This window comes from Mytilus galloprovincialis, chromosome 7 (genome assembly GCF_965363235.1).
Source record: "Mytilus galloprovincialis chromosome 7, xbMytGall1.hap1.1, whole genome shotgun sequence".
Classification (NCBI taxonomy): Eukaryota; Metazoa; Mollusca; class Bivalvia; order Mytilida; family Mytilidae; genus Mytilus; species Mytilus galloprovincialis.
In genome coordinates, this window is record NC_134844.1 from 34449310 (window position 1) to 34559886 (window position 110577).

Below are 110577 nucleotides of genomic sequence, written 5' to 3' on the forward strand. Positions count from 1 at the left end.
CCAATTGTGAACTTTCTATTTCTAAGTAGCAACATCTCAGCAGCATCTGCATACGGGGTATATATCTCCAAATTGATACTATATTTCTGTGCTTGAATTTTCTATCATGTTTTTCTTGATATAGGGTTGCTGCTCACCAAGAGTTCCAAATGGTGAAGTTGGAACCATCCCTTCGTAAATTTTACGGACACCATCACGAGTTGGTTAACCGTTATGGAATAACCGTTTCACAAATGATATCGGATGTTCCTTACGTCGTAACTACAATCCCCTTCCCTTTCATGAATATGACCTACCGAATTAGACTATTTAGCGGATTTGGTATTACATGAGTAACACGACGGGTGCCACATATGGAGCAGGATCTGCTAACCCTACCGGAGCATATAAGCTCAGCTCTAGTTTTTTAGGGGTTCGTGTTGCTTATTTTTTAGTTTTCTATGTTTTTCTGGTTGTCTTTTTCATTTCTAGCCATGGCGTTGTCAGTTTATTTTCGATTTATGAGTTTGACTGTCCCTCTGGTATCTTTCGTCCCTCTATTAAGGCTGCTAAGTGTTTTTTTTTACCATATTTCAAATAAGAACACAGATTTTATTTTCGCTTCTAGTTGACCTATCTGGTTTCACTTTATTAAATACTGAGCTGTCTACTTGTTTTAAAACTTGTTGCGTACATGGTTCAATTTATTTTTCTCCCATGACTTCAGCCTGTTGATTATTTTAGCCATTCAAAATTTGCTCTTGAAGTAATATTCGATTTTTTGTTTTAGTTATCAGTATATGGTACAATGTAGTAAAGATGTTTTGGATATCAGGTAAATGAAAAGAATAGTTAAGAACTAACTTATAAATGCGTGTAGGTAAAAATTTTGATTTCCTTGCTCGTTTTTTGTTTTTGTTTAGATTTTCCTAAAAAAATTCAATTACGATTGACATAAATGAATACAAGATTGGAAGACTTTCATATTGTGAAAAGTTTTAAAAAAACTAAGACACTTAATATTTACGTAAGTGAGTAACTTAACCTTAAAAAAAGGTCCCAAAATATTTTACAATTTCTGTTACCTCCTGTGAAGAATAAATGCGGGGAAACAATTGTCACTACATGTACATGTAAACATGTTTATAAATATAGAAACAAATGATACATATGATGTAAATAAACATATGTAGTGCGATGACAGAATAGGAAAAGGTCGATTATTAAAACAGTTTAATTTCACCTCATGGTACACGGCTAAAAATTGGCACAGTCCTAGAAAAATGATTTTACTTGAATTTAAGATTGGTCGTCAAATCGTCGATTGGTGCAGGTTTTTTTAATTTAAGCTTTAAGTCATCAAATGTGCCTTCAAATGCAGATCATACTGGCATGCAGTTAGTCTCCATTTTTTGTTTATGTATAAAACTTCCATCGAATATTCTTCTTTTTTGTTTTATTCAAACATCAGACATAATGCTTTATGCATTAGGCGAAAAAAGATAATCCTAAAAGACTTTTGATGAAAAATTATTAAGGAAAAACTAAAACTAAAAACTAACCGGAACATTTTGTGTTTTTTTTTTCTGATTCCGACATCATACACGAAGCGCTGATGAATAGATTTTATCGTTTCTTTTAAAAAAAGTAAAAAAATGGAATTTTTCTTTTCATGTACACATTTTTTTTATGAGATAAGATGGTTTAAAACTATAATTTTTAAACTTTCCAAAATCTCTGCTATTCAATCATTAACTTAAAAAAAATTCCGGATAGTTGTATCCCGTCCATTATTGGGCTGAATACATAGTTTTCCCGTTATAATTTGGACTTGATAATTACTTATTTGTGTTGTGTTTTATTGTTTCGTTAAATTATTTGGATGTCTGTACTTCTTCTTTAAGTGTTGAAGTGATTTTATTTAAATTGGAGGCAAAATAAGTTTTCAGTTGTTTATTTTATCAAGATTTCTGAAAAACTGCACCACATTTTCTTTTGACGACCAGAATAATCTCAAAGTACACTCATTTCCGATTCCAATAAAATATGATATAGCCGTGTACCTTTTTTGACGATTAAAATTTCATAAATTTGACCATGGTCACCGGCCTAATGTGGATAATCACCTCAGTGTAGTCATATCTCCAAATGTAATTTATGATTAGCATGCTATTAAATGTTCTGTTATCTAAAGATTGAGAATGGAAATTGGGAATATGTCAAAGAGACGATAACCCGACCACAGAACATATAAAAAGGTGTATTAGATCAGTGAAAATGGACTTTGTACTAGACCCTAAGACATATAAATGAACTAACATTAAAAAACATACAAGACTAACAAAAGCCACAGTCGTCTGACGAAACGCGCGTCTGGCGTACTAATTATAATCCTGGTAACTTTGATAACTTTGTACACCACTGGGTCGATGCCACTGCTGCTTGAAGTTTCGTCCTCGAGGGTATTACCAGCCTAGTAGTCAGCACTTCGGTGTTAACATGAATATCAATTATGTGATCATTTTATAAATTTCCAGTTTACAAAACTTTGATTTTTTCAAAACACTTAGGATTTTTTTAATCAAGGCATAGATAACCTAAGCCGTATTTGGAAAACTGTTCGGAATTTTTGAGTCTCAATGCTCTTTAATTTTGTACTTGTTGGCTTTGTAACTATTTTGAAATGAGCGTCACTGATGAGTCTAATGATAGACGAAACGCGCGTCTGGCGTACAAAAGTATAATCCTGGTACCTTTGATAATTGTTTACACCACTGGGTCGATGCCACTGCTGTTGCTCTCTTTGTCTGGTACTACCAACCCAGTAGTCAGCACTTCGGTGTTGACATGAATATCACTTATGTGGTCATATTTATAAATTTCCTGTTTACAAAACTTTGAATTTTTCGAAAAACTAAGGATTTTCTTATCCCAGGCATAGATTACATTAGCCGTATTTTTGAACCTCAATGCTCTTCAATTTTATACTTGTTTGACCCAGAGGTCAGAACTTCAGTGATAACATTAATATCAATTATATGGTCTTTTTTATATGAAAGTTTGAAATACTTAAGATTTTCTTATCCCAAGCATAACGTACCTTAGCGTATTTTGGCACAACGTTTAAGAATTTTGAGTCCTCAATGCTCTTCATTTCATACTTGTGTGGCTTTATAACTTTTTTCATCTTGAATTTTGGGCCCTCAATGCTCAAAACTTATTTTGTTACATAACTATTTTGATCTGAGTGTCACTGATAAGTCATATGTAGATGAAACGCACGTCTGGTGTATTGAATTATAAGCCTGGTACTTTTGAAAAATATTTACACCACTGGGTCGATGTCACTGCTGGTTCCGTTCCCGAGGGTATCATCAGTCCAGTAGCCAGCATTTGGATGTTCACATGAATATCAAATATATGGTCTGTTTATAGGAAAGTTTCGAAATACAAATGATTTTCTTATCCTAGGCATAGAGTACTATAGCCGTATTTGGCACAACTTTTTAGAATTTTGGGTCCTCAATGCTCAATAAATTTATTAAGAAGGGATATAATTACGATACTGTTGTCAAGTCATTAAAGATTGCATATTTTGGCGTTAATATTGAGTCACTGATAAGGTCTTTGCATCGGAACTAAACACATTTATTCTAAAAACAGTTGTTGGCATGACACGGGTTATGTTCTTCTCATATATGTTATGATGGTATGATACTAAACCCCTAACGGGAAGGATTGTGCCTGATGTTAACATGATGAAATCATAATCTGTCAGTCAGTTTAATTGAAGTCTGGAGCTGGCATGTCAGTTAACTGCTAGTAGTCTGTTGTTATTTATGTATTATTGTCATTTTGTTTATTTTCTTTAGTTACATCTTCTGACATCAGACTCGGACTTCTCTTGAACTGAATTTTAATGTGCGTATTGTCATGCGTTTACTTTTCTACATTGGTTAGAGGTATAGGGGGAGGGTTGAGATCTCACAAACATGTTTAACTCCGCTGCATTTTTGCGCCTGTCCAAAGTCAGGAGCCTCTGGCCTTTGTTAGTCTTGTATTATTTTAATTTTAGTTTCCTGTGTACAATTTGGAAATTAGTATGGCGTTCATTATCACTGGACTAGTATATATTTGTTTAGGGGCCAGCTGAAGGACGCCTCCGGGTGCGGGAATTTCTCGCTACATTGAAGACCTGTTGGTGACCCTCTGCTGTTGTTTTTTATTTGGTCGGGTTGTTGTCTCTTTGACACATTCCCCATTTCCATTCTCAATTTTATCTTCATTTTTGTACTTGTTTGGCTTTATAACTATTTTGATCTAAAAGTCACTGATGAGTCTAATGAAGTCGAAACGCGTATCTGATGTATTAAATTATAAGCATGGTCCTTTAGTAACCAAGTTGCCATTTTATAACAATCTGATGTTAATCTGGAGATGATCAATCGAATGTTCGTTTAAATAATAGATAATAGTATTTTTGGAGCTTTTTCGGTATTTTTTCACCGCGATTTTAATGTGAGGATATGATTTCAAACAAACCTCACATTAAATACCTACACCTTGGTAATAGGTAAGAGGTACAATAAGTACAGAAAAAAATCCTCTTTATGAAATTAGATCATTTCTTTTCGTTGAATTACAATGAAAACTGCACAAAAAGGTTTTTAATTATAGCACATTCATTAATTATCTATTTGATGAGTTCATCAGAGTGGCTTTAGTTGAAGGAGTAATACAGGTAATGCATATTGGCGGTCTAGCTTGTATTTCAATGCAGAAAAAATTCTGAGTCATATTCGTTTGGTGTTAAAAAGTACCAGTTTGTCAGATGACATTGTTACAGGAAAAGAGGGGTGGATTTCTTTACTTCCAGTGATGGTTAATATAAAACAAGCAATGCAATAATGTTATGTTTAATTTTCACTGTAGTATAAGACAGGATAATGGTTTACTCAAACGAAGTATTTATCTCTTTGACCAGAAGATGAATCTGGCATATTTGGTTTTCAAAAGTGACAATTTACCAAAGGCTTATAGTGGAAACTCAATAGTGGTATTAATCCTAAATGCGGTGGCTCACAAAAAATGTCAATCAAATTGTTAAAGGACCTTTTTCAATTTTCCTTAAAACACTCTCTCACTTTAGGAACTTAAGTTAATGTTCAACCAACTATGAAATCACAAAAGCGTACCTTCTTAGCATTGATGGTTTTTTTTTTACTTTTTTGGTTTGGGACCTTATCCTTTCTTTACCTTTTGAATGAAATTCAAAGAATAAACTAGGTGAGAAACAAAAACATAATAAATTTCTAAAATTCTTTATCTACCTCATTCAAGTGTCAAATTCAATTTTTGTTATTTTTGTTATTTTTCTTTTCTTTCTTATTCTTGTTTCTTTTCTTTTCTCTTTTATTCTTCTTATTCTTCTTATTTTTCTTATTCATTGTTTCTTTAATCCAAGCTAAGTAAGCAGAAACTCTGGAATAAACGCTAGGTCTATTTCCATCGCAAAAGAGAACACCACCCGATAGTACTCCTACTAGTTTTTTACTGCAAACCATTGGTCCACCACTATCATTCTGAAAATACAAAATAACATGTAATAAATACATATGACAGTATGTAAAACCACAATCTTCGGTAAATCAAGGAAACCAGCATCAACTCTAATTTTTATCGCTGACAGGTAGAAAACAATTTGCCATATCATTTTTACAACTCATGTTATTATATTCAATTCTAACTTAGAGTACTATCTTTATTATATTGAAACGTAATTTGAACCACACGAACCTCGAAATAAAGTTAGATTTGTTTTTTGTTACCTTGGCACAGGTGTTTCCAGGACAACGTGTATTTTTTTTATTTCCCCTCTTATTACATTATGTTATTGTTTCTATTTCGATTAGCTAGGCAAAAAAAACATCATCATAAAACTAGAGGCTCTAAAGAGCCTGTGTCGCTCACTTTGGTATATGTGAATATTAAACAAATAAACTCATCATTGATACATGGATTCAAATTTGATATATACGCCAGACGCGCGTTTCGTCTACAAAAGACTCATCAGTGACGCTCAAATCAAAAATGTTAAAACGGTCAAATAAAGTACGAAGTTGAAGAGCATTGAGGACCGAAAATTCCTTACAGTTTTGCCAAATACAGCTAAGGTAATCTAATTCTGAGGTAGAAAAGCCTTAGTATTTAAAAAATTCGAAGTGTTGTTAACAGGCAATTTATAATTATGAACATATCAATGATAACTCAAGTCACCACAGAAGTGCTAACTACTGGGCTGGTGATACCCTCGGGGAAATAAATCTACACTAGCTGTCGCATCGACCCAGAACACACATTGATTCATGCGTTCATGAAACATTGCGTTTTGGTGATGGTGATGTGTTTGTAGATCTTATTTTACTGAATATTCTTGCTACTAACAATTATCTCTATCTTAAATGAATTTGGCCCAATAGTTTACATTGGTAAAAATTGACTATAAAGGGCAATAACGTCTAAGGGGGTCAATTGACCACTTTGGTCATATTGACTTATTTTAATGTTAGATATTTGTGATTTCATCTTTAATTTTGATATGAGAAATGGCAATAGTTTTTGATGGTCATTCAATTAATTTTAATTGTGCAATGATATTGTTTTGCTTCGATCACGACTTCAGATAAACGTACTATTAGAAGGTATTCCCGTGATTAGGTTTTATATCATGATTGTCTTGGTAGAGGGTAAGTGCTCACAAGAAAATTATGAAACAAAAGAGTTCGAAGTGTTTAAATTGAAATTACCCCCTCGATTATTTTACGGACACTGCAACTAGTTGGTTGTCAATGACGGAAAATCTGTTTCACAAATAACGACTGATATGTTTTAAACGTCTTCAGCGTAATCCCGAACTTCTGCATACCGAATAAGACTAACCTTCATTTTAGTATTTCCATGAACAACATGACAGGTGCAACATTTGGAGCAGGATCTGCTTACCTTTCTAGAGGAACTCAGATCATTCCCGATCTATTTTTGTTGGAGTTCGTGTTGCTCAGTCTTGAGTTATCTATATTGTGTTTTATAATCATTTGTTTGTCATTTTGGTCTTTTTTTCATTTTTGCCATGGTGCTGTCTGTCTCATTTCGACTGATGAATTTGGAAATCTCTGATTTATTTTGTCCCTCTGTTATCTTAATTTAGAAAAATATAAAACGAAAATAGCAGGGTCGACATGCTACAATGTTTATTAATCTTTTGAAAAATTGCGTTATAATTTGAGTAAATGAAATATAGTTACAGTGCAAGAATCCTTTTTTCCCTCTTGAAGACATATCATGTCCTTCAAAGCAAGACCAAACCAAGAAGTTCGGCAGTATTCATGGGTGACAACTGGCATTGACACTACTTGCAGACGATCAGGATAATTCTCCCCTATAATCAAAATTGTTAAATAGTACAAAGGTTGTGAAATTTAATTAAATCCTGTATAATTATGTATCGTTACATCAGTTTCCAAAGTTACGTGAAAGTTAAACGCTAAAAGAGAAGTTTAACCACGCCTCATCATTTGAATTTTCTCGTTAGTCGAAATCGGACTATGATCTATATATGTATCTGTTTACATCCACGCTATTGATGTGGTTTTGTTTTTTTGCAGTTGAAAGAGTAAACCTAATTATATGGCTCTATTTCCTTTATACAATCCATCCTATTTTTCTTTTTTTAATTTTGCTATCATTAGATCTTTTTCAGATTAAGAACACAATTAGACAGATGTGAAATCGGTTAATGAAAAAGTGTAGGACAGTACACAAATACACCATAATAGAAATATAATCTGCGTGTTACAAAATAGGCCAGTTCCAGGACACGGACGAATATATCAAGTGACTTCCATCACCACGTGACAAAAATGTATGCATTGTCATTTCCAACATGTGTTGAGAAAACGGGTGAAAAATTTTGATTTTATCATGCAGAAAATATTTTGGAAATTAAAAGCTAATAAGATGGTCACCCTCCCTCAGTCATACGGTAATCAAGATTTCGATCTTACGGAACATTTACTATTTATATACTACCCTACAGAATGACGATTATGAAAGTGCTGGAAACTTTTAATAGAGTTGGGATACAGACGCGCCTTCTATCTGGCAAATAACGTCATACCGGCGTGCGAAATTGACGATCTTTGTCAGTGAAAGACATGATTCCAGAAATGAGCTATTGTTTCAACACCACAATCAGTATTGTCACAGGTCATGTTCATTGATAGTATATGGAATTGGGATTCAGTTTTTAATGGTGCTGTTGTATGTATTTTGAAATGTAACCATTACAATAAAATTTATAAAATAGTCATTGGAAATAGTATAGAATTGTGCTAATACAGTTTAGTAATGGTGTATTTATTTGTATTTTCGATCCATGTTTTTACTTATAAATCAAAACTGTGTAAGACAAATTAATTCCTGTGCATATAATTTCTAAAAATAAAATAAATGAACTACAATTTGTTTCCAATTTAGAAATATATATATAAAAAGAAAATGTCTTCAACAGCTAATATAACTGAGTGAGTTGAAGTTTACACCAACGAAATATGACGAAATCATTTACGAAATCTATTGAAAATGAAGATTATTCTACATGTTATAAGAAATTACAACATCAACATGAAACAATGCATAAGGAATAATGATTCAAAGCCATGGATAACCGATAAGTGGACAATTTTGCCTTGGCATTGTCAGTTTGTTTTCTAGATTATTTCTTTAGTACCTGTCGCCTCTCTTTTGTAAGGTTTCCAATCTTGATAAAACATTAAATAAAATGTTATTTGTAACAACTGATTCTGTTGTTATGCGTTTTCTAGAGAAGAAAAGACAAAATTGAAAGTCTAGGTGTGGGATTTATTTTCAGTGGTAATGCTATTCATAGTTCTGTCTGTTGTTTGATTTGTTTTTTGGTAAAACAAAAATTCATGATATTGTCCTTTTGTGTTCGACATATTAGTTTGAATATCCCTTTGGTATATTTAGCTATTGTTTCTCTATAGAACTAAACGTCAATTTATGATAAAACATACCTCTTGAAACTGTATTTCCCCATCCGGATATTGTACACAACTCTCCGGTATAATTTTTCCCTACATCAGTGTCTAGGTCGATTTTATTAATGGTAGACCCGAATTTAAGCGGCCTTCTAAGTTGTAGTAGCATAAGGTCCCTTTTCATTTCTGTATCAGTAAATATGAAGTTCGTGTGCTGAAAGATATTACTTTTATAATTAGGATACACTAATGGTATAACTAATAGGTGTTCAAATATAAATCTTTTAAAACAAATCGTGATTATTTTCTTTTTTGTACTTAAGGAATTACTCTGTTAGTGTTTTATAAAAGGATTTTCATGCGCCAATATTCTTGTATATCCAGCTAATATTATTCAAGGACTTATGCCACATTGTTCTAAATATCTAGAAATAATCGAAACCTCAGTTGATAGATTTTTAAGAATGTGAATCTACGGATGGACGCAGTTTACGAACTTATCATTACATAATCTTGGGTAATTTAAGCCCTATTTAAACGCATATGTCTATGATGCAATATTGATACATATAGTGGTTAAGGAGGCACCTACAAAATAGAATATAAAGAGGTAAAATTACTACAGAACTCCGGGGAAAATTCAAAACGGAAAGTTTGTAATCAAATGGCAAAATCAAAAGCTTAAACAAATCTAACTGTCATAATCCTGACTTAGTATAGACATTTTCTGATGTAGAAAACGTTGGATTACACCTGATTTTAAAGCTAGTTTAACCCCTCACTTGTATACCAGTCGCATCAAATTCCATTATATTGACAACGATGCGTCAAAAAAACCAACATACATGATAGGTAAAAATATCAAAAATAAGTGTACATCAGTCAACATTGTGTTGTAATCATAATCAAGAACGGAGAGACGGGCAATCAGGGTGGGCGCATTATTGCCCAAATATATAGTTGGGTATAAAATATGCCACTTAAAGTCTATACCTTATAGAATTTTTTCAAAGGTATAATTGTTTTCATCTGACTCAAACGAGAACTTCCAGCTGCTACTCTTATATTCTTTACCCTAAAATGAAAATAATCAAACTGTAGCGTGATATAGGAAACTGATTTGGATATATATAATATATATATATATATATATATATATATATAACAAATTTGGTAATATTGTCAATGAGACAACTCTCTATAATTGACCGACACAGAAATTAACAATTATCTGCCACATAAGGTCTTCAAGAGTTTTTTGGACAACGATCTATATCACTTTACATAACCCGTCAAGTAAACCCTAATTGAATTTTTGTTTTAAATACATATTTCATTTATTCTTTGAAAAAAAAATATATCATAATCTATGTCCAGTTGAAGAAAGTGACACATGAAAGATTTTAGTTTTATCAAATCTCAACTTGTTAAAAAAGAAATGTGAATAACTTTTACTGAGATCGTTTTTGATGAGTAGTGAAAAGAGGCAAAGGTGATAATTTGATTATGACAACTGAACTTGACTTGAATATCCCTAATAGGTTTCTGCACTTTGCAGAACCGTTGCTGAATTTTGGTCGGTGACGAGACGCATTCATACTACAACTATATGAAGGACTAAACTGCGTATACACGTAAAGGTATGAGCATTCCTGTCCTGCTATCTTAGAACAAAGGAAATATTGGGTGGTTGAACCCTCGTGTCAGCACTATCCTACAACCACATATCAATTTAGTGGCGGGATCTGAGGGTTGGAACTCCCATTTTTAACGATCAATGAATGGGGACATATTGTTGAACCCCACTCCTATATTATGATTTGAAACCCCCATTTTGAAAAAATGGCTGTAGATTTTATTAATTGGCAAAGAAGAAATAATTCCAATTATATGCCAATTAACCGGTTTTTTTAGTTATGCAGTATTGATTTTAAAATTTAAACCGCATCTATAAACATCTTAAAACTAAAAAGACCATATTGTTTCAGGGCATATGAAGTTTTGTTTATGTTCTAAAATACAAAAGAAGGGGGCACTAATGCACATCAATAATTCTTAGAAGCTTCGTGTAAAAATAATAGTATGACGACAACGAAGTTTTTCTTTAAAAGGTCTCTATTTGGATGTCTTCTGACTTTTGTATTTAATAGTTTTTTAACTCTTGATTAACACTCATGTCAATTGTAAATTAGCCTCTATATTTGTTCTACAGTATTTTGACATTGAAAACTCAGTCTTTAGAATACCTTATTCGTGAAAAAATATAGGATTCTTTGATTTGAGAAAGGACAAAAAACAAACAATGCCAAAACATATCAACAATTTGATAATAATGATAGGAAGGAAACAATTAACGAAACACTTCATAGAATGTAACGACTGAGTAGTGAAATGATTCCAATCAAAGAGTTTGAATGATTTCAGACGCCCCGGTAGGGTAATCATGATTAATACAGATTGTATTATATTTTCAACTGTAAATAACATAGCTTACGGTAATTCAGGATAAGTATTACAATGTCCAGCTGTAATAACCCAACTTTTGTCAATAATTGATCCACCGCATATATGGGTAAAATTGTCTTTTTCGGTTCTTCTGATCTGAACAGAGACCTGCCATGGATGATCTTCAATGTTGGCATTGTCACCATTAACTATCTTTACACTTGTATCAGCCGAAAATGTCTACACAATGATAGAAAATGAATTAAAGATATATGCATAGCAAGCCCCAAGTAAATACATAAAGAGTAAAGAAATGCTACATTTTTTATCAATAGATCTCCAAGTTAAGACATTTTATTTATAGTAATAATAAGATAACATTTAAGAAGTTTTCCTTAAAGAAAATACAATTATCATAATGAATTCGAAATCACTAGGAAAAGAGAGTGTGTAGCGATTGTACAATTCCCATCATCCAGTCACGGAGAAAGCTGTGACAATTCTAGACAGGCTATGATAATTCCTTTGAAAACGGAAATAATACCGTTCCTCTAATTTGTTTCGTCAACATTGATTTTAATTTACATTTGTTATTCGTCAAATTGTTGCTACATTGTAGTACACAACATACATTGTCCTTATATAATTATCGAGAACGTTTCCTTTGTATGTGAAAACATATTGATGTTCATTTTAAAATAAGGAGCAGTGTGAAAACTCTTAAAATTGAACTAAGTTCATCTTATATTAACTTAATGTTCATATACGTACTGTAGACATGAAGAACACTACAAAAATATATGAAATTATTTTTACTATTATCAAAATCATTCTCATGTATTTTTTTCATGACTAGAATTACAATACATAAGTGCGAGTGTGACTTATCTTTGGGTTTATAGGTACAACATACGGCAAAAAAAAAAACTGGTTACACATTAGGAGCAACTTAGAAAAGCCCTTTTTTTTATTGAACGAGTTGCTAAGTGTCTGTTTTTTTTGTTTTTTTTTTGTATACTCATAATAATGTAGTTTTTTTTTTTCATTTTTTTAGCATTGCGTTGTTCTTAAATGTATGAATTTTTGAACGGTATTTGGGTCCCTCCTTTAGACAAAAACATAATTATTTGTACAATCATGATTGATATACCATATAATTGACCATTAGCCAATATTCCGAGGAAACCAGAATTTATGGCAGTGGATGTCCTAAAAATTGTTTAAAAGACTCAACATAACTGAAGAAATGATTATTTAGAACTTGAAAAACATTTTTAGATGAAACAAAAGCAAATTGCCGTTTAATACTATTTCGTTTGTTTGTTTGATGCGAGTAAAGCATAAGACGCTTGTTATGCACTTAGTCTCGCTCTTCTGTGTGTACATGTGATAACTTACTTTTTTTATTATTATCTTGATTTGTCTGTTTCTAATCGATTTGAGATATTTGGACATAGTTAAACTATTGTCGACTTAATATATAGGTAATTACATTTAATTATTAACTTACCGACAAATACACTGACATTGAGCACTCGATACATCTTCATGTTTCCAAACAACACCACGTCTGAAATTGAAAATAAGATTAACAATGCGAGTTACGTGCATCTGATGGCTCGCTGATCCTCTGTATGAGGGCGTTACTTCATTTATCAATTAACCTTTGATTTCTACAAAATATCGTACCCATAAAGTTATATTTTAGAATAATGCCACATGCAATAAAAGAATAAATGACAGATATATCAACATTTACTTTTGAATGTTAGACAGCTTGTACAAGGTACATATTTAGTCATCCTATGTTAGATTTCATCTTAGTACATTCACCTATGTTAAGGTGTTATATTCATCAAGGAACTTATTCAAACGAAAGTCGGTATCGTATTTATTTGTGTTGCTTGTGTCTAATGATAATATTTAGTGACACAGACATATTTCAAATAAATTGATTTAGTGAACACAGGCCCTCAACTTGCATAGAAAACATTCTTATCATTCGAGATATCCTATGAAATATCATGATTGAAGAACTATCAGAAAGAGAAACTATTTTCCCCCCTGTTTTAGTTAGAACGACTATGGGTAATGGTATTTACCTTTGCAGTCATTTAATTTTACCATTTTAGAGAAAAAATTGTTGCATGGTTATATGTTTTCTTGTCTGATATTATTCCTATAAAGATAAAATGTCGGAGAGTAGGTATGTTTAATCACTACCTCAACAAAAATTAGTATTTTTCAAATAAAGGCAACAGTAGTATACCACTGTTCAAAACTCGTAAATCGACAAATCTGGGTAACAAACTAAAACAAGTTTGATTAGTATATAACCTTTACTTTTCTTGTATAGAAATAGAAAAAAAGAAATTCTATACGAAATGCCCATACCTTAATTCATTCTTCTAATTCATCTATATTAAAATTAATCATATAAGCTAAAATAACATTTGAAAAAATCTGTTATATTCCAGTGAAGCCATAAACAAATCTGTCTTTATGTAATATAACTGTGAGACCACCGAAGACGTCATCAGCCTGAGAAGAAATGAATGCGGGAAAATATTCACTTAAAATATATTTGTATTAATCACAAATATGATGTAAAATGTAAAATAACAAAAATACCAAACTTCGTGGAGAATTCAAAACAGAAAGTCAATTTTAAAATTGCAAATGAAAGACTCAAACTTATTTAACGGATGCAAAATAACAGTCGTATTTCTTACATGGTACATGCATTCTTTTTATATGTTGAAATGGTGGATTAAACGTGCTTTGATCGCTACAAAAACCTCGCACTTATATGACAGTCGCATACTTCCCATTATATTGACAACAATAAGTGAACAAAACAAACAGTTTATACATAAACAAACCTTAATTCAAATTTTCGTCGTTCAACCTACCTCTTCTGAAATGATATGTACATATGAATATCCAGGTATTTATATACATAATTCTACGTAGTGCGTGGTATGTTGTTAAAGCTGTTACATGTTGTTTTAAACATAAGATTTGTCAGCATGTCGATTAGAATTTACTAATTGACACTGGTTAAGGAAACTGTAATATATAAATTTGTATGTTAATACTCATTAAGCTCTAATGTTTATAGAAGAAATAGAAAATGGAAACGGTAATTAAAATCCATCAGTCAAAGGAAAATAAACATTCCATTAACAATACGAAAAAAGACGAGCTTTAAACAACGTTTAACATAACCCTAACGAGATAACAAATACAATTTACTACAACAAACCAAACAAACACCAACATGAACCCTGGTACTTCATAAAGATGGATTATATCATAAGTTGCACCCACCATGACATGTGATCACATTCGGTTATTTCATAAACAAAACAAGGAGGAAGATATAATGCAGAAAGGCTTGTTTTAACAATGTTTTGGTCCAATTTGCAAACTTAAGGAAGACATTGTATTCTTTTTCCAGGGTCATGCCTAAATAATTTTGACGTCATTCAATAAAAATCCTTATAGAAGAGCATGATTGAAAGTACCATAACATTTTTCAAAGTTTTGTTTTATTTCCGACTAAATATTGCGAATGTAAATTAGTTTTTTTTAACAAAACACATATTTTGAGCAACAAGTCATTAGGATGACAGAATATACAATAAACCACTAGAACATTGTAAAAATAAAAATCGTCTTTTTTTTAAAACGTAATCAGGGACAGCTAGCATTTTTGCAAGAATTTGTCTATTTATAAGTGTGCTAGGTTTTATGAATAACTGATAAAATAAAATTATGCCATTAAACAGTATTTTGGTAGACCAGAGAGTTTTTTGGTTTTTATTGCAATCTCCTTATGTTCTAATTTCTTCAAAAAGTAAATTCTTGTGTATCATAATTTATCCATGGTTTTTTAGTATGTACATTTTTAACTTTTAACAAATTACTTACACCAAACAAATACAAAAGGATTATATTTACAATTTAAACGGGACATTCAAAGTTGATCAAGATTTACTTGGTGAGACATTCTAGTAGCAATAATGTCAGATACCAGAAAGACAATCAAACGCATAGATTCAAAATAAACTGACAACGCCACGGCTTACGCACGTATCTTCTAGGACATATAATTGGAAGCTTGAAATCAATGAAAATACTTAAAAAAAAACTGATCCGCTATTTTTTCATGTGACAACTTTATGACAATCATTCTCCATCGGGTAACAAATCGTTATACAGGGCTAACACCATTTATTACTGACAAAATAGCTGATCTATGGTCCACCTATCATTTGCCAATATACATATCGTGCTTGTTGCAACTCTAGAGAAAGCTGACAAGGAAAGGCATGTACTTGAAAATTTTTGTAACAATTCAGCAAGTTTTTCTTATTGCAAATGTTCTTTACCCCAAGACCTACACGTTTGTACTTTAACACTTTAATTTATGTTTTGATATATTTTTATATTTTAACCCTTTGAGCGCCGAGACGTTGTTTTTTCACATGGTTACGTTGCCATACATATTTCAATGACGATACTAAAATGATACGTAACGTAACGTCAACACATTACCTACAAGCACATGCACGTTATCCTCGTTAATCGATTAATTGGACATCTCATACATTCGGGGAAATTTCCTATGTCTCTAGCGACCTTTGAATTAACTTGAGTACACGTAGCAAACTATGCGTATGTTCAGGGATTTTTGCTTAATTTTCGGGCTAAAATTCGAAGTTAATTTAATTCTATTTTTATTCTTTTCTAGAATACTATTAAAAAAACCCGACAATATGGAAATGAATGAAGATTTTTATAGCATGATACATATTATTAACAGTGAAAATATATTGAAGAAAATATAGCTCAATTACTGTATTTTGATATTAAGAGGTTGGTAAAGGGTTATTTTCGTGTAACGTGTTTTGCCATTTTAATTTCACGTGCAGCCGTGAAAAAGGTTTGTTATTCACCGTGTTTTGTGAAATCGGTAAAAAAATCAACGTGCAAGAATTTTTAATTGTTCGTTCATCGTGAAATGGCAATTTTATTTCGCCTTCCTTCATTCAGTTACCCCCTCTCTTTACGCCCCTCTATAAAGCATCATCATATGTAAGATTTGATATCATCAAATGATTAAAAAAAAAACGAGCAGTGTTCTCAGTTTCTTCATACTTAGCGAGGGTCTGTTTTTTTCTAAAGCACCATCGATGAAGAGTTCGACTTAACACTTTGCAGATCTTTTCATATCACCACAAAATTAGGGATACAGTCAAGTAAATAGCATTGTAATAATTCAACCATCATATGTCTCAACTAATTGAGTAATAAATAGTTCAGCGGCAAATATTTCATAAATATACAACAATACTTATCTTTTTTTTTTCGATACCGTATAATCTGAAATAAGTTTGCTTTAACTTAACAATTGTGTGACTTATCTTTCATTTTGATTTGCCGATTTGGTTTTGAAGAATGTCACTTTTCTGACTAGACCAGTACATGTAGTAGTGAACATTTAGCATCTATTTTGCTTCTTTCTTTTTTTTATATATCCTAAACTGATTTTTTTTTTTTTGGTATTCAAGTCAATTAATATTTTACATGTCAACGGCATGCAAATTTTTATAATTTCACTAAATTTTTTTTTTTATGCAACACTTGATGTCTCAATTTAATGTATTAATATCTGTGGTTCACTTGACCTTTTAATGGTGTAAGCTGATTTTTACAGATACTATTTCTAAAAAGTGTTATGAACTTAAGTTCAGTAAAGAACACAATTATAGGTCCTGGTTTAAGAAACACTTTGCTGCATGCGCTAAACACATGCCCGACTTAACCTCAGTTTTGTCATTAAATGGGGTCTGTCGATAAATTATTTTATGTTTCTTGTTGCGATCATTGACATCGATAATCTGATCATAGATCCCTTTTTCATAGGTGTGATTTCGGCAGAAAATGAGGAGAAACTATCTAATCGTAAAGACAAATTCTTTTGGCAAGAGTTTCTTTAGGGATTTCATTAAAACCGATATAGCCCCAAATGCTTGAACTATTTTCTTTCATTGATTCCTACATTATGATGTATGTCTATTTTTGTTTAAACTAGTACATGTACACGGTAAGGTTGAATTTTGAAATAAAAGAGGTAAATGTTGGTACCAATAGTTTACTCCAATCATAATTACCGACGACGTACTTTCCTTTTGACTGTGATTGATTCTATAAGTTTTGAATTTGATTTGAAACATGCACAAATATAATCACAAGCTGGTCGACTTACATCAAAAACCCTTCTCTCAATTTTAAAAAGAGATCCAGACTCGGTGAAAATGAGACTTTAACTCCAGGACACAAACAAATTAACAAAGATATATATAGAGGTCAAATTACAGTCTGAAGATAGTCGGACATATGCACTATACGATATTTCAAACACTAAAAGCAAAAGTATAAATTGGCTGTGAATAAAATTATTCGAGACTACCAGTATTTGCTTTATCATTCATTTCCTTAATCAAAATATAGCAGTCTGATATCAACGAACGCAATCGCTTGGACATTAAAAAAAACCCATTCAAATACTATCGAAAACAACGACTGGGACAATAAAACAACTCTCAGACATGAGTGGAAAACATCGCCGATGACTGACACAGATAAATTGTCCCGGGTTAAAATGTTGTCATTCATATCCCATCCAGTTAGATAGAAGATAATACGCAATTTTAGACGACCCTTTATTTTCCAGTTGAAAATTTGATTTTTAAACCAAACGGAAAATTAAAAAAAACCACTGGTCTTAGAATCACAAGAGATGCCTCATAATATGTTTTTTTTTATATTTTTAACTCTTTTCCATAGCTCTATTTGATTATATCTTGATCTTTTTCATGTTATAGCCATACGAAGTAGCTAGATTTGAGTCTTGTTTAATCTTTCCTAGTAACGAAAAAAAAACCGGATTCAAAATGATGACAGTAGTGTAATAATATTAATGAATCAGATGGACTGATCCACATGTTAACTTCTGTATATACACAAGTTCGTATATCAATTGCGTGTGTTGGTTTTGAATTGTCAGTACTATAGTATAAGCTTGTATGTATTTTTTATAGAATCATGCACTGCCGTCCGTGTTTATATATTGTTCTATTCTTTAGCTGTTGTTGAACAATTATGTTTGTTAAAATAAATAATTCAGAATTTTCTTTTGGCACCAGTATTATTTTTGAAAGAGTCCGTTATGATATATGAAAGTCATGATATCTGTATGTATGGTTTACAAATGAGACACATATAGCCACCACAGTCATCGGAACAAGGCTATAAACTACGGGTCGTCGGCGTCACTGCCTTCGACAATAGTAGTCCAGTCAAACTAAGATTTAACCTCAAACTAATTGCAACAGAAAATATTTTAGTTCTAATCTATAGTATTATGTCCTTTATATACACAGAAAAAAGTCCCATAAAATCTAACTTGAAGAAAACTCAAAATCAGCATTTTAAATTTCCTATGGAAATTAACATTGGGAGGGGAGATAACTCTTGCAAAAATTAGTATTTTTTGGTCAGTTTTTGGTTGTTTTTCTTGAAATTTATGTATAGTATGATACTTTGATGGGGTTATAAGTTTGTATTTGACTAAATTATATAATCTTCTGCTCATGAAATGTACAAAACAGAAGTGCTATGGGTAGTTTTATTTTTTTCGTACATTTTTCATTAAAGAAATTGCAAATTTGAAGCTTTGTAACCATTTAAAAAAAAATATTGTGAAAATTTGGTATTGTTTATATCTGTATATTATGTTTTTTCAGCAACTTACTTATCTTAAGAAACTTTAAACCACAAAAAGAAGAATACATGCTTAATAATTTTTATTAAATTTGAGATTCTTTACCTTGACATGTTGAAAAATTCATAAAATGGTCAACTAATAAATTACGAAATCTTGATTATAGCTTGATAAAATATATGCAAACACCTTTAGAGTTGTTTGTTATACTCTAAAGACCGCTTAAAAATCAAGAATCAATACATTCTGATGAATAGAAGCGGTAAAGTTATAATTTTGTATCAATTTTTATAGATATTTCTGCCTTTTTTGCAAGAGTTATTTCCCTTTTCAATGCAAATCTCCATAGGAATTTTAAATGGTGATTTTTTTAGTTTTCCTCAAGTTAGATTTTATGGGACTTTTTTCTGTGTATATTTGGGGTATAATGCTAAAGATTAAAACTTAAAAATCTTCTGTTGCAATTACTTTCAGGTTAGGGTCAAATTTATGCTAGATTGACTGGACTATAGTTATGTATATATGATCTCCCCCAGTTTTTGGTTGGGTTAATGTTGCTCAGTCTTTAGCATTCTTTGCTGCCTGTGTACCTTTAACTTGTCTTTTGGTCCGTTTTAGTGTTTTGCCATGGCATTGTTAGTTTATTTTCGACTTGTGAGTTTGACTATCTCTTTGGTATCTTTTACCTCTCTTTTTGTATGCACGATTGGTCACTTTACAACTCAATGTGAAACATTTAAAACGAGATAATCACGACATGCATGTTTAAGTATTGCAGGATCGAAAAAAAAACATGAAAAAGAAAGTGTATGTGATACGACAACTTTGCCAAAGGCTTCTTCCTAGCTTGTGAATAACTCAGTAAATTTTTGTAGTCGTTAATTCCCTCCTCTAATCTAGAACTGTCGGTACCAGTTTAACATAAGATAAATAGCGCAAATATTTTAAAAAGAGCTTGACTTGTCAAAATTGGACCAAGCACAAAAAAATAAAAAACCAGCACAGTAACAAAGGACAAAACTAAATCCAAAAATACTCAGTAAGTGATGGGTAAATAAAAACACGACCTTAACTAAAAGTTGAATATGTATTCTAACATATTGAATTGCCAACAAAGTGAGACGCATGTACACATAAGGTGGAGTATGCAGATTGTATGCCGTAATTAAGTATTAGAATGATCAATCAAAAAAATCCGGGTTTGATTTGGTTTTAGCAGAAATTATCTTAGTAGACCAGCATTGTCAAAATTATTCCTTATAAGTTATAACTTTAATTGATTGTTTTAATACTAGTGAAGTAAACCTATGTTTAAGCCAACCCAAAATGGGTAAATTTCTCAAGAAATATGATGGGTAAAATAGTGCATTCAAAAAGAGATATTCCCGGATTCTACCGACTATAGTTGCCGAGCTAACCTTCTAAATTTGAACAAACAGTTTTATTGAATATATTTACAAACAGCAAACTGTATTACCAATTATCGAATGATTTTCGATCTGTAACACTTCACATTGTAAAAATCGGTAAAAACTAAATGGTTTTACTGCAAAACGTTTCCAGTAATTTCAAGTACCTGCCACTTTTATACGCATAAACGTCACAAACAGCACCAGTTTTGATGACGTCATTCAGATAAACGTTACAATTTAAAAATAAAAGAACAACTGTATTTTTTTATGTCAACCATGTGAACTAATTTCATTCAGTTAATTTAATAAATAAAGGCATGCAAAGTTTATAACTAGAGTATAGATTATGTAAAATTTGCACATTATCACAGAAAAAATAGTTTTCAACCCCAAAAATCAAGTATGTATTTGAGACTTTTATGTTTATTCATGAAACACAGAACAAAGTCGATTATTTTTCTTTAAACCTAATATGGTTTCGGAAGTCAAATGAAGTTTTTTATGTATGTTTTTAATGCTTTGTGGTTTCTACTAAAAAACGACAAAAATGTCGTTTTGGCGTGCTAGCGGTAAACGACAAAAATGTCGTTTTGACGCCGAAAGGGTTAAACATGACTATTTTCTTGTGATCGTTTCCTACATGTACATTCAGGATGTGACATTTAAAACAAGTATTAAAATATCATGTAAAATAATTATGTAAAATTATTGGCAAAATGCATTAAATCAATCTGTCTGGTTTTTTGTATCTAACAAGAAAAGACTAAATGACTTTTGTATTATCCTTTACCACAAGAGGCATAGCTTCAAGTATTTGTTCAACATATAAAAGCCAGGCGAAAGAAACAAGAGGGGCAGTCAAACTCACAGATCGCAAACAAACTGACAATGCCATGGCCAAAGAAAAAAGACAAAGAGGCAACCTATAGTACATCAGACTAAAAATTTAGTCTCTTAGTCTTTCAATACGACAGCTTGGCGGTGATTTTGTAATTTAGTCGTTTTTTATTCTATAGCTAATCACCACTTCAGTTTAATCACGTATATCTATTATATAGACATTTTATAGAATTTACTCTTTGCAAAACTATGTATTATTCTTGATAATAATGATGTTTTGTCCCAGTCGGATAACCCTGGCCTCACATTTTTTTGGTACTTTTGGTCCACGGCGATCTTCAACTTGGTAGTTGTTATGGCTTTCAAACTTTTTACATCTGAGCATAGTTTTGTGTGGACGTAGCGCGCGTCTGGTGTATAAAAATATTTTTCAACATATTACCTTTGGATGGCTATTATTCGTTTGTTTCTCTGTAATATATTTTCTCCCATTTATCTGTTTATTTATTTTAACCCTGTCGTGTAATGTTGAAATTTTAATATTATAATTAACACTGCCATTTAAGCGGTAGGTTTGGCATGCCACAAACCGGGTTAGACCCACCATTTTTTCATAAAATGCCCTGTACCAAGTCAGGAAAATGGCCATTGTTACATTATAGTTCGTTTCTCTGTGTGTTACGTTTCGGTGTTGTGTCTCTGTTGTGTCGTAATTCTCTTATATTTGATACGTTTACCTCAGTTTTAGTTTGTAACCCGGATTTGTTTTTTTCTTTATCGATTTATGAATTTTGAACAGCGGTATACTACTGTTGCCTTTATTTATATCTTTTTTAGTTTTCGTCACCAATACAGTGTAATAAAGATGTTTTGAATATCATATAACCTGATTGTTGGAATTTCTGTTGTCTATATGATGTATCATTAACTTGTTCTATTTTGAATTTCTAAGAATTGGGGCATAATCTTTTCTGATGAAATTTAAGAATAAAAATTGCTTTTGATTCATTTAGTCAATTACAATTATAAGAACACATCTCCTGGCCATGTGCATGTCCTCATGGGTACTATCATACACAATATATCATTTAAAATACTCAATTGTATGGTCATTTCGTTAAACATCTCAAAGTTTTAAATCGGAAAAAAACACAGACCACTAAAGCCAATACGAAAGCTTTCAATACCAAGAGTATTCTTAAAAATAAAAGGCAATTTCATTTCTATACACATTGTCATTGAAAATAGAAAAACGACCCGAAAAACTGATGTAATCAGGAGAAGGACTTTACACTAGATATGAATTCTAGTGCGTGTGATTGGTCATAATCTGCTTGATTGAAAGTTAAGAATTATTTTCTATATAACTAGGAATCAAAGTTATCAACGCCGAAAAAATCTGACACATTTAGCATGTTTGTATCAAAGTTTCGAATTTGGGAATCTCCATCAATCCGACGGCAAAGAGGATATGTTAAGTCTACTTTATTTTTATATTTCAATCATACAAATATAATTATTCAAAGACGTAAGTTGAATGATTTGTGCAAGTTTGTAGTAGTATTTTGAAGTTGCAAAGAACTAATGAAACCCTACGTTAAAATAAAATCTCTTCAAATCATGTAAAGAAACTGTAACCAAACAGTTTTCATCGCTAAACAAAAAATAAAATCACAAAAATACTGAACTCAAAAGAAAATCAATTCGGAAAGTCCATCATCACATGGCAAAATCAAATAACAAAACACATAAAAAACGAATGGAAAAAAACTTACATATTCCTGACTTGGTACAGGCATTTTCAAATTCCAAAAATGGTGGATTAAACAATGTATTGCCGTTATTAAAGATACATCTGAATTTTATTCTACTGGGCATCTGGTGTAATCCTACATATTTATAATTTTGCCGAACATTTCAATTTCATAACTCTAAGTATCGTTTTGATCAGGTCGATATTATAAGGATTGGTTGAGTTTGAACTCATTAACTTTGGAGATCAGCATATATCTGGTTTCTAAAATTAACTTATTGTTGAAAGTAAAATAGACATGAGTTGTACTTTCAGAAACCATATGCATATAATTTTATAGGAGACACACAAGTTTTCCCTCCTTTTTTTGAGTACACAAAAATTCCATCAGAGTCTGTGTTGTTCTCTGATTTTGTACTTGTTACTCAAGTATATTTAGTTACAACATGACGTAGTCATTATAATTGAACATATCAAGGGTGCACATGCTGAAATATCTTGATACTTTACTTACGAATGGATTTCTGTTTAGACCTGAGGATAAAAAAGGTTTACTACAAGTATCACATAGCATAAACATTGATGATCAATAAAAATGACGACAAGTTCTGATGAACCATCCCAGACTAATCTATTCTCTGGAAAATTATCCCATTCATCAAATATAGAGACGTTCTTCGTATATTTAAGTAATGACTGTAATTTTTTTTCTGAAGAAATAACATAAAACATGTGGTGCATACTGTTAAGCGAGTTATTTTAAAGTGTCCACTACATTTTGTATGTTATTTCGAATACACTGAAACAATTATTACAGCCATTTCTTATAATGCCAAATGCCATTTTAAACCGGAGTAAACCATGAAAAAAAGTTGATGACGTCAGGTTGACATGACAAAATTATGTCTATGAGCTGTTAAACATAACAACGTCAGCCAATCAGAAGAAGCGTTACATCCATTACTAAATTATACATGTACAGTGGAGATCACTTCTAACCTCTCGTTAGAACTGTCAGGAGAACTGTCATAGAACTGTTCTAACCTGTCCTAGAACAGTTCTACCTAGAACAGTTCTACCTAGAACAGTTCTACCCTAGAACTGTTCTAAGTAGAACTGTCAGAATCAGTTCTAGGTAGAACTGACTAAATCAGTTCTAGGTAGAACTGTCAGGATAAGTTCTAGGGTAGAACTGTCTAAATCAGTTCCAGGTAGAACTGTCCAAATCAGTTCTAACCGTAGAACTGTCAGCAGAACTGACTAAATTAGTCAGGACTGTAGAACAGTTCTAAACTGACGTCACTGCAGTAAGGGCACTTTAGAATTTAGAAGAAATAAATCACTTATTACTTTGCTATATAATAGCAGAATTTCTATATTTCTTTCTGATCATACGTTACATGTACAAATATCGAAGTGAATAGGAGGTTATCCAACTCATCGGAGAAATATTTTTATAAGATTGCATAGGAAACATCATTGTTTACGTTTCTTCCCCGTTTTTAACAGTCTCTTCATACATGTCATAAATATATCTCTGCATTTAATTCATTGAATTTTAATCGTAATTTACCTTGTTTGCCTTGGATTTACATTCATTTAAGATTCTGTTTTGACAAATGTTCATACGAAAATTGTACAGTGTATGAATTATGGGTTATTAATGATAAAAGTGTTGTATTATAACGTAAAAAAACTATATACATTTGCACCATCTCGTCAATTTAGCCAGACTTATCCATAACGATTATAAATGATATCTGGGAGTCTGAAACTCAGAAAAAATATACTCATCTGAACATGAATGAAGCATTTGCCACTGGACGTTCGGCTACAAACAAAATCATGCATTTTTCTTTGCCTTCTTCCATTTGTCTTCAAATTATATTAACAGTATAATTCCAAGAAGAGAACTTCCCATACATGTACTTTTTATTTTAAAATAAAGTATATAAATCAGTCATGTGAGTGTTGGATGATGCCGTAAAATAGTTTTGTTTAAAAAAAAAACATCACAAACTAACTGACTTAAAAAGTCACTTTAGTGACTGTTCATTATAATGGATACAGAGAGAAAATAAGGGTGCGCTAAATTTTTAGATATGGTATAAATACACCTTACCGCTATTTGTCTGCCATTACTGGATATCGCACAGGTTCCCGTAAAAATTTGACATCATAAAACAAAATATCTGACGCCACAATAGAAAAGTGATTGTTGTACATGTATGCTTCAAAAGTTCAAGAGGCCGGGTCAGCCAGGATTAGCAATATAGGTGTATTGTGTTCCAAAGTTGGTGTCATTTTTATCATACGATCCGTCCTGACATAAAAATATTATTGGTTTACATTGAGGCCATATATATTTACATGATAAGTGTAAATAAGTTCAGTTTTGGTTGATATGGTCAAATAATTTTGTTAAAACGACTCAGTCTGATACATGTATATCGAAACTACTGAAATTTGTTTACAATTCAATATTTTGAATAAAAAGAGGACTTGCAGGAAATTGATGGTACTCTAAATTGATGTGAAGTTTTTTTTTAGCCAATGTGTTACAATATTGCTGTCATTTGAATTATACAATCCATCGTGATATGTAACTACATGTATAAGTGATTTACTATGCGGTTTTTTATATATATATATATATATATATATATATATATATATATATATATATATATATATATATATATATATTAAGATTTACATTATAAAGTGTAAATATGGTCAGTTTTGGTTGATGCTGTCACATATGGTCAGTTTTGGTTGATATGGTCAAATATGGTCAGTTTTCATGGTTTTGGTTGTTGCGGACAAATAGTTTTGTTATATCCATGAGTCAGTCTGAGATATCAAAACTACTGAAATTAGTTTACGATTCAAAATTTTGATTAAAAAGAGGACATGCTGGCACTTTAAACTGATGTGAGCATAATTTTGTTTTCCAATGTTGCTTTCCTTTATCATGTTTATATTGAACAATCCATTCTGATATAAAAAATATAAGCACGCGCAATATACAATTCTACACGGAACAATATTCCCCAATATTCATGCAATAACCCTATAATATAGATCATTTGTATTATAATGATTATACACTCCATCCTTACATAAGAATATTACAGATTTACAATGCGACTATAAGAGTTGTATAAAAAAGAGCAAATATGGTCAGTTTTGGTTGATGTGGTCAAATATGGTCAGTTTTGGTTGATGCTGTCAAATATAGTCAGTTTTGATTGATATAGACAAATAATTTTGTAACATGAGTCAGTCTGAGGTATGAAAACTACTGATATTTGTTTCTGATGCGATATTTTGAATAAAAATAGGAAATGCTGGCACCCTCAATTAATGCGAAAAAAAAATTTGTGGTCATTGATTTCCAATATTGCAGTTATTTATATACTACAGTCCCTCTCGAACTAAAATTATAACTGAATTGCTGTGCAGCTATATAGATTTACATAATAAAAAGCAAATATGGTAAGTTTTGGTTGATGCAGTCAAAAGATTTTATTAAACGACTCAGTCTAAAGTATGAAAACTACTGATATTTGTTTCTGATGCTATATTTTGAATAAAAATAGGAAATGCTGGCACCCTCAATTAATGCCAAAAAAAAAAATTTGTGGTCATTGATTTCCAATATTGCAGTTATTTATATACTACAGTCCCTCTCGAATTAAAATTATAACTGAATTGTTGTGCAGCTATATAGATTTACATAATAAAAAGCAAATATGGTAAGTTTTGGTTGATGCAGTCAAAAGATTTTATTAAACGACTCAGTCTAAAGTATAAAAACTACTGATATTTGTTTATGATTCAATATTTTGAATAAAACAAGGACATGCTCATAGGAGGATCAAGGGGAGGGGGTCCAGGGGTTGGAACCCCACTTTTTTTTTAACATCAATGCATATGAATGGGAGCATATAGTTGGACCCCCAGCCTGGATCTAGCTGCCCCTGCATGCTGGTACTATAAATTGATGTGAACAATTACTAGTACATTTTTTGTTTCCAAAATTGCTGTTACTTGTATATTACAGTCCCTTTAGACCTAAAATTAAAACTGAAGTACTGTGCACCTATATAGATTTGCAGAAAGAAAAAGCAAATAAAGGCAGTTTAGATTGATGCGGTCAAAAGATTTTTGTTAAACAGGTCGTCCGAGGTATGAAAACTACTTGTAAACAGATATTATATTGGTTATAGAGGTCCGATAATTTTTTTATGTGATAATGATCCATCCTGACTCCCGGAATAACAAATGTAAAACAATTCAAATAATAATGCCCCCTACCCCCCCCCCCCCCCCACCTAATACTAACGGCCTAATTTATGTACAAAAATTGAGAGAAAAACAAAAATTTTGTAACACATCAACAAAAGAAAATCACTGAATTACATGCTCCTGACTTGGAACAGGCACATACATGCAGAATATGGCGGGGTTAACAGGTTAAACATGTTCTTTTAAGGTAGCAACCATTTGATTTTCTGGGGGGGGGGCTATGGGTTTTTTTTCTGTACAAACTTTTTTTTTCGACTTCGGCGAAGAACAATCTATTTTTTTAGCGACAAACCGAAAACATTTTTTTTCATTCAATTTTATTATCATGATTATCATGCTGCTATAATAATATTTGGTACAAACCTTTTTATGTACTAATTTTGGATATATTATATAGATAAGTTGTCTTTAAAAACCCTAATTTCGGTAAAATCCAACATAGCGGGCATTATACTAAAATAAGCTTTTTATTTAGGGAGGGTGATTGAAATGTGTTTTAACGTATTGCTTCTATCATCAAATTGTGCAGGAACCTTTTTTTGATGCTTCTTAGTGATACTATGTAAAAGACATATGTCTTAAAAACCCTTACTTCCGGTTATATTCAAAATGGCGGACATAGAAATCTATATTTTTTTATTTTGATATTCAACTTCTTTTCAAAATGTGAAGAAAGTGGGTTTTTTTTTTGTCGTGGGCATTACATTTTTTGCTTTTGTTATCCTTTAAACCAATAATCATATTCTGTAGTTAATATTTAAATACATAGTTAACACTTCCGGTAAAAAAAACCAATATGGCGTAAATGTCAAAGATGAGTCCTCAATTCATAAGTACTAAACCATTTAAAAAATTACCACTTTTTGGCCAAAAAAAATGTTAACTCCCAGTCACCAACACATGTTCACGACGCATGGCAATGTAGACTTGATTTTCCACATTAACAACAACCGCGGCAACCTTTCTTAAATCCACAATGTGCAAGCTTCTGACAAAATGATGAGGCATCAGAAAGAGTTTTTTAAAAGTGATCCTCTTTGTCCCTTCGTCATCAATTAGCGCATGGACTGGGTAGCATAAGAGCTAGTTGCAAGCTGGTCCCCTAAACAACTGTCTTAGTTTATTGTACGTTGTGCATGCTGGAAAATACTAGACTAAGTTGAGGGAATAGCCTTAATTAGCCTTCCCTTTTGCTTAAATAATTATTTCTTGCTTTGTTAACCATGCTTACCCCATCTGATAAGTTTGTGCGATCTTATAGTAAACACCGGTGATTAAGGCGGATCAATTATCATTTTTCATGCTAAAGTGACATCTTCAAATGCCATCAATGTCTCCCTCGCAATCTTTTCCCCCCTTTTCAAGCAAACAGAGAACCGTATCAAAACCGGTAAATACATGATCCCAATATGTGTGTGTGATCACTCATCGCTAGTGCATTTGAAAAGTTATTGATAGATATTTATTTAAAGGTTTTCCCCCTCTAAACACAATCCGTTGTTCGTCTACCCCTATGTCATGAGTAAGCGAAACAGTAATGACAGAATCATCAGTAACGACTGTTCGAATAATGACTCGTGTATGTTTGTGTTTCGCTGCATCAGACACATGCACCATGACTCTAGTATCAGCATTTTAATGGGAATATGGTGTTTAACTTGAAATACATCAGGTGGTCTAAGATTGAATATCCTGAACAAGTGTTGCTACAGCTACCATATGCATTCAAGACTTCATCCACTCTTGTATCAGTTTCATTTTTTTTAAGGTCAGGGCATAATACCCTATCAGCATACTCGTTATGAAACATCTGGAACTGTAACAACAGTGGAACTAGTCTCGGATGCATACATTGACGATACCGGTAGTTTGAAGGCTGCTGCAAGAAACAAGAGCTACATTTAGGGGAAAGGGAATACATAGACGAATCCAGGGTCAAAACAAATTTCTCAAAATTGGCAAAGTTTACTGAGAGATGATGACATTAAGAAAGAATTTTTTAGTTTTTATTCACAGGGGCTTGCTCAATATTTTTTGTGGAAAAGGTAGTTGTAGCAACAAATGCTCAGGATGTTGTGTTATCCACCACATGATGGTGTTTCAAGTTTAGCCCCATGTTAACATGAAGAGGCTTATACTATAATCGAAATAGATGTGTCTGATGCAGTGATACACAGGCTTAACTGAGGCATGACTCGAACAGTCGATACTGATGTTGCTGTCATTGATGTTTCGTCATTCCGTGACATAGGGGCAGACAAACTTTTGCTTGCATTTGGAAGTGGGAAAAACTTTAGATATATATCTATCCATGACCTTTCAAATTGCCGTTTACTTGAAAGGGAACTTCGTTGTTGACATGAATGGCGTTTGAAGATGTGACTTTATGATTGAGAATGATTATTGATCAGCAAACATCATCATATATGGATTTGATAATGTCATTGATAAAACGATACGTGGTGTTGTAGTAAGATCGAACAAACTTATCAGACAGGGTCTACGAAGCAAGAAAACGTGTTTTTGGAAGAGGAAATTTTTATCGATGCTATTTGAAACTCGGTCTAGTGTTTTGCAGCATGTTAAACGTGCAATATACCATGACGGGTGTGGATGCGTAATAAGCTTGGAATCGGTTCCTATGCTTACTAGTCCAATCGCTTATGAATGGCGAAGGGAAAAATGTGATTGGAACCCTTTTGGACAACTCTTTATGAGGCCTCTTCACCTTATCAGGAGCTTGTACATTATTGATGTAAGAAGCAATACCACGGTCTTTTCAAATGATGAAAATCAGCTCTCCAATTGTGAATAAATATATATTTGCGGCCATAAATCAATAATTGTAAAGATATTTTAGTACTTAACTGATTTTATTTTATTTTAATCAATCTATTCAAAACTCTACATCAAAGATATGGACTGAGGACTCATCTTTCAAATTAACGCCATATTGTTTTTATTTACTGGAAGTTTCAACTTTGTATTTAAAAATTAACTATTATAGAATAAAATAAGGGGTTTAGAGAATAACTTACAGCCAAAAGTTTAATGACCAGCACAAAACAACACACATTTTCTTAATTACATTTTAAAAAGAAGTTGAATTTCAAAATAAAATAATGATATTTCTATGTCCGCCATTTTGAATATTACTGGAAGTGAGGGTTTTAAAGACATATGTCTTATACATTGTATCCATTAGCAGCATAAAAGAAAGGTTCCTGCACAATATAATGATAGTAGCAATACGTCAAAACACATTTCAATCACCATCCCTAAAAAATAAGCTTATTTTAGTACAATGTCCACCATGTTGGATTTTACCTAAAGGAGGGATTTTAAAGACATCTTATCTATATTGTATATCCAAAAGTAGTACATAACAAAGGTTTGTACCAAATATTATTATAGCAGCATGATAAAAACACATTTTAACACACTAGCCTCTGATATTGGGCCGATTTAAGTATGATCTCCGCCATTTTGGAAGGGAGACATGTTTTTCAAATGCCTCCATATCTGAAATAAAAGAGTAATAGTAGAGGAAGATCTATGTCAAATTTCATGCTTGTATCAGGTTGGGCACAATTTTTCACAAAGCTGCCGGACTAGATATCCAGATGTCCTACATTATACCACTTTCGTCGCAGGTGACACAACATTTTCATATTGTCAAATGCTACAGTGTGGCCTTCAGCAATGATTCGGGTATAAAAATCGATCCCGACATGAAAAATATGAGACATCACAAACGCAATGGTCTAACTTATAGCATAACCATTTACGAAAAATAGATATGACCGACATACACCAATGACCAATTAAAACTCTACTACATGAACAGTACATTGACTTTTGACAGGCACATAAAGAATATGGCGGTGATTAACATATTTGTGATCGCGCAACCCGCCCATTATCTATGATACCGGTGTAACAGCAACATATAATTAATTTTTTCATTTAATAGAGAAACTTTCGAGTTCGATGCATTTCCGTCAAAAAATCAGATTTAAGTGAACATCGTTCGTGCGTTAAGGGGCATCGTCACTTCCGTTACAATGTTGAGCGAGTGGTTAGAAAACTATAATACAATATTGCACAAATAATTCGGCAAAACAAATTCTCACAATTGAAAAATCAGCACTGCTGTCATAAGGGAATCGTGAATAAGTACTTACTAAACAAACATTATTACTAATTTATCCTTCACAATGACGATCACTAAGACGCTTGATGAACGTTGATAGTGCAGGGATACAAGCCATCCCCTCTATCTAGTAAATAAGGTCATAAGGCGCGCATAATTGACGATTTGTTTCCAATGAAGAAAGAACTCGGAAGTGATCTTTTTATTTAATAAATATGATAAAGTTTATTCATTTTTCATATCACTGAAACAATCGACCAGTAGTTTTGTAAAGAAAACAAATCTGCAAAACTTGTCTTTACAATTCAACAAAACAGATTATGTATTAATCTTAACATTTTATATGTCTTCCCGGTGATATTTTATTCAATTACACTGATTAAGATGAAAACGAACAAGATAAAATACACTTTAAAAACCTGTGTCTGTATAAATATCTTTGATGGTAAATAAACTGTTTTATTTTGAATACACATGGACTTATTTCTAATTATACATGTTGTATACTTGAAGGTTTCATACCCGTAGCCAGGGGGGGTTCGGGGGGTTCGGACGAACCCCCCCCCCCCCTTGAAAACGAATAAGCACTGTTAAAGTCAATGTTCTGTTGGAATTGTGACTGTTAAAGTCGAGTTTGTGAGTCCATCGAACCCCCCTTTGGAAATTCCTGGCTACGGGCCTGGGTTTATATCTACTAGAAAACACTGCATTTTGATTCAAGGTTTTCCTGAAATCTGTCTTCGTTCGGTTTCTCATTAAAGTAAACTACACATAAGTTTATCCAAGTTAAAAAAATCATTTTTATCCCTGGACTCTTTCCGTTAATCCTTATGAAAATATGTTTCTTTTAACTGCACAGGCTGTATACTGAATACGAACTAGAAGCAAAATATGGTTAATATTGGGATGCTTCACGAGTAGCAAGAATGGGTCGTCCTCTTCCTAATGGAATGCTCCTTTTAAGGGGGTCCATAAATGACCTGTCGTCCCAACTGGAAGAATATATCTGTATGGCTATAATAATTGTTGATAGGTTCTGGTCCTTTATATGTCTGACAACATCCATTAGACTTGGAGGGAGTCCAATAATTCAATCCTGCTCAACTTGTACCGATTGTATATATATTGTCAACCTACTTTAGTCATTAAAATACAGGGTGTATATATATTTATTTATTCCGATAGTGCTATAAACACTCAATACTGCAACGTAGAAGTGAAAGTGTATAATGTCTCTTTTCCTTATGGCACTTCGTATTTTTGGTTTGTCTTTTGCATTATGTATCTTTTGTCTACACGATAGATAAATGCTAAGAAGACGAATATATAGTAGATGATACATCGTCTACACGACCAGCACTGGATTTATAGGTTCGGGATACAACAAGTTAACAAAAGATATTATGTATGAAATGAGATATTCATTTGGCTTTGAATAACAACGGAAATTACTTCGAAAGCATTTTACTTATAACACATTCATAAATAAATCACTTTAATTAAATCACAAATACAACAGCGTGGCTTTTATTTCAACAAGTAATGCAAGTGTGATACCAGCTAGACTTTTATCTAGCAATGAATATTGATTTAAATCATCAATTTCTGCATCGATTCAATAATATAAACAAAGAGAATACATGGTTGTTTTTCAGGGGGTTCACGCTTATATATTGGCGAGTTTTGGAAGTGATTATGCGCCGCTCGATATACCTTGGAATCACAATTCTCGACAATTTTCGCTCATTTATACAGGTAGTTATCTTTGTTTTTGATACGGTCTCTCTGTGGATAAGCATCCACGTAACATTGTCTTCTTCAACATTAAAGTTCATTTATAGATTGAAAAGTAAAACAATAAAGACCCCATTTCCATTCTCAATTTTAGGATACATCTAAAAATCATTTATATGTTAAAACCGTATTTGCCTTTTGAGAAAACATATATGTTTTTTAATAATGTGAATGTTAATTAAATATCAAATATAATTATAACACAATTATGTAATTTATGCTTTGAGACGGTATCCACGCGTTGTGTTGTGTACAACAGCGTGTGACAATAAACATGGGAATAGTTTACTGATATATAATGACCCAAAATAAACTGATAATGTCTTAACGTTTATCATTTGATATTATGTATATAGATCATAGGATGTGAATATGTCGGAAATCAACAATATAATTTAATAAAGCGATTTTTTTGCTTTAAAATTTTTCTTAGGTCATAAACACAGTGGAAAAGCAGAAAGATAATCAAACAAAAAGATTTTTCTGTAAAAAAAATATTTCATTAATAGATACTACCAGAAAGAGAGTATGTATTGTTAAGTTTAAGCTGAGACTGAATTTATTCTTAATAGAATATAATTAGAATTATAATTCATACGTGCATCGTCATGCCTTACAGATTTGAACAGTTATATCACATTTATATAAATGTATATGTAATGTATGAGCACCAATGAGCAGGGATGCGTACCCAAAGTAAGCTAAATATCTAAATTGTAAACGGTTGTGAATGAAAAATAAGTTTCAAAGCACACGCATTTTAAATCCTTGCAACAAAACGTAATTATAATTATAACAAAATTGATAACTTGTATTATACTGTTCACTTATGGCTTTATAAGTCTCTGCTTATATTTTGTATATTAATATAGTCGAATGATAGACTTTAAAAAGAGATACATTTGATGAATACAATGCCTATCATTATAAATACTCGAAGTTTGTGTTTATTGATATTATATTAAAAATTCGGAAATAGTTCACTAGCAGGAATGTAAGTTTATTATACCATCTCAATTCTATTTTTGTACGTTTGTTTTCTTAGTTCCCACGTCACATTATAGCATCTAAATAGTTGTACTATGGTACAGTTTTGAAAAACATATTCATTGTGTTGACCAGCTATGATCCTACACCGTAACACGTCTTGATTCATTCACATTATACATCATCCTGATCATGCGCCCACTATCACAAAAATTCCGGATAACATGTCAATGAATCCGCAGTCAAAACACTTGAGGCAGGTAGCTAGGTTGACATCCGAATTCAATTATTTTATTAATAAATGCGATGACACAAATGCGTATTCTCATCCAGAGTATCATTGCGTATGCTTCCTAATTACTATTTCGTGATCAAAAATACCAAGGGGCATGCATAAATATTAATTTCAGTCGTGAACGAGAATTTTCGCTTTCTTATTCAAATTCAAGACACGACAGTAAAAATTGAAAACAACACGTTTAATAATTTCTTTCGTCCGAGGCGCTTTTCTGGATTTGCCTTCATCAGTAAGAGATTGACATGTGACATTCAAGCACGGTCATAGTGAAACTAACGCTATTCTGACCTCTAGCTATTTCTCTTTTGTTTTGGCCTCGTCGAGGTTGACAATGTTTTCTCGGGTTAACAGTCTGCTCTATCACCCTATCAGCAATTTGTTATTTTTATAAAAGTGTATACATTTTTTTAAGTTATCAATCTTTATAAAAACATAGAACTTGCATTTCGAACTAGTTCTAATTTTCTGAAAAGAGGAACAGTTTGTAAATATTTCTTTTAGTTCTTCTTATCAAGTTTAATTTAAATCTCTTAATGTAGTTTTCGATGTTTATCACTTAAGACCTCCGGAACAGTGAGGTTTGAGTATAATGTCTCTTTTAACTTTATCTGGTGTGTTGTCTCAGATAGAAAAACGTATTTTGTCAGCACATTGTTCAAACATTGTTTTATTTGGGCTAGGTAGGGATAGGAATAAATGCGTTTATTTTGATACTATAAGAATTTTATCACTTTAATTTATTTTTAGCTTTTGGTTTGTCCAGTTTTTAATCGTATTTGCGATTTCTTTTATCTTTCATTAAGATCCATGGTGATATTTATCCCAAGACGTTTAAATCTGATGGAACCCCACTCCTAATTGACTGCTTTTTTTGATAGTCGTATCGTTTGTTTATAAAGTCGAGCGTTTTGTTTTCATGAAATTCCCAGTTTTAAATTTACCTCAGATTTCGTTAGTTTTCACAATAAAAAGATGGATCAAATCTTTAAAATCCCGATACACTTGTCTTTGATATCATAAGCGTAGATAGTTTGTTTGAATTGTACTACCAATGTCGGTAAATAGATCGGCTATTGTCATATCTATATAGTTAGAAGAAGATTTGGTATGAGTGCCACTAATCAATTAGACAACTCTCCATCAAATAGGTATAGGAAGATGTGGTGTGAGTGCCAATGAGACAACTCTCCATCCAAATAACAATTTATAAAAGTAAACCATTATAGGTCAATGTACGGCCTTCAACACCGAGCCTTGGCTCACACCGAAAAACAAACTATTATTTTACTAGTGTAAAACCATTCAAACGGGAAAACCAACGGTCTTATCTATATAAAAAAAACGAGAAACACGTATAAATTACATAAACAAACGACAACTACTGTACATCAGATTCCTGACTTAGGACAGGTGCAAACATTTGCAGCGGGATTAAACGTTTAATGGTACCAAACCTTCTCCCTTTTTCGGAAACAATAGCATAACATCACAGCATAGAAAAACACACGATAAAATATCAATTGGCAGGCTTAACTCAATCAAAAAATGTAAATTAATACACTATGAACGAATAAAGTCTTAATTTGTAAATTTAAACCATTATAGGACAAAGTACCGTCTTCAAAGTGGAGCCATGGCTCATACCGAACAGCATGCTATAAAGGGCCCCAACAATTACTAGTGTACAACCATTAGAATACCAACAGTCTTGTGTATAATTCGGAGTTTAGAATGAGGTCCATTATCACTGAACTAGTATACATATTTTTTAAGGGGCCAGCTGAAGGACGCCTCCGGGTGCGGGAGTTTCTCGCTACATTGAAGACCCATTGGTGGCCTTCGGCTGTTATATGCTCTATGGTCGGGTTATTGTCGCTTTGACACATTCACCATTTCCTTTCTCAATTTTATTTTTAGTCTAATCTATATAAAAGAAACGACCAACATTTATGAGCCACAACAACCAACAACAACCACTGGACATCACGTTCAAGACTTAGGAGCGGTTCAAATAAATGCAGCGAGTTTAAACATTGTAATAGTTACCAACCTTTAAGCTAATCTGGCACAATAGTGTAACATCACAACATGAAAGAATTACTATGAAATATTAATTGTAATGGCTTTACTCAATAAAAAAACAAGGAAAAAACAAGGGAATATATACTAAACGGATAATTTTGATCTAGGACACAATGTAAATACAAAATCAAAAGGGGCGAGATAATAAACAATTTCAGGAAGTCAACCATATCCTTGAAAAAAATGCCGCCATGTACAAGATATAAAGATGAAACCTTAAACAAAATGCCGCCAAATAAGATGATAATTTGCACATGTAAAGGAAAATAATTTTGTAGTGTCATTGAGAACGGAAATATTTTTTACAAAATAAATAAATTTGTTGTTCATAGTACAAGTGCATAAATGAAAATTTATAGTGATACCAAACAGTTATCAAAGCTGGTATAATTGAATTACAAATAGATAAAAATCGAAATATCACTTTAAAAAAACCGAAAAAGCATTATAAATTGTATAAACTGGTCAAATTAACACGAAAGTACCAGCAATTACTCAAACTATTTAAAATCCAAAAACAGTTAATAATACAAAAAGAAAAATACATCAGAGACTAAAATCAACTAAAGCACATCCCAGGAATTTTGTATTTTAACTTCATGATCAGTCAATGAAGAGATGACATGTGCAATGCCAAAAATTAAGTATCGACAGGCATTTAGGAAATTGTGAAGGTGAGATCATCCCTCGTCTCCGTTATCCTTTCACAGATGATATCGGATATGTTCGTCATGTCGTTTCCACAATCGCTTTCCCTTTTCACGAATGTGAACTATAGAATTAGACTATTGACCGGGTTTGTTTGGCTTTATGAATATTTTGATATGAACGTCACTGATGAGTCTTATGTAGACGAAACGCGCGTCTGGCGTACTAAATTATAATCCTGGTACCTTTGATAACTATTTGTAATAACATGAGCAACACGATGGATGCCATATGTTGAGCAGGATTAGCTTACACTTCCGGAGCACATGAGATCACCCCCAGTTTTTGGTGGGGTTCGAGTTGCTCGGTCTATAGTGTTCTATGCTGTGTCTTGGGTACTATTATTTGTCTGTTTGTCTTTTTACTTTTTTAGCCATGGCATTGTCAGTTTATTTTCGATCTATGAGTTTGATTGTCCCTCTGGTATCGTAACTTTTCGGAAGTTAAGAAAAATATCATGAACTTAAGTGTATATGTATTTAACCCGTTTGAAAGAATACATATTTAGTTTATTTTTAATTTGCTGATGAAAAAATCGATATTTTGTCCAAAGTAAACTATGTTCAAAGATCTAATCACAACATTGGTAAGATAACCTGTTCTAATAAGTTTGCTTGAAGGTTCGAAGTGTTTATACGGATCGCATAGTGATTTCCTTGCTTTAAGTACAATATTATCGTAACATTTAGGATGTGAAATACTGTTTTAATAAATGTTCTACAGGTAGAAACAAACTTTCGTCGATGAAAGAAATTAGTAATAGTTTTAAGTAATTTATGGTAAAGAAATCCCTGACTTGATAATTTACCATTGATGCATTAATTACGTTATTTAAAAATCTATGGCATCACTACACACACTAAAATTCAGAAGTTGTCGTGTATTGATGTGTTATGTATTTGTTTTTCGTTCATTTTTTGTACATTAATTAGGCCGTTACTTTCTTGTTTTAATTGTTTTAAATTTATCATTTTGGGGTCTTTCATAGATGACTATGTGGTATGGACTTTCCTCATTGTTGAATGCCGTACGGTAACCTATAGTTGTTAATTTCTGTGTCATTTTCTCACTTGTTGAGCGTTGTCTCGTGAGCAATCACACCACATCTTCTTTTTTAAATTTAAACGATTACAGCAAGTACATTTGAAATTTTCAAAAGACCATTTAATAAATATGAAAACTTTTTTTCGATAATAGTGTGTGGAAGTGTAGTGTAGAGAGTAGAGATATAACTGTCAACAGAATTAAAAGGACCAAAAAAAGCAATTTTTTTTTATCAAAAAAAATCTAGATATAGCATATTTTCAAATATCATCGGGTATGGAGTGGAGTAAAGATACTTTGTTCATAACATATCTTCAAATTTCTGTCTAATTTATACTATATGGTTATGCTCAAAAAGGGTCCTTTAATGGGATTAAATAAATATTTGTATTCTTATCGAAAGAAATATCCGACTCTGCAAAACAAACAGAAGACAGTATATTTAATTTAACATGTAATGATATGATGTATACATATCATAATTGTCCCCTGTAAGTGTAACCGACATCAATTAGCTAGTTGCTTTATGATCTGGTTTTTCACTCTTCTTTTGACAATGTACGTACAATGTAGAAATAAATTAAAAAAGAAAAAGTTTTTTTTTCAAGTTTGCGACTTCATCTTTATTTTCTTTGAATGAAAGTTAAATGTCTATCCGAAAAAAGTCAACAATTTCATAATGAATTACTACCAATCGTTATTCAATTTTATTGTATTTACAATTTTAATTTCTGTTATTTTTTTTATTTTTCTTTCCTTTGCCTTTCTGATTGTTTTTGTTTTTCTTATCTTTCTTATTCTTCTTATTTTTCGTATTCATTTTTCCTTTAATCCAGTTTAAATTTGCAGAAGTTCTGGTATGAATACTTGGCTTTTTTCCATTGCAAGGTTCACCACCAGTTGTTAGTATTCCTACAACCTTTTTATTGCAAACCAAGGGTCCACCACTATCATGCTAAAACAATATAAATTACTTTAGAGTGGACATAGCCGCAGTCTCAAAATAATGTTCATTGGATAAGTTGCTACTGTTTTTCTTCTGATGACAAAAATAAACTTTGTGTCAATGATTTATCAACTTGTTTTGTTTATTTTTGAAAAACCCTGCAAACGTAGTATGTTTTCCTTTCAGTTGGTACTTGATGAGAGAAACTTTATAACCCCCCCCCCCCCCCCAAAAAAAAAACAACATAATACCGACTATAAATATATATATATATATATATATATATATATATATATATATATATATATATATATATATATATATATATAATGAGGTCAGGGTATTAACAGAGAGCTTTGACAAAATAGTATTGTTTCTTTCATGGATGTTCATCTCATTCCAGATGACCACGTATTATTGTACAGATCTTTTTCGTTTGGTTTGATTTTGCATAGCATTGTCAGTTTATTTTCGATCTATGAGTTTGATTGTCCCTCTGGTATCGTAACTTTTCGGAAGTTAAGAAAAATATCATGAACTTAAGTGTATATGTATTTAACCCGTTTGAAAGAATACATATTTAGTTTATTTTTAATTTGCTGATGAAAAAATCGATATTTTGTCCAAAGTAAACTATGTTCAAAGATCTAATCACAACATTGGTAAGATAACCTGTTCTAATAAGTTTGCTTGAAGGTTCGAAGTGTTTATACGGATCGCATAGTGATTTCCTTGCTTTAAGTACAATATTATCGTAACATTTAGGATGTGAAATACTGTTTTAATAAATGTTCTACAGGTAGAAACAAACTTTCGTCGATGAAAGAAATTAGTAATAGTTTTAAGTAATTTATGGTAAAGAAATCCCTGACTTGATAATTTACCATTGATGCATTAATTACGTTATTTAAAAATCTATGGCATCACTACACACACTAAAATTCAGAAGTTGTCGTGTATTGATGTGTTATGTATTTGTTTTTCGTTCATTTTTTGTACATTAATTAGGCCGTTACTTTCTTGTTTTAATTGTTTTAAATTTATCATTTTGGGGTCTTTCATAGATGACTATGTGGTATGGACTTTCCTCATTGTTGAATGCCGTACGGTAACCTATAGTTGTTAATTTCTGTGTCATTTTCTCACTTGTTGAGCGTTGTCTCGTGAGCAATCACACCACATCTTCTTTTTTAAATTTAAACGATTACAGCAAGTACATTTGAAATTTTCAAAAGACCATTTAATAAATATGAAAACTTTTTTTCGATAATAGTGTGTGGAAGTGTAGTGTAGAGAGTAGAGATATAACTGTCAACAGAATTAAAAGGACCAAAAAAAGCAATTTTTTTTTATCAAAAAAAATCTAGATATAGCATATTTTCAAATATCATCGGGTATGGAGTGGAGTAAAGATACTTTGTTCATAACATATCTTCAAATTTCTGTCTAATTTATACTATATGGTTATGCTCAAAAAGGGTCCTTTAATGGGATTAAATAAATATTTGTATTCTTATCGAAAGAAATATCCGACTCTGCAAAACAAACAGAAGACAGTATATTTAATTTAACATGTAATGATATGATGTATACATATCATAATTGTCCCCTGTAAGTGTAACCGACATCAATTAGCTAGTTGCTTTATGATCTGGTTTTTCACTCTTCTTTTGACAATGTACGTACAATGTAGAAATAAATTAAAAAAGAAAAAGTTTTTTTTTCAAGTTTGCGACTTCATCTTTATTTTCTTTGAATGAAAGTTAAATGTCTATCCGAAAAAAGTCAACAATTTCATAATGAATTACTACCAATCGTTATTCAATTTTATTGTATTTACAATTTTAATTTCTGTTATTTTTTTTATTTTTCTTTCCTTTGCCTTTCTGATTGTTTTTGTTTTTCTTATCTTTCTTATTCTTCTTATTTTTCGTATTCATTTTTCCTTTAATCCAGTTTAAATTTGCAGAAGTTCTGGTATGAATACTTGGCTTTTTTCCATTGCAAGGTTCACCACCAGTTGTTAGTATTCCTACAACCTTTTTATTGCAAACCAAGGGTCCACCACTATCATGCTAAAACAATATAAATTACTTTAGAGTGGACATAGCCGCAGTCTCAAAATAATGTTCATTGGATAAGTTGCTACTGTTTTTCTTCTGATGACAAAAATAAACTTTGTGTCAATGATTTATCAACTTGTTTTGTTTATTTTTGAAAAACCCTGCAAACGTAGTATGTTTTCCTTTCAGTTGGTACTTGATGAGAGAAACTTTATAACCCCCCCCCCCCCCCCAAAAAAAAAACAACATAATACCGACTATAAATATATATATATATATATATATATATATATATATATATATATATATATATATATATATATATATATATATATATAATGAGGTCAGGGTATTAACAGAGAGCTTTGACAAAATAGTATTGTTTCTTTCATGGATGTTCATCTCATTCCAGATGACCACGTATTATTGTACAGATCTTTTTCGTTTGGTTTGATTTTGCATAGCGTTGTCAGTTTATTTTTGAATAAAAAGTTTTAATATCCCTTTGGTATTTATCGTCTCCTTTTTATCTTAACAGAAACAGGAACAATTAAAAACCAATTGTTCAGAGAACAATTGAAGGTCTTTCCATCAAAACAATGTATTTTGATATGAAAAGTTGTGAAACTAAGTTTAAAATGTCATTTCAATCGTCAAATGATAGATCCTAGTAAACTGATTCCAAAAATATATTGTTTCCATACATTTTTTTTTAAATAAGGGAGATAATTTGTTACTTCCGGTTTGAAAAATGTTACTTCCGATTATATTTGAATATTTACTTGACACTGATTCCAAAAATATCTGGTTCTATATACTTTTATATAAATAAAGTTCAAAAAAATAGCTACTTCCGGTTTACAAAAGGTCACTTCCGGTTGGTTTTTTTCAAGGTTAAATGGTTTGATACCTTTTTCTAAAAGTTGTATATCTTTATCATGTATACATATAGAATAAAAGCAAAGGTCAAAATCTAGAACGTCAAATTAAGCTATGACCTTGAGATCAATTTCAAGGTCATAAACCAAGGACCTCAAATCAAAAGACCATAGGTCTTAATTATATTTAGTTAATGAGTTATATCACCAAACGCGTATTTTTACATACAAGAGGGGAGAAAACTCCCTTTTACATTCAACGTACGCTTGCAATCAAAATTTACATCTTACGACATGTCGCAACTAACAATTTAGTAAAAATAATTTGTTGATATCTTATACAGTCTTTGGATATAAGAGAAAATAAGCCAAATTCAAAAATCAGAATATGACCTTGACCTTTGACCTTGACCTAATTTTCATTTTTTTGGACCAAGGACCTCAAATCAAAAGATCCTAGGTCTCTATCACTTATGATTTATAAGATAGAAATTCATTTAACTTATATCAGATGCATAAGGGGAAATAACTCTCATATGGAGCGGTCATATCGCTTCGGTCAAAATAGGACAAATCATGCGAAGGATATAACGAACAATTTTGTAAAATAAATTTGTCATAATCTTTTACGGTTGCGAAGGAGATGCGCTAACAAGGAAAACAGTGTTTGGGGAGATAACTCCTACAAAAAAAAGTATTCGTTTACGCAGGGTAAATTGCAAAAGCGCATAAACTGTTCGATATCATATACAAAATATCTAAGCGACATATTGCGAAACAAATGTTTATCGCAAGAACAAAATTAGGCGGAAGAAAAAAAAAAAATAATAATAATCAGAAGAAAAACAATAGGTCTTTCCACAGAAAAGTGGAAAGACCTAATAAATAAGAATTTTCAGATGGATACGAAAACTTGGTGCTCTGACATTATGGTATTCTGTATGCACTCTTTCCAGTGCCCTAACAACTCATCTAACTATAAAACATATTTTTTCGTTAATGTCTTTCCTTGTCGTCTGGCATGTAACACGGTACATGATGTATAATTGCAAGTAAAAGTATATATCTTTTAGATCAGCTATGTTTGTCCGTCAAACAGGATGATCATGTAATAATTATACCGTTTCAATTTCTTTTGTATATTTTCGTAAACCCAAATTAATGTAAAGTCTGAGTCAAATGAAACATAGTTACCAGACAAGAATCCGTATTATTCTTTTGAAGACAAATCAAATTGTTCATAATTTTCTTTGGAATATTCCAAACAGTTCCACAGTAATCATCAGTGACAACAGGCATGGTCTGTACTTGTAAACGATCAGGAAAAATCTTTCCTATAATCAGATAAATTTGATAGTCAATGTGAATAATAACTTAAAAATAGAAGAGTGGTAAAATTTCATTGTTTCTCTACAGATTATTCAGAGTTTGTTCTGTAACACCACTGTCCGATATTAGTAAATAGCTAAGGCTCAAAGACATGTTTAACATTGCCACATATTCATGTGCATGGTCTAAGTTTAAAGCCTGCAATTATTAAATGTTTCTCATATTTTACATATAAAACTGAAAATCATCTAGTAGACAGGCTTTCATTAAAGAAACATTTGCATATCTCCCCTTAAACCACCCAACAACATAACGACCTGTCCTAGTTAACCCACAAGTGGAACATATATTAAATCGAACCGGTAACAAGTAAATTGACCGAAGGGATAGTGAATATGTTTATGTATAACGGAAAAGTAAAGACAAATTTGAAAGCTTAAGTTTCTGAATACAATTTCGAAAGGAAAATTAGAGACAACAACTCAACCGAAGAGCAGAAAACAGCCGATGACCACCGGGTATCTACACGGAGGCGGGCTTAGGATAGCTAAACAAAAATGTACATGATTTTAGTGAAAATGGACGTCATACTAAACTACGAAATGTATAAAAAGAACTAAAAATTTAATCATAGAAGACGGTTTGGAATTTCCATTTGGTACTTTCGTTTTCAATCTTTCATTAAACGTACCCAAATTGACATCTGTATCTCCCCATCCTGTTATTGTGCACAATTCTCCTGTATAATTTTTGCCAATATCAGTGTCCATGTCGATTTTATTGATAGTAGGTCCAAATTTTAGCGGTTTTCGAAGCTGAAGCAACATAAGATCGTTGATCCATCCATATCCCAAAACGTATTTGAATTGATCGTGCTAAAAGAAATTGAATACAATTGAACAAATTTTATTATTATTATTATTATTATACAGTATTTATAACAGCGCATTATATAAAACTAAAATTACTCTAAGCGCTTTACAACATATATCAATTCACATATATAAGTATTTACAATAAAATATGAAAGCCCATGTTAAAAATTCTAAAACAAACAGATTTTAAAAATAAAGGACTGATAACAATAAGATTTATATAAAATGGTCATGATAAAATTAAGGAGATATTGAATCCGTACCAATAAAAGTAAGTTAAAACTTCAAAATATTTGCAATAATAACCAATAAAAGTAAGTTAAAACTTCAAAATATTTGCAAAAATAACCAATAAAAGTAAGTTAAAACTTCAAAATATTTGCAAAAATAACCAATAAAAGTAAGTTAAAACTTCAAAAAAGTAATTGCTTAACAATTCAAAAAAAATTACAATGATATAGAAATATTTTAAGAACTATGAAAAGCATGTCTGAATAAATGAATTTTCAGGTTTTTCTTAAAAACGTTCACACAATGGATGTTCCGTAGATCACTTGGTAAATCATTCCACAGAACAGCTGCTGCTTTGTCGAATCTTCTTTCCCCATATGTTTCAGTTCTTACACGTGGCGTTGTTAAAATCATGGAATTTTCAGATCTAAGTGCTCGCATTGGTTTATATATTTGAACGAGTTCTTGAAGGTAGACCGGTGCCTCCTCGTGCAAAGCTTTGAACACATACACAAGAAGTTTATACTGACATCGATACGTTACGGGAAGCCAATGGAGAGACTTGAGGATCGGTGTTATGTGGTCATACCTCCTCTTCCTTGTAATGACCCTGGCTGTTGTGTTTTGGACTCTTTGTAATCTTTAAATAGATGTTGCTGGGAGTCCATAAAGTAATGCGTTCCCATAATCTATACGAGAGGTTACCAGAGAGCATACTAACGTTTTGCATGCTTCTTCGGTAATAAATGGTCGAATTCGTCCAATGTTTCTGATCTGATTAAAACATGATTTTGAAACAGCACTAATTTGTTTGTCCATTGCCAAAGTTTTCTCAAAATAAATGCCTAGGTTTTTTACGCACTCAGCTTCACTAACAATGTTTCCACCAAAATTGAGATTCAAGTTCGAAAGGTCCTTCACTCGTTTTTTTTTAGCAAATACTATCAATTCCGTTTTATCCTCGTTTAATTTTAACATGTTCGAGCACATCCACTTGCTGATGTCAGCTACGCAAGCCTCAAGTCGCTTTGATATGTTCATCCAATTATCAAGTGGCTTGAACACGAGATAAACTTGTGTGTCGTCTGCATAACAGTGATAACTCATGTTATGGCGTTTACATATTTCGCCAATTGGTCTTGAGAAAATGCAATAAAGTTTTGGTCCCAGGCCCGATCCTTGAGGAACACTAAAAAGGAGACGAATCACATCTGAAAGAATAGAACCAATAGCGATTCGTTGAGTCCGCGTCTTGAGATACGACTTCAACCAAGCAAGTGCTGTACCGGTTATCCCACAAGAATATTCCATCCGCTTTATCAGAATAAGATGATCTATAACATCGAAAGCAGCCGATAGGTCTAGCATTAGTAAAACGGCACAACAGTCGTTATCAAGTGCAACAGTGATGTCATGATGTACACGAAGTAAGGCTGTCTCGGTCGAATGACACGCACGGTAGGCTGATTGTACATTGTCGTGAAGAGAGTTTGTCTTATGATGGTTTTCTAGGCGGGTCTCAACGACGTTTTCGACTACTTTTGATACAAACGGAAGATTCGAGACGGGTCGATAATTTTTCAATACCTCTATGTCTAGACCGGCCTTCTTCAGGAGTGGTCGAACTACTGCCTCCTTGAAAGATGGTGGTACACAACACTGTTCCAGTGAAAAGTTCACTATATTGGTGATGACGTCAGCCAAACTGTTCAAACACGGTTTTAATATCTTTGTCGGAATTGGGTCTAATTCGCACGATTTTGTTGGAGCTTTTAAAATAATGTTACGTACTTCCTGTACAGATGCAGGTGTAAAATAGGTGAGTGGTTGGCCTTCAAATTTTAAATCGTATTTGAATTCTTCATTCTCATAAGCAGACGATTCATTCACTAAACATAGGTTGGTCCCAATTGTTTCGATTTTTCCAAGGAAAAAATTTCCGAATCTATTGGATAATTCAATTTCACTCTGATGCGATGGCAAAACCACATCGTTTGTGTTTCCCATTAAACCGTTTGTCAGCTTAAGCAGTTTCTTTTGATCACGTCCAACTTCAGCAATTTTATTTGAGTAATATTCAGTCTTGCATTTGAAGAGCAGTTTGCTTGTCCTGGAACAATGTTCTTTGTAAATTAGTTTATGTACTTCGAGCTTAGTTTTTCGCATTTGGCGCTCAGCTTTGCGGCGTTTGCGCTTAGCGAATCGCAACTCATCGGTGTAGCATTTCGCTCATTTAGGAGAAGAGAATTATTTATATCCATTTCGATGTTTTCAATGTTTATTTCTCTGAACTTCCGGAAACTCACGGACTTTCTTTGCTTTGGTGGTTTCGTCATATTAAGTTCACAAAGAACTGCAAAATGATCTAGCGAAAAATGCCTTTGTATTATATATAACTGAAAAACTAGGGTATTTATTTTTGTCTTAAGGGACCCAATAAATTGTTTAAACTGCAGAGGGTTTAGAAATAACATATTTGATGTACAAAACATAATATTTCACCCCTTTAATTGGCACAGTTTGAATTGAAAAGAGTAATATAAATATGTGTCAAATGCGAACAGTTATGTTCAATCTTAATTTTGCTAATACTGATTTGTTTCAGTCTCTTTTTTCTAAATAAAAGAATATATATAAGTACGTCTGCAGGCAATTTAACACTATCATTAGCTTTTCAGATAGTTCAGTAACGTTGCTGATGTGCACATATTAATAACAATTACAGTACAGTCTGAACATAGAGATTTGATTGGAGTGAAAGAAAATTGTTGAACAGTGATAAATTCATCACCGTGGATAAATCTGAAAATAGGCTGAAAGAAGTGTTTTGATTAAGTATTGTGTTGTTCTGTCATTAACAGCTGTTCAAATCTATATCACTATCATAGGTCAATACGTATTTAAAAGCGTATTATGTCATAGTGTTCAGTAATACATGAAAAAAACGAAACGAATATCACAAATATATGCTGTAGCAGCTGACAGACGGAGAGAATGATACACATGGTTGATTAAATATTGTCCCAATTCTTATATATAGTAGGGTATAATATATACTACTAAAAGTAAATACCACATAGTACTTTTTCACAGGTATTTTTACTTTCATCTGACTCATAAAAGAGCTTCCAGCTAGTATTCTAATATTCTTTGCCCTAAAAAGAAATATGATTGAAGTGTAGAGTTATATAGAGAACTGTAATTTTGTTAAACATATCGTAAGGTAACTCGACTATACTGACAAATAAGATATATATGCAATGTATCGAACATACGGAATTCAAACCATAAACATAATAACATAATAAGAAATACCCGCCAGACCCACACGTTTCTGAAAGTGAAAACAGAATGCACAAAAGCGGATATATAAATACCGAACAACATCGTCTCCAATAGTGAACAAAAGATATTAAAAAAATATCAAACAGGACATACTAAAGAAACATCCTACCTGAATACATGAAAGTTGGATACATAAATACAAAAACACGTCGTATAACAAGGCGAATACACATATTGCTAAACAATCAAATTAGGGAATAATTCATGTTCGAGTATGAAGCAGACCAGACGACGTAGATAAAAAACAAAACAATTTAAAAACAGAAGGCTCTTAAGAGCCTGAATCGCTCACCTGTTGTTGTTTATTTAAATTGTTCATCAAAGTTATTCATTTTCTTTCAAGTTTTTAATGTATAAGTATGGACACAAACAAGTGTGGATAGTATCCAGCATTCTTAGAGTATTATTATATGTTATGAAAGGTGAGCTAAAAATGAAGAAACGAAAATCAAAAAGGAAACACAAAATCAAATGACAACCACTAAAATTAGTAATAGTTTCAGAAAGGAAGATTGTTTTCCAGATATCAACCATGATGAACAAATTGTGTAAAATTGCCTCTAACGGACTACAGCTCCTTAATTGGTGAATTGATAATTTTGAACAATTTGTAATTTACTTTATATTTGATAATATTAAAAAGGTAACAAAAAACAGCAAATTGTCATTAAAACTATAAAGTAAGGGCAATAACCAAAACATCGGTTGTCTGATTCGTCTTAAAATTTCAGGACCGGTAGTTCCTGACCTTATGAACCCTTTTCCCGAGTGTCAGATTTGCTCTGAATGCTTTAGTTTTTGCGATATGAACTGCATTTTTCCCTATGTTCTTGGTCAAGTTTGGTTGAAATTGTTTCATTAGTTTCAGAGGAGGAATCTATGAATAGCTTACACCGGATGGACAACGGACGACGGATGTCAAGCGATTGCAAAAACTTACATTTCCTTTTAAGGACGATGCGCTAAAAAGATCAACCAGCAAATCTAATATGTATCAGATCGTATAAAATAAGCGATACCATGCAGATAAAGAAACAAATTATAAAAGTTTTAAGATTACAAAACAAGGTTTCAAATTTTAACGAACAATGTTATCGTAATTCCGTTTTAAGTCTACTCTTGAAATACAATTTCGAACCCGTTGACGGTCATTCGCCAAATTATAAAGAGAGAGGTTCTAACAACTACACCAGATCACATTCAAAAAAGGAGTTTCTCTGAAGTAGTTTTATCTTTGCTGGTCATGCAAACTTTTTGATAAGAAGTTGTCTATGACATACAAAATATTTCATGCTGTTAGGAGCATAATTGTCATGCTTTTGATCGGTTGCAGTAGGGGCCTCGGTGGCCGAGTAGTCTCAGTAGTTACTACTGTAATCACTATCCAGTCAACACTGAGGAGTTTGAACCCCGCTTATGCACAAGACTCCAATCTTAATTGACCAGAATTGTCAGATTTCCTTTAGAAGGTCGGTGGTTTTCTCCGGGCAGTCCAGCTTCCTCCACCAATAAAAACTGCCGCCACGAAATAGCCTAAAGGTGTCGTTAAAACACCAAAACTTATATATCAAATCGGTTCTATATATGATTTTTATATGAATACGAAGACTTTTTAAATTTCATTATCTGCCTTAGTTTAAGGATGAACAATGCCTAGAATTTACACATTGGATTTAAAGATGTGTCAAACAATGCAAGGATAATTAAATTATAACTTATATAGGCCTACAAGTGTGACTAAATTTCATAGTAATTTCCATACTCAAAGACTTCATTAAACCCAGATTCAATTTTTATGTTAACTGTATAGAGACGAACTTACAACCACTTTTTACATCCCTGCACCTAGCATGTGAAAACTGATATATAACATAAAATAAGATAGCTTACGGTCTGTCAGTATTAAATGAATTACAATGTGCCGCTGTTAGAACCCAACTTTTGTCGATGATTACTCCTCCACAATTAAAGGTAAAATTTGTATCACGCGGTTCTAGGAACTCAATAGCGACCATCCATGGATGGTCTTCTATATTGGCATTGTCACCATTTACAATCTTCACACTTGTATCAGCCGAAGAATTCTAATAAATGAAGCAAAATTAATAAAAAAAAATACATTCATCATAAAATCCAATTACGTTAGATTTAGTTTCAGAAATGTTCCATTCAACATAAATATTAGCGAAGTAGCAATTTTCGGTGTGCAGCGTTCATGATGAAGGTAAATCGAGACAAGTGGAAGCATGCAAATAATTTCGTTTTGTTTTCCTTTTCTATCATTCGGAGATCACCAAATAAAGACAGCGTATAACGATTGAACAGTGGTCATCATGAAACCACTAAGAAAAGACAAATCTTCTCTAGCTATACCCTACCTATAAGAAATTGGCATCATCAAATTACATATTTAAATTAATTTACTAATAGCGATATATCATCATTAAATCACCATTTTCTGATAATACTTTTTTCATCATAGAATTACTTAGTGAAGAACGTTCGCTTTTTGCATTGGTCACTATTAAGGGTTTCAAGTCTTAGAGCCAAAACTATTCATTAGAAGCCATTATACAAATGTCATCTTCAAATCGAATTTAACAGATTCCTGATGACGTTAATCAAACCACCAAGATATGCAATTGCCATCATGTGAATAGCATACACATAGTTATCATTAACTTAGTATGTCGTATGAGTGTTTAGTCTGGCGATGACTTTGCTGAAAAAAACTTTTCACTGTTTCGGGAAAGATCTTCATTTGTAACAGCGATGCGATGAAGAATTAAAAACAAGGCTATAAAAGTTTTATTAAAAATAAATGTATGAAGGGAATTTGCATATCGTTTTAAAACCGTTGAATACTTTGAGTATAATGGTTACATAACACGAAAGATAATGTTTACTTATGCATACAATATTGTATAATAACTTTTGTACTAATCACGTTTTTATATTAAATTAATCTTGGAAGGCTCAAATCAAAAATATTTAACGGCCAATGACATATGTATATCTGACTACAATAGAAGCTACATGACCAAATTGGACATTACAAAAATAGCTTAAATAATCTAAACTGTTTTGCTTCAATCTTTTATTTTCGAAACCAGAAGAAATAAAGGATGATTACTGGCCACGATGATACCTTTTTGACATAATGTACCCCAGATATGTCATCGATGAAGTGGTTGACAAAGATACCATACGCATAAAATATGCTTCAGTTTATTATTCAGTGCTGCTAGATTCAAAATCAATAAAACGTTGCGAGAACTACTGAGTTGATGCCACTACATATTCGTAATCAGTGGTTAGGTACTGACATGACATGTTTAATACAGAACAGTGCTAATAAAAAGGTTTATATTCCTCAAATATTGGAACCATATTAATATACTTACTGTAAGCATGAAAAACACTACAAATACATAAGAAGGTATCTTAATTAATATCATGTTTTTATAATAATTACAATGTATTAATTTCATCATTATCATGACAATAAAAAAGTGAAACAAAAATAAGTCGCAACCGCCAAGTAAATTTCAAAACGGAAAACACATGTTAATACCAAATACATTAAACGAATATAAAACACCTGTCATATTCCTGACCGTGTGCATGTATTTCTGTATGTAGAAAAGGGTTGATTAAGCGTGGTTTAATGTGACTTATCCTCGTTTATATGAGATATCACTGGGTTTGTACTTTCACGATCAACACGACTAGTGCAATAGTGAGTAAGTAAGTTAATTATTTATTTATTAAAGTGACATATGTAAATATGTACAGATTATAAACATACAAAAGATGATAAATATTAATACACCCGGCCCAATTGACCTATAAGTCACCTCAAATGAAATTAAATAATTATAAAACAATTATATCACGTTTTAATCTTTTGTTGACGTAAGTAAAATTCAAAAAATATATAAACATTAAAATATGTGAAGAAGGATTACCTGATACCACCACGATACCACCACGGGTTGTCGTGTTGCTCAGTCTTAAATTTATATGATGAGTTTTGTTTGCTGTTGTTTGTCTATTAAATTTTTATCTATTTGCCATGAGGTGTCAGATAATTTTCGATTTATGAGTTTTAATAGTACTTTTCACTGCTCTTTTAAAAAATGTCATATTTGTATAAACATATTTGTTACTGTAAAGAATTGGATGAAAGCGAATGTTGTTATGATTACAGAATTTACAACAGTTGATTTGTTTGAAAATATGTTACAAATAAATGCAACAGTAGTATACCGCTGTTTGAAAGTCATAAATCTATTGACAAAAAAACAAATCCGGGTTACAAACTTAAACCGAGCGAAACATATCAACTATAGGAGGAAAACAGCGAAACAACAGAAACACTTAAGTGCAACAAAAAACAAAAAAAAAGACAATGTAAGACACAGAGAAACTGCATTTTTTCTGACTTAGTATAGGACATTTTGAGAACGAATGGTGGGTTAATTCTGGTTTTAACAGACTGAACATAACTGAATAATTGATTGTGCAGGCTTTTCAAATGATGTTACAAAAATATCCGTTTAAGATTCAACGGATTTATTTGTGAATGCGTACATGGCATTTGACACTTATCCTTTCGATGCACGATATCTCGCTACTCTTGGATTTTATGTGATTCTTGAAGTTTTTTGTTTTTTTTATCTCGATTAGAATCGTCTAAATCGATTTACGATATTTGAACAAAGGTAAACTATTGTCGACTTCAATTATTAATAACTACATTTTTAACTTACCAACAAATGCACTAAACACTCGATACATCTTTATGTTTCCAAATGCACACTTCTCTGAAATTGAAGAATTGAATTGCAATACATATTAATATGTCTTCGATAACTTAATGCCACTAGACAGAGACCATCATTTAATCTGTCGTTTTTACAAAATATCGTACTCCAATTGTGATATCTCAGAACAATGTCCTTTAAAAGCAACAAACAAAATGATAGATATTTTATGATATACTGATGAGATCCACATGCAATGTAATTAACATTGAGTGTTCGACATGTTCGACGCGAATGTGGTATATTCATCAATGATCTTATACCGGGAATAGTTGGTATCGCTGTCATGTTTTGATTATGATAATAGTTAATAACCCAGACTTGTGTCAAATATTTCGGTTTGACTTTGTAATTATTTCGATTATAAATTTAAAGTAAAAACACCATTAACTTTAATTGAAACAATATTCACCCTTAAACATACCTCATAGGGTAATATGGTTGAAAAGCAATATGTAATGATAATGAACCCAAAGCGAACAATCATTAAATTAAACAAAAAACATCTGAAATACCGAAGGAAAATAATTTAATAAAAATTTAAAAATATTGAAGATATTTTTATCAAATTCAACGGTTAAACGATTAGTTTAAGAGCCTTATGTCGATGACACGCGCGTCTGGTGTATCAAATTATAAGCCTAGTACCTATGATACTATTGTAGTATTGCTAACTCATTGGCCCTTGGTTATGCTGAAGCACTCAATTTACCAAAATTAATATTTGAAAGTGAAAAATAATTTTATAGAATCTAAATAGTGAGGCAAATTGTGTGGACTCTATTTAACCGATTTGAAAGACCACATATATGTGCAAGGTTATTCATTCGTGTTTTTCAAATAATAGTTTTTATTACTTTACAGATCAAATTTAGGAGAGTGGATATAATGTGGTATTATTTTCATATGAATTGTACATACATTATTTAAACCTCATACCTAATCTATATTGAAATGTCTCATTTAAAATTTCATTTAAAATTTTATTATCTCGATCAAGCAATCAAGAAACATATTCTATGCTTTATGAAATATTATTTCGAAATCAAATGTTGAACCGAATTTGTTCAAAATAAAAAAATATAATTCATCAATTTACAAACCTGTATTGAAAACTCAAAGTTGCAATTGAGATTTTCGTCGTTGTATCTACCTCTTATGTAATGATAAAATGATATGAACAACTAGGTATTTATACTATACATCTACGTAGTGCGTGGTATGTTGTTGAAGCTGTTACATCTTGTTTCGAACATAAAATTTGTCAGCAGGTCGATAACAATTTACCAGTTGACATTGGTCCAGGAAACTGAAATGAATTAATCTTTTACATTTAACAATACAATAAAGCTAAATTAAACTTAATCAAGATGTCTTCTGTAAAACAACTACTGTCTGTTAAAATCATAAATATCGCAATAATGTATTAGTGTCCCTCCCCAGACTAAAAAATGCCCCTGTGATCAATAGCAGACGTTATTATAAGTCATGCTTTTGACAGTCTGTCACTATCTTAGTACTATCTGTGTGCTAAATCTATAAGAATAATCTTGTACTAGGGATTGATGTTCAGATCATATCTTTTAAAATAGTGCCTTTTATATTTCAATAAACAAAGACAAGTACAAACTGTGTCAATGGTATAGCATCTCTACCATATACCTTCAATATATAATCCATTTGTTCAAATCGAATTTTGCAAACCTTCCAACATTTTTCGCTCTAAATAATGCCACAAGACACTATCTTCAGTATAGTCGTTCGAGAACTCTTCAGTACATTGGTGTTTTAATTTAAACATTTCATGTATAAATAGGAATTTCCTATCTTTTCATCTCTTGCTAATTGATGCATAAAAAAACAAGTTCCTTAATTTAATGCTTGGAGATACAGTTTACTTGGTATGTTTGCATCATTTTTACAGACAAATATAAACAATATAAATGCTTTAGGGAGCTACCATTTGATTTTTATGGGGGGGCTAGGATGAAATTTGAAAAAAATAGGCAGGACAGGAGTTTTGAGTAAAAAAAAAGGCAGGATGAGACACTTTGCAAAAAAAAAAAGGCAGGATGACAATCTAGGTAAAAAAAGTCAGGATAAACTAATAAAAAAAAAGGCAGGACCGAATAGAGTGAAAAATAAAAAGGCAGGACAGAGATTACAACTAAAAAAAAAATGCAGGACAAAAATTTTCATCCTAGCCCCCCCATAAAAATCAAATGGTAGCTCCCTTATGACTATTACAATTACTGTTATATTAAAACGCACAAAGGAGGTTCAATATTTGTGTAAAAGAGTTGTTTCCTATAGCCAAGTTCTACCTCTTTTATTCGTTCATTGGTTTAGAAATAGCCAAATCTATCTTCATTTTTAATGCAACTGTCAGAAATAAGAATGGAAACTCTTATTTCTTAAGCTGCCAACGTATGATGCATATTTTCGCCATCGTCAATTTGCGATGTCATGCTAGAAACGATTTAATAAAAGTCCTCATAATAGACAGCATGTGTGTAAAGTACCATAACGCGTTTCAATTTGGGCTTTTTTCACGACCAAATTTTCCCAATGTAAATTGTTTCCTCTGAAAATACATTCGTGATCAAATTTTGAGCAACAAGTCATGACGATTTTATGATATGGAATAACCCATTATAACTTGCTTTGCTTTGAATTGTACAAAAATGTTAAAGTCATGGTCTTGTTTTTTAAAAGTAATCAGGGCAAATTGGTTCAAAATTGGTTCAATTACAAGTGCTCTATGTCTGAAATTTAACTGATAAAATGTAATTATTCCATTAAATAAAATCAAATAGCATTTTGGTAGAACATTCTCCGTATGTTCTAATTTCTTTAAAAAGTAAGTTATTGCGTACCATTGTTTACCCATGGGCTTTTGTCTATGTAAACTGTTATGCTTTAACCATTTAATTTAACCACTCATAAATTATTCCATTCAAAATATTTAAAGATAATTTTAAATTTGATCTACTCGGGATGAAATTCTAGCAGAAATTCAACTTACTTCTTTGACAAAAAAGGATAATACAATGTTTCTGTTCCAATTTTATTTTTCTGTCTACTTAACAAGCATTCATGTTGTCTCTTTGTTTGACACATTCCCCATTTCCATTCTCAATTTTATTCAGTTACTTTACATCATCTTCATATAGCTATCAACATTATTAGCATTTCAGTAAGTTTTATCATGTTTAACGTGTTTGTTTTAAAAGAATGCAACATTGTACTTTTGGATTTATTCTATAAAAGCAAATGAATTTATATATTACAATCATAAGAATATGCTTTTTTTGTTACATTTAAAACATACAAGATGTCATCTTAACATGATTTATATATACAGTTATTTTTTCTAAAGAAATGTAAATGTTTTGAAAAAATATATATTAGAATAATTTGTCTAGTCTGTAATCCGAATCTAATCAAGAGCAATGTACTTTTATCATCAGCGTTTGTCAAGAGACAAATATCTATGCACTGCTCATTCTGGCGAATAGTTGTAAAAGATAAAGTTTTTAACGCCCGTATCTTCTAGGACAAACGCTTTAAAGATTGAATTCAGAGATAAAACTGAAAAGATTGATCGAAATTTTCGTCATGTAACAATTTTATTACAACATTATCCGTCTGATAAAACATTTTATTAACCAACTAAGTACATTATAGGCAAAATGACTGTTAATTAAAAATAACATATTTTCTGTAATGGCCCTGTTTTTCTATAATGGCCCTGTTTTTTTCTGTAATGGCTCGGTTTTTTATAATGGCCCTGTTTTTCTGTAATGACCCTGTTTTTTCTGTAATGGCCCTGTATTAACGCCCAGTTTGTCTGTATTATGCCAAGTTAGGGTTTTTAATAAAGTGAATAAAATTAAGTTGTAAAGAGTATAATACCTTTTTGTAATTTGTTTTATTTAGTAACCAGCAACCAACATTAAAGAACCATATAAAGGGATCACTGGTCATCCTGTTTTTCAACACATAACTTCTTTCAACTTAATATCTTAGATATTTGGTATATTTAAAAGCTTTATCATGGTGAAGTACAAATATTTTTTTTCAAACTAAACTGTCATTAAAAGAGTAAAAGGGTACATCAAGTTGGCAGCAACACATACACTTTTGTCCAGTTGGTTGATAAATGTATGAAGAAATGGGTGTTTTTTATAATGGCCCTGTTATATGTCCTCGGTCAGTAACAATGGCCTCGGATGTCTGTAATGGCCCTCGGCGTTGCCTCGGGCCATTACAGACTTCCTCGACCATTATTACAGACCTTGGACATATAACAGGGCCATTATAAAAACACCCATACATTAATACTATAGTTATACACCATAATATACAAATAAATATATAGTATACTAAAATAAAAATCAACATCATAAACGACAGGCACAATAGCTGATATGAAGGTGCAACATCCAATTGTCATTACATATCGGGTACTTTGTTGCAAATCTAGAAAAAGCCGCCGAGGAAAGGCATGTACTGTTAAACTTTTGTAATATTTCGGTATATTTTCTTAATTAGAAACGTTTATTAACCCAAGGCTTACACGTTTGTACTTTAACACTTTGATTTATGTTTTTATATATTTTTATATGTTAAATCTAACTATTTACTTGTTTTCGTTTCCTACATCATGTACTTACATGATGTCACATTTAAACAATTATTAGAATATTATGTTAAATTATGATGTAAAATTATTGGCAAAATGCATTTAATCGATCTGTCTGTGTTTTGTGTCTAGCAAGAAAATTTATGTTCTTTTACCACAAGAGGCAACGCTTCGGGTATTTAGTAAAAAAATAAATCCCATGGGTTTCTTCTGATGAGCTTTGACAATACAAGAACGTTAAGATCTCTGAAATTAAAGACAAAATTGTACAAATGTTTACTCATATATTTTATTTCACATCCGACGTGACACGATTTTGTATACCTACACACTTGATATTAATACAATAATAGAATATCAACCCTCTAAACTGTCGAAGGTTCTGTTCCTCGTTTATCGGTAAGAAATATTCATGGTATTTTTGCTTAACACGGGATTTAAAGGGTGTATAGAATATGAAAAAAGAATAGTCTTCCGTGTCATGATCTTTTGGAAGCAGCTTCGTAAAACTCAATGATCTTTGATATTGTATAAATCAAAGAACTTAAAAACAACGATATTTTGCTGGTTCATGAAATCTTTCAATACCAAAAGGGAACTAAGTTTTAGGGTGTATTTGTAATTCTCTCTTATGACATCCGCATTCAGACTGTCACCAACAAATGACTTTTCGATTATTTTGAAGCCTGTTATGTTTTTCTTTTAATGTTTCTTGCTGCTTATATGGTTTGGTGAGTTTCCTCTTTTGACTTTAGCTTGTTGATTCTTTTAACCTTTCAATACGAAAGCATGTCTGTGTTGTTATAAATGGTTTTTTTTAGTTTTCGTCATCAGGTTAGTGTAGTAAAGATGTTTTTTGGTTATCATATTACATGAATATTGAAAATCCTGTTGTCTATATGTATGTATTATTAGTAACATAGTGTGATAGTGACCTAATATGGTATATATGGGGTCAGTAAATTCCATATGGGGTGAGAGCGAAGCCGTATTACGTCACTAGCACACTATGTAACGAATAAATCTTACCAACTATCTTAACGTGGGATATTGAGTCCAATAACCTATCAAAATGCGCAAGACTTCAATACCGTTAGCATTTAGAAAATACTTCCATTGATCATTCAAAAACAGATGCCAACAATAACAACTGATTAGCTTTAAATGTGTTTAGTGGGTTTATTTCAATCTTCATTATTCATTTCGTCGTCTGTTGAAACCTTTAAGATTTTTTCTCAGGACCGTTTTGTTTTTATAAAGGAACACCACACTACTAACCTATTGAAACTATCGCCGCCACCTTACTAACCTACTATGTAATATACACGGGCTCCACGCGGACGCTTTTAACCAATCATATTTGTAGAAATGATAATATCATTTATTTGTACAATTCTAAATTTCAAAGAAATTGAGCAGAATTGTTTCTGATGAAAGTTAACAACAAAACCTGCTCCGGCGGCAAAGAGGAGATGCAGAGTCTGCTTATTTTCAAATTTAAATTATAAGACAATAATTTCTTTAAATCATAAGTTGCATGATAAGTACAAGATTGTAGTTGGAAGTTTCAAAGCACTAATAGTGGGGCGGCTTAGTACAAAATTTAACAAAATCATGCAAGTGGTGATACAAGCATAGGATTTCGTACATACGTTATCTATGGTGTACTTTACCATACTAGGGGGTATCTAACACATTTTTGATTTTTTCCACGACGGCTATCTTGATTTAAATTGACGTTAATTTGCTATATATTTGAAATTTTAAAAAAGATCGACATGTTTTTAATGTGACAATATTGGTCATGGCAACTATTTCAAATACAACAAAATGACATGAATATATGTTAATCAGACAATAATTGTAAAAACAATTCACCACTTCCGGTTATAATTGTAAAAGTTCATACAATCGAGCTAGATAGTAGTGGTAATGACATGCTATACAATGTACGTTTGGTATAAATTTAATTATTTGAGACATTCAGGAAGGTCGATTAATTTATCATTCCACCATATTTTCCGGTGTTTTTCGTTCGAAAAGTTACAGGAACACAATGTTGTACAAATCTGGTTTGACAGACTTGCACATTTTCCTCCTGTAAAGATTCCGCAATGACTACTAATTGTGTCCATTTTGGAATTCACAACCTATTTGTAGTCTCATTAATCCATTCCAAATTACGTTGTTCATGTGTAACTGCCTGCCCCTATACATGACTACCGTGATATGTAGCTCGTATGGTGTGATCAAGCAGTGCAGCTTTGGTAGGCGGAATTGTGTCATACTGTTTTTGTTTGCTTATAAACAATTATAGCCTTGATTCATTGATGTCAAATAGTGTTGTGGGTCTGTCGTTCATAACTACAACACATGCCTCTATCAAATCCATGTCAGCTTCACTGACTGGTGCAGGTTTCTTACTCAATCGCACAAAAACCTCGGTTTCCAGAGTCTGCCATGCCGTCTTCTTATCCTCTCCATGAACATTGGAGAGTGTCTCTTCCAGGTAAAGCGTAAAATAAATGGCGAAACCTCTGGTTAAGAACCAAGTGTGTGATCAATTTTGTAAATCGGAAGCTATCTCGCAGGTCATTTCTTTTATCGGATGCAAAAACAATCTACTTTTAGTGTCTTGAAAAAGCTGAGCTGATTATCAGTGTCGTCTTGCACTTCCTTTCAAATGCACTTTTGATATGAACAAATATCATTGTGTCTGCTTCATCGTGATTACAAGGACCAGTCATATATATTCTGTAAACTCATGAATTAGAATGGTAGTATGAATAACATCTTCGTTCAGACTAACTGGTTCTAGTTTTGTTTTTAGATAAGCATATTTAATATTCATGTAAGCATCAGGAAGTTCAGGTAACTTTTAAGTTTTGGTTTACTCGTGGGTAATATTATCTGATCCTTTCTAATGCCGAAATATAACCTTGATGTTGTTGAGCTGGGGTTGCGGTCTATGTTGTCGACCGCAGCTGTTGTAAGTTAAGGCAACAGTAGAATACAGCTGTCCGAAAGTCATAAATCGATAAAGAGAAAAACAATTTGGTAACAAACTTAAATCGAGGGAATCACTTTGCAATTTAATAAAGGCAGACAAACCATAATTTCATTCAAATAACGTTCAATTACAGCTTCACATTGTTCAGTTGATATTCACAGTACCTGATCATAAGAGATGCATAACCCATGTTGAATTAATGTATCTATAAGTTATATCCTCCAGGTTTTTGCAGAGAGAAATACTCCAAGATACACACAAAATGGTGTCACACAATCGGCTGAAAATCTTTCTTGTACTGAGCCTTCTGTGTGTTTGCATGGTAATTAAACAATAATAATTAGTCAAGACCTTAATCCGAAATTGTATAAAGGTAGTCTAGCTGCAATTTATTATCAGGTCCATACTCATATCAACTGTAACAGAGGAGGTATGCTGTCGTCGATATCTTCAGAAACAAAGGATCCATAAAATGTTGTCTTCTTGAAAGCTCCCTGGCAGCTAATTATTTCGGCCGTCCCTTGCTATATGCATGTGTCATTGTAATGAGAGGCAAACTCGATAGCTGGTCCGATAACTTTTTCAAATATCAAAAGGTTATATCTGCCTTTTATGTATGTTCTTCTTATTCTGACATCTTTTGCAGAAACATGTCCTTCATATTAAGCGCCTAGTGTTTACATGTAGAAAAGTAGAACAGAGTTGTGTCAATCATTCTCCTATAGGTTTGTCAGGTCTTCTAATCGAAACACTACTGATTCTTCAGAATTTCGTTGAGTTTCAAAGATGTATGTAACGAACTCAGCAAATGCAGTTTCTTTCTTAATAGTTTTCTCCTGAGTACAAATGCTCTCAGCCTCTGTTACTCGCACACACTATGATATTTATCATTTCTTTTTCATTTTGCTTTCAATTTGCTTTCCGTCGATTCATAAAAAAGTTGGATATTTTGCCCATAATTGTATATTCTTCAGCTGATGATTTCAGTAGGTCAGGTGTGTCTCCATGACATAAACACCATTTGGTCCAATCAGTTTCCCTATTATGTGTTTAAGAAGCTGACTAACGAATTCTTTCCGACATTTTAAAAAATCTACTTTTATATAAATAAACTAAGGAGATCAACGATGCAACGATAGAACGATTGAGTGATTAAAGTATCTCAACACTTCTGATATTCAGGTCGAGGGATTATCCTTTTACCATCTGTATAGCACTCATTTGTATTGAATTTAAATGAAATCGGGTAATCCATGCAATTTAAAATTTGCCCACGGTCATCCCGGTCTTTTATTTAGTATCATTTCACTCCCGTGATATCTGTTCACGGTCCAGTGGATTAAAGACTAAACATTAGGAATTGGTTAGAAATAAGGTCAAAAGACCGACCTAAAACGTCGATTTAAATCAATAAATATCAAAGTACTACTATTCTTACATTGTCATGTTGTAGTATGGATCAAATGTAAGATATTTTACCATCGAAAGAAAGATATCAACTGGCATTTGACCGGAAGTGATTTTTATAATTGAAATAAGACATATACCTTCATTCATCTGGTAAAATTTTGATTAAATACTAGCAATATGTATACGGAAAAGAACCTGCATTTGATGTTTTTTACCTGGATAGACGTCATTTTGATAATCAAATATGGGCACCCTAATACGACTATATACGCCTGAAGGCATGTTGTTACAAAGTTTCATGCTTGTACAAGTGTATTACAATTTGCATGATTTGTGTGGTAAGCTGCTCAACTATCATGAAAACTAACGTTAAAATAAATCACTCCAAATCATTTTTAAAAAAAACGAAACCAAACAGTTTTCATTGCTAACCAATGTATCGCCGCTAAGATACAATTTAACTCTATTTGACTTTGCATGCATCTGGTGTAATCTGACATTAACTTAACGGAACATACAGTTTCAAAGAGCTAATCATCATTTCGATCAGGTCGCTATTATACTGATTGATTGTATAGATTTTCTATTACTTATTAATTTTGAATCGTAATCTGCATCCATCTGGATCCTAAAATTGACTCACTGAAAAAAATATATATTGGCTGATAACCTATCAAAGCATAAAAACTTGACATTTACCAATGTGTTTTCAAAATGAGATAAATGTCATATGAAGGCTGCTAATTCATATCTTGACTAAAACCATGAAATAAACAATAAGGTTTCTTATACTTTTTTATCGGTTTCTATTCAAATATACTACGAACTGCTCTGAGTCTAAAACGACCATATTTTTTGAATAATCATGACATCCATAACTGTTCTCGAATTTTCGTCTTTACTTAGTAAGTCTGATTAAGTACTTGATAATTTTGGTATAGTCTGAATGCGATTTCGACCAGTCTCGACTTAATCTGAACCAATGTCAACCAGTCTAGACCTGTCACGACTCAGTCTCAGTTCAGTTTTTACTCAGTCTCGACTAAATAATTAATCCCCTAAATTTGGCATCAATACACCAAACTATCAAACAACCTGGCATTCTGTATAACTGATATAGCTGTAACGTCTAATGAAAATCCAAGTTTTTAATTAAATCTTTTAATTTGACAGCAATGGACCAAATTACCTGTAAGATCAATATATAATTGAGATAGATGGGCTGATTCAGACCAGTCTAGGCAACATTTAAAGGCCGAGACCTGTCGAGACTAAGTCGAAACTATTTCAAAATTGTCCTGTACTTTATCAGACTTATTAGGTAAAATTGGGACCAAAGTCGAGTACAGTTGAGTACAGTATAATTGTATGTATAGTTATGTATTGAGACCACTGAAGTTTTTAATTCTAAGTAATATAAAAGGGCAATTATGGATATTTTTTCCAATTAATAGTTTGTGTACAAATTTTCTTCATACTGCGGGCCACTATTGGTAAAGGTTTGATTTTTTGATGATTTAAAATATTATACCGATCTTTCGAACGTCTAGGAGATTCAATAATAAAAATTTAGACCTGAGGGCAAAATGTGACATACTTTTGTGTTGCGGTAATTATGCCTTAAGAATATAAGTTGAAATATTGTATACATGTTTAAAGTTTATCAAAATTAAAGAAATTTTCATATTCATCTAACAAGTCATCAATCAGCCCAACCCCCTTTTTAGTTTTATTTTCAGATAAAACTGATTGATTTCCAATCTTTATTTCATCATTCTGCCATATATGAATGCGTTAAATTGAGATGCATCTTTTTATTTTGAAGATCATTTCAAGCAAATACTTTGGGCAAAGAAATTGAATTTCCAACAAATTTTCTGAAAAGAGAAATAGTTTTTAATCATTCCTATTAATTCTTTTTATCAGGGTCAATTAAAAACCTTTAATGTAGTTTCAATGTTTATAATTTTATACCCCTAAACAGTTGGGTTGAAATAAAGTGTCTCTTTTAACTTTATCCGTTTTTTTTTGTCCCAAATAAAGGAAAATATCTTTGTACAATGTCACTAGTGTCTGATCAGAAAGTTTATGTACTAAGGGTATGTCATAAACACGTATCATCCTCTTTGCTAAACAAAAGTTCATCGGAAGGTAAAAAGACCTTGCTGACATTTTTTTCCGTATCGACTTCACGAATAATACACGATTGTTGTGAAGGATAGATTCTGGGTACTGACGTTGTTTATGATCTTAGTAACATGTTATAGTATTTCTTTAATGGTCTCTATAAATATTACTTTTACTGTTTAGTCTGATGTTGGTGGTATCCATTTGACATGGCTCTGTACTTGTGTTATTGTTCTATGATAAGTTAGGTATTCTTGTCTTTTATCTTTTCTAATATCTTTGGTTCTGTACTTAAACATCCCGTCATTGCGTTATTGTTCTAAGATATATTTTGTGTTCTTGTCTTCCCTTTTTTCTAATATGCTTTGTCCCTATGCCTTTTTGTGTTTCTTTGTTACATATGACATAGCTCTGTACTGGTCTCACAAAACATGTTTAACCACGCCAAATGTTTGTGCCTGTCCCCAATCAGTGGCATCTGTTTTTTGTTAGTTTTTTATGTATTTAAATTTAGTTCATTTATATATTTGGGAGTTGAGAATGACGTCCATTTTCACTGAACTAGTACATATTTTTATTCAAAGGCCTGCTGAGGACGACCTCCAGGTGTTAGATTTTCTCGCTGCATTGAAGACCCATTGGTGGCCGTTGACTGTTATCTTTGATCGGGTTGTTGTCTCTATAAACTCTTCCCCATTTTCATTCTTAATTTTATTGTGATGTTACTCTATAAGTTTTGTATTCCTGTCTCTTTCAAGTATGCTAGTATGCTTTGTATATATGCCTATTTGTGTGGGGTTTTTTAATTACATATGACGAGGCTCTGTACTTAAATATCTCGTCATTGTGTTATTGGGCCAAGGTAAAAGTTTGTTTACATGTTTTTTTGGGGTTTTTTTTATAAGTGATTAAGATAATAAAACAATGTTGAATTCTGTACCACTGTTTTTTTTTTTTTACATTTTTAACCGGATTTTTGTGACAAAAATGTCGGTTATTGATTTGGGGATGTACGTCGGGCGGCCGGGCGGGCGGCAATCAAATGTTGTCCGTGCATTAACTCATGAACCGTTCAACCAAAGCTTTTAAAATTTTGATATGTTGATACTGACAACTAAATGAAGGTCAAGTTCAATAATGACTATTTTGACTTTTACCGTTCAGGAGTTATGGTTCTTGAAAGATTGAAAAATGGAGTTTTCAGTCGTGTCCGTGCATTTACGCATGAACTGTTCTACCAAAGCTTCCCAAATTTTTATATGTTGTTACTGATGACTAAATGGAAGTCAAGTTCAATATTGACGATTTTGACTTTTACCGTTCAGGAGTTATGGTTCTTGAAAGATTGAAAAATGGAGTTTCCAGTCGTGTCCGTGCATTTACGCATGAAATGTTCTACCAAAGCTTCCCTAATTTTAATATGTTGTCACTGATGACAAAATAAAGGTCAAGTTCAATAATGACGATTTTGACTTTTACCGTTCAGGAGTTATGGTTCTTGAAAGATCGTAAAATGGCGTTTCCATTCACGCTGTTGCATTTACTCATGAACCATTCAATCTAAGCTTTTCAAATTTTTATATGTTGATACTGATGACAAAATGGAGGTCAAATTTGATTTTGACGATTTTCACTTTCACCATTTATCAGTAATGGTTCTTGTGATATTGCCAGGACAGGACACAAATAAATGTTAATAAATCCGGTTTGCTGTCGATGTGACAGCCTCTTGTTACCTATTATGTCTGTTTGTTTTGTTCCAACATCGTTGTCAATATCATTGAATTGTATGCGGCTGTCAAACAAGAAGGTTGTTTAGCTAGCTATGAAATCAAGTTTAGTTCACCATTTTCTACAAGAAAAATGCATGTACCAAGTCGGGAATATGGCAGTTGTGGTGATTAGTTTGAATTTTTTGCCTTTGATTTTGCCACTAGATAAGGGACTTATAGTTTTGAATTTTCCTAGGATTTTAGTATTTTGTGATTTAACTTTGTGTCAGTACAATGTTCAAGCTTTGTACTATTTAGACAAGGTATGGATAGGAATAAATTATTTAATTTTGATATTATAAATATCTTATCACTTGTATTGTCCAGTTGGGGAGAAAATTTGGTTTGTTCAAGCTTTTATAGTGTATTTTCGATTTCTTACATCCTGGGTCAGAGCTAAAATTGTCAATTCCATTTAGATTCATGGAGAAATTCATCACAAGTTGTGTTAATCTTCCTGAGACGTACTCTTAACTGACTGGTAGTTTTTGCTAGTCGTTTTATTTGTTGATATAGTCGAGCTATTCGTTTTTATAAACTCCCCCGTTTTAGATATACCTCAGGTTTTGGTAATTAAGTTATCATATGTTTTCACTATAACGAACAAGATGGATCAACTCTTTAAAAAAACGATAAATTTGTCCTTGATATCATAAGCGTTGGTAGTTATTTTGTTTGTATTGTACTACCAATGTCGGGAAATAGATTGGTCATACTCTTATCGAAATTACAATCAGACTCCGTAAATCAAACAAAGAAGAAGAAGACAGTATATTTTATTTAACATGTAATCATATGATGTATGTACTGATATTGTTACAGAATTGCAGTTTTCAGTGAGTTGTCCAACCAAACAACAGTCTAAAGGTGCTAATATATCCGTTTAAAGCTAAATCATGCCTTTTTACAGTCTTAATGTGTTTTAAAAGTTTGCGATCTCATCTTTTTATTTATTTATCTATGATTTAAAGTGAAAAGTCCGAGAGAAACAAGTCAACAACGTCATAATGAATTGCTTACATTTGTTATTTAACTTTACTGGAGTTACAATTTTGATCCCTGTTATTTTTCAGGTTTTCCGTTCCTTAGCCTTTCATATTCTCTTTGTTTTTTGTCTTTCTTATTCTTATCATTTTTTGTATTCATTTTGTCTTTAATCCAGTCTAAATAAGCAGAAATTCTGGTATGTATACTTGGATTACTTCCATCGCAAGGGACACCACCAGTTGTTAGTGTTCCAACTAGCTTTTTACTGCAAACAACTGGGCCACCACTATCATGCTTAAAGAAAAACAATAACTTAAATAGTACATTTGAGTGTGCATAGCCGCAATTTGTAATTAATTACAATTGAGTCAATCGATACTTTAACCATAACTTATGAATATAGTAAATGCTGTGTCATTACTTTAAGATATATATTATAAGCACAACTTTGTTTATCAATGTTTATTTTGCTTGGACAAATTGATTTTTAGGGGATTTTAAAATATGACACACGTCATATCCACCCTTTTGTTTTCAAAATTTTAAACTGATCTTGTAATGGATTTTTTGTTTTAGTAATTGTTGTATGGACAAAAATAGTATTTGATTCTAAAAAAAAGAACATATACTGCAAGCTGAAATATCTTTTTTCTGCTTTACATGGGGATGTAACATGCTACACGAGGTAAAATGTCAAGTAGAATGGAATACTTTTCGGGTCAGCTACAATTTGTCTGTCATGTAACTACCATGCCATTACATTGAATTATAATTTTCATTTTATTCTTATATTAATATATATTATTTGCGGTATACCCTCTTTTCCGCAAATTTATTGGTGTTTTTTTTTGGTATAAGTTATTTTAAATTAAGATTAATTTGTTATATATGGTGACCCGTTTACTTGTCAATCGCCAATGACAGTCATTAGGGTTAAAGAGCATTTGTTGTTCGACATGCACGTCATTTATTGACAGATTGATTGTTGGTGTTTGAACACCAACTGTTAAGCGCCATATCTAGACAGGCATCGTCGACAAAATGTGAGATAGTTTTCATTTTATTTGATTTCGCGAATAAAGTCGTTCAATATTATTTGTTCAAATATTCTTCGTCAAATGAAATATAGTTACTTTACAAGAATCCTTATCTTTAACTTGAAGACAAATCAATTTATTCCAAAATATCCTTGGAATATTCCAGGCAGTTCCACAGTGTTCTTTACTTACTACAGGCATTCCCAGTACTTGTAGACGATCAGGATACTTCTTTCCTGTAATCAGATGAGAGTCAATGTTCAATTTAGAGTTTAATTTTTTCTGCAGGAATTGTTCAGAGTATGTTCTGAAACACCACTGTCCGAGTTAATCTGATAGCTGAAAGCTCAAAGACATGTTTAACATCGTCACATCTGCATGTGCATGTTCCAAGTTTAAAGCCTGCAATTTAGTTATTGTTTTTAGTTCATGTCTGTCATGTGTACATCCACGCAATATTCACAATTTGATACATGCCATTTGGTACTAAAAGTAAAGCCAAAAGTGAGTACACGCAGTGCTTCATCATGAAAAGACAAATACGGTTGGTGCCGTTCTATATAACTCACATCCAAACTGTAAGAAAAATCATGGCGCAGGCAGCAGATTGTAGTAGATTGTTATAAAACATACAATTGTGAATGGAAATAGGAAATGTGTCAAAGAGACTAAAATTATTCGAGCGACAAATAAAAAATCTAGAGTGAAAATATTCATTTAAAGCTGTTAATTGTAGGTTGTTGGGATTATCATAAAGTTTTCCTGTTCCATAATTTAGATTGTTTATATTATTTGCCATCTGTATCTGTATAAGGAATTCCCTCGTTTAAAGGAGCACTACTTTTCAGAATTGGTTAAAAGGTCACTATTTTTACAGGACTATATTAACAGTGGGCTGCGATAAACAAAGATATAAAAATTACGCCCGTGTGGTGAATGTTGGCTCTATTCAATCGTTTTTGATTCAGAAAACATAATTAACAGATATACTATGTCTTTTTGACTGCGTGTCGCTTTGTTTTGCGATGTATGCACAGCAGGGTACGTTTACCCTTTACTTGCACCATGGATTATTCCTTTTGCAGTTTCCTTATTTTGATAGTTAACTAGATTGTGTTTAACTCTATTGATGAGAGTTGAACATTGGTAAAAAAAATTGAAACAACACGTTACATAAATTTCATGCATCCGAAGCGCTTTTCTGGATTGGCCTTCCTCAGGAACGCTAAAATCCAAGTATTTGAAACCTTAGATTTATGATAACCTGTAGTTTGCCCAAATCACGTTTGAAAGAAGGGCGAAAGATACCAGTGGGACATTCAAACTCATTGATCGAAAACAAATCGACAACGCCATGTAAAAAAAACAACAGAAGACTTAGCATTACGAACCCCACAAAAAAAATGGAATTGATATCAGATGCTCCGGGAGTGTAAACTTAAGATATTCATTTACATTTAACCTGTCAATGTGTTGTTTGTATTATCTTTCATTTTTGCTAGTGCACTTTGTTCGTGTGACTTTTTGTGTTTCTTTGATACATATGACGTGGCTCTGTACTTTAAACATCCCGCCATTATGTTATTGTTCTATTATAATTTTTGCATACTTTGAACAACAATTTTTTTTTATCTCTACCAGTGTAACGTTCACAATCTGACGTCAAACACGCGATTCTACTCCAGAGTTGATGTTAATCTAGCCATTTGGTAACACAACTTTAAATATTTCATTTCATTGTGGATTGATATTAACATACTTAAACAGGTCGAGAACTCTAGATTTCCTGACGTCAGAATATATTTGCATAGTAATTTCCCAAACACAAGGCCAGTGATGGCCTTGAAAAACTGAACAATCGACTCAATGAACTAAAATGCATTGTGGGCTAATAAGAGTTTATTATCACTAGAAAACACGTTGAATAGGTGGGAAAAGTAAAAACTAATACAGTGTCTGGGATTCTCAAAATAAATGTTTTTGTTCTGCGAATATGTTTATTGAAATATATATATAACATAATCTTCAATTTGCATGCTCAAATTAAAAATCACAATTCGACTGTCTTTTTCGCCTTGTAAAAGTAGTTGAACAAGTTTGTTCCATTGTTATGCATTGAACCTGTGCATTAATTTCACGGCGTGAAACAGTAAAATTCCAGATGGAGTGACCACTATCCAGAACGTAAATGTTTTGAGCTCTTTAAACATGTATAATGTCATTTAAAAACATTTCTGCCTTGAAAACAAGAAAACTGGCTAAGAAACACGTTTATCTGTACTGATGTGTAAAATTTTTATCAGGACCTGAACTATAAGTAAGATCATCATAATATTCAGTTTCATGGTTAAAATAAGTGTTATAAAAGTGGGTAGGAATTGTGCTTGATATTCGAGTGATGAAGATAATCTTTCAATCAGTTTACAGCCGATTGCAAGTTAGGTAAACTGTCATCCTTTAAGAGTAGACAAGTCCGATTATAGCCGATTTACATGTCTGAAAGTCTAGACTAATTTGAAAGGAGGGAGTATACCTTACATAATAACGACTTTACGGTCAGCTAACAAGCAAGCTTACCAAGGATTCTACCTTTCATTACACACTCAATAAAATCGGTTGTAATTGAGATCTGGAGCTAGCATGTAAGTAACTGCTAGTAGTCCTTTGTTAATTTATGTATTATTGTCATTTTGTTTAGATTCTTTTGTTACTTCTGACTCTGACTTCTCTTTAACTGAGTTTAACTGTGCATATTGCTGTGTGTTTGTTTTTACTACATTGGATAGATATATAGGGGGAGTGTTGAGATCTAAACAACATGTCCAACCTCGTTGCTCTTTGCGCCTGTCCCAAGTCGAGAGCCTCTGTTCTTTGATAGTCTGGACTGATTTTAATCTTAGTTTCGTGTGTATAATTCGAAGTTTAGTATGACGTCCATTGTCACTGAACTAGTATACATATTTGTGCCAGCTAAAGGACTCCTCCGGGTGCGGAAATTATCGCTGTATTGAAGACCCATCGGTGGCCTTCGGCTGTTGTATGCTCTATGGTTGGGTTGTTGTCTCTTTGACTCATTCCCCTTTTCCATTCTCAATTCTGTACGGTAAATAGATTAATCATATTTTGTATAGTTTCATCCATTGATAAAGTCCTTCGGTTGCGTATTTTATTCTAAAATATACCTCAGAGGTATTTTTCTTTTTCTTCTTCCAGGTAAGGAACCGAATTCAATTTTGAATGTATGAGGTCCCGCGAAAACTAACGCAATGTCGGACAACACAGAAAGTTTTCTCATGCCTATTTACAGGATAAAACGTTTTATATATAGAACAAGAAGAAAATAAACCACTGGTAAGAAATAAATCAGACTGGATTCCAAAACCAACAAACGATAAAGATTGAAAAGAAACTAATAAAACATTAAAAACAAATTCACTTACAAGCAATAAAAATGTCAAGGACAATTTAACCCGAGAGGAGAAAACAGCTTTAAAAAATTTAAAATCAGATAAATCAATAATAATAAAAGAAGCGGATAAAGGTAATGCAGTTGTAATCATGAACCGTGAGTATTACAGAGATAATATTTTTAATATGTTACAAGATGAAATGTCTTATGAGATGACAGATAAAAAAATTGGACCGACAAACAAGTACAATGATTAAAAAATTACTAAAGAAACATAAAACGGAATTGTTTGAAGAAGAGATAGATTACATTTCAAATTCAAAATTTTCAGAAAGCTATTTCTATGGTTTACCAAAAATTCACAAAAGTGAGGAAATTTCAAATGCGATATCAGAACAAAACAGTGAATACATCGAACTATTAACACCAAATGATTTAAAATTTCGACCAATTGTGGGCGGCCCCAACAGCGTTACTCAGAATTTAAGCCATTTTATAGACATTGTGTTAAACCTTTATGTCGTGAAGTTCCAAGTTTTATACGAGACGATTTGGAATTTTTAAATCATCTACCAAACACTGTAAACCCGAATTCAGAACTCATTACTTTTGATATTGTCAGCCTATACACAAATATCCCTCATGACTTAGGAATTACAGCCGTAAAATATTGGTTAGAAGATACGGAACACGTCATTGAAAACAGATTAACAAAAGAATTTATCCTTGCATCTTTGAAACTTATACTAGAAAGAAATATTTATACTTTAACGGAACATACTATCATCAGAAGAAAGGAACATCTATGGGTACTAAAATGGCGCCTTCATATGCCACTTTGGTACTTGGATATTTGGAACAATTACTAAACGAAAAAATGAGTCACAAGTACGGAAATGAATTTGCTATTTACATACGTCAAAACTGGAAACGATTTCTTGACGATTGTTTTATAATTTGGAATTCAGATATATCTGTCTCAGATTTTCATTCTGATTTAAATTCTTTAAGTCCATATATTCGTTTCACTATTAACAGAAATGTCAGGGAAATGCCGTTTTTGGATATTTTGGTTAATATAACGGAAGACAATAAAATTGTCACAGATATCTTCTCTAAAGACACTGATACACATATGTATTTAATTTTTTATTCAAACCATCCAAAACATGTAAAATTCAATATACCTTTTAATCTAGCGTCAAGAATAATCACTATTACAAGTACAGACATATTACGCAATAAAAGACTGGAAGAATTAAAAGCGTATTTAAAGAAGCAACACTACCCGGAACAAGTAATAAATTACGGAATTCAAAAGGCACTGGCAAAAGGACCAATTGCTACAGAATCACGGCGATCCAAAACTACCGAGGAATCATCGAACAATTTAAACAAAATTATTCCGTTTGTCACAACTTATAATCCGCGAAATTATGACATATTTAGTTTCATTCGACAAATTGAAACAAATTTACACAAAAGTGAAAGAATGGACAAAGTCTTACAGAAAAAGAAGATGATCAACAGCAAAAGACAGTCGAAAAGTCTGAAACAATATTTAACATCTTCAAAATTTGACTTTAATGAAACTGTGCCAATTGTAAAAAAAAATGTACCGATAAACGATGTATGACTTGTCCAAATTTAATAGAAAAAAGTTCAATGTATTTCAAAAATGGAAAGCATTTTACTGTTAAGCAAAATATGTCTTGTAAAAGTTCAAACGTCATATATTCTCTCATATGTTCAAATTGTGAGGAATTCTATGTTGGAGAGACAAAAAATGAACGGACTAGAATGACTTTACACAGACAGCAAACCAACCATGAAGATTTAACACTCATCAGGGCAAACGACCATTTCCATCGTTGTTCTAATGGACGATTTAAAATATTTCCTATTTGTTAACGTCATACTATTGTTAACGTCAATCAATTGTTTTATTTATATACAAGTCACATTACCTGAAGATCTGCGGAAGCAGTGAAAGTACTAGTAAAAAAGTGATGCATTGAAACCGTTATTATCTTTTAATAATTTTCGTATATATATATACAACTCGTCTAAACATCAACCCAACAATGTTAGATCTGTAAATTTGCTTTCGCAAATTTTTGGTTCTTCCCTCGCCGGGATTCGAACCCATGCTACTGTGATATCGTGACACCAAATCGCCTGCACTGCAGCCGTCTCGCTAGACCACACGACCACCTGGGCTCTCAAAAAAAGAGCTTTCGCTGGCCTTGTGTTACCTTTCCTCGTCAGTTTTAATCTAGCGGCGTACTACAGTACATGATATATAAGGCATGAAGATGTTATTGTTACAGATCAGCTAAATTATCTATAGTAAAGGATCCTACAAATTAATGTAATATACAGTCACAGAAAATAATTATATTTATAAGTACGTCTGAGTCAGTGACAACTCTACAACAGATGTATCCATCGGATCGCCATCAATGATGGTGATACATGGCTGTGTACATAAATATAAGTACGTCTGAGTCAGTGACAACTCTACAACAGATGTATCCATCGGATCCCAGGTGGTCGTGTGGTCTAGCGGGACGGCTGCAGTGCAGGCGATTTGGTGTCACGATATCACAGTAGCATGGGTTCGAATCCCGGCGAGGGAAGAACCAAAAATTTGCGAAAGCTTAATAGGTATTGGATCATCAAAATTGACAATACTACACAAACAGGAAAAATTATATGAGTCTGAAAGATTGTGTAACAATACCGATAAATAGATGGAAAACAAAACACTAAAAAGTGTTGAATATCATTGCACAAAGATGGAAAAACTGAACAGATGATATAAATTATACAATAATTGCAAATATTTCGGCTCAACAAATGGCCTTCTTCGGTGACAAAAGTTTTAACAATAATAAGATATAATGTATAAGGTGTAAACATAGATCACTAATAATACAGGTAAGTTTTGGTCGATTGATTTTAATCTAAAATCCTGAATATAATAATATAAACACTAGACTGTAAATTTAATTATTTCTTTCTATTGATTCCATCTGGATGGAGGACACCCAGTGTTTTTATCCAAAACCTCTCCCGATTTTCTCTTTGCCTATTTTGCCATGTACAATCCTGTTCGATCACAAGGATCTTCATGTGATCAAAATCTTTCAGATTGTGATCTGGTAACCTGAAATGTTGGCTGACAGGAATATACGGTTTTTTTGTGAGGTCACTCCTGTGGCCATTGAGGCGTTTGTGAAATGGCTGCATAGATTCACCAACATATTGGAGACCACATCTAGGACACTCAAGAACGTAAATCACGTTTGAGCTTTTGCAGTTGACATTGCAGAAGATCTTGTATGTCTTTTCTGTGGTCTTACTGTGAAATGTTGATGAATGCTGCAATTGATTGCAACATTTGCAGCGCTTATCCCCACAAGGCTGACAATTACCTACAGTATGGTTAGGTTTGGAAAGGTCAGCACGGACAAGTATATTTCTCAGGCTATTAGGTTGTTTGAAGGCAATCATGGGAGGCTCAGGAAAGATTTTGGATAACTTCGAGTGTTTCTCGATTGCTGTCCAATGATCACGAATGGTCTTGAAACTATTTCTCAGGCATGGATGGTAGGTGAGCACACATGGGATTCTTTTACTTTTCTGTTTATCTTTGTAAGTTAGCAGACTGCTTCTGGGGATGGATTCCGCTTTTCGAAAACTATTTTTGATGTTTTTGTGTTTATATCCCCTTCTTTTCAAATGTCCTTTAAGCTGCCCCAGACGTTGTTTTGCAGTGTCTTCAGAGGAGCAGATTCGCCTTATTCTGAGAGCTTGGCTGTATGGAATGCTCTTCGTGCAGTGTGGAGGATGGCAACTTTCAGGCGACAAGTATTGATGAGTATCATATATATATAAACATGGTGCATAAATAGAAAACAATATATATATATATATATATATATATATATATATATATATCAAACGTCTGAATAATAGTCAACGATTTTTCCCACGTGGGAGCTGGATCGTTACAAGTAACGATACATGTACAAAATAAAATAAATTATATAAACGCCTAAAAAGTGTACATCACAACACCAATGATATAAAAAGGAACTATAAATGTAATTATTTATAAATATTTCGGATAACAGATATCCTTCGTCAGTCAGATTCTGATGTTAAATGAATCATCTTTAAGTCTTCTTAGATTAAACTTTTACTAAATCTTGAAATTTATACAATAAAAAAGGCAAACCGAACATCAGTTAAGACGCTTGCACCATTATTATATATATATATATATTATTGTATATATATATATATATATATATATATAAGTACGTCTGAGTCAGTGACAACTCTACAACAGATGTATCCATCGGATCGCCATCAATGATGGTGATACATGGCTGTGTACATAATGTATATACAACTCGTCTAAACATCAACCCAACAATGTTAGATCTGTAAATTTGCTTTCGCAAATTTTTGGTTCTTCCCTCGCCGGGATTCGAACCCATGCTACTGTGATATCGTGACACCAAATCGCCTGCACTGCAGCCGTCCCGCTAGACCACACGACCACCTGGGCTCTCAAAAAAAGAGCTTTCGCTGGCCGTGTGTTACCTTTCCTCGTCAGTTTTAATCTAGCGGCGTACTACAGTACATGATATATAAGGCATGAAGATGTTATTGTTACAGATCAGCTAAATTATCTATAGTAAAGGATCCTACAAATTAATGTAATATACAGTCACAGAAAATAATTATATTTATAAGTACGTCTGAGTCAGTGACAACTCTACAACAGATGTATCCATCGGATCGCCATCAATGATGGTGATACATGGCTGTGTACATAATGTATATACAACTCGTCTAAACATCAACCCAACAATGTTAGATCTGTAAATTTGCTTTCGCAAATTTTTGGTTCTTCCCTCGCCGGGATTCGAACCCATGCTACTGTGATATCGTGACACCAAATCGCCTGCACTGCAGCCGTCCCACTAGACCACACGACCACCTGGGCTCTCAAAAAAAGAGCTTTCGCTGGCCGTGTGTTACCTTTCCTCGTCAGTTTTAATCTAGCGGCGTACTACAGTACATGATATATAAGGCATGAAGATGTTATTGTTACAGATCAGCTAAATTATCTATAGTAAAGGATCCTACAAATTAATGTAATATACAGTCACAGAAAATAATTATATTTATAAGTACGTCTGAGTCAGTGACAACTCTACAACAGATGTATCCATCGCACATTATTATTTGTATTTAAAGCATATATGTGAGCTCTCTGTTGTAATAAGCCATATAACCTATGTCATGTTTAACATTTTTTTAGAATGATGCAAGCGTCTTAACTGATGTTCGGTTTGACTTTTTTATTGTATAAATTTCAAAATTTAGTAAAAGTTTAATCTAAGAAGACTTAAAGTTGATTCATTTAACATCAGAATCTGACTGACGAAGGATATCTGTTATCCGAAATATTTCTAAATAATTAACATTTATAGTTACCTTTTTTTTTGTATTTGGAGTTGTTGTGTACACTTTTTTAGGCGTTTATATAATTTTTTTATTGTCTACATGTATCGTTACTCGTAACGATCCAACGCCCTCGTGGGGAAAATCGTTGACTACTATTCAGACGTTTTATATATGTTCCAGACCGTATGAGTATTTGGACCGTACGCGTACGGTCTGGACCGTATGCGTACCTTTTCAATATACGCATACGGTCGGACCGTACGCGTACGGTCTGACTAATATTAAGAATTTGGTCAAGTTTATTAGATACATATGTACATAACAGATCAACATAACTTATATCTCAAATTAATATAAAAAGTTGAATAGTTATTGAAATAAAAACTTAATATTTTAATTTTTTGTAAAAAATCAGGCTTATTTAATCTGTTAATCTCCTGTACTTACTTTAAAGCATGTCAGTAATTCATTAATTACAGCCCAGTATGCTCATTGAAATTGAAGTTATCGGAAGTCAACATAATGTGGGGGGACAATTGTTTTAGAATATTTAGGAACTTTACAAAAAATGCATATGCAAAGGAACATGCATAAACAAAACATGTTAATGTTAAAAAATATATGACGTTCCTTGTGGAAGCAAGTGTCATCTTGGGCCAGAGTAACAAAATAGGATTCACGGATATAAAATTAAACAAATATTTAATTTTAATTGTTCGCTTATTCACTTTATCCATCTAATTGTAATAATAACAATTTGTATAACTAAAAATAAAGATTTTGATAAATGTTTGTTAACATTTAACCCATATGATCACAAAACGTGTATGGTCAGCTGGACCGTACGCGTATACTCATACGGTCCGACCGTACGCGTATGGTCGGACCGTACGAGTATACGTATACGGTCCGGACCGTACGCGTATGGTCCAAATACTCGTATGGTCTGGAACATATATATTGTTACGTCCTGTTAATTAACTTATTCATGTTATCATTGTTTTCTATTTATGCACCATGTTTATATAAATGTTGTTTTACTTTTGTGTATGTATGTAAATAATTATTATCGTTGATTTGTTTCACAAGATTGACTTTATGTTGCTGATTTACCTTATATGAGTGTATTATGATATCACGTGACTGGTCAGTTCTACTATAAAAGGCTTCTGAAATTACACTTGGATGTTCAGTCTGTCGATATACACAAAACGTTACGAACCCTTGGTGAAGGCAGCCATGACAATTATAATTAAGTTTGGTGAAGGCAGCCATGACAATTATAATTAAGTTATAATTAATTAGTAGACATTGGTTACAACCCATAATTGTGGTTAAAGATACCCAATTATTGTGGTTAATGATAACCAGGAACTGTGGTATAACTATACCAATAACTGTGCCGGTTAAAGTATCCCACTAAATATGGTTAAAGTATACCAATAACTGAGGTTAAACTTTACCAAGAATTGTGGTTTAAACTATACCAAGAATTGTGGTTAGAACTGACCAGTTGTTTTTGTCATTGTATATTAAGACTTGTTACTATTTCTATAATTAAAGCAGTCGATACTATCCGACCGCTAATAAAATCATTTATCCTTAGAAAATCTTAAGTCATCTAGCCATTTTAACGACTCGGTTCATGCTCGCAACTGAAACACTTAATGCACTGAACCCAAAAATTGTAGCGAAAGGCGAGCTCGTTACAATATATATATATATATATACAATTAAAACTATGTACAGGATGTTACTGTCTAAATGTTAGCAGAGCATGCCTTTTTATCGTTCTGATGCTGTCCTATTGACGTATGTGCCAATTATATAAACCCTGTGGATCATATTGGATGCTATATTACCTTTTAAGTTTTCTGAAAACGTGCTTTGTATATAGAAAGATGAAGATAAGGTATGAGTGCCAAATGAGATCTCGTTCCGTCCAAGACGCAATCTACAAAACTAAACTTTTCTTATGGGTAATTGTGTTTACCACTGTTGTTTTGTTGCTGTCTGGTGGACGAATACATAAAATCTCCTTGCTATCACCAAACATATTTATGGCTATATATCGGGTAATTCAAACACTTGTTTCTTCGCAAATTAACAACTCTTCGTTAATCTGAGAATGAAACGAATACTTTATATCACGAACTAAAAATGTGGATACAAAAAATGAAAAGCTAAGCAAAATTGTTAATCCCGCATTGCACGAAAAAAATGTGTTGTATTTCAGTAAATAACACGTGTTCTTGTTTGATTGTAATCACGTAGTAGTCCATCATGCATTGTTTCTCATTTAATGGATTGGTCAAAAACATAGGTAAAAATAAATTCTGTCACACGTAAATAAACAATTACATGTTCGAGAACATAAATATGCTAAGTTATGCATTGCCATATAAGGTAGTTTTCCCGACCTGTTAAATAAAATACCAAAAACAATGTAAGCAATGAACGTAGGTGTTAAAATTTTATATATGTTTTTTTGGCTTCTTTATTAAATATTTGTTGGTTTGTGTTCTTATTGAGATTTTGACACGGTGAGGACTACTATACCTCTATTTGGACAATTTTACCTTTAATGTCTGTTTTGTTCACGCATCGATGTCAATATAATGGAATTTAATGCGACTGCCATACAAGTGAGAGGTTTAGCACTATAAAACCAGGTTCAATACACCATATTCTACATAAGAAAATGCCTGTACCAAGTCAGGAATATGACAGTTGTTGTCCATTCGTTTGATTTGTTTTATCTTTTTATTTTGACATGTGATGTGGATATTTCCGTTTTGAATTTTCCTCGGAGTTCAGCATTTTTGTGATTTTACTTTTTGGCCGTTTGCTTCTTAACATTACGAGTTTTACTTCCCCTTTGGTACTCTTGTTTTTCGTTACAATCTGTCAAAAAACATACCTAAATTTGCATCGGTATCTCCCCATCCTGTAATTGTGCACCATTTCCCAGTATAATTTTTGTCAATGTCAGTGTCCAGGTCAATTTTATTGATAGTAGACCTAAATTTAAGCGGTGTTTGAAGCTGCAGTAGCATTATGTCATTGATGGGTCTTCCGTCTCTAGCTAAACCAAATTGCTCGTGCTAAAAGAAATTAAATACAAACGAACAAATATGTAACCCCAAAAAAATAATTGGTGATTTTCGTCTTCGGGAAACCATTAAATTGTTTAAATTCCCTACAAAAGTATTACTCGTTAATTAGATAGTGCATTGTTTTTTTCGAAAGCGAAATATCTCATGAAAAAATTATTTTGGAAGCCTATGTCAATGTTGTAAAATTGCACTGAATAGATTAGTGAATATGTATATATCGAAATAGCGTTTTCTTATATTACTGAGCTACGTTGTCGATCCTTCCTGACGGCATGTTACATTCTGGATGGATATGATGTTCTTAAGATATGTCAATGGATTGGCGTTTGCTTTTGTTACATTTCAGTGTTCCGGTAGTTCCTGTGTTTTCCTCTTGTAGTTGATGTGTTTCCTCTGTTTTACTTTCTAAGTTGCATTTGTTTTCTGTCTATCGATTTTTGAACACCGATATACTACGGTTGCTTTTGCAAAAACGTAAAATAGCAAAACCCGAACTCCAAAGAAAATTCAACTGACTTGGTACATGTAGCATTGCCTTATGTAGAAATAATTAGAATAAGATCTTCATTTAGTTTATCGAAGCGGAAAGAGATGTAGTGCTGTAGAATAATAACGTATTTAATGTCCCTAAAAAACTAAAATCTTGAATTGAAAAGCGCAATACAAATGTGTCACTGATGGGAACAGTTATGTTCAATCTTAATATAACTGAAACTGATTTATTTTAGTTTCTTTTTGTTAATCAAAGAAAACCATCCTGTGTATAGACAATACATATATTGTTTGGTTTAGTGTCAAGTTTTATTTAAATTCCAATTCGTAAAAGACCAATAAAAAAAAATAAAAAAAATAATGAGTTGAAAAGAAACCGATGACCATAACAAAAATTGGAAAACTTATAATCACTTAGAATGAGCAACACAAATACAGACATAAGCTGGCGTCATATTTCATAATATATTTATTTGACACAAATGGTCTGGGCTGCAGGAAATCTTTGGTATTACAAAATAGCACACAGTTAGTAGACCAAAATCAAAGCATTTGAAATAAGACATATTACAAGACTGCTAATGTCAGTTGTTTGTAAAGTTTGCTTCCAAAATGTTGCATGAAAACTTGAAAATCGTTGTATAATGGCTTTTGGAATAAAATAATTATTCATTTCTTTATTTTTATGTAAATAATTTAAGTTCTCGGATAATCCAGAAATGCAAAACTTTTTATTTCACTGATATTTACAAAGATGTTCGAGTTCACATACGACATCTTAGAAGCATGCATTTTGTCAACATTTCCAAAGCCTGTTTGTGAGAAATTTTTTCTTGAAAAAATTGTAATTTACAACATTTTGGAAGTCCAGCGACGATTTATTTATGGTGATCAGAACCTGCTTTGCATGCGCGTCCACAGAGGCTATTATTTATAAATAACATTACATATATCATTCTTCTATGACGTTTGTTTATTGCCGTGGATTTATTTTTTTTTAGTTGCATATAATATATGTTTGACATAACTTTTGGAACTTTTTCGTTAGTTCACATAAGTTTGAAGATAATATCTCTTAAATCATATATAACTTCCCATTGGTGTAAAACAAATTAATGAATTCTGAAAAAATCATATTCAGTTTTACAGATATTTCTTTAATCAGGACAATCTACAATAATTTATGGCAAAAACAATAGGTCAGTTGTATAATATGTGAAAGATATCATGGGGACATTTAGAAATCGAACATGAACTTACAACACCATGGCTAAAAAAGTACAGGACCAACAAACAGGCAATAGTACCGAAAACATAACATAGAATGTTAAAAACTGAGCAATACGAAACCGACCAAAAACTGAAGGTAATATCAGGTGTTTCTGAAGGGTAAGCAGATGCTGCTCCCCATGCCCAACACGATGCATCTGTCGTTTTGTACACGTTAGTACAAACGAGAGCTAGGATACAAATAGGATGAAATAATGGTTTTGATTAAGTGATGTGTTGTTCTCTCATTTAACGGTTGTGCATATCAATATCACTAATTTAGGTCAATACGATTTTAATACCGTATCAAGTCAAAGTGTTCAGTACTCCAACATTTAAAGGCATGTCATAAATTTATTTTGTTCGATTTGAAGTACAGAGATATGGTAATGCATGGTTGATGCAATATTGTAACGTTCTAGTGTATAGTAAGATGTAATGTATACTACTAAAAGTAAATACCTCAAAGTATTTTTTCACAGATATTTTGACTTTCATCCGACTCAAAAAAGAGCTTCCAGCTAGTATTCTAATATTCTTTGCCCTACAACGAAATATGATTGAAGTGTAGAGTTATATAGAAAACTATAATTCTTTTTAGAAAATATCGTTTAACAATTGTACTGTATTGTCTATAATAGATGGAAATACGATCTTTAATAAAAACAATAGTGACGATATAATTAGCACACATATGCACTCTAAAGTGCGACTGTTGTCGCTAAAGATCAATGGTTTGATCTGTCAAAGTGCAATGATTAAGGTTGATAGACGACTTGTTGAAGTACAAAGGTCTATCACGCTATTTAAAAATATGGAAAAGGGTCAGTTAAGTTCAACTGTTATGAAGTTACATGCTGAATTACATTATTAATGACGAATACCTTTTATTATAAAATTAGACTTTCTTATTACCAATATCTGCTTACAGACGTCGATACAGACACACTTGACATACCAATTACAGAAAACTGGCTGGTCGGTAAGAATCCAGCTGTTTGAAACAGGGAATAAATATATGCATAATGGTTTACTTTTACAATTGTGGCAATAGATCTTTAAGTGAAAGATGTTGTTTGTGACCTTAGGGAAATTTATTTGGATATGCCGATTATGGTCTCATTGAGATTTACAAGACCTTCATTCAATTTCAGCACATTTTTTACGTTCCATTTATGGACTTTATGCTGTTCGTTCTGTGCGTCCGTTCGTTCTTCCGTTCATCCGTCTGTTCCGCTTCAGGTTAAAGTTTTTTGGTAAAGGTAGATTTTGATGAAGTTGCAGTCTAATTAATTTGAAACACAGTACACGTATTCCATATTACAAATTGTGACTTGGATGGAGAGTTGTCTCATTGGCAGTCATGCTACATTTTCTTATATGTTTTAAATTGATGATAATCAGTTAAACCAATATTGACCAAGTACGTGCAATATAGAAATGTAGAAGTGAGACATAATGATTAATTAAGGACTCAATCGTATATACTCAGGATCATGATTAATCAAAAGAAAAATTAATTCTTATGAGCATTAATTTTGCTGAAGACAACAAACTGAATTATAATTACAGCAGGATTTACACAATCATCGCGCGAATAGTAATGTTGGGATCTTGCAAACATGTGTTACTTGCAAAATTCTGTCCATTCTTGTTATTTGTCGGTTGTCGTCGATTGACTATAATATTTGATTGCTTTAAGCATAAACGTGACCGTTGCGTTTGTCTCTTATGAAACTTTTTTTATTTAAAATGTTAGAACAACCACGAATAATAACGGAAAATTAATATTTTAACTTCTACGTATATACACTTTGCACGGATGCTTGACAGTTGCTGAAGATTGCATGTTGCATTGCAGCTGTCTGTTGTTGTTTGTTTGAATACAGTCCTTTCAGTATTATTGTTTAGTGTTCTTCTGACAATTTGCTGAATATCATTTATTTCAGTTACATTTTTTTTGTGATAAAGACTAAACAACCTTACTACGGTTGCACAGATATCATGATAAAATGAAATGGTTTCTGGAAATTGAAATTTAGAAAGAAAAAAATAATCTGATCCGGTTGGAATTGATAGTTAACTTCACAGATTCCAAATACATATAGTTCTAATCATTTTTACATTTAATTTTTCCAATACATTGTTACTTTCGGTAAATTAAATGAAACATCCTGTTGCAAATGTTCAAGGTCATATGTCTTTCAAATTATCATTTGAAACTATTGATTTAACATGTTCATGTTAACAGTATATGAAAAGTTCAAATTCATATCGTTATCTTGACATTTAACCGTAAATTCAAATTCAAGATAACTAATCACAGGATCTCAATTCAAAATACCAAAGGTATTTATCATGTATGGATCATGAGTTATAACACTAAAAACAAATAGTTCAGTGGTACTTCCTATCAAATGAAACGGTTCTCTTTCGGTCACATTTTTCAGTTACGACATGACACAATTAAAAATTAAGTACAAATATTCTACCAAAGTTTTAAACGGTTTCTAAAAAGTATCAATAGCATATTAGTTTTAAAAAGTTAGAATAGAACCGTGGCCTCATTTTTTTTAGTTGACATGTGACCTTGAATCAATTTTCTAAGTCTGTAACTTATCGTTTATGAGTTACAATTTCGGTTAACTTATGTTATATAAATAAGGGGAAACATCTCTCATATGATGTCTCTAGGTTGCTTCGTTTAAAATGTATTGTATGTTCACTAGTGTTAATGTGTCTTTTGATTGAGTTAAGCTATTTCAATTGATATTTTTAGTGTGTCTTTTTTATGTTGTGATGTTACACTATTGTTTCAGATAAAGGCGACAGTTGGTACCTATTAAAACGTTAAAACCCATTCATTTGCAATTGTACTAAGGGAGGAATCTGATTTTCAGTAGTTGTCGTTTGTTGATGTGGTTCATAAGTGTTTCTAGTTTCTCGGTTTTTATATAGATTAGACCAATGGTTTTCCCGTTTGAAATGTTTTACACATGTCATCTTTGGGGCCCTTTATAGCTTGTGGTGTGAGCCAATGCGTCGTGTTGATCACCGTATTTTGGCCAATAATGGTTTACTTTTAAAAATTGTAATTTGGATGAGTGAGTTGTCTCATTGGCACTAGTTCCACATCTTTCAATATTTATTTCAAGATTCTGGGGATGTAACAATCATTCTAAAAATCTTATTTTGCGGGTATCTTTTACGGTTGCGGACGTGTACTGATTAAGTTAAAACATGTGTTTGTGTAGATAACTCTTACAACAAAAAGGTGCACTCAAAAGGCGCAATTACTGTTCGCGAACATATACCAAATATCTAAGCGACTTCTTGTGAAATTAAAATAAAAATGGTGGAAGCAATCGTAATAATTACCAAACAATTGTTATTTGTAGGTCTTTCGATAATAAATGCACATGGTATTAAAAACTAAAATTCCTGTTTAAAATATCATGTACATTGACAAAATAATAACATTATTTTTCACTTATTCTAAACAACCATATCGTTTGATTTTTTTTAAGGGAATTAAAGGATTTAACTTGCTGTTAATGACTTCCAGAGTCAAATTATAGCTTTCCTGTTGTGATTCCGAAAATATATGGTTCGAATAACCTTCTCATGTGAAAAAGGTAAATACAACGCCACTTTCGGATTCCAAAATGTTACTTCCAGTTTGAAATGATTGGTTTCGTTACACTGATTCAAAACATATATTGTTTCTAGGCATTTTATCATGGATTTAGATAAAAAAAAAAAAAAAAAAAAGGTAACAGTGTAGTTTACCGCTATTTAAAAGTCAAGAATCGATTAAACGAAAACAAATCCCGGTTACAAACTAAAACCGATAGAAACATATCAATTATCAGAGAATAAACGGAAGAAGAGAAACAATGAACTACACCAAAAAAGGTACTGTAACAGACTGAAAAAATAGGACATCTTTAGCAAACAAATGGTATGTTGAAGCTGGTTTTATTGCAACCAAACCTCCCACTTTCATGGCAATCCGCTACAATAACAACACTGCGTAACAGAAATACAGTACAGACAAACCCCAAAACACCAAACACAGAGAAATACAAAAATACATATCATATAATTAAACATTACAGCATGTAAACCGCAGAATAACATTTACGACAGCACACCAGGAAACCACAAACGAAATATAAACTGTGCGTCATATGAATAAATCAACGTCACAAAAAGTGACGTACATTTTGTGACGTTTATATAAATTGAAAGGCATGATTAAGGATATGGGGAATGGGCTTGATTCTGTATAATTGCATTATTTTATGTATATTTTTTTTTTATCCCTAACCAAAATACTAAAAAGGAATTGAGATTGATAAGGTGCTATTATTTGTATTTTCTGTCTATGTCTTTTTTTCAAAATTGTGTATAAACAGAAAACTCCTCTGCACATATTTGTTTTAAACTTAAAATCATACAAATGAAGTAGCTTATACATGTAAACCGTTACATGCATACTAGTATAGAAAATAAAAATAAAAATAATGTAAAATAAAGCAAGGTTATGTGAGACCAAACAGTAAACCCACGACAACAAATAACATAAAACAAAAACGATGTAGACAACTTCGAGTAACTCGACTATACTGACAAATATGACATATGTGTAATGTATCGACAATACAGAATTCAAACCACAAATTATGATATATAAAGACGACAACTTAGCACAAAATGACCCACCAAGTATAAGAAAGTTACACCAAAATATCCGACAGCGTGACAGCGAACATCAGACATAACAAAATATCCAATAGGACTTACAAAAGAAACTTCGTAACTAGATACATGAATGTCTGATATATAAATAAAGAGGCGTGTCGTAGTACAAGGCGAATTCACACTTAGCAAAACATACATATTAGAGAATTGGACACTCGCGGTACTTAAGATACCACACGACGTAAATTGTCAACCTCAATCTATAAATTAAAAAAAAGACCAAACAGCAAATTTCATATGTACCAGATTGTCTAGATTAGGCGATATTATGCAAATAAAGAAACAAATAATAATACTATTAAGATTATAAATAAAGGCATCCAATGTTAACCAAACAATATTATAGTATTTTGTTTTTTAAAACATCGAATCAACACAATACCCACAGAAATCAAGGGGAGGGGTGATCTTATGTGAAAGGGCAAACATAATGCTTTATCATTTGTAAACTTCGTGCTGCCCATGTTACTCCTTAAACGTCAACTCTTGACAGAAGAATTGTACTCATCCATCAATGACCAAACGCCTAACTTGTAATGCAGAATTCACATAGTGAGGATTATAGCTCCCCTTTCAGATCAGACAGCGAAAAGACACGAAAAGTTTAAAAATCCGATTTCTATCCTCAATAATCTGGAATGTCCTTACATTGCCTTTATGAAGTCGTTAACGTTCGTAACAAATTCCTATGAATCAAGAATAGTCTGGAGAGGTAGGCCATGCATCGGACAATTAGATGCGTACCTTAACATTCTGGGAAATTTGATGTGGACTAGTCGGATTAAAATCGTCAGGCTATATCGTGGCAGATTCTGATATATCGAATCAAAATCGTAACAATGATCTGAGATTTCTGGACGATTTCCACTGAAACGTGCATGATCTGTAGAAATTTTTGATTGCTGTCTGTTTGCCGATTGAGTCAAGATTGCATCCAGATCTAGTCGAAACCGTACCGATATAGTCCCGTTATTATTACGAAACTCGGCAATGTTATCCACGTTGTTATGATATTGTAATTATTGTATTTATTTATGTTGGCCTGATTTGTGTTGTGTGGCCTGATAGTTGTTTACAGAATAATCTTAGAACTGTGCAGTTTAGAAATCACTGGAACAATTACAGAATGATTGGAACTTTCCAGAATGATCCTAATAAAAGATGTGTTATATAAACTTCTACATTTTACTAGAAACTTCTATTGTAACTTTCTAGGATGTTCCATTATAGACTGTTCTAGAATCTTCCATGACAACTATATATATACAGACACTAAAGTTAAACACTCACTCTTGGATTTGGACTTAGACATCGATAGACATTAATATTCATAACCTTTGGATTGACACTTTTAGTCTACAAACAACATCATACTGGATTGTGACCGTAATATTCAGATTGGATTCCAAAAGATATCCGGATACAGATAAAGATAAAAGATTTGACTCATATTTTGACAGTTAAGTTGACAGTAATATTTGTGTGATATTTCTTGTAAACTTTTGTATAATAAATATTGTTAAATTTTACTATTAATTTGTGTCTTTTGTTGGCTACAATTTAAAGGCGATTTCTGGCCGTAACAGAAATTGGGGGCTCGTCCGGGATTACGAAAATATCTTATTCAAAATTTATCCAGTATTTAATTATAACTAGCCAACAAAATTCTACAAAATGGCATTTGATGCCGGTAAATTTTTGAAAACGCCAGACCTGGAGGGGTTTGATAATTTAAAGAAAGAGGAATTAGTGTTGCTTGCTAAACATCTGAAATTAGATTTTAAAGTATCTATGAGAAAACAAATTATAAAAAATTTGGTTATAGACAAATTAGTTGACGCAGAAATTTTAGGTGAAGAGGCTCTTGAACTTAAGGTCGAAAATATTGACGCCTTTAAATTAAAACAGCTGGAATTAGAACATGAACTCAAATTAAAAGAACTGGAGATAAGAAAAGAAGATGAATTTAAATTAAAAGAACTGGAAATGAAAGAGATGGAGAAAAGAAAAGAAGATGAACTTAAATTAAAACAGGCAGAACTGGAAATGAAAGAAAGGTTGGAAATGGATAAAAAAGAAAAAGAAGATGTATTTAAATTAAAAGAACTTGAAATGAAGGAAAGGCTAGAGATGGAGATGGTCAAGGAAGAAAGCAACACTAAAGTCCAGCCGAAATCAGAATATTTTGATGCAGCAAAAAATATACGTTTGGTTCCCAGATTTTGTGAAAAGACAGTCGATAAATATTTTCCACAGTTTGAGAAAATTGCTCATAATTTGCATTGGCCAAAGCCATATTGGACTACAATACTACAAAGTGTTTTTGAGGGAAAGGCCGCTGAAATATACTCTGCACTTCCATCAGAAAAATGTTCCGATTATGACACTGTGAAACAGGAAGTTTTGAAAGCTTATGAGCTAGTACCAGAAGCATATAGACAGAAATTTCGATCTTATAAAAAGTTTGATTCGCAAACCTATGTGGAATTTGCTCGGGAAAAAGAAGATCTATTTGATAAATGGCTTACTTCAAAGAAAACAGATAACAATTTTGATAACCTAAGACAATTGATGTTATTAGAAGAGTTCAAACAATGTGTTCATTTAGACTTAAAAACACATTTAGACGACAAAACTGTTGGGACAATTCACGATGCTGCTGTAATTTCAGATAATTATACCCTTTCACATAAAAGAAGTTTCAAGGGTCAAAATGTTAATACTTCCAGTGGAAATTACAAAAATCAAAGCACTGAGCGTACCGATAGTAAGCCTGTTGCACAGAATAAGAGTCAGTCCAGTTTTAATATGTCTAGTCCAAAATTTGATACTTTTGAGAAGAAGTCACTGATTTGTGCTTATTGTAAGAAGAATGGTCACCTGATGGCTGTTTGTTTTAGACTCCAGTAGAAGAATGAACGAGATAATAAGCCGAAGTCCAGTGCGTGTACGACACCTTATATTACCAGTACATTGGAATGTCCTGCGAGTCAGGCTTTTAAGTCCAGTTTTTGTGATTACATTGAGGAATATAAACCCTTTATGTCTGATGGGTTTATCTCCATTGTTGATGATACCACTCTTCAGCCTATTAAGATTTTACGGGACACTGGAGCTTCTCAGTCTTTATTGTTAGAAGGTGTGTTGCCTTTGTCCGAGAAGACTTCTGTTGGTGCCTCCGTTTTGTTACAAGGTGTAGAGTTGGGTTGTATAGATGTTCCTCTCCATCGTGTTTATCTGAAGTCAGATTTGATAACTGGACCAGTTATTGTGGGTATTCGTCCTAATCTCCCTGTTGAGGGTGTTACGTTATTGCTAGGAAATGATCTAGCTAGGAACAAAGTGGTTGCTGAACCAATTGTTACCAGTGAACCGGTGGTGGATGTTAAATTACCTGAAGATGATACTGAATTGTATCCAGCTTGTGTTATCACTAGGGCGATGACTAGAAAACAACAAGATGAGGATTTGCAAGAAAACCAGTTTGATTACATGGACCTTTCTGACACTTTCCTAGCTGACATTGAAGGTCCTGGTAGCTCAGAAAAGGCCATAATAAGACCACCTAGTGTTAACAAGAATGTTATTATGCCATGGCCAAACGTAAACAGCCATTCATTAGACCGAAAGAATTTATTCGAAGAACAACATAAAGACCATGAGGTTCTTCAGCTCAACCAGCGGGCTCAACCACAGGAGGAAGCAGACAAAGTGGCCGAATGCTATTACCATCAGGACGGCATTTTAATGAGGAAGTGGAGGCCTCCTGATGCTACCCCATAGGAGGAATGGAGAGTGGTATACCAAGTGGTGGTGCCTAAAGTTTATAGGCAAGAAATTATTGGTCTTGTCCATGACACCCCCTTGGCTGGACACTTAGGTATAAGGAAGACTTGCCTTAATATCTTGCAGCATTTCTACTGGCCCAGACTTCGAAATGATGTCGCAGAATACTGCAAATCATGCCATATATGCCAGGTTGTTGGTAAGCCTAACCAGAAAATACCACCAGCACCACTTCTGCCTATTCCAGCCTTTGACGAACCTTTCAGCAGAGTTCTAATTGACTGCGTTGGACCTTTACCAAAAACCACTCTGGAAATGCGTATTTATTGACAATCATGTGTACATCCACTCGCTTTCCTGAGGCTATTCCGCTAAGAAATATCAAGACACCTACTATTGTCAAAGCTCTTATCAAATTTTTCACGTTAGTAGGACTTCCTAAGTCTATACAGTCCGACCAGGGATCAAATTTCATGTCAGGTCTATTTCAGCAAGTCGTTTACCAGTTAGGGATTGCTCAGTATAGATCAAGTGCGTACCATACAGAATCTCAAGGTGCCTTAGAACGTTTTCATCAAACATTGAAGAACATGATTAGAACTTTTTGTCTTCAATTTGACAGAGACTGGGATGATGGAGTTCACTTTCTACTTTTTGCCGTTCGAGAGGCTGTTCAAGAATCCCTTGGATTTAGTCCCTTTGAGTTGGTATTTGGCCATACTGTAAGGGGACCGTTAAAACTGATTAAGGAAAAGTGGCTTACTGAACATACTGACTTGAATCTTTTAGACTATGTATCTAGATTTAAAGAAAAATTGTATACTGCTTGTCAAATTGCTCAGAAAAACTTAAAAAATGTACAGAACAAGATGAAAATATGGTATGATAAAGATGCCAGGGATAGAGTTTTTGAGCCTGGTGATAAGGTACTTGTATTTTTGCCAGTCCCTGGACATCCTTTACAGGCTAAATATTGTGGTCCTTATACAATAGAGAGTAAAATTAATGATTTAAATTATATTGTAAAAACTCCAGGTCGGCGCAAACAAAATAGAGTGTGTCATATTAATATGTTAAAACCATATTTTGAGCGTACTAATGAATGTGAGAGTAAACCAGTTGCCACTTTAGGCATGGTTAAATTTAAGAACAATCATGACAAACCAGATGTAATTGAACCACCTTTTAGTTGTAAAACTATGGAAGAGACAGTTAGATTGAAAAATTCAGAAATTTTGTCAAATTTAGATTCAAAACATGCACATCTGTCTTTTGATCGTAGAGAAGAAATAAAAGGTTTGGTATTTTCTTTTAAAAATCTTTTTCCAGATGTGCCAAACAAAACCACTGCTGTTTGTCATGATGTTGATGTAGGAGATGCTTCTCCAATTAAGCAACATCCTTACCGGCTCAATCCACTCAAACTTGAAGTTATGAGAAAAGAAATTGAATATATGCTTGACAATGATATTATTGAGCCGAGTAACAGTGAATGGAGCTCTCCTTGTCTCCTTGTGCCAAAACCAGATAAAACCTTTCGTTTCGTGACTGATTTCAGAAAAGTAAATTCAGTCTCAAAATCTGATTCCTATCCGATTCCAAGGATAGACGATTGTATTGACAACATTGGTCAAGCAAAATTTGTGAGCAAATTTGATTTGTTGAAAGGTTATTGGCAAGTTCCATTGACACAGAGAGCTCGTGAAATATCAGCTTTTGTTACACCAGATGGCTTATTTCAATATACTGTAATGCCGTTTGGCATGAAAAGTGCACCAGCTACATTTCAAAGAATGATCAATAATGTTATAAAAGATTTAAACTGTTGTTATGCTTATATTGATGATCTAATTGTATGTAGTAATAGCTGGGAACAGCATTTAACACATTTGTATAATACTTTTGATAGATTGTCACAATCAAATTTGACTGTTAATCTTGGTAAAAGTGAATTTTGTCAGGCCACTGTTGATTATTTAAGACATACAGTTGGCCAAGGTCAAGTGAAACCTATTATGGCTAAAGTGGAAGCTATTTCCAAATTTCCTCCTCCTACAAATAGAAAACAACTTATGAGATATTTAGGCATGATTGGATTTTACAGAAAATTTTGTTCAAATTTTGCTACTGTGGTTCAACCATTGACTCATCTTTTACGAAAAGATTCTAAATTTATCTGGAGTGAAAATTGTCAAAACGCTTTTGAGAATAGCAAATCACTTTTAATTAATAGTCCAGTTCTGATTACTCCAGACTTTGAAAAACAATTTAAACTTGCCGTTGATGCAAGCGATGTAGGAATTGGAGCTGTTTTATATCAAGAGACAGATGATAATGTTGAGAAACCTATATAATATTTTTCTAAGAAATTAGATAAGCATCAGAAAAATTATTCAACTATTGAAAAAGAGTGTTTTGCAATGTTGTCAGTACTTCAACATTTTGATGTATATTTGAATCCCACTGTATATCCTATTCTTGTTTGTACTGATCATAATCCTCTCACCTTCATACATAAAATGAGAAACAAGAATCAGAGGTTGACTAGGTGGAGTTTGTTATTACAGGAATATGATATAATTGTAAAACATATTAAGGGTAAAGATAATGTAATAGCAGATGCTTTATCTAGAGCTTATTAAAACACTTTGTATATACTATGTATTTTTGTTCATTTTATTCATGATAAGTTTTTGTTACACAAAAACTTCTTTTAAGGAGGGAGGTGTTATGATATTGTAATTATTGTATTTATTTATGTTGGCCTGATTTGTGTTGTGTGGCCTGATAGTTGTTTACAGAATAATCTTAGAACTGTGCAGTTTAGAAATCACTGGAACAATTACAGAATGATTGGAACTTTCCAGAATGATCCTAATAAAAGATGTGTTATATAAACTTCTACATTTAACTAGAAACTTCTATTGTAACTTTCTAGGATGTTCCATTATAGACTGTTCTAGAATCTTCCATGACAACTATATATATATACAGACACTAAAGTTAAACACTCACTCTTGGATTTGGACTTAGACATCGATAGACATTAATATTCATAACCTTTGGATTGACACTTTTAGTCTACAAACAACATCATACTGGATTGTGACCGTAATATTCAGATTGGATTCCGAATGATATCCGGATACAGATAAAGATAAAAGATTTGACTCATATTTTGACAGTTAAGTTGACAGTAATATTTGTGTGATATTTCTTGTAAACTTTTGTATAATAAATATTGTTAAATTTTACTATTGATTTGTATCTTTTGTTGGCTACAATTTAAAGGCGATTTCTGGCTGTAACAACGTCAAAATTCCGATAATTACAGAACACAGTATAACTGAGTCCGGACAAAGCCGTTTGCAATGCCGTGATCATTCCAAATATGGTGACAGTTTTGTAACGGATACCGTCCTTCAGCGTCGTTTTACTGTCTGGTCACTGTCCGATCACATTCGGTCGTTTTTTTACAATACGCAAGATACAGATCAGATTAGAATCGGATTAAGAGCGGGATAATCTAAACTAATTCGGTTGGAAACGGTCGAAATTTGACGCTTCCTAAACAATGTCTAATTGGTGTCGTCAATCAATAAATGTTTTACAAATTTTAATTAAAATTAAAGAGAGATGTTCTAACCACCTCACCAGATCCTATCCTCAAAAATAGAGGAGTTACACTTAGGAAGTGTTACCTTTGCTTGCCATGAAAACTTCTGACTTATACTTATCTATTACATACACAGTAGGGAGCTTTAAATACTGTGATTCCAATCCGCTACAGTTATATGGATTTACATACATTTCCTATATAAATACCAAGACAATTTTAAATCTACCCTTGGCATTGTGTAAACAATGCTTGCAACTTACACATTGGATTTTTCAAAGATGTTTCAAACGATGCAAGGATAACTAAATAGCAATTTATAAAATCATATTAGTTTGACTAAATATCATAATAATTTTCATCCTCAAGGTCATCGTTACACACAGATTCGATTTTTAAGTCATCTCAAGAGAGACAAACTTACAGCCATTGTACACATCCTCCGATGATCATGCACTTAGCATATGAAGACCGATACATAACTTAAAATAAGATAGCTTACGGTCTGTCAGAATTAAATGAGTTACAATGAGCCGCTGTTAGAACCCAACTTTTGTCAATGATTGCTCCTCCACAGTTATGGGTAAAACTTTCATTTTCATCTTCTCTGAACTGAACAGAGACCATCCATGGATGATTTCTTATATAGGCATCGATACCCTGTACGACCATTGGCATAATTTGTACAGCCGGAAAAAACTTAAAAATAAATAAGAAAAATATATTCATTATCAAATCCGAATTGAATACATCTATTTTATCTACACTCAGATGCAAACAAACAACATTCTCTGAAACTGACATTATCTAGATGCTTGATGTCTTGATTGACAACGTATAAGTTACATTTGGAGGACGTGTTTTTCAACAGAACTAAACACATTTATTTAAAAACCAGTTGTTGACATGACACGGGTTATGTTCTTTTCATATATGTTATGATGGTTTGATACTAATTCCCTAACGGAAGGGATTGTGCCTGATATTCATATGATGAAGACATAATCTTTTAACCAGTTTAATTGGAGCTGGCATGTCATTTAACTGCTAATAGTCTGTTGTTAGTATTTATGTATTATGGTCATTTTGTCTATTTTCTTTTGTTACATCTTCTGACACCAGACTCAGACTTCTGTTGAACTGAATTTTAATATGCGTATTGTTATGCATTTACTTTTCTACATTGGCTAATGTATAGAACTACAATCCCCTTCCCTTTCATGAGTGTGACATACCGAATTAGACTATTTACCGGATTTATTATCACATAAGCAACACGACGGGTGCCACAAGTGGAGCAGGATCTGCTTACCCTCCCAGAGCACCCGAGATCAGTCACCCCTAGTTTTTGGTGGGGTTCGTGTTGCTTATTCTTTAGTTTTCTGTGTTGTGTTATGTGTACTATTGTTTGTCTGTTTGTCTTTTTCATTTTTAGCCATGGCTTTGTCAGTTTATTTTCGACTTATGAGTTTGACTGTCCCTCTGGTATCTTTCGTCTCCCTTTTTTAGTCTTGTATTATTTTTAATTTTAGTTTCTTGTGTATAATTTGCAGTTTAGTATGGCGTTCATTATCGCTGAATTAGTATATATGTAGGACTCTAAAGTGCGATGGTCTTCTAAAGTGCGATGATCACGCTAAAGTGCGATGGTCTACGCTTAAGTACGATGGTGTATCACGCTAAAGTGCGATGGTTGTTTGTTTGCTAAAGTACGATGGTATAGCAAGCTAATGGAACAATAGAGTAATGTTTAAGGGCTAGTAAATAGATGTTAAAAACAAGTCTTTTTGCAAAAGCTAGTATGTTAAGGTATACCATATGATGTGAAAGGCTTTATTATTTACAGGTATATCTAGAGGTTTGACCACGTAATAAAGGTAATTAATGTAATATTTAAAACTTTACTTTAAGTGCGAGAAACGGCGGTGTTCGGCAAGCTAAATCTTTTTTCGTAGCGAGTACAAATACATGTAATAATTTACTACAATGAACAAACTGATGTTTTAGTCCAAAATTTATAATTTACGCTTATAAAAATGTACCTTTATAATCGACAATAATTTTTAAATAAAAGCGACAATATTTTAACGGGGACCGCAAAGTAAACTACAACAAAAACAATGATTTTAATGTATTTGTTCGCTTTAAATAAATACAAGATACAGGATATTTGATTTTAGCGAATACTATTTTGAATCTAAATATAGGGGGGATATGACCTTTATCGGGCTTGGGATTTCTATGTAGCAATATTCAAACAACGCCTGCATACGGAATATATATCTCTCAATTGATACGATATTTCCGAGCTTATATTTCTTATCATGATTTCCTTGAGAGATGATTGCTGCTCACAAGGAAGCTATTAAATCAAGAGTTCCAAATGGAGGAGTTTAAATCACCCCTTCGTATTTTTTACGGACGCCATCACGATTTTGTTGACCGTTATGGAATAACTGTTTCACAGATGATTTCGAATATATTCCTTATGTCATAAGTACAATTGCCTTCCCTTTTCACGAATGTGACCTTCCGAATATGACTATTTACCGGATTTATAATAACATGAGCAATATTACGGGTGCCACATGTGGAGCAGGATCTGTTTACACTTACCCTGAGCACCTGAGATCACCCCCACTTTAAGGTGGGGTTCGGGTTGCTTAGTCTTTAGTATTCTGTGTTATGTCTTCTGCACTATTTTTTTGTTTGTCTTTTTATTTTTAGCCATGGCGTTGTCGGTTTGTTTTCGATATATGAGTTTGACTGTCGTCCCTCTGGTATCTTTCGTCCCTCTTTTAAGAAATGATACATTCTATATCTATAAAAAGTCAAAACAGTTTCCTGATAGGGAAAATGAAAATTCTCATAAAAAAAAAACGTTTAAGACATTTCTCCTTTAGCGATAAAATAATTATCATCCTGAGATCATCAAGTAAAGACAGCTTATAACGATTGTACAATGGTCATCCTGAAACCACCAAGTAAAGAATCTCGAAAAGCAATACCTTAGCTTCGAAAAAAATGGCATCAAATCACGAATTTAAAGTAATTTCCCAATAGCGATGTATCATCATTAAAAAGTAAAATCTCAAAAATATGGAACTATGAGGAAAATTCGACACGCTAATTCTCAAATGAAATGGCAAAATCAAAAGCTCAAACAAATTAAACATCTGTTGATCATATTCATGAACTGATACAGGCATTTTCTTATGTAGAAATGGTAGATTAAATCTGGTTTTAAAGCTACCTTAACCTCTCTCTTGTATGAAAGTCGCGTCAAATTCCATTGTATTGACAAAGATGTGTGAACAAAACAAACAGACATTATAGATAAAAATGTCCAAATTAGGGGTTTGTGGTGTGATAATTGTAATCATTATTAAAAAAAACACTATGTAACAAAGAAGTACAAATTGCATATAGACCAAGTAAATTAGCAAAAGTTAATTAAGACAAGAATACACAAATTGAACATCGTACATAACACAATGACGGGATGTTTAAGTACATAGTTATGTCATTTATGTATAAAAGAAACATTAAAAGGCATATATACAAAGCATATTAGCCAAATCGAAAGACAAGACTACGCGAATTATCATAGAACGATGACATAAGGACGGGATTTACAAGTACCGAGCCTCGGCAAATGGATATCAACAAAAACAGACTTAACAGTAAAAGCTATACTGCCTAAGAAAAATAAAAGAATTATATCACACGTAATCAAGATGAGAAACAACGTCAGTACATAAAATCTATACTTTCTGACCATCCTGTATTATCTGTAAATTTAATACGAGATTTTTATTAACAAGGTCTTGGTACCTTCCGGTGAACTTTTTTTAAACGAAAAATGATTAGACAATCCCCATTTCCTGACAATACTTTTATTACAATCGAATAATTTAGCAAATTGAATTCACTGTTTGCTATTGTTGAAGTGTCATCATCAAGTGTTTACAGTCTAGAAGTCTAGGATGTTTATTTGAAGCAATAATAAAAATGTCATCTTTAAATCAAACTTAGATTTAAACAGATTCTTAATATTGGTAATCAAACCTCCAAGATATTTGATTCCCTGATGGCGATAATACAAATCTCATCATAACAATAACAAAGTAAAGACAATTCTTTTTAACCTCTAATTCACTTGTCATCATACAATTTCGAAGTACTAACAGTTGTTTTATAAGAATAAAACAGTTTGTAACATACAATAGTAGAGAAATGATCGCCATTTAAAATGATGATAAAGTTGTCATCATCAAATCAACAACTAAATACAATTCCGTCATACTGCTAAATTGATCTTCATTAACAAATCACAAAGCACCAGTAATGTAGCAATTATGTAAGTGTCATCATTAGATCAAATAGAAAAGATACATCCTCTTTTTAGAGATTATAGAACTTCAATTATCAATAACAAAAAGACATTTACTTTTCTTCCCAAACGTGATTAACATAATTATTGAATTCTTTACAATGGATAACCGCGATTTCCCTATGAATTATTCAAAAGATTATTTCACATGAGAATTAACACGACAAATTAACTCCTTTGACACAAAACAACAATGGGCGTATTCGTCAAGCAATGTATTTTACGGTCACACGTTGAATGGAAAGTCCCTAATCAAATGGCAAAATCAAAAGCACAAACACATCAAACGAACGAACAGCAACTGTCACATTCCTGACTTGGTACAGGTATTTTCTTATGTAGAAAATTGTATATTCAACCTGGTGTTATACTGCTAAACCTCTCACTTGTATGGCAGTCTCATCAAATTCCATTATATATGCCCTGCATTAACGAATTGGTAATAAAGCTAGAAAAGCTATATTTGAAACGTTAAATTTGTATAAAAGATATTTATTTCGAGAGTAAATGCTGTTTCATTGTTTTTATTGAACAGTGATATTCATAAAATCTTGGAATAATATTTGTATACTCACCGAAGCTATGTAGAACACTACAAACACATAAGAATGTTTTGTATTAAAATTCATATCATTATTGAAAAGTGTATCATTTTCACCATTATTATGATAATATTTAGTTCGAAAAAAAAATAAAGCATTAAAATACAAGAACACCAAGTAAAATCATAAACGGTAATTCTATAAACAGAATTGCAGCATCGAAACCATAAACACAGCAAACGAATGAAAAACAACCGTCATGTTCCTTACCTAGTACAGTCATTTTCTTATGTAGTAAAAGGCGGGTTAAACCTGGTTTAATGTGACTTATAACCTGCTTATGAGACTTATCCCTGGGTTTGTACTTTCGTGACCATCATGTGAAAGGTTACCTAATATCACCCCGGATGTATTGTATGTTTGGCTAAGTCTTCAGTTTTGAATGTATATTGTTGTTTGTCGATTGTTTTCTCTCTCTATTTTCCATGGCAGAAGTCATGTTACTTTTTGACGTATGAGTTTGAATGGAATATTTCGACGCTCCTTTAGAAAAAGAAATGTTGTAAAACCATAATTATTACTGTATTGGCTGGAAGCAAATGGTCTGAACAGTATTGAATTGTCCGCATTGGATATATAAAAAATAAATAGCTAAAAGACTGAACATACCTTAATAAGTGATTGTTCAGTCGTGTCAACTGATATTTAGATGAAAATGGCCGTGTAAGACTTAAATTGATTTACTTGTCGGATGCTACAATATGGTATGCTTACCATATCGATGCGCTCAATCTCGCTCCTCTTGAAGTGTTTTTATCTTGTTTTGTCTCTTTCTAATGGATTGACGATATTTGAACAAAGATGAACTATAATCAACTTAATTTATGAGTAACTACATTAGAAACTTACATTCAAATGCACAGACAATGAATACTAGATACATGTTTCTAATCATTCACACTTCTGAAATTGAAAAGTGTGATTTAAGTATTGACTTTGAACGCACATGATGTGTACAGTTTACAAATATGTGATTGGACAATCAATATAACGTACGTGAAGAACTTAGCCTTAAACAGTTATTCTCAATTCTTGTAATCTCCTATGGGGAATTGAATAGGGAAAAAATATTCCCTTACATGTAAACATATTGAAAATATAAAAACGAAATTGAGGTAAAAAACAGATAAGTGTTTCAGCGTCAGTTAAAACTCATCTCAGTGAGAATATCTACAGTTTGTTACCGTGTTTTTTTTCCCTTCATAATTGTCTTTATTTAAATATCTGACTTTACTACGCAGTTTTTACGTAGATGGATAAAACGACATGCCTTTGACTACTTATTTTCCCACTTTTAATTCGGATTGATGTAACAGTACAATATAATCCCTCTTAAGTCTATAATTATATTTTTCTTGGTTGATACACATATAGAATCAGTTTTATTATTAACCACAGAGAGGCAATACAGATTTTTCTCTCAAATCTCTATTGATTAATGTCATGAACATATTAATGTTATGAAAAGTGTTAACCTTGCGAATTCGTATTTATCAAAAGATCATCACTGAAAATGTTTGTCTAAAAAATAGATTTAGCTTGTTTGTAAAATTATTTGATATGATTTAGACATGTAAGACAGGCATCACTTTGTTGCACCTGTTTTGATAAACATGACTTGGTATTTGGCCAAGTCCATTGTATAAGTAAGGTGCAAATCAAACCAACTTTTATACTTTGGTGAAGCCTCCTTATGATTGGCTAATATATTTAAACGTTTTGTGATTAAGTATTCTGACAAATAGAGAGAAATCATATTATAATATCTTTAAACTTGTCAAGCTATTTATTATGTACCTGACTTGTTCTGGTTTCATTAGTATACATTGTCAAAATGGTAAAGCTGAATTTCAAATGATTTGAAATATTATATACAAAGTAGCTATCTAAATGAATATTACAGCTTTATTGTCTATACGAATATTTACATTGCACGAGATTGTAATACGAAACTAAATACAAATTAGTGTAGGAAATATTTCTTCAGATATCAAAATTAATTTACTTCTAAAATTGGTTCTCAGACGATCATAAACCGATCATAAACCTAACACATTATACTTTTGATTCATTATTATAAGTTGAATATCAATATTCGTGAATTTAGTGGGTACAGACAGGTGAAAAACGAAATAAAATATTCAACAAATAACACATTCTCTATAGGCTTGTATGCAGAATTCGGCAAAACCACGAAATTAAATTTCCACGAACATGTAAGTTTGCCACAATCCACGAAAACTGGTACCTAAGAAAATTAATGAATCGACAGTATTTGTGCATTTATTATTGGTAATAATATAAGGTGTAATACCACCATTGATTTTCCCCTATTAGTCTTTGTTAAATTTGCACTTTTAAAAAAAATGTGCAGAATTTATCTTTGTTTCAAATAAAGAAATACTTGGCATGAGTAAAGTTTTATCCTGTCCAGTACTATAGAAAACAATGCACATAACATTTCATTGCATATAAGAAAATAACCACCATTGGAAGTTAACCAATCAAATGTCTCCCCTTATTTTATCTGTATACATGTACAAGGTTTAGTCACCATGTAACCTCAAGATTACAAAATTTTCAATAGAAATCCCAAATAAAAAATAATGGCGTTTTGAAATACCCAAGATATATGTTTATGACACAGACATGTTTTACTGCAATAAAATGTAGGATTAATTACTTACAACTGTCAAATTCAAGGGAATATTTTGTTAGACCTACTTTCGCTTACAACCGGATGTGACGTACCATGATTTGGTGGTATTACACCTAAAGAAGACATTTTTGTTCAATAAACTGAATGTAACTTTTTTCCTTTGTTATACTGGTTATTTCAAGCATTTCTGTCACAATCAGTTCAATAGTTTGAGAAAAATCTAGTATAATGAAAGACGACTCGACAGCGATTCGAGCAAAATTCTTCGACAAATCCAAACCAAGCCGTATCAAGATAGAATAAAGTGTAGACCAATAAATGATCAAATATCTATCTTATCTGCCTACAAACAGTTAAATATGATACACAAGTTGATTTTAGGAAGATAATACCACTAATGGACCTCTTTGTCTTCTTTATAAGGTCTCTTTTGGTCTATTTATACCTCTTATTTCCTAAAATTTCAACATTTCAGGCCAATAAATAAAAATAATGGGGTAACTTTCACTCATTTATGGTAGAAATGTTATAAGAAATGAGTAATTGAAGAATTTTAGCAGAATGAACAATCCATATAAAAGTTTACTGTCTCTAAGGAGGTTTCAATAAGTCCTTACTTAAAAATTAAATTTACGCCGCGTTCCAAACAGCGACATAAAAGGCTTCTCTTTTAGTGAATTATTTGTCGTTACAGCATTAAAAATAATTTCATGTACTTATAACTATATATTTATTTAAGTATTTCCTAGGATAATGTTATATCATAGCAGAATATAAGAAATAAGGAGAAAAAGCCCTCCCCCTCCCCCCCAAAATAGGACTATCAACTGAAAATTCATGGTAGACTCCTATTTCAAGACAATTTTCTCATAAAATGTGTTTTGGAGACTCCATCCACTCAGAATATATATTTTTTTGTAATATTTCACTTAAATAGCAAGCAATTTTAACACATGAGATTACTTACAAGGTCAAAGGTGCATGTACAGCTTCCCATATTAGGTGTAATACAATGTACCACCATTGATTTTCCCCTATTAGTCTTCGTTAAATTTGCACTTTTCAAAAAAATGTGCAGAATTTATCTTTGTTTCAAATAAAGAAATACTTGGCATGAGTAAATTTTTATCCTGTCCAGTACTATAGAAAAAAATTCACATAACATTTCATTGCATATAAGAAAATAACCATCATTGGAAGTTAACCAATCAAATGTCTCCCCTTATTTTATCTGTATACAAGGTTTAGTCACCATGTAACCTCAAGATTACAAAATTTTCTATAGAAATCCCAAATAAAAAATAATGGCGTTTTGAAATACCCAAGACATATGTTTATGACATAGAAATGTTTTTACTGCAATAAAATGTAGGATTAATAACCTACAACTGTCAAATTCAAGGGAATATTTTTTTACCTACTTTCGTATACAACCGGATGTGACGTACCATGATTTGGTGGTATTACACCTATAAGGCTCAGCAAAGAATCATAAAGTAGATATAGGAAGAAGTGGCATGAGTGTCAATGAGACAATTCTCCATCCAAATACCATTTATAAAAGTAAACCGTTATAGGTCAAGGTTCGGCCTTCAACACGGAGCCTTGGCTCGCACCGAACAGCAAGCTATAAAGGGCCCCAAAATTAGTAATGCAAAACGATTCAAACGGGAAAACCAACGGTCTAATCTATATAAAAACGAGAAACGAGAAACACGTGTGAACTGTATAAAAAAAAACGACAACTACTGTACATCAGATTCCTGACTTAGTGTCAATTAAGTGTTGATTTTGTATTAACTTCAAGCAATGGTTATTAATTTGCAGGTGAATTAATTACATATAATTAGAATCATGGTGTATGTTTTAAAACCATGAATAAGCTTTTGTCCAAGTGTAGTGAAGTTTGACCATGATATTGTTTCTTCAAACTTTGAACCACAAGACTTGATGCAAAAAAACCTTCAACTTAGGGAAATTATGAAAAATAATGATTCCACGCTTTTCTTCTATAAACTGACCTTTGATCATAAAGAGGCCTTTGTGAGATATTCCAAAATGACGCATGTTCCATTGCCATTCTCAATTTTTTGAGGTGTGAAATCATCATAAGCTATCACTTAAAAACCTGACTAAACCCAAATGCCTCACTACTTTTCGAGTAGATGAGATTTCTCTAGTGTGATTTTTTTCCAATCTATTCATGAGTTTGAATATCGGTGGACAACTGTTGCCTCTAATGTGTGCAATTCTATTAACCAAATTACATGGTTTACATTGAACTACGAAGGTGACCAAAAACAGAAATAGTACCTCAAACAATTGAAGTATTAAAATCTTGAAAACCTTTTCGGACGCAAAAATTTTACTCCACACAAAACGTCTGCTCGAAAACATTTAATTAAAACCTGAAATAGTTATCAAATTAAAACAAAACCTATTACATGTTCATAAATTCTTAAACAATATGGCAAAAGGTGTGACAAATTAGACAGACATGATTACGAAATCCTGACACAAATACAATAAAACTACACACGCTGAAATTTCCCGTCCGTTTTACTGATAAATATTGCATAATAGAATTTCATGATGAAAGATTTTAAGATAAAAGATAGATAGGAGTATCATGTTAAATAAAAATTATCATTGCCTTGACTGAATGCGCACAATATCATTTAAACCATGCAATATCTAGATGGTCATGCACGCTATATAATAAATTTATACACCAAATATTATTTTACGTATTACTTAATTTATATGACAAAGACATAGTCATAAATATTTAACTCCGACTAATGAATAATGAAATTAGGTTAGGGCTAGATGAACTCTACAAGACAGTCGTCGGCATTCTCCTGGAAACAAACTGTGTCCTTATCATTTTCGACTTGTTTCTTTATTTATGTGAGACTGATGTCTTTCGGGAACTTGATATCAAGAAAGAGCAGAAATAAATAGAATTCTTAAACTTTACTTCTCGCTATAAACATGACGTTCTCTCACTAAATAACTGAAAATTTGGTGAACGCATCTATCCCATCGCAGTTGAGATGAAGATACAACAGATACAGGTCAGTCTGTCTCATATGTAGTGTTCCTACTGGTGACTTCATAATCGTCCCTTTATTAATTCTAAGAACGCCATCACGTGTTGGTTGACCGTTATGGAATATCCATTTCATAGATGATAGCGGATATGTTCAAAATGTCGTATCTACATTGTCATGCCCTTCTCTCCGAATGTGACCTATCGAATTAGACTTCTTACCGGATTTGTACTAACATGAGCAACATGACGTCTGTCACATGTGGAGAAGGCTTACATACCTTTCCAAAGCATCTGTGATCAATCCCAGTTTTAGTGTTTATCAGTCTTTAGTTTTCTATATTGTGTTCTGTACTATTGTTTGTCTGGTTGTCATTTTCTTCTTTGGCCATGTCGTTCTTAATTTATTTTCGACTTATGAGTTTGAATGTTCCTTAGGTATCTTTAACCTCTCTTTTACGGATATCTAACAGTTATCACACACGTCAAAATAGTCTGCTAGTGGCAGCCGAAAGGTATAAACCATGAAAACTATTAATTGAACAAAAATGATACACGAGGATGTCAGACAAACAAGGTCTTATTGGTACTCATACCACATCTTCCTATATCTATAAACAAGGACACATCAAAATTAATATGAACAACAATTTTAGCTGACATATTGCTTAAAGTAACTGAGAAACAGAAAAAGGTTGCGTTGATCAATAAACCATGACTAGGTCAACACAACTGCCACATTAACTTTATCACCTAAAAATCATATACATGTCATACATCCCGAAATATAGATTTTTTTTGGTAAATATCTTACAAACGGTCAAACTAATGAACACTTAATCACTGATATTAAACGATGTCAATGTTATTTAATTTCCGTCTGACAAACATACAATGATGGCATAGATCCCATATATCAAACTAGTTATACTAATACTTATATGATAAATAAGAAATGCACACAAAAGGGAAATCGAATGATATCCACGGAACTATTCGTGCTCCCAAAACTTTGTAAAATAATCATAAAGTTGTTCGTCTAGGATTTCCAATTTGTGTGTTGCTATAGAAAAAAATAATCAGGAATGAACGAAAAGTATATTTGATAATCTAACAGACTACAGTCATCAACTACAGAAACTGATTCTGATTAAAGGAGGAAAAAACTAAAGACAAACAAAATACCAAGGCAAACGCAGAACCAAATGGTTCAATTGATAAATTGTTGTGAGTTCTGAATCAAAAACACTAGTAAAAGGACATGGGAGAAAGCAGCAAAATCTACAGATGAATATCACAATAGGCAAACTGACTGCAGCAAATCTTCAAAGACTAAGGTCCGAGAACAGCTGACATATATCATTTTCTTTCAAAATATATACTCTATCAAGGCAATCCTTCTATTTATCTTTAAATTATTAAACAAATTGATTTGTTTTTGTATGAATATCTGTAAATATTCCTCATTTATCTATACTTAGGGAAAACATCTAAATGCATGTAGCATTGTATGATTCAACACACTTAGATTATATATACTCTGCATAATACAAATATAACAAATAATTTTTATATAGATTTTTGACAATATAACATAATCATAATAATAGGATCATGAATGTGGTAACAATTTTTTTCGTATAAAATAACTAGAATATGTTATAATTTATGTTTTACTGTAAGGGAAAATTATTATGTGCTTTAGATTGTATAATCCTGTAAACATATTAACCATAGCACTTAAGCTATATTTACATAGAAATGCAAAATAATTACATCGGCCCATTGATCGCCGTTTCCACTCCACCTGTGAATAGAATGTAGAAAAATCAGTTTGTTCAAGTTAGACTTTTTTCAATATAGAAAATAACCATATTTTAGTTGTAGCTGCGAAAGTTTCAATACCAAATCATATATTTCTGCATTAAAATTTCAGAAACTATTTTTTCAAGATTTTCCTGACTTGAAAAATAACTGTACGAGTAAAGTCTAGCCAAGCAAACCAAACAGTTACAGTGACTTGACTGTAAGTGTTGCTATGCACCAATTGTAACTTATTAAAAATTCTGACCAAATTGCAATTTGTTTTATAAAATCAAATTGTTCAACTGGTCAGAAATTTGAACTAACTGCTGTAGAAAACCAGTCAAGTAGTGAAAGTGCAAGGTGATAAAATAAAACATACTTACAATCCTTTAGGTGTCAGACCACCAATTACTCCATCCAATTCTCCAATTTAGAACGTATGTAAAAGTAGCCCTACTCTGACAAAAAAATAGTGCTTTTGATGTCCTTGTTTACTTAAACTAACCAACAAATTTGCAGAAATGAATATTTGGTGAAAGAGAAATATATCTAGATCATTTTGAGCCAAAATTTACTTGTCTATGAGTTTGCATTAAAAATTGAGGATTAATGCGCTCCATAGTATACTAATTTTAGATTTCCAGAAAACCAGGTTTTTTTTTTTGGAGTACCTCTGTTTGATGGTCAGTTATTTTGTTAGAAGGCTTTAAAGTTATGATGAAAATTGGCATGTAGAAAGCTGATACATGTACAATTAAGGATATACCTGGTTTCTATGAAGTTAAACTTAAGGTAAAATATTTAGAAAGCTGTGAAAATTGCAAAATTTGGTTGAACAGATAGGGATTTTTAATTGGTGGTCTGACACCTTTAAGAGAAATGCGGTGAAACCCAAAATTCAGAAAACAATTGATTTTTTGGTCTTAACTGATCATTTGAAATAACAGTAGCCACATTTTAATCTTTTTTGGAGCAAAAAGTCACATATTGCAAATTTAGAGCCTTAAACCTGAATGTGTGCTATTTTTAGCTTTTCCCACCCTGACAATATGCTTTCATATAAAAAATGTTATAAATTGTTATAAATGCACAGTAAATTGTTTCTTGTGTTGTTAAACATTTAAACATAGGTTGATTGCTACCGAAAAAAAATTGTTGTCATGAAGATTTGATGAAATTATTTGATTTTTAACCCTTATATCATTGCGGCATACCATGTATATATGGCAGTTAACATAGCCTGATATAAATACTGCATAAACTCACAAAAATCTCATTTATTATCCCAAATGAAAGTTTTATACTTTAAATTTTATTGACTGATAGTAAATAAAACAGTTAAATGACCATGACTGCACTTTTGATCAGATAATAGTCCCATTACTGACACCAGGTGTAAAAAAAGGGGGTCAATACCTTGGATTTTTTATCAAACTCATTGTAAAAATTGTGGAACGTCTTTAAAGCAGTAGAACAAACAAGGAAAAATCAACAAAACCTGATCTTGATATTGAAAGTTTATGTTTCTCTAGTCCAAAATGAGATTTTCAAGTATTTTCTATCATAGGCTTACATTACAGTCAGTTTAAATTGAGCTGTGAAATTTGTAATATGAGTCGCATTATGCTCAGAAAGGATGTTTTTAACTTCAAATTGACTAAGGATTAAGAATAAACAAAACAAAAGATTTCTGATCAACTTTTTTTGCTCTATAAGACTTTAACTCCACTTTAATAATGTTGTGTTTGTAAAGGTATATTATAGTCATTTCCATGCTGAAGGAACTGTTATTATTTTGAATTGCTATAAAAATGTCCAAACTAAGCTTTCATATAGTTTTTCTTTCTAAAAGTATTCTATATTCATAGAGAATCAGACATATACTAGATATCATTGAGATGGGAGCCATCTCTGTGGGCCCCGCTGTGAATAATGTGCATTAAAAAATTGTATCTTTACCATAGGACATGGGTTTGTCAACTGAAATCAAAGTTTTTGACCTTGACCTTTGACCTAGGAAGTTGTAAATAAATTATGACACACCCTTTGGTGTTGGTTTATAAACATGTCAAGTATAAACTTTGAAATGATAACGGTTCTCAAGATATAGAGCGGACACGATCTTTACCATAGGACATGGGGTTGTCAACTGAAACCAAAGTTTTTGACCTTGACCTTTGACCTAGGAGGTTGCACATAAATTATGACACACCCTTTGGTGTTGGTTTATATACATGTCAAGTATAAACTTTGAAATGATAACGGTTCTCAAGATATAGAGCGGACACAATCTTTACCATAGGACATGGGGTTGTCAACTGAAACCAAAGTTTTTGACCTTGAACTTTGCCCTAGGCAGTCGTTCATAAATTATGACACACCCTCTGGTGTTGGTTCATATACATGTCAAGTATAAACTTTGAAATCATAACGGTTCTCAAGATATAGAGCGGACACGATCTTCACCACAGGACACAGGGTTGTCAACTGAAATTAAAGTTTTTGACCTTGACCTTTGACCTAGGAAGTTTTACATACATCATGACACACCCTCTGGTGTTGGTTAAAATGGATGTCAAGTTTAAACTTTGAAATCATAACGGTTCTCAAGATATAGAGCGGACACGATCTTCACCACAGGACACAGGGTTGTCAACTGAAACCAAAGTTTTTGACCTTGACCTTTGACCTAGGAAGTTTTACATACATCATGACACACCCTCTGGTGTTGGTTAAAATGGATGTCAAGTATAAACTTTGAAATCATAACGGTTTTTAAGATATAGAGCGGACACAAAGTTAAAGTGTTACGGACGGACGGACGGACGGACGGACGGACAGACGGACGGACGGACAGACGGACGGACGGACAGACGGACGGACGGACGGACAGACTGATCACTATAGGGCGACGCGCCTTAGTCGGCGGGGCCCTAATTAATGCTTACCCATTGAGAAATATCTATATTACATTCAGCACAATTATATATTCTTATGTAAGATATGTTAATTTAAAGTCGATTCTCGTGCATGTCAATTGTTATACAAAAGGGCAACGGCAGTAAACAGCTCATTATAAGTACATCAGTGTATAAAAAGTGCAAATCCAGTTAGTTTGTTTTCACTGTCGTACACGAGTAATTACTATTGTAAAATAATGAATGATGCGAAAAATAAAATCGTTTGTGTATTTTTTGAAAATAATTCATTAACATAATTTCATTACAATATATACTTTTTAATGTATTCTAAGAGGATTAAAGTTCAAAAAAGTGTAATTAAAGCAGCTGAATCTATGATATTGATAACTGAAAGCGATTCATTTAAACTATAAATGTGATTCATTAATTAATACTGTTAAAAAATCACAAAAAAAAAACTAAGTGCGATCAATTCTGATGTATAATTTTTGGGGGGTGCGATGAATTTTCATTGTTGTTTTATATGATAATTCTACATTCAACAACTATTATTATAAAAAATAGTCTTTTATTGAATTTAATATTGATCATATTGATACTTACAATTTGACACGCTAACTATTGTTCCGGGGGGAAAATTTCAGGGTCTGAATTTTCGGTTCTCCCTTTACACCATTTGCGAGTATGATCTTGAGAAACAATGATAGTACGTCGGAAGGGAACGATAAATGGCTGACCCGTGTTAAGAGGGAGCCATATCTCTTGCACATAAAAGAAACCCTTGTAGATATCGAAAAACAGCAGTTTATGCCACTACAAGATAGCACTATCACCCGCAAAAAAGAAAAGGATTAATATAAGTTGCAATAACTTGTTTCTCAATCCAATATAAATAAATGTTTTGAAAAACATATTGTAAAACAAAGGATGATGGCAAATACTGCGTTGGTTTACTTTTTTAAAAATACAAAACAAATTGATTTGAACCTACGTTTTAACACAATTTCATTAGAACATAATTTTTTTATGTATATAGTGGGATTTAATAACAGGATTAAAGCAGCTAAATC

General features: G+C 32.4%; 2 protein-coding genes and 1 long non-coding RNA gene across 3 annotated transcripts; all 3 read right to left on the bottom strand.

Annotated features, from left to right (window-relative positions):
- Positions 1 to 4804: 4804 nt before the first annotated feature.
- LOC143081647 (trypsin-like) lies at positions 4805 to 14007 on the bottom strand. Its single transcript, XM_076257412.1, has 8 exons — positions 13878 to 14007; positions 12994 to 13053; positions 12255 to 12271; positions 11533 to 11723; positions 10032 to 10113; positions 9075 to 9252; positions 7284 to 7417; positions 4805 to 5561 (listed from the first exon to the last, which is right to left on the bottom strand). The coding sequence occupies exons 2-8, from the start codon at positions 13031 to 13033 to the stop codon at positions 5328 to 5330; spliced, it is 876 nt and encodes a 291-aa protein (XP_076113527.1). The 5' UTR covers positions 13034 to 13053; positions 13878 to 14007; the 3' UTR covers positions 4805 to 5327.
- A 27410-nt stretch (positions 14008 to 41417) lies between these two features.
- On the bottom strand, positions 41418 to 54358 carry LOC143081648 (chymotrypsinogen B-like). Its single transcript, XM_076257413.1, has 8 exons — positions 54254 to 54358; positions 53097 to 53150; positions 51729 to 51745; positions 50215 to 50408; positions 48053 to 48134; positions 44565 to 44748; positions 43739 to 43878; positions 41418 to 41678 (listed from the first exon to the last, which is right to left on the bottom strand). Exons 2-8 carry the CDS (start codon positions 53122 to 53124, stop codon positions 41448 to 41450), a joined length of 876 nt encoding a protein of 291 aa, XP_076113528.1. The 5' UTR covers positions 53125 to 53150; positions 54254 to 54358; the 3' UTR covers positions 41418 to 41447.
- A 12517-nt stretch (positions 54359 to 66875) lies between these two features.
- Positions 66876 to 68320, bottom strand: LOC143081649 (uncharacterized). The gene is made up of 2 exons (XR_012980007.1): positions 68235 to 68320; positions 66876 to 67395 (listed from the first exon to the last, which is right to left on the bottom strand). It is a non-coding gene; the product is annotated as an uncharacterized LOC143081649 (long non-coding RNA).
- Between the last annotated feature and the right edge of the window lie 42257 nt (positions 68321 to 110577).

Bases quoted from the DNA above. Each gene is read 5' to 3' on its own strand.
- LOC143081647 (XM_076257412.1), bottom strand. From the start codon at position 13,033: ATGAAGATGTATCGAGTGCTCAATGTCAGTGTATTTGTCG. The intron at 10,114-11,532 runs GTAAGCTATGTT...TTTTCATTTTAG, and splicing joins AATACTTATCCTGAATTACC to GGTAAAGAATATAAGAGTAG. The intron at 9,253-10,031 runs GTATAGACTTTA...AATATCTTTCAG, and splicing joins CTTTGAAAAAATTCTATAAG to CACACGAACTTCATATTTAC.
- LOC143081648 (XM_076257413.1), bottom strand. From the start codon at position 53,124: ATGTATCGAGTGTTTAGTGCATTTGTTG. The intron at 48,135-50,214 runs GTAAGCTATCTT...ATTTCTTTTTAG, and splicing joins TCATTTAATACTGACAGACC to GGCAAAGAATATTAGAATAC. The intron at 44,749-48,052 runs GTATTTACTTTT...AATTTCTTTTAG, and splicing joins CTGTGAAAAAGTACTATGTG to CACGATCAATTCAAATACGT.